Source organism: Triplophysa rosa, linkage group LG18 (genome assembly GCF_024868665.1).
Source record: "Triplophysa rosa linkage group LG18, Trosa_1v2, whole genome shotgun sequence".
NCBI classification, from domain to species: domain Eukaryota; kingdom Metazoa; phylum Chordata; class Actinopteri; order Cypriniformes; family Nemacheilidae; genus Triplophysa; species Triplophysa rosa.
The window spans coordinates 2,713,630-2,829,671 of record NC_079907.1 but is presented as its reverse complement, the minus strand read 5'-3'; the positions used below and the strand labels follow the sequence as shown (position 1 = coordinate 2,829,671).

Genomic DNA, 116,042 nt, shown 5'->3' with positions numbered 1-116,042 from the left:
TTTAAAAAAAAGTCAAAAGCATTTAATTTACCTCATCCTGGAATCTGAAAAAAACTGCAGAATGATTTCATAAAAAATGTTGATATGTTTTGGCAGGAATGAGACGCTGTAATTTCTAAATGCTTACATCCTCTAACCTAGCTGACAAACTCATGAATAATGTAGCTATGGTAACGCTTCTTAATCATAATAAGCCTCAATATTTGAGGTATGATTCATGTCCGTGGCATAAATGATCCGGGAAAAGTTGAATACGTCAGAGTTGAGTTCTTCAGATTTGCTCAAGGTGAATGTTTTGGAAGGTTCGGGGTCTTTTCTCTGAGAGGAGAGTAAATGCTGGAAAGGGTTATTGAGTGTTTGTGTGCGTCTGAGCACTCGGCTTGTGCTTTGATCTGAGGAAATAAACATGATGAGCGAACATGAGGGAGGGATCACAGATGCAAAGCGATGTGTATGAGGCAGAACACGACCCGGCACATCACTGTGTTTGAGTCCCCACCTTCCTTCTGAACCATCTCCAAGAATTCATTTGTCTTCACTAGAACAACATTCCTAAAAAATGCTGTTAAAGGCTTCTACATTCACATTTGTTCGCTTTTTGTGTGCTTGTCTAGTAGATAAATGGATGTATTTCAATTGGTCTTTTCTGGGAAAGCCAAACATATTGATGACTCATTCTGCTCTTATGAGAATCCAAACATTTTGTCTGATGAAGATTAGTCGTCTTGACTGTTTTCATTCAAATATGTGTTCACTCAGATGTATTTAAAAAATGGTGCTATTATATCTGCTTTATATTTTTACAATTGTTAAATAGAAAGCTTCGATATATCTATTTCGACTTTAGAAAATACTGTAGTATACTTTAGTATTTACTATACTGTACATACTGAGTATTCTGTAGTATTAACTAGTGAACTGGTCAAGTGTAGTAAGTAAATATAAAAGTATACTTTAACATTTACACTTGTCCACAGAAGTAAACTGTAGTATACTGTATATTAGTTCAGTAACTGCACTTTGTTCATGTAATTTACAGTATTCTGTAGCCGTAATTGTAGTGAATGAATAATACTTTCATAAGGTTCAACAAACACTACAGTATCTAGGAATTGTACTGCTATAGTATATACTGAAGTATACTATTTTTCCTGTGGGTTTGTTGGCTTTGGATTCTATTACTGTGAGAGTATAAAATCCTGCAGTATGTTATATTCTCACCTTGTGTCTCACCTTTGCCTTTGTAATTTTCTCCAAGAGAGAAAGCAAGGACGAGTCCTACCGACTTCCATTGAGTCGCAAAAGACGCTGCTGTTGCTATGACACCCAATTCCTTTTCAACATATTAATTAATGGATTTTTCATCATTTTCAAATGCACCCAAGCGTCCACATTAACAACAGAGACACTCCTAATGAAGTCTCCCTTTCAATCCGAGCAGATGAGAAAGTTGTTTGATTCTGCAGCGCTTCTGTCAATAGACTGCCAAAATTGAGTCATCACGACAACAAAGGCAGTGCAGAGATCACACGCGATAAAAGACCTCGAATCGTCTTCAAAAAACTGAGAAACGCTGTGAAATTAATTGTTGTTAGACTAAGACACACAATCCAATTTGTCTGCCATCTTGAGACGGTGTTGTGGTGCAGAATGATTGATCTGTAGCTGCACTATGAGCTACTCATCAATGTCCATTCAAAATGTCACTTTGATTTCTCTCTAATAGATCCTTACTGCTGCCGTCCAAACGCCATGGCAACCGCCTCTTCCTCCCTGGAGATTTGTAGTTTCTTGAGCGGGTTTGACATTTACAGCTGGGAAAATGTACTGTGGTTACTTCATTACAATGCAGTCACAAAATATATCATTTTAACGTCTCTAGAAAACAAAGATGTTTTATGTTTATTTGTCTGTGCTGTAATTTGGTTTTCAGTGAATTATGGAGTTAATAACGTCTCGAGTCACTGATTAAAAGTCCCCAGGAGTGGTTGTTCATTGTTTTATAGCCTGTTATTATCATTAGCACCATTGTTCATCATTATTGCTGTATATAGTGTAGAAGTAGCGTGGGAACACTTAAAAACAAAACATTTTAATAGTTCCTTATTGATCCTTAAATTCTAAAAAAGTTAGTCGTTTATGCTTTGGTTTAATAAAAATCCTGTAAAAAACGGATAAAGTACTGGCAGAGTACATTTTCCTTTATTTTACGGACATTTCCATAAATGCTAAAATGCAATTTAATGAAGTGCAAAATGTAAAATATAGGTAAAAAAACTGTAAAAATGAATACGGAAAATTCCTTCATATTAATACAGTATATTGTGCCCTAGTGTAATGGACTAGGCCCTATATTACATACCGTTCTCTTGATAAAGTAAATTCTTAAATTTCAAATCATTTACAGTTACTTTAAATATCCTTGCATTAAATACTGTATACATTCAATATTTTGAAAAAAAGGTTTTGTCCATATGGTCAATGTTGAATTTCTTTTTAGAAATTGGTGAAATTACTCAGTAAATTATATTTATATTACTTCACATAATCTAATCTAATATAATTGATTATAATAGCTCAACCAGCATTTAAACTTGCCATCATTTATTCATCTTCATGCCGTTCAAAACCTATATATGACTCTTTCTTCAGTGGAACACAAAAGAAGATATTTCGAGATGGGGTTCAGTGTTGTTTGGTTATCAACATTCTTCAGAATATTTTCAGTTGTGTTGTGCAGAAGAAAGAAAGTCATACAGGTTTAGGCTGACATGAGAATGAATAAATGAGAGTAAGATATGATTTCATTTTGGGGTGAACTATCCCTTTAAACACTGTTATTTACCCAGCCCTGTTTACGCTCACTGTATTAACTTGTTTGTCTCTGTTTTGAGCATTGATTTGTCACAACACTAAAGAATTGTAATTATTATTTTTCTTTTACAGTATGGCAACCACATTCTGGGAAAAATGAGAAAATGCAATTGTCTGAGCATCCGAGATGTTTGGCACAGGAATTGTTTTGGCGTCCATGCAGAGAGAGGATTTGTACGCACCTGTTCAAAGCGTGAAGAGTCAGAGAGGTCGAGGAGAGAGACGTAAAGATTGGACGAGAGCTAGATCACTGAGTGGCCTCAAGTCACAACTGAGTCTCTGTGTTTGGTGCACCTGGCTCACCCTCATCCACCCGGAGAGAGAGAGAGAGAGAGAGAGGACGAGGAGAACGGAACTGACAGTGGGTTGAGGAGAGAAATGAATAGAAACTAGTTGTTTGTTTACATGGTTGGTCTTTGTGGTTGTGGGGGTCTTCTGGGTGTTTAGTGCTCAAAATCAGATAAACCTCCATCCCCAAGACTCCATCTGGTCCTTACACATTGTATAAGGTGCTTTTTACACTTCTACTCATTAAATTACACAAGATTGTCTCTTAATATTCTTCAAATGCTGTGATGCTTTTTACATGGGGGTGGGTTGGCAAAATCATTCCTTTTCCAAGTCGATACGGTGATCAATGTGTAGCAGCTATACTAAAGGAAAGAACTGAGGATAATCACTGTAATTGGCTTCTGTGATAGATTGTGAGATTTATTCTGCCGGCTCGGATAGAAAAGAATCTCTGGGTTTTAATCAGGCTGAAAAGCACTGTACAGTTTGTTTAAAACACAACAAAGTCTTTCTGCCAGGTTATCTGTCTAGTAACCACCTAGCAACCAGCCACAACACCCTAGCAACTAGCTACCAGAACACCGTAGAAGACCCCTGCCAAGACCTAAACTACATTTCAAATCTCACCTCAAGCATGTAAAGTACACAAGGTAACCACAAAAGTAATCTTCAAATTGTTTTAACAAACCTTGTTTTTCTGAGTTCTCTCTTGTTCTTCAGTTAAGCTGTTTATCTTCTACAATTGCTTTCGAGCTGCAAACGTGTCAGCAGATCAATATTTCAATCCAGGGGGACAGCAGGGAACGAACGATACGAGAAGACGGACGGTGGAGAGAGAGTATGTAGTGCAGTGTGTTTGTTTGTAGATCAGTTTGGGTGTATACTGGAATGGATGTTTTTTTTAGCTCCTGCAGTCTTACTCATGCTGTCTAAATTTAGAGTTTTGTCACAAACCTTTTTGTTTTTCCGCTCAAGCGTTAAACCAGGGCTGTGTGTTTTGTGTGCCCCGCAACCACATCCAAAACAATTATACTCATCAGACTGAAACACATCGTATAGCTTTGTGTGTTTTTGTTTTGTTGTGAACATGTTTGTATATCCCGGTGGGGACCTAAACCTGAATGCACACCAACACATGGGGACTCGTGTCACTGTGGGGACCAAAATTGAGGTTCCCATGGGCAAAAAAGCTAATAAATTGTACAGAACAAAATTCAAAAAGTTTTCTATGATCTTTGGGTTTAGGGGTAGTGGATAAAATATACAGTTTGTACAGTATAAAAACATTATGCCTATGGACTGTCCCCACGGAGATAATAAACCAGACAGTGTGTGTGTGTGTGTGTGTGTGTGTGTATGTGTGTGCGTGCGCGTGTGTGTGTGTGTGTGTGTGTGTGTGTGTGTGCGTGCGTGCGTGCGTGCGTGCGTGCGTGCGTGTGTGTTGTTAGTTAATATTTAATGAAAAGCACCTGTGAGACCAATAAGATGGTATTACACAAGCCATCTCACCTCTTACTTTACACTATACACAGAATGCCAATATTGTGAATGCAGATTCCCCGTGTGGCTTATTATATTTTCTAAACTGTGCACACTGGGGGATTTCTTTCTGGCCACACTGGAAATTGACAGTCAAGCTCAATGCAATGTAGGATATAGAAATGCATTCCACACTGTTTTCCTTCTATTCACAAATATATTTTTAAAGATGTATTAAAAGTTGTGTATGTGTGTTGCATGGTTGTGTGTGGAGTGTAAACTCTTGCTCAAAAAATTCAACACAAGACCAAAATTAACAGACCCAGGAGAATGACTGTTGTAGTCAAAAACAAGACAGGATCAACAAAATATATATACTGTATACCAGTAGTTCTCAAACTGGGGGCCGTGGCCCCTGGGGGGGCCCCGAGATGGATCCAGGGGGGCCACAGATTTTGTGGCATTTTATGAAATATAGAAATTGATCATAGATTTTATGCAATCAAACATCAGAAAAATAAGACCACCAGACAAAAGAATTGATGTTTCAGCATTGTATAACCGAATATGTTTTTGTTTAAATAAAAATGTTACATTTAAGATTATAAGTCTTTATTTGGGGGGCCGCAAAGCGATGCACTCTACACAAAAGGGGCCTTAAAACGAAAAAGTTTGAGAACCACTGCTGTATACTGTATGTATAAACGATTTAGCTGTGTCAATGTATACTTTATTTCCAGTGTTTTGTTAGTCTTTGCATTTTTCTTTTTGTATATTAGAACAAAACACACAACGAATTGTGTCTAATGAATACCTTTGCCCAATTGTATTTTCTTCTTTTTGTATATGTTCCTCGTAAAACCTGTGGGACACTGAAACAAACAGCCTCTGGACATCACTTTTGGCCACTGCTATATTTGTATTTTGTGCAAGCACCACAAACACTTAAACAACAATGATGGGTTGTTTCAAACAACCCATTGGGTGAAATGTGTACAAATGAACACAATTGTTTAAATTGACTTCGTGTAGAAAACTCCCAAAAAGTGAGCACTCCAGTCGACCACGGTTATGAGATTTAAATGTAGGATGTCACACTGGGTGGCCAGTCATTGAGAGCGGAAACCAGATTACTGTGATTCATGTGAATAGCAAAGCAAGGACACTGTATTAAGATATATTTGTACTGTAAATCATAATAAATATTAATTAACCATGAGCTCTAACAGTGTAAGAAGCTGGAAAAATGTACTTTTGGCTAAGAGCAAGTTAGCAAATGATGTATTTGACACACTTTGACTGAAAGCCACCTTCAGGCGCTATATGTTTTAGGCTACATTAAACCTATGCTGCAATGCTCTTACAATTGAGCTATTATTCGAAATTGCACAAAATTGTAGCTATGATATTGTGAAATGTGGTGATCACGGTAAATTTTTGTAAGATGTGTGGGGTAAACATTTGTGCCTGTCTATGATGCTGTTGTGCAAACGGGGCAATGCTCTGGCGCCCCCTATAGTCGATGTTTAATATCAGTCTATGTTGTGGGCAGATTTATTTACTAATCTCCTGAGAAGTCCTCGGAAACAGAAAATAGGTGCACTGAGAATTTTTTTTAATAGCTTTATAAAGCTATTAATTTTAAAGAAATTATTTATAAGTAAATAAATTGTATCAGTTGGATTTATAGGACTCTATACAGTGAGGATACAAACATCAGGCAAATTATGTTTTTAAGGCAAAATCTGAAGCAAAACAAAAGATAATAGTTAAAAAAGTCAGGTTATGATATAAAAGTATTAAAGATAATAAAATGTAAGTAAATGGGGAATATTCTGCATGTTAAATCCTTAAAAAACATCAGATTTTAATTTACGAAACAATTAGTATCAAAAAGCAATTGTGCATCCATATCGAGCAAAAAATATATTGTTAACAAAGCAAGTCCACACACTATAAACATACAAAACACCAAAACTATTTAGTATATTTTAGAGTCAAAATGAGGATACAAATGCAAAGCATTTTAGTAGACATTTGAACCCGCATTCATTGGTGACCGTGTTTGATTTTCATTTAAAACATTTTCTCTTTTCGCATATTCACCTTTTTGTCTCATTACACGTTTGCTTCCTTTCATTCTGAACCCTTTCTTGGGTCCAAACATGGTTACATCTTCTGTCAGTCCATTCAAGTGCTCTAACACATGCAGTAAATGCTGTGAAATTGCAGAATCGAAATGAATTATCACTTAACAAGTGCGCTGTGCTGTTGCCAGGACAAATTTAAATGTTATGTAAGCTTTATAAGTTATTAAAGAATATCTTTCACAGCACAGATGGGAGTGTGAAAGTCAGTGTGAAAAACCAAACAGTCGTCATGGTGGGGTAAAAATCGTGTTAAGAGAAAACAATTCCTGGTCACTGTACAAATGTGACTTTGATGTGTGAATTGTGTCAGCATTTATGTTAATGACATGCTTTCCTAAAAATGTCTTCCTTTATAAGCAGAACTGGTCTGAACAGGGGGTATACTAAATTCATATTTATTACCTTGTTTTTATGTTATTTATATTTGTACTATCCATATTAATATTATTGTTTATCATTTATTATACTAGACATATGTTTCTGCTCCAATAAGCATTTAGGTTTTGTCTGATTATAACAATATTTCCATTCTATGACAAATACAACGTGTGGCTATACTTAAGAACCAATTGTTAAAAAATATCTTCACAAATGTGAGCCTGCTATCCCAAATGGCATTTTAATTCATAAATAAATATGATTAATCTTTCAGACAGCTTACTGGTATACTCAAGGCTGAAATAACTAATGCATCTTTTGAACTAAAATAAAAAAATCTCAGTTTGTGATTAATGACCTTAAGCGCCCCTTAGTGGCCAATGCGTGCATTACGAGTTTTATCTTCACATCCTTTTAATCCTTAAATTAAAACCATAATGGAATATAAATATACATCTATTTGAATCAGTTGGCTTCACTCTTCCCTGATAATCATAAAAAACGATTCAAATGCAAAATGCTGATTCAGATATCACACAACATTAAAGATATCTCACCCAACACAGGCCCTGAGCAGATAAAACACACCAAACATTCCCAGATGTGATGGCAGGCGTGCTGCATTGCAGACATATTTCGTATTAGTTTCACATTCTGCATCGGTACCGAGGACCGGAGGGGACCCGGCTAGTCTGAACCGGCCGTGCCATCACGTATAGCATGCTGGGATCAGGCAATTAACCTTCAGTAGGCTATATTGAAACCAACAGGAGAATGCTAACACAAAACCTGGCAAATGAATTTGCAGCAGTTGCTATAGTAACTTAAACTGAAGTCTAAAGGCATTTGTGCAAGCCCAATACAATACGTTTCACATGCCAAGTAACGTTTGTCATCACTTAAGTTTACAAGTGGACTGAAATTTCTGTACACACTTAACGACAATAAAAAAACTAGGCCTAGTTGGTTAGGCAGTAAATGTAAAGCTCTGAGGCGTTTTCTAGTCAAAATAAGACGATCGATGGATTTTATCTTTTCATCTAACAACCATACAAACTCTCATATCAGCATTATAACCTTCCAACTTTTTTACTTTTTTTATCTGAAGTCATTTTTACGGTTAAACCTTTAGAAAAAAATCAATTTATTATGACTACCGTGCTCTCTCAAAAGGGATGTTATAAATAAATAATAACACATATTTTGGACATTTTAACACATTTTTTAAATGAAATTTAATGTTAAGTAAATAAAAGGGACAACACAAGATAAAAGTAGCACATAATGTGTTGTCCTTAACAAGACACAGAGATGTTTTTAACACAACAGTTTTAAAGGTAGTGAGGAAGAATATATTCTGGAATAGATACCACATTTATTGAAATCATAAATAGATTGATTAAATCTGTGGTTATGATGCAGTGGGTGTTATGCGGGTGGAAGTGTCACAGTCTCAGTTAGGCAAATGCTTAAAAATAGATAAGAAGACATGTGACCAAAATCTCATTTTATTTTCTTGTTTTAATCTTATTTTGAGATTAGGAGCATTAAATTTGGGTTTCAACCATTCATTTCACTATGATTTCAATCTTTCACATGCCCTCACTCAGTCAATATTAAAGATATCACTGTCATATGTTCACAGAATGTTCTTTACATTATGTAGGATGATTTTATGTAGAAAACAGCAAATCATAGAAAAATGATCACAGACAGGGTCACAAATATGAAAAATGGTCAGAAATTGTTCATCTCACATTTTATCTTATTTTGATTCAGTATAACAATGTCCATCATGCGCCCATCTTACATTGTAGTTTAGTTTTATGCATGCAGACAGCTGACAGCAGAGGGAAAATCTGTAGGTCTATTATATGGCGTACATTACCATGATGGATAATCTGTATCTTTTTGCTGAACAACATTCTCTAATGACAATCAGTAGTGTTTTGTTTAATCTTGTCACTGCACCGGCACCCTGACTTCAGATGAGGGTGGTTGTGTAACTATGGTAACGAGATGTAGCCATCACATGTCAGAATGTAGCCTGTGAGAAAATGTTGATTATTTAGAACTTTCTCCAAATGCGTCACTCCAAAAAATATTTACAATTTCTCCTCGTTCAGATTCAGCCTTTAGCCTGCAGGCCTTTAAAGGTCCAGTGTATGAAATTTAGCTCACCCCTCTCTTTCAAAGCACTACGGTGGCTCTTACAGGACAAAGATGTCTTCACTTTTTTGCTTCTTTGCCAAAGGAGATTACGTATTTGCGAAACGTGCTCTGTAGAGCAGTTTGTCCATTTAGGGCTACTGTAGAAACAACATGGTGAGTTCCATGTAAGGGGACCCGCAGTGTATGTAGCTAGAAATAGCTCATTCATATGAAAACATGTTGAACACAAAGAAAGATATATGGAAGAATGTTAGCAATTTTCAGTTCTGTGACATCATTTACTACCATAGTAGAAAAATATTGTAGATTTTTTTGTTCTGTTGAACACAAAAGAAGATATTTTGAAGAATGTAAAGCAAACATTCTGGGGCACCTTTGACCACCATTTTAATTTTTCCTATAGTCAATGATGTCCCAGAACTGAAAATTGCCAACATTCTTCCAAATATCTTTCTTTGTGTTCAATAGAACAAATACATTTATACAAGTTTGTAACAAGGTTATTTTAGTTTGCTAAAATTTAAACTTTGAAAACGTCTCTGTTCATTGAAATCAAATCAAATATTGACCTAAAAATTATGGGAAAAACTTAACTAAAGAAAAAATTGAAAGGTTGCCTCAAAAAATAAAGCGCTAAATTATAATAATAAACAAAAACTAAAATAAAACTAAAATAGAAATGAATTAATATTCTATAGCAACATAAAAAATAAACAAATAAATTATAAAATGACAAAAGCATATGCCAAAATTGCTAAAACCTTAACTAAAATTAACATAAAAATTAAAGATCTAAAAAATAAAAGCTAATTTAAAATATTAATAAAACTAAAATCAAAACTATATTAACTCTGGTTTGGAACAACTTGAGGTTGAGTAAATGATGACAGAATTTTCATTTCTGAGTATCCCTTTGAGTGTAATTTTAAGTATATTTCTGAGATGTACATAAAAAGTAGACTGAAAATAAGTATGAAAAGCATTTTTTTCTGTACTTTTCTGTGCACAGCCATGGACATGCAAACCATCAAGCACCTGCCATAGCTTTCTATTATCACTAGTGGGCGCTGTTGTATTCTCGATTACAAACGTGTAAAATGTAGTAATGTAGTTCAGCGGGTAGAACATTGTGTTAGCAACACAAACGTCATGTATCGATCCAGGAAACACTGATAAAAATCTAAAGCTTGAATGCACTGTAAGTCACTTTGGATAAAAGTGTCTGCCAAAAGTTTCTGATCTTTCAAACTATGTGATTATTCACAGGGTAGCTATTTAGGATGACAAGAACAGCTGTTTTCTCAGTATTCACAGAGGCACACACACATCACTGTATTCTCTGTCCTTCCTCCAGATCATATTTGACTTCTGTATGAGTAAGGGCCAGCTGCAGAATGTTGAAATTATTCACGTATTTACTATATGCCCGCTTGTAAAATGATCTCACGCATGAAGACAACTGCAGGTTCATAACACTGCAACTGCAGATTTCAGATATCATTGTTGAAGCTGACATCAAACTTGGAATAGTTCACCCAAGAATAACAATTCTGTCACTATTTATTCACCCTCATTTCATTCAAAACCCTGTATATGACTCTTTCTTCTGTAGAACAAAAAAGAAGATATTTTGAGAAATGTCTCAGTGGTTTTGTGTCCATACAATGGAAGTCAATGGGAATTACTTTTGTCTGGTTACCGACATTCTTCAAAATATATTCTTTTGTGTTCGGCTGAAGAAAGAAAGTCATACAGGTTTAGGATGATGTGAAGATGAGCAAATGAGGAAAGAGTTGTATCTTGGGTGAACTATCCCTAAAAGATTGCCAAAAGGAAATGTAATGCAGACTTACTTTTTTTACGTTTTATTACTCATTTATAATAGGAAGCTCGAGCCTATTGTTTTCGTCAGTCAAATGACTGAGAATGATATATCCCTTAATGTTTGCAACACCCAGAAACACCCATTTATTTTGGATCCCAGCAGAACACTCACACTCGCACTGTCTCTCTCTCTCCTGCAACTGTATCTCATCCATCTAGCTGTTGAAAGAACCATTGAAACCTGTCTCACCAGCTTCCGGTCGCCTGCTGTGATATCCTGATGATGCTCGCCAAGGATGACAGCATGCACGAGTCTGGGTCATGTAGTGTGGTGACCGGAGATAACAGAAACACACACATTTATGTGTAGTCTATTGAAGAGATGTGACAGGAACTGAGCCCAGAGATCGTTGGATTTTACTGATCCCCATTAGAAATTCTGGTGTAAGGAAGTGAGAATAAAAGTTGAAAATGGTTCACATTTGGTGTTTATTAAAAACACGGTAAATGTACCTTGCCAACCATCAACTTAAGAAAACCAGAAAAATGTAGTTTTGTAAAAAAAATGACATGATGAGCTCATCTCACAGTTGATATACAGTAAATCTGGATGTGACGAACAACAGACACAGATTTTCCAGCCATGGACAACTGTTGCCTGTGAGATTATGGAAAGTTTGCAGACATGTGTCCTGACACACCCAAGAATGTCTGTGTGTCCAGCGCTTGTGTGTTGAGTCATTTTCAGTGCTTTGCATGACGTTATGTATACAGAAGTGGTTATACAACACTCAATTTTGAACAGATTTTACGAAATCAGACACGTTATGCTGTATATATCAGCATCACCTGGATGTGCTGTGATGGATATGAGCTCTTTAACAAGTTAAGATGTATTAGGCCTACTGTATTTTGACAAGTTTCACACATCTGCTTTAACAAAAAACTATTATTTATATCATTTATACATATGTTCTTCTATGCAATATAATTATAAGGTACATGTAAGGTGCACATTATATATATATTTCTATTTACAAAGCATTACTGCAAACAAAAATTGCTTATAAAAACATGATCTTTATTTGTTCAACATACACTTGTAAATCAACAAGCCTAAATTCACAAATACGCTTCGCTTCTCGGGTTGAATCAGAGCTGATGTAAGATGTTTAAATTTAACCGTCCAGCATCCATTTGCCAAGATTTCAGCATTCAGCTCTGCAGAAGCTTCTCTTGACGTCCCTTGACATCCCACATCCATCAGGACAAGACGAATCCCTGAATCATCCCGAATCAATGCTGTATCTGCAATATCTCTGCTGTAGAGTGGTGTGTGTGTGTGTGTGTGTGCGTGTGTGTGTGTGTGTGTGTGTGTGTTTGGGTTTGCAGGAAAATGTTAACTATATGCAACTTTTTTCAGTGTCAAAATTGACCTCTTAAAAAGATGCATAACATAACAGAGCCTCACACCGAGAGACACCTAAAGATGGGCTTTACTAAAAAAAGGTTTTACAAATGCTGCATTAAATGAATAAAAATGCATGTGTGAGTGTATATGTCTGTTGTCATGCGTGTGTGTGTGTGTGTGTGTGTGTGGTCAGTTGGTGTGTTGGGGGTTGTAACGTCATCAACAGGTCCAGCCCCACCCCATCAGGTCCAGCCCAGACACATCACACACACAGGGCTGAGGTCGGGAGGAGATCTCCTCATCATCTTCATCCACCTCCTCCTCTTCACAGTTGAAGATGGCGGACCCGGCCGAGTGCACCATCAAAGTCATGTGCCGTTTTCGGCCTTTAAACAGCTCGGAGGTGATAAGAGGGGATAAATACATCCCCAAATTTCAAGGAGAAGATAATGTGGTCGTCGGGGTGAGTTTATGTCGCTATTTCATCTTAAATGCCCGCTTTACGTACTGCGGAAAACCCGCCGTGTATTTGTATTAGCATCTGCTAACCACCTGCAGATATTTCCTGACAGAAAATATCTTATTTAATGGGTATGTTTGTTAAAATAATAGCGCATTTTATGTTTTATTATCGTTTTCTGTGTAAGTGTTATATGTGAGCTTGTAAATAGCTAATATTACAGTGCAGTGAACAGTTGTTGTTATCGTTGTTAGCTCGGTGGCTAACAATCCCCAGTCGTAATGCAGCACATTTGAGGGCGTTTAAGTTACCATTAAAATACGACATTTTCAAAATAAAATGAAATGAATCTTAGTATTGTAGTATAACTTTTTGACTTAAGGGCACATTTTGAAAAGAAACAGGGTGATAAATCTGAAGTGACAGCTAGCCGGTGTGCTAATATTAATATGGTATGTTGTTGTCATTTCTAAACCATCACAAACAGAAAGCGTATATAAATATATTGCTTTTAGGAAATGTGATTGTAAATATGGCATATGATGAAATATAGATATAATATAATAATTTTCATGTTTATGCAATGTAATGGGAATAATCCGTTATGATGTGGCCTACTTCAAAAACATGTCTAAACGAACAAATCCTTTAGTGTGTTTACTTGTATTTCTTATCTTTATTGTATTTGTTAGGATATAATAAACGGAAGCAATGAAAAGCCACCTACTTGCCAGAATGTTTATTGATTTGTTTACTTAGGGCCCTGTAGATATGTTTCTATATGTCATGTTTACTAAAGTCTGTTGTTGAATAAATAAATGAATGAATAAATTGCTTGAAATGACATAAGCACGAACAGCTGTTTTCCATAATAAATAGCTATGACCAGAATAATGTCCACCCATAGATTTTTTTCTTTTTAATGCAACATCAGCATTGTATTTGCTGTCTGAAAATGCATTTGCATGTTAGAAAAGTTGTTGTTGACTGACAGTGGGTAGACACTTAATGGGACAGTTCACCCAAACATAAAAAATCTGTCATCATTTACTCACCCTTTGTTTTGATGAACACAGAGAAATGTATTTGAAAGAATGCTTGTGACCAAACAGTTCTTGGCCACCGGTGACTACGATAGTAGGACAAATGACAATTTTAGTCAAAAGTGCCCCAGATCTGTTTGCTTTCCTACATTCTTCCAAATATCTTTTTCTGTGTTCAACAGAACAAAGACATTTATGAAGCAATTTTTCCTATATGGTAGTCAATGGTGGCCAAGAACTGTTTGGTTACAAACATTCTTCCAGATATCTTTCTCTGTGTTCATCAGAACAAAGAAATGTAAATGGATATGGAACAACTTGAGGGTGAGTAAATGAAGACATAATCTTCATTTTTGGTTTTCTGATGCAGCCTGTTTATTGTACCATTGCATGAATGAGCTGGATGTTATGGGTCATTTTTTTCGAGAAGTATTTGTATTAGTGTTTTTTTATCTTATGTACTGTTTAAAACTACAGATCTGTTTATATGCTAATGCTAATGCCGTTTGTATCTTTATCGTTCTTGGGCGGTGATTTCTGCTGTGACACTACTGTCTGATCAACACTCACCCTTTTGTTCGCCGGTGGGGTGACTTCTGTGTGAGTGTGTGTGCTTGCGTGTACTTGTGAGTCGACCAAACGGGTTTTGTCCTCCAGCTGTTTTGAACAGTCAGCATTGGGCACCAGAACAACTATCACAGTCCGCTTGACCAGTTCTGCTTAGTGTAATGGAGCGTGTGTGTTGTCGTAATGGCTTTCGGCAGGTAGATATCGTCATAAATGAGCAATAAATCACGCTGCACTGAAGAAACCCAGACCTGTATGTCCAGCTCTCTCAGTGGTGTTTATGTCGATATCTCTATAATTTCACAGTGAATTCTCAAGAGAACAAGCTGTAATTACAACAACACATGAATATTTTATTTCTCTCTTTATTGCGTGCAAACACAGTGCACGCGCTTATTCAGAGTTTGAAGCCAACATGTGATGCACAGTCCCATCTCCATAACCGTTGTGAACGCAAGTATGATCCCTCAATGGGAATACTGAGAGCCGTAAACAGTGCCGTTCCATTCTCGGTGGTGGAGGTGGCCTCAGGACGTGCAGAAACACAAAAACACTCTTCACGTAGTCTTGTGACTGTCTGAAGACTGTGAAATAAATGGTCGTTTTGGCATTCCTGTGTTGTGATGTTGTACCGTCCTATTGCTTAAAATGACCTTTGCTTACTGCCGCTTTTGGGTCGCTGAATGTTAGATCGAGTGATGAACTTGATACATTGTGATAGGGCTGCACAATTAATCGTATTTTAATCGTGATAACGATTTATGCTTCCCACGATAAATTGAGCATAATCGTTGTGATATTAATGTTTTAAAAGCAAGCACAAAACTCCCGATACATTTTTTCACTGCATTTCTACTATTTTAAGACTTTTTTGCAAAACCCACAGACAAACATGAAGGGTGACCAATAGTAATGATTTATAAAAAAAACAAGAAATCAAAAATGGATTAGCAAGGTTTCATTCCGAAGGGCACAAAATGTTAATTTTTGTGGGTGGAGTGTTTAGATGATTGATTGCGTGTTTTGACATACGGTGTTGAAGAAGTTCAATGGCAGCAGATTTTATCATATTCATTGGCTGTAAAGTATAGGCCTAATAAACATGCTGAAGTGAAATTAAAAATAAAGTTCTGATTTGATGAAAACAAAACAACCGTGATTATCATTTTACCCATGATCGTGCAGCCCTACATTGTGATTTAATATAATAAATTTGTTTTTAATGTTATTGCCATCCTTAGTACATCCTATACAAAGGTGGCCTAGAGGAGATCTCTGGTGTCTTGTGAGGGGTGGATTTGACAGGATTTTGATAACTGTTGTCTTCTGGGTGTGTGAAACACTTATAGGAAGATTAGAGACCATCTGATCTTGTATAAATGAATGTGAGTTTTCCTGAATAAAAAGGGATTATTCATTCCACTACCTCTCCTCTTATGATAGGCTTTCAATGCTGACACATCCTTACAACCTCTTACAGACACAATTAAACATTAACTGTTTTATGATGCTATTAAGAAAAATAGGCATCTCACACGCACGCAGAGAAGATTATCATTAGACCAATGCATTGTTAAATCTGTATGTAAATGATGCCTTTTATTGGGTGGATCTATAATTTCTCGCCCTTTTTTTAGAGACGGTCAGCTGAAGGATGTGGGCGTACATAAAGCATTACATTATACAATATAAAGCCCATTCTGAATGATATCTGTGTTCTGTAAGTGGTCTGTAGAGATCAACAGTAGGCCTGAACAAGTAAAAATATATATATATTTTTAATAAGTAATAAGATAGTATAACAATAATGATATAGATCTGTAAGCTACAGTTGCCTTGGTATATTAACCTGACATAAATTAAAGTGAATTTTGATTTAGAACGGTCTCAAGCTCACTTTATAAAAAATTGTCTGATTTACATTGGAATACCACCTGTGATCATTGGTAGAAGTTGAAAATGAAAATGTCATGTTGTGAGTCATGTATAAGATGTTTTGGTTAAGGGCTTAAAAAGCTTAAGTCTCTGTTCCTTTTTATTTAATTTGCTTTAAATAGAGAGTCTTTGAATCTTATGACTGTGGTTTCGGTTGTATTGCCCTGTTACTTCAGGCCATCAAAGGTGTATATATTAATAGACTTTAATGTATAATAACCTGTCATTCTCTCTCTCTCTCTCTAGGGAAAGCCGTATATGTTTGACCGTGTGTTTCAGTCGAACACTTCTCAGGAGCAGGTTTACAACGCTTGTGCTCAGAAGATTGTTAAAGGTGAGCAGCGAGGCCTTCAGGAGAGGGAACACAACCAGACAACATGATCCGTTTCACTCTCATATAATAGTCACAGAATACAGTGTTTGTGTTATGCTCTCTGCCACTACCTCATTATACTGTATTTTCATAATGGACCATATTTAAATCATTTGAATTGTTGTCTTTGTGCTTTGCAGATGTGCTTGAGGGCTATAACGGTACAATATTTGCTTACGGACAAACTTCCTCTGGAAAAACACACACCATGGAGGTAAAATAAATCATTTAGAAACATTTAATAAAGAATCATTTCTTGTAGCAGGTGGTGTGTTTTTTAATGATTAAATGAATACAAATTTGTACAGTGATATTCCTAGGATATAATAATCTGCTCATGGTTTATGTCAGGATATATCTTAATCTAATATTAATATTTTTCTGTTCCATAAATCACCTACAGCTTCAGTAAATTGAATGTGTTGATAGTGTTTGGCTATGTTCATGTAGGGTAACCTGCACGATCCAGACGGCATGGGCATTATTCCGCGCATCGTCCAGGATATATTCAACTACATTTACTCCATGGATGAAAACCTGGAATTCCACATCAAGGTATGATCTACTTAAAGAAAAAGGTTTAAGAACTACTCTTTATGAGTGTGATCTCTATGACGTGATTTGTAAAAAAAAGATTTAGGAAATAATTGTAATGTGTTGGTCAAAAGATCTGGGAATTTTTTGATTTTACAGAAACTTTAATCTAGCACTTTAGATCTAGATAAATCTTGATTTTTTTGTATTGGCAGGTCTCATATTTTGAGATTTACCTGGACAAGATCAGGGATTTGCTGGATGGTACGTATAACTTGAGCTGAATATGTTATGGACAGGTAATATTCATGTCTCTTTGAGAGATTATTGACCGCAGTTTACTGTCTCAGCTCCAACAGGATTTTCATAATATTTCTTAAGAAAAGATCTGTTTCACATTGTAAATGTCTCTCTCTCTCTCTCTCTCTCTCTCTCTCTCTCACACACACACACACACACACAGTGTCCAAGACCAATCTGTCTGTACATGAAGACAAGAACAGGGTCCCTTATGTGAAGGTTTGTCTTTATTGTGAAAAAAAAAACCCTAACCTGTATATGCAGGAATTCAAAATGGCTAACACTGCCTCTCTTTTTCTCTTTGTCTTACTTTCATTCTCTCTATTTCTTCAGGGTTGTACCGAACGGTTTGTGTGCAGCCCTGACGAGGTCATGGACACTATAGATGAAGGCAAATCCAACAGACATGTGGCTGTCACAAGTAAGTCCACGCAAATCAGTCAAATACGCTTCTTCTTTCATAACCCTCTGTCACCCTTTGCACTCTTAAAGGAAAAGGAATGAACATTTATTTCCATATGATTTTCTTCTGTGAAACACAAAGTTTGAAGCTTTTTATGAATAGCTAGGCCACTGCCTTTAAAAAGTAGGTCTTTTAAAACATTACCTGTTTTGTTCTTCATAGGAGGTTTATAATGACAACATCATTTTGTAACAAAAATATGCTTCCATAAAAACACTATACTTTATGTCTGCTTGTGGAGTTTTTATAGAAGAGTCTCATGTAGCCATAGTTAAGTTTCAATGACAGGTGTGTGTGTCTTTGTTTTCTGTTTGTGTCAGACATGAATGAGCACAGCTCCAGGAGTCACAGTATCTTCCTGATCAATGTCAAGCAGGAGAACACACAAACAGAGCAGAAACTCAGCGGGAAACTCTTCCTGGTGGATTTAGCAGGAAGTGAGAAGGTAATCTCACATCCTCTCTTGCTACACTTCTCTCATTTTACTTCCTCCTTTCTCTTTTACTTGCTTCCTCTGTTTCTCTTTAAAATCTTTTTTGTAATAATCATAATAATAATAATGACACCAGGTGTGAAGTGACTTGAGTATTTCCTTATTACAGCTGGACTCAAGTTAGCACTCACCACAAGAAATCTGTGTCTGTGACGATAGAATGCAATGCATTATGGGACATACATATCCTGGTAGATCTGTTTGCGTGACTGGCTATCAGAAGAAAAAGCTGTTTTGCATCATTTTCACTTGAGAGCACATGGGAATAAGCACGGAGTGATGTGATAAAACACATCCCAAACCAGTGCAGATGAGGAAAAGCTCGTTATTACGGGGTGTTAATGTGTTCAGGCACCAATCTGTCTTTGATGCGCGACGTGATTTGTGTGTGTAATCGCAGGTCAGTAAAACTGGAGCAGAGGGCGCTGTGTTGGATGAGGCCAAAAACATCAATAAATCTCTGTCTTCTCTGGGCAACGTCATCTCCGCTCTGGCCGAGGGTTCGGTAGGTGTTCTGCACCTGACGGTGTTTGTCTCTGTGTTAAATGGCATCATTACGTGAATGGAGGGATGATGGATCTCTCTCTCTGTCAGACGTATGTTCCCTACAGAGACAGTAAGATGACCAGGATCCTGCAGGATTCTCTGGGTGGAAATTGCAGGACCACCATTGTCATTTGCTGCTCCCCCTCGTCATATAATGAGGCCGAGACCAAAACCACACTCATGTTCGGACAGAGGTGAGAGGACACGTAATGACCAATGAGATTCATCGTATGTGGGTGGGGCTACACAGCACAGCACGATGGTACCTTTATGTCTGGTTAGAACGCACAAAATACTCTTTCTTAAAGGCCAACAGAGGCCACGGTTGAAAGCTTAGGAAGCAAATAAGGCTCGCTGTGGTATTCTGATGCATTATGTTTTAAGTGTGTGTGTGTTTTGATGTCCTCAGAGCAAAGACCATTAAGAACACAGTGTCTGTCAATGTGGAGCTGACAGCAGAACAGTGGAAGAAGAAATATGAGAAGGAGAAAGAGAAGAACAAGACCCTGAGGAACACCATCACCTGGCTGGAGAACGAGCTCAACCGCTGGAGGAACGGTAAAAACACACACATTAGTCTTACAGTAGGATAAACAGTATTTCAGTAATATGTTTGAGAATGGCACTTCTGAGCTTGTTATTTTTGTGTTTCAGGCGAGAACGTGCCTGTCGATGAACAGTACGATAAAGAGAAGGCAAACGCAGATGTTCTGGCCCTGGATAATGTGGTGAATAACGATAAATTCGCCTCGTCTCCCAGCATGCCCGGCCTCAAATTGACTGACGCTGAGCGTGAGAAATGTGAGGCTGAACTGGCCAAACTCTACAAACAGCTGGATGACAAGGTGAGACTAAACAGACCAAATAAAAAAATGAAGTTGCACATTAGAATACCTTGTGTCATGGCACGTGTACTACCTTATTGTTGTTTACTTCCTGACTTTTTTGTGTGTAGGATGATGAGATAAACCAGCAGTCTCAGCTGGCTGAGAAACTCAAGGAGCAGATGTTGGATCAGGAGGAGGTGAGATGTGAACATCAAATGTATTTCCTCTGAGATGTTAAACATCAGTGTCCTGCCCTCTGATTGGCTGCTGTATATTTATTGTGTCACTTGTCTCAATGCGTGCATCGTAGCTGCTAATCTCAACCCGACGGGACCACGATAACCTGCAGGCGGAGCTCACGCGTCTGCAGATGGAGAACGAGGCGTCTAAAGAGGAGGTCAAGGAGGTCCTGCAGGCCCTGGAGGAGCTCGCCGTCAACTATGATCAGAAGAGTCAGGAGGTGGAGGACAAGACCAAGGAGTTCGAGACCTTGAGCGAGGAGCTGAATCAGAAATCTGTGAGGATGAACTCTCGTTTCTTATTTGCACCTTGTTGAACGTACAGTATCTGTCACTAATAAAAGTGTTATGTTGGTTGTCTTTATTATTTTAGAGCGTTCTTGCATCTATCGACTCGGAGCTGCAGAAGCTGAAGGAAATGACCAACCATCAGAAGAAGAGAGTGACTGAGATGATGTCATCTTTACTCAAAGATCTGGCTGAGATCGGCATCGCCGTGGGCAGCAATGACATCAAGGTATAAAACGTAGAATCACGATTGTACTCGTACCAGGAGCAAAAGTGCCATCAAACCCCAATGGATGTTTGTCTTATTTTAAAGCGTATATACATTTCTCTTTGTTTTTAAACTTTCTCTAACCTTAATTTTCTCTCTCAGCAGCACGAGGGTGGAGGTCTTATCGATGAAGAGTTCACAGTGGCTCGTCTTTACATCAGTAAGATGAAGTCCGAGGTGAAGACTCTGGTGAAGCGCAGCAAACAACTGGAGAGCACTCAGGCCGAGAGCAACAAAAAGATGGACGAGAACGAGAAAGAGCTCGCTGCCTGCCAGCTCCGGATCTCTCAGGTACTGCCTCAGCTTATCTTACACCATAAGACAAAAAGTAGATGACATATTCCATCTTGATGATTTACTTCATCTAGAAATCCATACAATCTATATTCTAATACTTCTGAAGACATGATGGATTTGTCGTGGATGGATAGTCATTACCTGCCTTTTTGAAACAGCCAGTTCATTAATGCATAACTTTAGACAAAAGCAGAGAAAAGGCTATAGTTTGGTGTTTACACGATGGATTCTGTGATTTGTTTTTCTGTCTGTAGTATGAAGCAAAGATCAAGTCTCTGACGGAGTATCTACAGAACGTAGAGCAGAAGAAGAGGCTGCTGGAGGAGAATGTGGACTCTCTAAATGAAGAACTGGTCAAACTCAGTGCTCAGGGTACACGCACATTTCTTTTCTCTCTTAACTTGATTTAATTGTGCTATAAATCCGTCATTTAAATCTGAGAAACAGGCCTCTTCTTTTGGACACCACTGCCCTCTTGTGGTTTTATGATTCGGTTTATTTTCTCTCATGCAGAGAAAGTTCACGCCATGGAGAAGGAGAACGAGATACAGACTGCCAATGAAGTCCAGGTGAATGTTTTGCAATTTCATTATCACTATGAGCTTTTTTCAAAAGACATGCACACTTCACAAATGTATAAAGTTCTGATATAGTACAGATTCTCAATGTTTAAAGAGGGATTGCTACTTCACGTTTCTCTGTGTCCAGACCGCGGTCGAGCAGCAGATCCACAATCACAGAGAAGCTCATCAGAAACAACTGAGCAGCCTGAGAGACGAGCTGGAGGTTAAGGAGAAACTCATCACTGAACTACAGGAGTAAGTCTTTCACACAAACACTTTAATGACCGTATTAAATAAAGTACACCTGCTCACATATCTCTGTGTCTGCAGTCTAAATCAGAAGATCATGCTGGAGCAGGAGCGTTTGAAGGTGGAGCACGAGAAGCTCAAATCCACGGACCAGGAGAAGAGCCGCAAACTGCACGATCTCACGTACGTCACGCACAGCACAGAGACATTGAGAGTCGATGTGAAAAGATTTCTCTCATGTTTATGATGAAATGTGTTCACAGGGTGATGCAGGACAGAAGAGAGCAGGCCAGACAGGATCTCAAAGGCCTGGAGGAGACGGTGGTACGTCATTTTATTTTGTGTTTGAGAGATGTGGGTTATCTGGATCTGTGTGTGCATTCTCTGATCTTTGACTCTGTCTCCTCAGGCCAAAGAACTGCAGACTCTTCATAACCTGAGGAAACTATTTGTTCAAGATCTGGCCACACGGGTCAAGAAGGTACGACATTTAAGAGTGCATATTTTAAAAAGGATAGACTTAATGGACTTGGACTGTTATCCCAAGAAGAAAGACCATAACTTAATCGGCTAAACTTTTTAGTAGCATGCTAGCATATAGATGATGTCATGGCTAACTCCGGTTTTGATTTGATAGTTTTAGATTCATTTTGCATTCTATAAAGATGCTTTTTTAGAATGCACATAGTAGTGAAAAGTAGTAAAAACAAAACAAAATTTCACAGAGCGCTGAGATGGATTCTGACGACACAGGTGGCAGCGCGGCTCAAAAGCAGAAGATCTCTTTCCTTGAGAACAACCTGGAACAGCTCACTAAAGTCCACAAGCAGGTAAACGCACCTCCATGACGTACTACAGACATGCCTCACTAACGTCTTGCAACTCGCACTAACCCGGCGTCTTGATTCATCCTTCCGCAGCTGGTGCGCGACAACGCAGACCTGCGCTGTGAGCTGCCGAAGCTGGAGAAGCGTCTGCGGGCGACGGCGGAACGCGTGAAGGCTCTGGAGTCTGCACTCAAAGAGGCCAAAGAAAACACGGCTCGCGACCGCAAGCGCTATCAGCAGGAGGTGGACCGCATCAAAGAGGCCGTAAGAGCCAAGAACATGGCCCGCAGAGGACACTCGGCTCAGATCGGTCAGTACGCTCACGTTTTATGCTCTAGCAAATTCTACTTTGTCACATGACCTTATTACTGTTAGTCAGAATTCATTTCTATATTTTTTACCGTTTCGCAGCCAAGCCAATCAGACCAGGCCAACCCCCGGTCGCTTCCCCCACCCACCCTAATGTTAACCGCTCAGGGGCGGGGCTCTTCCAGAACAACCAATCAGTGGGCATCCGTGGAGGCGGAGTCAAACAGTAAAAAAGTGAGTAGATTTATCTTTTTAAATGTTCTTTTTTTTCTTCTTCTGGGCAGTTTTTACCTTTTTGTTTCTGTCTGTCTGTCTCTCTAGCTGTTGAATGCTGCATATAACCCCAGTAGCCCCAGCTGAAGCCGATATCACCCCAAAAAGCTGAGCAGGCATTCCACCGCACGAGAGGGTTTAATACATATAAAAATGAATATATATATATATATATATATATATATGTGTGTGTGTATGAAACAAGAAATACTATCCCCGTCTGGGCTGTACAGTTCTTCCTCCATTCTTATCTCCTATATCATCCCTTTGAAAAAATCGAAAAACTACACAACAGGCTGTTTGCACCAGTGGAGACGTGTGTAACCAGCGTGTAACTCTTCACTCCTGCACAGTAGGTTTCTGTTCACATACTGCACTCCACGTTCCTCACTGTGCCAAGTTGAATGTATTACAAATTTACAAAAGAAAAAAGGCAGAAATGAATGATCACGGTTAAAGGAATAAAAAAAACTAGCTTTTAGCCTTATTTATGTACGATTGAATTTTAATTTTGTTTAGAGAGTTAGCTCGTTCTCTCTCGCTTTGAATCGTTTCTATCGAACATTTCACCTACATATGTTAAACACTACAATTGATCTGTATATATGAAAAACGGAATCGTTTTTGTAAGACACGCACAGGAGAAGTAAAGTTAGCGAGACAAACGGATGAATAAAACGGCTGCTTCATGTAGATACTCCTGAGCTACAGGTATAATAATCATCATCATCATTGGTGTTTATATCACAGCCTGATGTGTTAGATGAGTCTACGCTAGGTGTAAAGAACAAGAATTTAATGTACCCTTTTCATTTCAACGTTTAGCTTTAGTTCTCACATAAGCTAGAGTCGTGTCGCTACAGCTGAAATCCCTACAGATCATTTTTATTTATCACGTGTGGACTTCTCCTCGTAGATCTACCCAAACTATGCTCAGAGGGGATTGTATATACATTATTTAGAAGTTCGTTTTTATTCATGCTTAGGCAGGGGACCTCGCTGTTTGCTTATAGGAATAGTTCACCCAAAAAGACAATTCTGTCATTTACACACCTTCATGTCGTTGTGGATCCATATGACTGACTCTGATTTTCGGCTTTAAAGAAGTGTTCAGTTCAATCAAGCACATTCCCCTTGTAAAAGATTCCTCTGGACATTCTGCAAATGACAGTCACATGGGTTTAGAACAACATGAAGGTACATGAACGATCACGTGTCAGCGTAGTAAAGATCGTTTGTTTGTCTTGTTAGGAGAGAGGCTTGTGCGGTGGTCAGCCAGCCATTGAAGTCACGATATACCTCCTCTCTTGAATATACACTGTATTTGACTTTAGTTGGTGCAGTTTAGGGTCCATATTGGAAGATCAGATTTTTGCCGGTCGATTCAGCAAGGTGCACAACCCGGGGAAACCACGGCATTTTTGTTCTGGATCACACAACCAAATATTGTCTGTAGATGGTCCGCTGTGTCTTTTGGTTGCCTCGTGTTTGTTTGTTTGTTTGTTTGTTTAGACCTGCTGATGGGCTCTCCGTTCAGTGCTTTCTATTCAGCACTACATTACTGCCTTTCATTGAGTTTTGGTGTTAATGGGTGGGACTTGTTTAATGGTGGGCGGGGCTTATTTAATACATTTTAGGCGATGTTTTCATTTTACTGTACTTGGAACTAGGTAATGTTTTATTTATTTTGTGTTATTTTAGGCTAGAGAATTTTGCTGTTCATTTGTTTTTCTCTTCTTTTTTTTTATAAGTCTGCAAATGTCTGCATAATTTTATTATGAAAAGTATGTGTAGATTCCAATGTACTCGGTTTCCATTTTCCTTTATATTTTTCTGTGTTAATTGAATCCAGATCCTATTAGGTGTCCTGTGTAAATGACTAGTAGCAGCAGAAGGAATATTGAAGATGGACTTTTAGGATTTTGTGTGCAATATTAATCTGGTTTTGTGCAAGGTTTGCAGTACGAAAGATTAAGTAATCGAAACCACACTCAGCAGTCCTGCAATTTTATATTTGTTTCATGTGTTTAGCAGTCGTGTCGTCAGAGAACTTATAAAAGCACTTTAAAACATACCATCTCTATTGAAAGCGCACTTGAAAATTTGCATCTCAAACATTTAATTTCTCACTGAATTTTATCATTATTATCATTGAAGAGCTTAGAAGGTCATGTGTTTTAAGGAATGTCATTGTTGTTGTTTTTTGCCTTGAATCTGCATTTTTAACAGTCGCTGAGGAAAACACTCTAATGTAAAGACTTGATGGTAACGGAATGATGTGTGTACAGTTGCTTCTTCAAAGTGTCTAGACTGAATTGCTGTGTTTATTTCCTTCAGTTGCTTACTGTAGGCAGGTGTTCACCCCTTGACATGAATTGCAAATAAAGTATAGGATAAACACAACTAAGTTTGTCTGTCCTGATTTCTGATACACATTGAGAAGTTTAACTGGTGTTTTAAACGGGTATGAATATTCCATTATTATTCAAATAATGAATATGGTCTATTATTTAAAATACCACATCAGTATGTTTAAGTGCATGTGGTGTGCATGCTTATTCAACAACTGGTGTCGAGGTTTTATCCTGGATTCAAAACATTAAGGAAAGAGATTTTGATAGATTTTCTAGTTCATTATCCTAGTAAATGGGAAGGTCCAGTGTAGCGCAAATCATGATGGGAGGCTGTTTTCTGTAATCCATGCATGCATACAGTACAACAAAATCTGTGTATGACGTATTGTGGGGTGCAGAAATATACAACTATATAGTCAATCTGTTCATAAATAATTGGAGCACTCAATGTTAATTGTTATTATGTAACTCTGTAAGAAACAGTTGGCGGTTTTTACTTATTGAACATTGTTTTTTGTTGAGTTAATTTAGGGCTGGGGCGAAAGCCAGACGGTGCTCTCGCGCAGAGACTCCGAATATGGGACACAGAAGAAAAACGATTTACACACGTAGTTCCAGGAAATGACAATGGTCATATTCCTATCGCTGTTTTTCAAACCTTTTCAGGTATTTTTATGATAATAATATGGTATATTTATAATGATGATGTTTGACAAATGTTGCTTTTTTAAATGCACGTTATAAACTACTCAATCTCAGTGATTTTACATCGAGCAGTACTTCCTACTGATCAAAGAGCCGTAGTTCACGGAAGAGCAGTGCATAAAACACCAAGGTGACCAGATTTTTCTTATGAAAACCGGGGACATTTTCTAGTGAAATGGTCAAAATATTATTGAAATCTCATTTGTTATAATCAATCGATTAAAATACTGGGACAAAACGTTTTTGTCTTTTTCTTGTTGCACATTATTAATGGGGTTTTGTTGTATTGCAATTAATTACAATGGTATAAAATTGTTTGCAGATCAAACTGACCATAACTGGTTTAAATAAAGTTTACCACAACTCTATGGAAAAATAGTCCATTGTGAAATTAGTAAATACCAACCATAGCAAATGATCAAAACCGTTGCATGCATTAACAGCAAATTTAATAACACTACAAAAATATAACAAATATGAAAACATTTGACAAATACAATTTTTAACATTCTTTAATTGTATTTAATATTTTCATTTTTACAAACTGTATACAGTCATTACAACCAGTAATTAAAACTTTTAAAAGAACTTTCTATGTTTGTGCTTTTGTAAATGGACCTTTACATTAAGCTTTTTATTAGCATTTTAGGCTCATTTTGAGCGCAGATGTCCTTTCTGCGAATGTAATAGTTGTCAGTGTAATTGCTATTGCGAAGATGAATATTTTTATTTGTTTATATCGCTGCGTATAAACTTTCACCAAGGTATGTGTGGGAATCACTAGATCAGAGGAGGGATTCTGTGTTGTGCTGATGGAACTTACTGGTAAAGTTTAAAATATATTTGTGCAAAACAACCATGGCCTGACCCTGTAAAGTAACACGTACAAACAGTTTACTTTAATTTAACATGAGTAGTAAGTACCTTGAACCCGATACCTTTGACTTCAGTTTTTATTTGATAATAACTTCTTATGTCTCGTCGTATATTCTTAAAGGGGTGCTGCAACAGTGTGTCAAGCATTCTGACTTCTTTACAATGTTAAACGTGCTGTCTTCTCATGCTTAACATGGTCAACTTGTCAAAAAACGAGTTGGGCGTATGACGTAGTATTTCTGTGCTCGATACACTCCCCCAGCGATAGTACAGGTTTCGGAAAGTTTTTTTTCAAACATATAAAACTGTTTCGTAACAATTTTTCTTAGTCCCTTATTGGACAATTCTCCCGGAAAAGCACGCCCACGCAGCAGCAAGGAGAGCAGGAGAAGGAGCATGCGCAGACGTCACTTTCACTTGTGTGCAGGAGAGAGAGAGAGAGAGAGAGAGAGAGAGAGAGAGAGAGGGCATACGTTGGTGAAGTTCAGGTGTTTGTTTGTTCACTGCATTTGGGTGATGAATGTTATATAAACGGTGGATATGACGCTGGATTTGGAGATGGTTTGAAACTGATATATGGAGCCGTCCCAGCGCTAAAAGATGCCGGACATGAACCGCATGCGGTGAGTGAAACTGATGTCTGTTTTGTTGGCAATGGTGCGGCGCGCGACCAAGTAATTAGTGTAGTTTACAGCCCCCTCTGCTGGTGTAGAAAATCACTACATGGTTGCTCTAGTACTCCGCAGAATATGTTGATCGGGCTTTTTCACAGTAGTTTCTGGTTGTTTTGGACATGCAGTATATTTTTAATGTTATTAAATATTATTTTTTAACCTTAATTCTAAATTTGAATTGTATAAATGAAATGAAAACATTTTAATTGTTTGTTTATTAATAATAATATCCAAATATTATTAAGAATGTGGCCCACCCACAATTTTACAGGCCCACGTATCATCTACTTTCTGTATCCGTCTCTCTCTCTCTCAATTTATAAGCTTTTTTGCCCATGGGGACCTCAATTTTGGTCCCGACGGTGACACGAGTCCCCATGTGTTGGTGTGCGTTCAGGTTTAGGTCCCCACCGGGATATACAAACATGAACACACACACACACTCAGTGACTCAGCAAGGCTGTTAGTCTGTATCAACAAATAGGAAACTTATATTGCTCCACACAGTTGTCAAAATCTATGCAATGTATGTGTTCAATGATAGGTAATATATAGGTTTAGATAAAAATCACACTTGCTGCAGGCTCTTATTCGAAGTAGGTCTATACATCTCGAAAACACTTTAAGAAAAATACAGCTCAAACAACATTTAAAGTCCTAAATCGTCTTTTACCACTATTCTCGTGTTCTAATTTACATTTTTAAGCCAAGGTGTTCAAAAGTTTAGGATAATTTATTCATTCTTTATTGATATTTTTCTACATTTTAGAATAATAGTAAACTTTCAAACTATGGAATAACACAAATGTGACTGCGGAATTATGTTTGGAGTAAAAACAAAACCTTGTAATAATAATGTAGATAAACTTGTAATATTTTTGCATCTTCGGTGTAGTCACCCTTTGACTAAAATTTGCAGAAACGTCCTATTTTTATTTTATTAAGCAGTTTTTGGGGGTCTCATCCTGAGATGCTTTTTAAATCACACTAAAGGAAGGCCTGTTTATTCTAAACTGTCATTGGCTGCCTTTTCTTCATTCCTCTGTCCATTTCAAAAACTTTTTTATTGGATCTAATTTTTGAATACACATTTATAAAATATTATAATAATAGAAACTAATATATTTGCACAATTATATTTTTGTCTACAAAACTTATTTTAGACATTTAGACACATGCTGTCTGGGCGAAAGGTTTGTAATAGTCAAGAAAAACATTTCACTCAAGTGACTCTGAACTTTTTAACAGCGCTGTAAATGGACACTCTCTCTTATAAATAGACAGATGGGGATTTCCCTCAATAACCATGAGCATGATTGTGTAACAACCAAAGATCTTTAGACCAGACAGAGTGGGGGAAGGACATTCAAAAACACATCCAGACCATCATAATGTCAGAAGATCAGTCTTCTGTATGTCCCGGGTGTCAGTGTGAAGGGTCTGTTCTGTTACCCTGTGGGCACAGTCTGTGTCCGGAGTGTCTAAGGCTGTGTCAACATGAGCTCGGGCCGGACCGGCAGGGGTGTACGGAGTGCTACGGGCGTGAGCTGCTGGACAGTGTTTTAAAGGGTCTGCTCGACTTACTCTTTCAAGGGCAGTCGCATCGGGTGGGAGACGGAGTAGAGGGACGAGAAAGCCAGGAGGATGGGGAACTGTGCAGACAGCATGGAGAGAAGCTGACGAAGTACTGTGTAGAGGATGAGGAACTGATCTGTGATCAATGTCAAGGGGACGAACATGAAGATCATGAGTGTAACTCCATAGAAGAGGCAACACAAGAGTTTAAGGTGGGGGGAAGTATAAAGTATTTATAAATGTGTGGGGGGATGAATTTTCTTTAAAAATATAAATAATACTGAATTCATAGACCATAAAAATATAAACTGTATGCATAGCCTTTAAATATAAACAATACTGTATGCATGTAAACTTAAACTATAAACACTGTAGTGTAATCTTTAAAATATAAATAACACTGTATGCATATGAACTTAAAAATATGTACATTATTGTATGCATAAAACCTTAAACATATAAGTAATACTGTGCCCATATGCACTTAAAATATAAACATCCATACCATTTAAAATAGCATATAAACAATAGTGTGTGCATGTGGACTTTAAAATATAAATAAATCTGTAGGCATTGTGAACTTGAAAATATGAGAAAATAATGTGAATAATAATGTCCATGTGAACTTTAAACTATAAATAATACTGTATGCATGTGGAATAAAAAATATAAAGAATACTGCAAACATATAATATTTAAAAATATAATACTGTATGTGAACTTAAAAATATTTAAAACATCTCTATGCATGTGTGAACTTTAAAATATAAATAATACTGAATGCATGTGAACTTTAAAGTATTAGAAATGCTGTATGCATGTAAACTTAAAAATATGAACAGTGTTGCATTCATATAGCCCTAAACATATAAATAATACTCTATGAACTTTCAAATATAAATAATTTAATAATTCCATATCCATTAAAATAACATTGTATGCTTATATCCTTAAATAATCTTAATATCAGCACTGGCCAATAAAATGCGTTATAAACTTGTAAAATTAAATTTTTGAATAACAGCTAGTTCTGTTTATTTATTAATGTTTATGCAAAACACAAAAGCTGATTCATAAAAACGTATTTTGACCTGATTTCTTTCTCACAGAAGGAGCTTCGAGCAGCTTTGAGACCCCTGCAGGAGAAACTGGAGAAGTTAACCACAGCCAAGCAAACCTGCCAGGAAACTTCAGCACATATCAGGGTAACATCTCCTCTCATAACCCTCAGAGTAAAATAATCAATGTAAGCCATAATTAACAAGATAGGCAGGCTGTTTTGTGGGGCTTTTGCAAGTTATAACACATGCATGAGTTTGTTCCCAGTGTGGCCAAGAGAATTTTAATTTAAAAATAGCATTTTTTGCTCATTTGGGGCGGCAGAAATATTCTGTAAAATAACAGTTTTTTACACTTTCCCCAATTTTCTTGTAAATGTGCGGTCTTTTTCTGTAATTTGACGTTTTTTGACCATATTTCAAAAGTAGACTGAAAAATATTCATTTTCAACATTTTCCATCAGCTGGGGCGCCAGAAATACCCAAACCTGTAAAATTACAGGTTTTTCCTGTTTTTTTCATAAATTTGTTGTCTTTTTCTGTAATACGTGAAAAAACAAAAACCGTGAAAAAAATACCAGTAAAATTCTGTAAAATGACAGTTTGTTTACAATTTGTATAAAACTGAAAGTCTCTCCTCTCTGTGATCAGAGACAGGCACAGAACACTGTCCGTCTGATAAAAGAGAACTTTGAGAAACTCCATCAGTTTCTGCACGATGAGGAGATCTCAATGCTGAGAGCTCTTAGTGAAGAAGAGGAGCAGAAGAGTCAGACGATGGCTGAGAAGATGGATAGATTAACAGATGAGATCATGACATTACAAGAGGCCATTCGTTCAAAAGAAGAGGCCATGAATGAAGATGAACTCCAGTTTCTGAGGGTGAGGAAACAAATCAACCATTAAAGAAACATCAGTTCAATAGATTCTGACCTAATCAGATCTCAGTTAAGAAACCATCAGGTATGCTTAGAAGTTCTCTATGATCTTCCTTTTTGTTACAGAACTACAAGAAGACATCAGAACGGTAAAAACACTGATGATTTGAACCGATTTTGATTGGATGAAGCTGCAGAGTTAGGATGCAATTTCTGTCTCATTCTCCATCCCAGGGTGGAGTGTACGGTGAAGGATCCAGTGGAAATGTCGGAGGCGTTAATTGATGTTGCCAAACACATCGGTTGCCTTAAGTTCAGAGTGTGGGAGAACATGCAGACCATTGTCACATACAGTAAGAGGATACAGCAAATTTACATTCGTTCAATTAGCAGACGCTTATATCCAAAATGGCTTGAAATGTTGAATTTATCAATCAAATTAAAATTAAGATAAGACTGACGCATTGCACATTCGTTTGTTAAATTGCTATTTTGTCCCATCCCTTCAGATCCCGTAATCCTGGACCCCAACACAGCAGACGTCTGCGTAACTCTATCTGATGACCTCACCACCATTCGTTATTCTGAAGAAGACCAACAGGTCCCCGACAACCCTGAGCGCTTCACCTTCTACGAATGCGTCCTGGGCTCTGAGAGTTTCAGCTCTGGTCGTCACAGCTGGGATGTTGAGGTCGGAGACTGCAGTGAATGGGCGTTGGGCGTGGTAACAGAGAGCGTGCAGCGTAAAGAATGGTTTCCTCCGAGCCCTGAACGCGGCATGTGGACCGTCTGCTTGTATGGCGGCGAGTATCGCGCGCGGACGGCAAACAGCGCTCCTCTGACGTTTAAGAAGAAACCGCAGAAGATACGAGTTCAGCTCGACTGGGAAGGTGGAAGAGTCATGTTCTCGGATGCCAGCGACAACACTCTGCTGTACAAATACAAGCACAAGTTCACGGAGAAGCTGTCTCCTTATTTCTCCAACACGTGTAAGAGGCATCCGATGCGTATCTTGGGAGAGAAAGTGTCTGTTTACACGGAATAAGTCAGGGAATTTATTGAGATTTAAGACCTCGTCCTAAAGATTTAGCCACAGTAAGATATAGCCTATGTAAAGCTTAATCATCAAAGTATGATAGCAGCTGTATAGGTTAAACGCTCTTTAAAGGTCTTTAAATAGTTGTGCGTAAAATGGTGCGTAAAAGCAGCTTAGGACGATTTTAGGCAGGTAACAGAACTCACAATGCGTGAAGTTTTTACTTGTGTCTTTTAAAACATTCAAATGACCTTAGATTTTTTTGATTCAGTGTTGACAGGTAACATTTTTTGCTTATCCAACCCAAATTTTAATCATCAACATCAACAATCACTTTACAATACTGTTTAAAGTGAATCTTGAACATGAATTGGTTGTTGCTTATGTGGTTCTTGTGCTTAAGAGTGTGAACAGATCTCTTTATAACACACTGATGTAATCTCCAGCTGTTCAAATTCATCAGTCCCGGTGGATGATGTTTCTGGAGAAAGTAATACCGCGTTCCCTCGTCTGAACTATGGCATGTACAAAAAAAAACTTTTCCTGTAACCACAGCTTTACTACAGATATGAAATATACAGAATTAACTTCGAATAGAAAATGGGCCGGCCCAAGCCTTTACGGAGGCCTAAGCAGAATTTATTCAATCGACTATTGTCAATGGCGATTGTATTAGATAACAGATCATTATAAATTACATGAATCAGCATTTTGTCGTATTGCAATGTTGCGTTTAGTCAGTAATTTCACAATTTTGACATACACCACAGAAAAATAGTGGGTACTGCCCTATGTGAGAAAATGGATGCGTGTTGTGACTTTATCACAAGAAAAGCTGTAATTTCATGTGCTCTTGGGGGCCCCCTAGAGGCGGCGGGGCCCTAAGCAGCCGCTTAGTTCGCTTATAAGGAAGGCCGGCTCTGCTATTTACTACACTAAAATGGTAAAACTACAATACATTTTCATCTGTTAACATTAGTTAACTCCATTTGTTTAACTAGTTGACTAAGATTTATATAGTATTGAATGCAAAACTCAACAATAAAAACGTATTAATAAGTTATATCAGTTACTGTAACATTATTTGATGCAGAATGAACTTGAACATACATGGATGAACAGTGCCATTAATATTAGCTAGAATTCGTGCTGTAAACAAATGTCATTGTTGGGTGTTTCAATATTAGTATATGAAACATTGCGATGCCAAAGCATATCAAATGTTTAAGCAAGACTTGCTTAATCATGAGATTTAAGTTTAAACAGTTGTTGTTGACTTACTATCCCATATGATCACATGATTTATTTATTGTAGAATTATTTAAAAAAAACATTTAACCAGCTCACAATTGCTTTCTGTGAGTGCAGTATATTTAATTATTTAAAAAAATGTCATCTCACAAATGCCTGGAAAAGAGGTTAGGGTTTCAGAAAATACACACCCTTAAAAGTAAAGAATAATTTTAGTCTTCTTCATTTAAACCAAAAATAAGAAAGTACACTTTTAGTCTACTTTTTGTGAACTTCTAGAAATATAGTACAAAAGTACTTCTTTAAATTAACTCGTACAAGCGGGCCAATTTAGTCCCAAGTAGTAGCACGCTTAAGCACTTACTACATAAAGTATAATAAAAAAACCTGCTTAAGTGCTATAGGTTAGGATCAGTGTTGGGTAAGTTACTCTGAAAAAGTAATTAATTACTAGTTACTAATGACATATTCAATAGTGTAATTATATTACTGTATGAAATTACTCTCTCCAAAAAGTATTTAGTTACTTATTACTAATTACTTTCTATATCCTATATCAACCTTGATTAGTTAAGTGATTCAAGGATAGGCATGAAACGGCTCTTTTAATTAATTTAAATAAATAATATGAAACTACATAAAGTACTCTTATTAACTTACCAAAGTATTACAAATGTGAGAATTATACATTAAAGCACAGATTTTAAAGTTAGACTTTGAATTTTGATGTCAATTCCACTATTGCACACATATATATTACACATAGTATTTAGTTTAATTACATCAGAAGTAACTGTAATTAAATTACAGAAAAATAAGAGTAATCCCTTACTTTACTTTTTCAAGGGAAAAGTAATTAAATTACAGTAACTAATTACTTAGTAACTAGTTACACCCAACACTGGTTAGGATAGAGTTGATTGTGAAGCACGAACAAAATTATCATTGCTTGTCGTATCCACCTTATGTTTAAAACACGAGAACTTAATCATTCAAAACAATGACATTGACAAGAAACTCCCCAAATGAAAGCAACATTTTGTTTTTTATTGAGGACATGCACATCATGCACAAAATATGAAAAACAAACCAAAAAATATTTACACAAAATAAACCAGTACAAAAGACAAACCACAGATCATTTTTCTCTCATCTGACCGCCAACGAAAGGCCTCGAGATATCTCACGAAAATGACATCTACTACGTATTTTTCCAGCAAACTGGTAAGGACTACAAAAGGCTCTCTGTAATGTATTGCATTACAGAAATATAAACAAGGTTTCACCTCAAAACAATTCAAAAGTTTTGTCTGGGTTCAAAAAGTGACGTCTGCACTTGAACACACCGGCATGTGTTCAAAGATCGAGAGCACCAATTGTTTTGTTGTAGAAACTTACAAAAATGTATTGCTGTTCGCCGTATCTGTGTGATGAGCGTTTGCACAAAGACACTTTTCTCTGCAAAAATCTGTAAATCATAGATGTGGTTATAAGCATTAGTCTACAATACATATTTTGCTCTATTCTCAGGGATACATCATGGACAAGGTTATTGGTAACTTTCTTTTTAACACTCTAGCACTAAGACTATCAGTGATGTTCCTTTAAAGCACACTAAAAGATTACGGCACCTAAGGGCCACACAGGTCATTCCTGCATCACCAATGGCAACAAACAACCGAGAGTTTAAATGAAGTACAGTACATCTCTCAATGTTGCTTCCATACTGGCCCGATCTCATCTGGTGCTGCTAGTGGCGCAGAAATCACAAATTTCACTTAAATCTATTCTGATGCTGCTGGAGGAGAAAAGCGCAGGTTTAAAGGCAGTGAATGAGATGCAGTCAGTTCACAAACACAACAATCACTAGCCGTCTTTATGCCATCGATGCTACGCTAAAGCAGAACTAAGTCTGATCTGATCAAAGGAGCATGCTACATTATGAGTGAGTCTGATCAGATAACAACAGAGGCGGATACACAGAAAGATTATGAATTCATGACAAGCTGCATAGCCTACTGGAGGTCATGGAGCGTTTATGGATTTATTGGAATAAATATTTGCATGGTATAGATGTTATAAAATCGGGAGGTGAGGGAAGTGGAACTTCTGCTACGTGGCTCGGATCCCTGGGTGCACACACGGCTCAAGAGAGGGATGTGATGTTAGAACGGCCTCCAGGGGGCGCTACGATCCTCTGCGAGGTGCGCCTGGGAATGTGGTCGTCCATTTGAGTGCCTGACACAAACGAAAAACAGAAGTTAAGAAGGCTTTGTAGACTTCTGAGTACACTTGCACTGGATCCAAAATAGAGTTTGACCAATTACCTCTTCAAGATGTATTTTAGATCATTTACATTTAGGCTTTTAGCAGACTCTTCTCCAAAGCGACTTACAACGAGGACATAATATGTGTAATGTGCTACAAGTTACACTGAATTTTCTGTGTTAATTTGAGTTTTTTAAGTTAATTAAAGTTTTTGCACGCAGTTTTTTAAAGAAAATTTTACTTTAAAAAAACAGTGTGCAATAACTTGCTCAAATAACACAAAAAATAAATTCTACTAGTCGTTTTTATCAGTGTATAACGTTTTAATGTGTTGGGGTTTTTTAATTTTCTGCTTTTTGGAGTTTACATTAGTCAGATTTAGAGGTGTAACTTGTTTTTTCACATTTTTTTCTTCCAAAAAGTAATAATAAAATAAAATGAAATAAAAAATATATAATAAAATACTAAATTAAATAAAAAAAGAAGTAAAATAAATCAAATGAAAAGTCTTGTTGTGCTAAAAAACATTATGAGGGAAGCACGCATGCAACGAGAAAATCCAGTAGCGCCATAAAACTATTAATTTTTGAATTTTGTTACTGATGATAAGTAAAAAAAACTATATATTGTAATATTGCAAATGTTAAAATATTTGGAAACAACAAATATATAAGTAGTTTGAGAATGTACTGATTCTAAAATTATGGTACTGATGTGATTTCTGCTTTTTTGTTTATTTACACTTTAAATACATTTAAAATGGCACTTTCTTATGGCCTTTTAACTTGTTGTAAGTCTGTTTCGAAAGGTTCATACCATCATTAAAAACAAAAAGTGTCAAATAAAATGAGTATTTTTACTCTGAATGCTCAAGTATCTTCATCGGAGTGTTTTTACTTTGGAAAAATTGTACTTCTCTACACAATAAAGCATAGCCTATATCATACTTTTAACTGCATTTTATAAATTCGTGTCATTTTTTACATTTAAAAAAGTACATTAAAAATCACAGGACTTTCTTTTACTCAAAAATGGCTTTACTTGAGTAAAAGGAAGATCACAGAGTAGCACAGGGAGAGAAACAGAATCAACGTAATGTCTACCAGACAGGGTGAATCCAGACTGGTGTAAGTTTCTGGCTGGCCCGAGTGGAGTTTTGCCTGGACACGAGGGTCCTCTAGTGGTCGGTGTGGCTGGCACAGATTGAGTCATGCTGATGACATCATGAACCGGGCCATCATAGTTTCCTCTGGGAACGCCGCGAGCATCGGCCATCTGCAAAACAAAATATTGGAGAAAGTGACCCCTGAGAGGATTCATGTTTAGTCTTTTGCAACATTGAAAGCGAAGAAAAGAATTTTACATGTATACCTCCAAATGTATTCATAACATAAGTTTAAACACAAGAGCGCTGCTTTTCCCAAAATGGGTCCCTTGGGTCACAGTTTATCTCACCCTTCCTCGGGCTTTGATTCTCTTGAAGACGAAGTCTGGAAAGGCTTTCCTGGGGATGAAACGCCCTGAACCCTCTGTTACATTGAGTTTTTCATCGTCTAGAACGATCCTGCCCTGACTGATGACTATAACAGGGAAGCCACGGCACTCCATTTCCTCAAAGATATTCACCTCCACATTCTGCAGAAAATAGAATATTAAACAACAGCCTTAAATCAAAAAAAAAAATTGGTATTATTAAATATCTAAAATATTAGACACATGCATTGAGGGTGGAATTCTCATACCAGGTTGTGAGATTTGGCAGAGATGGTTTTAGTCTCCTTGGTGTTCCAGATAACAAGATCAGCATCCGATCCCGTAGCGATTCGGCCCTTGCGAGGGTACACGTTGAAGATTTTCGCAGCGTTGGTGCTGGTTACCGCGACAAAGTCATTCTCGTCCATTTTACCTGTCGCCTGTGCAACAAAAAACACACTGGTCAGTCTTTAAGTGAAAGATGATGTCCTCACAAACTGATGCGAGGACACATACCACAGCTTTTTCCCAGATGATGCTCATGCGCTCCTCAACGCCATTGGTTCCCTCTGGGATGAGGGTGAAGTTGTCTTTCCCGATGGCTTTCTGAGCGGTAGTGAAGGTGCAGTGTGCGCTGGCCGTAACCTGAAGATCGCCACTGACAAAACAACACGTTTGTGTTAGTACATCATTACTATGAAAAATGGGATATTTGGAAAATCAGCAAAAAGTGTCAAAACTTTTAAACACATATTTTATGTCTTAAATTGTGTTGTCTTTGCTGTTTACCAGGATAAAAGTGAATTGAGGTAATCTGGAGTGCTTGGATCAGGATTGAGGGGCGGGGACATCACAAACGCCGCAGCTTTGGCCCAGTTTTTACTCCAATAGTGTGATCCGTCCGTGCCGAGGCTGGCCGTGATTGGTTCCCCATAGATGACCATACCTAATCATGTTAATGAATTAAAACAGATCTACTTCCTCTTCTCGTCTCTTTCATTTCAGTTTCTGTTATAGCTCTACTCGCTATAGATTTCCGTACCCTTTTTCCTGGCTTTGGCGATGACATCAGCAGCTGTTTTGCTCATCACCTTGGTGATGTAGAGCGGACAGTTGGCCTGTTTAGCAATGGTGATCGCTCGATACACAGCCTCAGTTTCCACCTGGAGAAAAAGAGAATATATTTGAACCAGATTCATACTTTGAGTGAATTGAAACATCTAACAAAGTTGCTACAAACAGATGATGCGGTTTCTTTTCTCAAAACTAAACTCATGCGTTTGAGGCATTGTTTGGAAATGTATCCGACTGGTATCGGGGTGATGTTTCGTTTTGGATTCTTTTTCTCTCAAGTTTCCCACAGATGTACACGCATTCATAGATTCTTAAAGCTATGGTGTTCAAATAATTTCCAGAAATTTCACAGAACGTTAGGACCAACCTCCTCTGGATGGCTCAGCACGTGTCCCTCTGGCCCAGTGATCCCCAGGTCCAAAACCTTCTTTTGTTCCTATAGATTGAGTAAAAAGTATTAAACAGAAGGAAGAGGATGGAATTGAAACGTTAAAAAATGAAGGCCTAATATAAATGCAATAACTCAGACTACATTCAGATTTGGGGCACATTATAAATGGTTACCTCCTTAACGATGTCACCGTTTTCAGCATGAACCTGTGCGATGGCCCCCAGCTCTCTCATAGCACTAAACATCTCATAGATCTACACAGACAAAGAGTTGTGTCAGTTCTTAAGAAAACGCCTGTAGACAGGAATGTGATGTCTCTTCCCTGCCAATCTATAACAGGATCTTTACTCAAGAAAATCAACCATGCTTTTATTTTTAAAGGGGTCATATGGCGCGAATACGTGTTTTTCTGTGGTTTGTTATAAGTTGCCCATGTATGTATTAGACACGTAAAATTTCAAAAATGAAAGTGTGGGAACAAAAGATGCTTTCTATATAAAAGCGAATGCTCACCCAGACCTGCCTGAAACGCCTCGTGTAACCACACCCCCACAAATCTACGTCAGTTGGTGGTTTGATTTGACTATGTAAACGCAAGTAAGGTGGGCGTACCTGTCAGTACAATTGCTTTGGAACCTGATGTTTCAAATATGGTAAGAGGCGTTACATTAAAAATAAGGTCATTACTTAAACCATTCATTTCTGTAAGGGTTCTGAAAGCAGCTTTAATCATATTGTAAGGTCATGCGAGTTATAAATGTAAGCAGTGAACAAAAAATCTTTGGGGGACATGTCATGTGAAAGATACTTTGACTAAAAAACAAAAATAAAGAAATGACACATGGCAAATGTACCTGAGAATCAGAGCTCTGATACTGGTCCTTGTAAGCCATGAAGATAAGGAAAGAGTTTACACCTAAACCAAGACAGAATAAAGTTCATGTTATGTATCTCTGAAATGGCGAGTAAACGTTAATATGCTGGGTATCAAAATTGGTTTTCAATGCACTGTTAATACAAGCGTTGCAATGAGATCTTAAACTACACAATTTGTATTTGATTTAAATTAGGGACGTCCAATTGTTTAGCTTTAAATTTAGAAAAAAAATCTTAGAATGCATTTAGCAAAAAAATGAAAGTCACACCTGAAATGTCACATCACCTTTATCTTTGACCAGAGTCTCCAGCTCCTCAAACAGACCATCATGCCAGCGTGTGATGTCAATGTGCAGAGAATAATCACAGCACGACCGCATGTCTGCTATATCCCTCCACTGTTCATACGCTGACAGTAAAGTAGTTCCCGGTTCAGGCACAACATGGTCAACTGAAATAAGGCAACAAACAAACACACACACAGATGAAATATACTTGTTGCGTTCATAAATACATTTCAAGCAGTGATCGCAGTGTGCAACTAAACTACAATATTTCATCCTTGTACAATTATAATATGACCTCATATGAATCGAGTGACGAGCATTTTTATCAAATTAAAATGTAAGTGTTGTAGGTACAAACACAGAAAGAAAGGAAGACATTTGTTTCCCCTGAATGGCCACAGGAAGAAGCGCAGTGAGGAACAGTCTGAGACAGCGCTGCGTCCCCAATTCAACTGATTTTATGAGACTGGACAAGCTCGTAAGCGTAATACTGTACAGCACACACACGCTTTCTGAGGTTTTCCCTTCATGAGTTAATGACCTCATAAAATTGAGATTCTTCTCATTTGTAGGGTGTAAGACGTTTGTGACATACTGATCATGGTGGTTCCTCCAGCCAGAGCAGCACGAGTGCCCTGATAGAAATCATCTGCCGGGCTCATGCCCATGTGAGAGGCCTGGAGACATGTGTTCACATCGATACCACCCGGAATCACAATGTGCCCGTATGCATCCACTGTCTTCACACCACCAGGTACAATGAGATTCTCTCCAATCTGCCTGCCATCCAGAAGAAAAGAAGGAACATTGTAGAAGAAAACCAGAACATCTCTTTATATTTTATTTCAAATGATAAATTTGTTAAATGCGTCCAAGCGGTATAAAAAATTACACGAAAGATATAATATATATATATATATATATATATAATATAAGCAATAAAAACTTAAACTAAAATAAAATAATGTATATAATATAATAAAATAATGTATGCAAATAATGTAAAAATAACTTTTAAAAAGAATGTAAACTTTTTAAATCATAGACTCTTACTTAATAATCGCATCTTCAATATAAATATCGGCATATATAATGTATATAATATAATAAAATAATGTATGCAAAAATGTAAAAATAACTTTTAAAAAGAATGTAAACTTTTTAAATCATAGACTCTTACTTAATAATCCCATCTTCAATGTAAATATCGGCATAAAACGACTGGTCGTCATTTACTATTTTTCCTCCTTTAATGATGAGTTTATCACCCTGAGCAAAAAAGAAAAGACAGAATAAAATAATTATTGACTGATGTACTGCATATGTAGTGCAGCATGGTTTCAAAGAGCATAATATCATTTCAATGGGTTAGTCAAAAATAAAATCAGAAGATAGCGATAAAGGTTTGGATCTACGTTATAATGAAAAGATGATGACTATTCATTTAGAAATAAAAACTTTATCGTAAAGCATTAGGACAGGTCATTAGGTATTAGGTCAAATCTTCAGTCACGAGATAATCAGATTAAACTCAAATTGCCTTGAAGTTGAATAAAATCAAAGTATATCTCTAATTTAAGCTCACTCAGAACTGGGTCATCACAGTTTCACAGAGAGCACGAACAGCTTTCTAATGCATGCAAATCCTACTATCTAGAATATGCAGTCTTCTTTAATGAGCAAATGAGAGATTATATCATTCAAACACCAGAAACAAAAACTCCAGACAGAGGTGAAGAATACAAAAGAGAGATAATCGAAAACTCTATTCATCTGTAAAAGAGTTTTTTCTATTTACTGTATTATTCATGCATGGCTGGTTTTTGGTTTGCATAAATGAATATATTAACAGGGAAAAATATGGTAATGACACTTGCCACTGTCCATTTTTGCACTATTATGCCTGATGAATGCAATTTATGAGTCATCTTACAGGAGACCTTGTTTAGTTGTAGTAATGCCCCTTCACTCACCCCTGCCATGAAACTATGCCAGGGATTGTTAAGGCACTCGGGCATGAAACAAATCCCAGACTCAGATGACACGTTGAAAAACCCAAACAGCCATGCTTAAATAAATAAATAAAATCATGACACTTTCCTAAACTCCAGTGGCAGTAGATTTGCTAAGGGGTGTTTTATCTCTATCAGACAGCTCTGGGTCACAGCCTTGATGGTGTGCAACCTACAAAGCTTCACATTAATGCAATGTGACACTTCCACGGGCGGCCCATCACTGGCACAGCCAAAATTCCACACGCGTCTCTGATTCCGGTCCACAACGTTGCTTGAGGAGAGACCAGGCAGACAGGGAAGTCTGGGATGCAGTGTGCACCACCAGAGCTGCACTTCATAATACCATTTCATTGATTCCTTTTGTAATGCTTTATAAGATGTTATTGTGCATTGCATTAATGCCAATGTATTCTTTTGGTTATTTAAACCACATGATGATTTATGAAAGAATTCTCTTGTTTTCTATGTAAATAAATGGTGATTGTAAGCTACTTTGCCTTGTGCTGGAAATGTGGGTCAGGAAACTCAAATTCCGGAAGGGAATTGGATTCAATTTGGCTGTGTTAACAGCGCTCTCGCTCCTGCCGTGCACACGGATGAATTCTCGTTTCTTAAAAGCCGGCCAAGGCCCTCCGCTCATGGGCAGCGCCTCCCGCTCACGGGCAGCGCCCCCCGCTCATGGGCAGCGCCCCCAGACAGACGTATATGCCAGAAAAGCGCTTTGAACGCAAATCTCACGTTTTCCAATGCGCGCAACCGGACCCGCACCGCATTTACCGAACGTATACATCGGTGTCATTTAGCGGTTTGGAAAGAAATGAGAGCAACGCACCGCGGGTGACCCAGTAGTACCGTAACGCATGACTGAAAGACACAATGGACGTGCGAACCCGGTGTATAATGCAAACGCCGCCGCCATGGCACATATAAAGACTGTGACCTAACACATCCCAGGGTGCTTTTATCTACATGAATGCATGTTTAAACGCATTATTTAAGTGCATTAAGTACAGCTCGTCTCGTGTAGCAGTAGCAGGTTGTTGCCGGCGGCGGCTCGCATCCATGACTGCACAATAAAAACCACCATCTCTCCGTTACGCGTTCAGAAAACACCCGTGGCCTCGGGGTTTACAGTCCAATCACTGCTGTTAACATTGCTTACCGTTAGTCGAGTGATGTTCTTCTTGCCTTGGAAAGACATGCCGGCGGATTGAGAAGAGCTTTGATTTCCGAGAAGGGAAAACGCGAGATGCGCGGCCTCTCAGTGCTCGTCACTATGAAGGAGCGTCGGGATAAAGGCGCTGAGCACGGGCTGGTGTGGACGGGTGTCAATATTCTGGGCTGTAATTTAGTTTGCTAGTATCGGGGTTCGATAGGCAAAGTAGACAAAAGCCCTCTGGAACCCCCACCCTCTTTGTCCGCTTACCATCTGCTGGTTTGAAGCCTATTCACGGAGGTTGCTACACTGATGGGGCGAGGCTGAATCGACAGACGCTCTTTAAAATAAAGAGGTTTAATGGATCCTAGGAAGTAACACATTTCTTATCGATTTTTCACTGTATTGTCTAGGTCTATGTTGCTAGTTCTTTGTAAGATAAAAAAGTTCTTGTTGTTAATTTGAAGTTACTTGAAAACAAGTTTCTAAAACAATAATATAATATAATATTTACATATTTTTATAATATAATATTTACATATAACAGTATAGCTATTAACTTGACTGCTACTACTACTACTAATAATAATATTTAAACCATAATAATATATAAAACCCATGGTTTTAGAACCTTTCTTTGGCAGTAGACTATACATTCGTATTTACAATAGTAAGGTTTAAAACGCTATAGAATTTTATTGCAGTTTACTATATTAAATATGATTGTATATTATAATTATTGGCATTTCTATGTAGATGAACAACTTTTAGACTTTCATAAATAATATCAACAACATTTTCTACATGGGTGCTTTTTAAAATAAAAGTAATGACATTAGATCAGCTGTGGTGTGTGACAAAGCCAATACAAATCTAAACGTAAATGTAAATTAGATGTACGAATAGACAAAAATGTTGCTAGTAGTTTTCAGATGTCACAGACTGTCACGCGCATGTCACAATGAAAACGCGGATGTCATCGCTTAACGTGCCAGCTGTCTGTCAAAGGTTGGTTGAAGACAGTCATAACGTGGAAACAGCAATTACCTCTCGTCTTTCGTTTTGAAGACGGTTGTGTCCTATGGGGTATACGATCGTCTGACCCGGTGAGGCACTTAACGGGGTGGGCGGCTGTGTTCGGCTCGGAGGCGTTTGACTCACACAGAAGTTGCCGACACTCGAAGTATCGCTGAAATTGTCTTTCTGATCACCGACTCGTCCTTTGGGGTTCCTCCTGGCAGAGCTGGGGCTGTACGACTCAAAATTCAGAGTCTTATTCTCATAAGCCCCTTCGATGTTACAGAACATGCCTCCGAACTTCACCCTGGGTTTGGGGCTGTCCGTCCCAAGTTTGAAAAGCAGGGAACCTTGGTCGTCATCCTGGGGGAGAAGTCTTCTCTCAGCCATGGAGTTGATCTCGCGTTAGACTTTACAAAATGAAATTAGTTAGCAAGGAAATCCGAGTATGTCTAGTATTCCAGGGACACCGTCATTCCTCGTGGGTATCAAGTCTCGAGTCGTCAGTTCAGCGCGCGCTGTTATAGGAGCTGTCCAGAGAGGCGTGGTGCTGAAATCCTCCAGTCACCTGATTAGGAAAGACACAAGCCCTCCCTTGAGAAAAAACACACATCGATTGTTTTGCAAAGAATCCAATCGGAGTGAATCAATACAATGTGACAACAGAAGTCCTACGTAAAATACACAACCACGTTCTTCTACTGTAAATGAGTAGCAGACAAATTATATGAACGTTATGAAATTCAACAATACGTCCTCTAAGATTTCATCTTTTCAAAGAAACTTGGATTTTTTTTATTCACATAACATTAGAAATGCTTTGAGCTGCTATTTATACTCAATGTATTTTTCAAACTATTCAATCCTTGAAATATTAAACACTCTAATTTAGGAGAAAGTCGTTTCAGCTGTTTCACATGACTTCAACACATCAAAATAAGCAAAGTTAAATCGACTCAATTTCAAGTCAACAACTTACCACTGGCCTAAACTTAAAATAGTACGTTGAAATGGCTTGTAAAGCCAAGTTGACGTTACTTAAAAATTTATGTCAGCAAAGAATTTTACCCAATGCAGGGTGTCTCATGAGAGGTTTCATGATGCCCCATTCAGAAGTTTCCATCTTGGCATCTGCTGTCAAATGTTGAACTCTATACATCATCTTCAGTTAGACAGAAGCATTTGGCTCATTCAGGTTTTAAACTAAATTGGAAATTGGAATTAAAATGCGTTACTTTGATGTTAAACAGACAGATGCCAAATGCTCCGAGTGTCATTTACAATGTGTCTGGCCTCATCTGTGCACGTGGAGATCTGGGAAAGTCCATCTGGAGATCTAAAGATCTGCCCAAAGGAAAAGGAATTCTGCTCCATGAATGCCCCTGGGGATGAATGTGCTAAAAACTCTTTAAAACCAGAATGGGTCCTACAGGCAGTGGTGTTAGAATAGCCTGAAGACATGGGGATAACAGTTCATCTAACATCCAACTATTTAAAATACATGACTCATTTCTATTCAGACATGACCAGAGGGATAATTGCACTCCATTGCATCTGACACGTGTGGAATCTAAACAAAATATACAGTACAATAAAGCATTTCAGCAAACCACTAACAGTAACAAGTCATATCAATGATAACATTTGAAATGAATAGTTTGAGTAGGGAATGATAGGAAAATGAAATAAGGTTCTTATTTCCATATTAAATGCTGCTTCCAAATATCCACAAATAAGTTTAGCAGCATATTTTGCAGGAGAGGTGTCAAGCAGAAACTTAAAAGGTTGTAATCATAAAAGACATCTACTTTTCATTTCCCTATTTCTGAAAACACAAAGGATCTCTGGGTATCTGTGCAGTGCAGCACATATCCTACAGCAGTTAACTCACCGGATCCCTCTTTGATGTAAAGCTGTGACATTTCGTATGTGATAGAATGAGAAAAACAGATCAGCTAGAGGAAGGAAACTATCTTCCGTACTTCATTCCAGTTCTCATTCTCTCTATACCTGACCTGAATTTAAAGGGGTGCTGCAACGGTGTGTCCTGCATTCTGACTTCTTTACAATGTTAAACGTGCTGTCGTCTCATGCTTAACGTGGTCAACTTGTCAAAAAACGAGTTGGGCGTATTACGTAGTATTTCTGTGCTCGATACACTACCCCAGCAATCGTACAGGTTTTGTAACAATTTTTCTTAGTCCCTTATTGGACAATTCTCCCGGAAAAGCACGCGGCACGCCCACGTGGCAGCAAGGAGAACAGGAGAAGGAGCATGCGCAGACGTCACTTTCACTTGTGTGCAGGAGAGAGAGAGAGAGAGAGAGAGAGAGAGAGGGCATACGTTGGTGAAGTTCAGGTGTTTGTTTGTTCACTGCATTTCGGTGATGAATGTTATATAAACGGTGGATATGACGCTGGATTTGGAGATCGTTTGAAACTGATATATGGAACCGTCCCAGCGCTAAAAGATGCCGGACATGAACCGCATGCGGTGAGTGAAACTGATGTCTGTGTTTTGTTGGCAATGGGTGCGCACGTGCTTTAGTTCAGCCTGCCCCTCCCCCCTGCACGCGCCGTATGCTTTCGGAAATAATCGTACAGCTGTATCTATCTTTTATAAATGTGATCAAACTAAATACTCTTCGAAGATACAAAGTATGCAATACTACTCTATAAGTACTCAAGATTAATATGAGATTGGCAGAAACCGTGTGTGTTAGGGCCGCTTTAACCAGTGGGTGAATTTTTAACAAAATAAACTACTGTTGAGCTACTAATACAACTAATTTAAGTCGTACTGCATTTTTTTTTCTTCATGTTTCGGAGAAAATCTTGACAATTATTGTTTTCGAGTCCTCATTTTACACAATTGCAAACTCTGCAGCGCCCTCTTCAGACCGTAGTGTTGCTTGCAAAGCAAAGCCCTACAATGCATGACCACCAAAGGTCCAAAAAACCCATTTAACACCTGAGACACCGGCAATATCAAAGCCCTTTTGATATTTTATGATATAAGATTGATAAACCCCTTCACCCAGAACACCCAAAGGAAAGATACCAAGAAACGTCCTTTTTCATATTCTTTTCCATAATCCTCTGAGAAATTTATTTTGAAATACCGTTCCTTTACAATACAAAATAAAACATTTGAATTCCAAGATTTACTTTTCGGTCACATTTCTCACAACGCACAGGGAGGTTAGCGCCACCACGCCGATGCCAGACGTACCACCAGGAACCAAAGCACAGTGCGTGTAAACAGTTGAGGGGGAAGGGTTTCCACGTAACACCTCTCGTTCCATTAGGCTTCCAAAGGGAAGCAGCCTCCAGCACCGCCTGCTTAGCAGGGAAAGGAGAGCGTTTCAATTTAAGAGTCCTTAAATTCCTCACGCAAGAGGTCACACAGAGCAAATTCGAAAAGGTCAGAAGGATAAAAACAGTTTTAGTCCACAAGATAGAGAGCACCATATTCCATTAGCAGTAGATCAACAGGTGGCCAGTGTAGATTTGACAGGAACAGTTTAAAGTCTTACAAAAGCACAAGCTTGATCGCTGGACCCGTGATGGAACAAATGCGACCGCTTCTCTGCTACAGAAGACGGAACACTTGCGGTCCATGATCTGCGCAAAAACAACGTCAAAAATCAGCTATAAACATGAACTTGCGCAATTCTTGTTTTAAACGAAAAATAAGAGAGTGTACTTCTATGTGTACTTTTTGGAAATATACTTTATGAACGTCTTAGTTGCATCGTAGTTGTGTTTACTACTTGAAATATTTAAAAGTGCACTTATGAACTAAAAACCAATTAAGCCCAAAAAATATCGAAATAGTACACTTACAAATATACGAGTACTAATACTTACTACATAAAGTATACTTAACTTGAACTTTGCTTAAGCCTACTTAATAAAATGAACTTGAAGTTGGCATGCATTACCGCGATCCACAGCGCCACGTGACATCACTTCCTGCTTGTTGGAAGAGCTACGACCAAAGAATGAAAGCTAAAGAAAAGAACAAAAATAAAAATAAAAACTGAACATGGGAACAAAAAAACAAGACAATGGAACAAAGAGAAGAGAACAAATATTCGTTTAGATATAAGGGGTGAAGAGAAATTAAAGCGGAATTAAAATAACAGATAAATGTTCTGTGCTTTTACCTTCTCTTCCAATTCTTTAATCTGTCGTTTCTGTGTTTCTATCCACTCCTCCAGCTCTTTAATCCTCTGTGAACGAGACAAACAGATCAGCAGCAGGTTACGTGTTACTGTAGAGGGAATAGTGACGTAAATGCATGCCAGAGATGGTAAAACATTTTCACAGGAAAACAAAGAAAATCATTTGTTTACTTGGTGCACTCATAAACAATACAAACAGTACAAACGTATTACAGAAATGAGATCTTTTGAACTATAATACAGTGTGTATATACAGTCAGGTACCACTTGAGCATGTTGCAGGAGCTCCATCCTTTCTCTGAGTATCTGCGCGTCTCTCTCTCGTAATTCGCTGAGGACCTGCCTCTTCCATTGAGTGACAGCTTCCCTCAGCGAATCACGGCGCTGCTCGCTGAGCAGCTCGGACATCTTCCCGCCCGCCTCCTCTCGCTGCAAAGTGTCGAACAGCATCGCCTCCAACTCAAGAATACACTGAGAGAGAAAAAGAGATAGGGGTGTGGGCCAGTCATGACAAACATTGACCACCAGGGGGCACAAGACAACAGAAATGCACTTCTTGAGAGATCATTGGACGTCTGCAGTTCTTGAGAATAAAATTCATTCTCAAATTAATCCCAGTGTCATTTTATTATTATTTTGTTTTTATAAGTGTTGCGTTAACCTTTTCTAATAATATTTTTCAAAGTTAGCCCCAAAGCACACACTGTAGTGTAAACCAATGTAAGCATGCATTTTAATTGAGTAAAATCAACATTTTGGGTGACAATAATTGTATTATTTCATATAAAGCTATTTAAATGCGATACAGATGCAGATCTGTGTCATTTGATGCGATTTTTTATTATATTATTTATCTGAAAAGGTGAAACTTTCAAATTCCATTCCATTATTCAATGATATCAGTCCCAAAAAAACTAAAACAAAAGGCATATTTTAATTTTTAATAAAATCAATAACATTTTGGTTGAATTCCTTTTTTACAAGAAAGCCATTAAAATGTGATATTGATGCAGATCTGTTACTTAAGAAGTTAACATTTTTTTAATTTGATAAGGTTAATCCTAAACTTAATATTTAAGGGAATAGTTCACCTTCCAAATGAAAATTCTGTCATCATTTACTTAACCTGTTGTCATTTTAAAACTGTGTGATTTCCTTTCTTCTGTAAAGCACAAAAGAAGATATTTTGAAAAATGTTGGTCACCAAAAACTGTTGGTCGCCACTGACTTCTATTGAATGGACACAAAACCAATGCGATGGGGACCAACGGTTTTCTGTTACCAACATTTTCCAAAATATCTTCTTTTGTGTTCTGCAGAAGTAAGAAAGTCATGCAGGTTTGAATTGACAAGAGGGCGTGCAAATAATGACAGCATTTTCATTTTGGGGTGAACTATTCCTTTAATAATATTTTACCACATCAGTCCCAAAGAACAAATACAAAAAAATACAATAAAAGCATGCTATTTTATATTCAATAAAATCGAATTGTCGATGATTTTATTTTTATCGTTTTATAGAGGCATTAAAATGTGATGCTTATGCAAACCTTCCGATATTTAAATGAAGAACAAACATAAAAATAAACCTAAAGGACATTTTTACCTTATGCGCCTGATCCAGAGACTGTTTTCTGTAGTCTAATTCCTCATCTAAATATCCCCTCTGTTTGCAAAAGAGCTCCTACGGTAAAAATCCACAGAATATTATCACTCTCATCCAACCGTACACCACACTAGCAAAAGCCGTGCACACTGATGTAAATTTACCTTTTCGCTTTCAATGTCCAACATTTTCTGCTGTAATCCTGATTTGGTGACCTCAATTTGCTCTAGCCACTGAACACAACACTTCATCAAACACCACAAAATTCACTTGAAAAGAATAAAAAAACATCCCATACCTTTTCTGCTAAGGTTAGTACCGTTCTGGCATGAATAACCACCACCTGCTCCTCATTGGTCAGATTCTGTGTGTCATCCAATGAAAACAGACACATTAGTGTTGGAGACACGCACGAACAGCAAACACACTCATGCATGATTAAACACGCACATTTACATATGAAATCAACATACACTTACGGCGTTATCCCCCAGAATATCAAGCTTCTTCATCAGCTCCGAGATCACGATGTCCTGTAACGTGAGAGAGACTTTTACTGTCCGACTCCAGACAGAAGTGGATTAAATCGGTGCTGAATCAGCCTTAGTCCGCCAGGTCCACTAAAAACCTGACTGTAATCAATCATTTCCTGTCTGATATGGACTTCAAGACCATGAAAAAGAACAGCTGAAGTAAAATCCCATCGTATTTTAAAACGCTGTATTCTAATTGGGGCATGTCGTCACAACTCACAGAGACTCCCTCCGTCTCACAGTAGATCTGTAAGGGACTCATGCCGTCGGTAAAATGAATATTCTGGAAGTTTATGGCTGGAGATCTCCTCTCTCTTTCCTGTAAAAAAACAAGATGATTCTTACACACGATAATGAAACTGTAAACAAGCATTATATTTATATAAAGCCGTACAGTAGTAATTCATAACATGAGGGCAAGTCTCTCAGAATGGAGATTAACTCTAGTCCTGGACCGAAATTGCTTTGTCAAAAGTGATTTATCATTGACATTTCTTTGCCGCAAACATCTAAATCCATGTTCGTGAACTCACTTCAAGTTCAAGAATTCGGAACTCCAGGAGTTCGTTTTGGTCTTTTGCGTCCTGAATTTCATTTTTCAACCGCGTCTCCTCTGTCTCCATACGTTTAAGCTGTAAACAAAAACATGCATTAAAATGTTGCTTTTTATAACCGAATTAAAACATCATGTCCAAACAATCATTGGTGTGTCATTCCTGTAATTCAGGCTTCTGTGCCTTGACTCAAATGTCTTTGTTTTAGAATTAAAGGCACATTGAATCATGTACAGCATGGCTCGACATTAACGCTTGTCCGGGACAACCCTTACGAAAATTTACCATGGTTTTACTACAGTTAAAACCAAAAAACCATGGTTACTGTAGTAAAACAATGGTTATCACAAAATAACCATGTTTTTGCAAAAACCATAGTAAACAATGGTAACTGTAGTAAAATCATGGTTTTGCCCAAAGTAATCAATGCAGCAAAAAAACATGGTTACTACACTTGTACCACAAAAAAAACATGGTTAATTTTCGTAAGGGAAGTGAATGTTTTGTATGCGCAAGTGAGAGAGAATTTTACTTGCCCGACCGGACAAGTAACTTGAAAAAAAAAGAATAACTGTGCTACGAAAAAATCGGTCTTTGCTAATAATAATAAGAATAGGTGCATTAGCCAGAGCTGCGTGTTTTTATGAATTGCGTTTGTGTGACAATAATCAATGGCGCACCTGCATCGAGTCCATATAACGGCTCTCACTAAATCCTTGGTGTTTCGAGTCTGACGTCATCACGCAACAGTGTTTTTTTTTGGCGATTTTAACAATCATAGGTAGTTTAGATGGTTAGAGTAAGGTTAGGGTAAAGGTTTCGTAAGACTTGAAACACCAAGGATTTAGTCAAAACCAACAAGCCATGCCCACGGTGCATAAATAACTAGATGCGGATGCGGAATCCTGTGATGTCATCCGGCTGTTCTGCGTGTCTGAGTGAATAAGGTGCACAGTTTAACATACTACACGAGTGATGGTCGAGGATTTATCTGCGTCTGCTCTGTATGAGGACATGAACACATGAACTTCATCTCCAGAGTTTCTCTGAGAGTTTATTTTACCAGCGTTTTACTGTTTGAGTGAAGCTATCATCAAACACACACTAACTCAAGCGTCTTCCCGACGACCCTTCAAAATAAAAGTCCCGTTACCTTGAACACCTAGACAAAAAAATACTGCAGTGTACTATAGTATTTGCTAAAGGAAATTGTAGTAGCCTTGTAGCAAATTTAGTAAACACCGTATTAAACTACAGTAAGGTTAAAAAACCCTAGAGTATCTAGGGATTTTACTGCAGTTTACTATAGTGAATAACTTTTATGTGGACAAATATACCTCTTTTGTATAGTAAAACAAAACACACAGAACTTAAACCAAAAATGATATGACCCTAATTTATCCAAATGTATGTAACATTGATGTCATTTGTAAGTTATCTGCCTATTCATGTGATGAACTGTCCTTGCATATTTTTTTAATGACGACAACAGACGTTTTATACTGCTTGGCCTCTGTAGCACCAGTGCTGTGAAAAAAAAGTGAACACAAACACTAATAATAATTACCGCTTACATTTGTTCTGTAGCAATCATGGAGAGTATTTACAAATGTAGGTGGACGCAGCAGACAAAATGCTTATAAGTAAACTTGACCAATCAGGATCCGAAACAATTATATTGACACTTCAAATGAAATATAATCTTTTCATCTTTGGACAAGTAATATTTGTACTCGGACAAGTGAATGACAAATGACAATGCTTAATGTCAAGCCCTGTACAGTATGATGTCTAACCACTTAAGGTAACAGTGTTATTGGTCTTCTCAGGGTCAAAGGTCAGCATTAAGTGTGTGACATTACCTTTTCTACAAGCTCTTGGTTCCGTTTGTACAAAGCTTGTTTGTCCTCGATCCACTTCGTATCCTGAAAAGTGTCAATATGAATTCAGTCGATTGATGTTAACAGATGCTACAAAGGTTCTTCACAGCAGTGCCATAGTAGTCGCTCTGTCTCCAGTGGCATTCTGATCTCAGAACTTTACCAGCAAAATGGAGGAAAATAGTCATGAACACACACATCTGTCTTTGCTTTGTTGTTCTGAGTTCTTTGATGTATCTGTTGTGTTTCCACAAGAGGCCAAACAGGTGCTCTCAAAGCATCAGGTACAAAAAAGCGCTCAGCTGAGATCTCACAAACTAAAACACTGCACAATAAGATACATCACACACATTCAGTTGTAGTATTTTACCTGTCCCTGCTGACTCAGGACACACTCCAAATCTGATATTCTGGTCTGATAGCGGATCAGTTCGGCCTGCAGCTGCTCTCGAGTCTAAAACACACAAACAAACAGCCAGGATGTTGATTTGAATATAAGAATGACCCACAGTGACTCACCATGGGAATTGTTTTTTTGACCTGGATTTACCTTGACCTCCTTCTCTGCATCAAACGTCCCACCGACCTGCTCCTGAAGGAGAGCGTACGCCCGCTGAAGAGCCTGATACTCCATCGTCAGCTGACGGAAACGATGCTCTGTGTCTTCTTTCAGCACTCCCTGAATACAGAGAGAGACGACAGCTGTAAACCTTACAAACACACCATTTGGAGCATCACAAAGATATTAGCCGGGTTTCCACTTTGAAGTTTTGCGTCAGAAGCGAGATGGACTTTGGATGGAAACCGGGCTATTGAAAACTCACTTTGTTTTTGTAAGTGGAATTTTCCTAAATGTTTGTGCCCATAAAGTAGGTCAGACACACACGCCCACGCCCACTAACCTCTTCGAGGTCATCGTCTGGTGTGCACGGCGTTCGGTCTGTGTGATAAGAAATGGAGGAGCCGTCCGAGTCTATAGAGCCTTCTTCATCATAGCCAAAAAATGTCTCTATCACCGGCTACAGAGAGAAAGAAAGAAGGAGCGAGAGAAAGAGACAGAGAGAGAAAGAAAAAGCACAAAAGTGAATGAGAGAAAGCAAGTGGAAATTTGCAAATCACTACATTTCATAAGTTGTACATATCGTATATTTTCATATATATTATTTAAAAAATGAAGATCAAAGAGTACATGGCTTCATCAATAAAGTTGTGAAAAACAACAAACTATAACTATAAATATTAAATATTACTCCTTCCCTGCACACGTTGTCTTTAAGTTGCCAGTCAGCGCCAACATTTTTTATAATTTTCATAAAACTTTGATGGCTATGCAATTATGAACAAGGAAAAGGGCTTTTGAAAAGGAAAAGGGCTTTTGCATTACAAAAACATTTTTAGTCTATCTTAATTTGTTCTTTGTTTTTAGCACCTCTCGAATGTGGGTAAATTTCTTAAAAAATAAAAAGCAAAGAAAATGGTTAAACTGACAAAATTGCCAAAGATTGTCCAGGGGTGCGTTTCCCAAAAGCATATTTAGCCAACTATGGTCGCAAGTTCTGTCGTTTTAGCATAGTTCCCAAACCCATGTCCCAACGATCAATCGCAAGCAGCATCGCAAAGTTGCGTGGTTGGAACTACAGGTCTAGAGCTGTATATAAGCAAGCAATATGTAAGGCATTCAATATCCATCATTCTAAATATCCATATTCAATTTGACATCTTTTAGTTTGTCAAGAAAAAAGAAGCGTCATTTTTTTAAAAGTGCACATGTGGTCCTACAGTACCTGCTCTAGGACCCTGGGGAATCCCTGGGTGGAGTTACATAGGAGGAAACTTATGAATGAGTTAAATATCGTGAAATAAAACAATAGAGAGCAAAAATACGATCACAAAAATAGTTTTCAGATGCAGTGTACATCATTTAAAGCAATCATATAACATTAAATCGATCTAAACTGATTAATTAGAAGACGGTATTACTCCACCACCTATGTGACGTCATCAACTATGTTGTTGAACCGACGTTGTTCAAACGACAGATGTGCGACAAAGTTACTATGTTTTCGGGAAACAGTCGTGAGTAGCTAGTTCGAAGCATCGTACTATGGTGGTCAACCAGCGAGTTAGTGGTTGTTCGGGAAACGCACCCCAGATTGTCCTGATTTAAAACAATGATCAGAACACACAGAGATGCTCTACTATTTCAAAAGCATAAAAGCATCTCTTAATGTATAATAATGGTGGGGAAAGTCACATTTGCAAAATAAAAAAGTATTTGACAATGTATGTGCTGATGTTGACAGACCCGGGAGGTTCTGAGTGGTTTCTTCCTGCGCAGACTGTCCTGTCTTCTGTATCTCAACAGCATGTCTCTCTCCTGAAACACAACACACTATAGATCAAAACACACGAAATAAAACCAAATTCTCCACTGTATGAGAAGACCTGAACAGACTTCTGTGCCTTTAAGAAATACTTTAACAACTCAATTATAGCAATTGCTAATGTCATTAAGAGACACATTTAGATACATTTTAATCTGGACTGTGTTCATCTCTTCCTCTCACATTTTACGGTGTGAATATTTCTGGAAGGTAAAATAACTCACAATCACACTCTTCACATATCCAGCTGTTTCCAGCGCCTGGAAAAATACAAAAAAACACTGATCTCAGAACAGCAGGACACCGTTTGCACATCTACTGTTGTCAGACCCATCTGTAGATGTCCAGAAGACACGTGATGGCGTCTGTCGAGCGATTACCTTGGAGAGATCGTCGATGATGTTCTGCTGTTCCAGGACTTGCAGTCTGAGGAACTCGATCTCTCTCTCCTCTTGACTCTGATCCAGATCGTTCAGAGAACTGGGCCTGCGGATCGTTCCAACCTTCTCTCTCTGCGAAAGAAAGACGCAAAAATCGACTAACATCTCACGTCAAGTGTCTGACAGCAGACTGTCGAAGGATGACTCCTGTCTGCCGATCAGAATCACATTATGTGGACGTGAGATGAAGACCCTGTCACGCCGATATCAAAACACTCATACCGCCTTGTCAAAAAACTGATACGGGCAATTCCGTGAAAATGTCAACCTTACCATAAAAAAATGATGTTTTACCAAAGGTTTTAACTATGCTTCAAACACCCACGTGAGGTCTCTCCTAAAGTTTTTAAAGCCTTTATTTTATTTTTAGTGCATGATTCTTTATAGTCAGATAAGTGCCTTTTTCAGGATTGTCACATTCATAACGATATACATAAAATAAAGTCATAAATATCAAAAGCCATCCCTTCTCCATTTGTTGGGTATAATTGCTTCAGGTTTGTGCATTTAATTCACAGAAATCCTACAAAGTGTGTCCTCTCCCAAAAACCTTGTCCTTTATTATCACATCCATAACGCTTGTTTATTTCGCTTTTTTAAACAGAACATTTGTGCACAGACTGATATTTTTCTGATGTTTAGACTCGGACAGATGGTTCAATAATTCATAACAAATACATTCTCCGAGCATTTTTATATCACGTCCATAGCGCAAAATGTCACGTCCATAACGCTAGAATTGCCCACAGCTTGTACGGTAGAATAAAGCAGACAGATGCTTCATTTGTATAAGGAATAAATCAAAAGCAAAATTATCTGGAAATTGGAAATTACTATATGTGGAACAATGGAACAATATTTTTACCAGCCGGGAAAATATATTTACTGCAATGAACTGTTCATTTATTTACTGCGATGAATTTTGCATTTTACTTTGTTCAAAAGCAGGTCTCGTGTGCATTTACTGTATTTGATACAAGCAATGCATCTCACAGCACAACATGGGCAATTTACACAAAATGTTTCCATAAACTTATTTGCAGAATTAGAATTAAGTTCACAGTGTTGAATAATGTTGAATAATGTTCAAATAATCCTTGATTTACTTCAAGATACTAAGAATGTGAATAGTGTGTTTTAATATGTTTAGTTTACAAATTAGGTAAAAGCATGGTTGAAAATAACAGATGAATTATTTGATGTCAACTTTCCAAATATAGATACTATAAGTTTAGTGAGTTTATTACCATTTCAATGTTCTCCTGAGTGATGAACTGCAGTTTGTTGTCCGCGCGTCTCAGAGCGTGAGCCAGTTCCTCATTCTTTCGGCTCAGTCGTCTGTTCTTGTCCAGTAAGGGTTTATACTGACTCTCAGCTTCTCGCAGGCGCTTTAACTGGATAAAGACACACAGAAACGGATTGTTGAGGGTGGGTACTGGGGTGGCAAAGGTTGTAATTTTGAGGTTTAAACACATTTTTAAATACATAATTCATATACTGGTTGACCCCCAAAAGTGTAAACAATGTGGCACGTTCGGTCTGGCTAGTGGCAAATAATATAACTGTTTATTTTTTATTTAATTTATATTCATATTAATTTATGTTAACATTTCATGGTATAATAATTGTATTAATTAAACAATTTGTTGAATTTGATTGTATATCATTTTTTAAAATGAACAATATTTGTTAACTTTATTTAAGTTTAGCAAAGTAGCGGTTCTTCTACTGGTAACCCAAAATAATACTGAATAGACATACTTTTATCTTGCTATAGCCCAATAATTCACTTGTTTTTTATTTTGCTTGTTATCAGAAATAATCTACTCTATTCTTTGCAGGTGTGTACCGGAAGTTAAGTTAAGGCCACAAAAAGGTGCATGCGCAGTAACGTTTATTTATGTTGTTGCTTTGATACCGTCTATACAGACGTACAGAGTTAACACATTTCACATTATAACACGTTCACATTATAACGATAACTATAACAATAACTACATTCACAGTACGTCCACACCAGCAGACGATAACAATAACGTTATGTTTATTTTAAGCCTGCGCAATGTGTCCGGGATGTAAAGCATTTATTTTGCCAGCTTGCCGTAAACACACCGCATTCCGACCACTACAGGCCTTAATTTAGACATAAAACCCGCGTTGCGATCACCAAAGTCAAACGTTATCCGGCAGAAACTGGAAAAAAATAGTTGTGAAAGTTATCCCAACGATATCGTTCTCTGTATCTTTATCGTTATAGTTCTGGTGTGAACCCTGCTATTCTCCTAAATTAAGAACAATTTTCAAAACGTTATTTTTTATAGTTATCGTTATCATGTGAACAGCCCTTAAGTTTAAGGTTGGTCTTTTGTATCTGTTTGTGCAACAAATTAAAGAAAGTGTTTGAAAACAATCATTTTTGCAATTCTGATAAAAGATAAATTCAACTAAAAGCGACAGAGAGTCAAATTTGGCACAGAATCCTTAACACATTGCAAATACAATCTATACAAGTGTATACTCAACTTGACTGTGGAAATATAATATAAACCAACAGAGAATCGCTGTATCAGTGTTTTTATCCCTCTTTTTACATTTACATTTAACTTTTTATGCATTTGGCTGATGCTTTTATCCTAAGCGACTTACATTGCATGATGCTATACTGTACATTTGTATTCGAGTATGTGCAATCCCTGGATGCGAGCGCCATGCTCTAACCACTGAGCTACAGGAAAGCTTTTTAAGACAAAATACAAATATTACAAGATGTTGGAGGACAGCGATAAATTGATAGTGAAGCAGTATAGAGGTCAGTTTCCTGAAGGATTCGGCTGGGATGTTTAAATCTGTCTCTGTGTCGATCTTAAAGCCCGTCTGAGCCGAGAGAAGAAAACAGTGCAGTCATTCATCACTGATTACAGTCTGGAGAACTGCCATTACTAAGAACATTTCCACTATCAAATAACACCCAGAAAGCACTTCTCGTACGTCATGATATTACAGTATACATAATGCAAACAAGATTCACAATGCAAACAGCAATTCTTATGGAGACTAAACATGGTACTCTAGGTAGTAAAAATTGAGCTTCAAATTTAAGAAACGCCTTAAAAACCTATAAACACAAATTTGTAATCAGTAAATAAGAGTTGAATGGTAACAGCAGCACATACTCACCAGTTCATTGCGTTCTTCTGACAGCAGAGTGTTTCGGTCCTCTAGTTTGCGGATGATGGCGCTCAGTTCTGCGATTTTTAGCTGGAACCTTCGAGCGTCTTTCTCATCCAACTGCTGCACCTGGAACAAACCAACTGCAGGTAACTGGAATAAAAAAACACTACAGACTGACGTGTAATTCTGTTCATCTGTAAAGCACATATTCCCCTTTCAATTAATCACACAACCAAAGCATTAAAAACTGAAATCCATAACTTTTGTCTCCATCCATCTCTGTCTGAAACATAAAATCGCTGGTTACTTTACGTAGGCCCTAATTTTCTTCAAGATGCCAAACATTTCCCAAAAACCTTTTACAAATCAAAAGAGTAAGGAGACACCTGCTCAATAACTTGCTCATTTTTTTTTACCAAAAAAGTTATGGATTGCAACTTTAATATGTGACACTGGATGACAAAACCAGTCTTAAGTAGCATGGGAACATTTTTAGTAATAGCCAAAATAACAATGTTTGGTTCAAAATGATCAATTTCTCAATTAAAAAAAAAGACCATAAGTCTGGTTTTGTTGTCCAGGGTCACATATACAGTATGTAAGCAAAACACAAAAAGAAACAAATACTGTTATTTTGTCTTTAACGTTATTACTCCGCCAAACTTTTCTAGCTATTCTAGTTCAGATGAAACCACAAAAATCTTCTACAGAAAGTAAAGAATAAATCACTTGCCAAAGCTGATGACCTCAAATCTTTTATCAAATACTTAGTTTTGTTTCAGACAGAATGATATATTCTGCTTTATGTATGTGAAATACAGAATTTCTGATCACAAAGTCATTTCGCACTGTTTTTCATTTCATTTAACACTAATGCTTATTTAAAGTCATTTGATGTTGTGAGATCAAGTCTAAAGTGAACACAGATACACAAGCTGTATTTAAGTTACAGTAGGTAACCGTAGAAACTGAGGGAGAGAGGCGGGGTGCTCTGGTGTGACCACATCTGACAAAGAGCTTAAAGGTCACTGATCAAACATCAAACTGGACTTCTCTCCCGCTGAGAAAATAAAAGCAGAACCCCGACACAGCTGTGGCTGCTACCACACAACACAGAGAAGCCAACGACATTCTGCAGGTGTGGAGAAGCCGTCTCAGATATGATCATGTGATATCTAAAGATGTGAGGCTACACCAAAGGTGTGAATACAAAGCATTTGTGTGTGTGTTTGACGTGAGCATCCATCGGATTCCTTACTGCCGCGAGAAGGTGATTTTTAAGAAACATCACTTTCAATCTCACCTCTAGCATACAAGACTTCAGGTGAAGATGCAGATGGGACAAGAGCTAATTAATACTTTTTTAAAGGTGCAGTGGGTAATTTCTGTGCTAGAGGTCCAAACAAAACTGAAGTATGTTTGAGACGCCAATGGGGCTGTTTCCAACTTTAAAATGTTATTATATTACATTATGTTAATTTTGCAATTCTGTTTGCTATTGCTAGTGGCACAGAAATGATTGTACAAGCTTTAAAACTAATTTTGCTACTACTGTATCTGTCTAATGTCATCAATAATACGCCACACCTGTCATTCAAGTCCATTATACAGCAAATGGATGAGCAAGATGTATTCTCACAGAAAAAAATGGAACTAAAATATTTCTTTGCTTAAATTCCAGATAAACTTTCATATGAATATATCAGACTTTTTGTTAAACAGGCCCTTATTCACATCGCAGCAGTTTTTGATGAAGATGCTAGTATCATTAAAATTCAATGACAGGATATTTTAGCGCATGTGTGACGGCAGTTTAGACGGCAGAAAAGCTGAGGTGAAAAGAAAGTGCAAAGCCAAACGCCAACAAAACACAAACACGCAACCAAATTTGTGCATGCACTGATCTATTAGCCGTTTTTTGCTAAAATATGTTAAATTACTGTATACATTACTTATTATGACGTTTATAAATGTGTGTGTGATGTAGAAACAGATGATAGTGTCATGCTCTCCAGTGTGAAAATGCAAGCAAAGCTCAATGTGTCTAAAGCTGCCATCACAAACTGGACATTTAATGTCTTCCTCCAACCCAAATGTATCAAAATCCATCTGCTTAAGAATTCCCTAAATACATTCAGTCCAGACATGGAAAACTACATTACGTTTTACCTCCAGAACCCAACAGTCGTGTTTTATAATATAAATGACACACATGGGTTGAGGAAAACTGATTCCAGAGCAGTTAAAGGAGCCGTATGTAACTTTGACACCTAGCGGTTGAGCTTGGTATCGTAGTCTAAATTCGAAATATTGGCCATCTGCCAGACACTTACAGGAGCGCAATGGAAAGCATCAACTCTTACACTGTTTATCTGATAATTTATACGTTTGCAGTGGTTTTGTTGTTTGCAAATATAACTCAATCAGCAGCTCGTTTCAGAGGTTCCGTCCTCCGGAGGTCGCATACGGGCCATATTGCTGTCTCGTTTTAATAACCGTAATAAAATTGTATATTACTCCTCGTAAGTTGTACAATAATATAGTCATTCTTTCTAAGTTTGCAACGTAATAGTACCGGAAAGGGTGGAATCTGCTCTGACCCAGATCGTTTGTTGGCACAATATGCTGTGATTGTCGCCAACTGATAACCGAGCTGTCAAAATACACTAGTGGGTAAATCGTCAGTGGGAGGGGTCACACGGACCAAAACAAAAACAGACATTTCGGTGTTGTGCCGAAAAAGGACTCCTGCCAAATTATGACTCCCCCATTCCCCACTAACATTAGGTGTTAGGATTAGACGTGGGGGAGGGGTTAGGATTAGCTAATCCCCCATCAAAATCAATGAGGGGAGTCGTAATCTGACGGGGAGTCAAAATTCGGCACAACACTGGCACAGAACGCACATTTCAGAGTGGATTAACTGGCTATAGGATTGTTTTTTGGACAAACCAACATAAGAATTTAGGACGTTTCCTAAATGTCTACGAACATATTAAGGGGCTGTGTACACTGAGGCGCTCTTACGCGCCTGAAAGCGCCAGGAGCTCGGCTGAAAACGCCCCCTGCAGGTGCAGTGTTCTGCCCCAAATTTAGCATTTTTCAACTCTCGGCGAACGCGTGCGCTGAGTGCACAAAAAAACGCCAGCTGCTTACGTTTTCAAAAAACGCAGCGTTTCCATTGGAAACAATTGAAAAAACACACCGTACGCCGGCAGAAACGCCTCAGATGGACACAGCCCCTTAGGTATTGTTTTGATTTAATAAAGTAAACTTATTACATACGGCTCCTTTAAGCAAACGTGATGTGTGGAAAGCTGAGGGGTTTCTGAATGAAGGAGAGGTTCTTACAGGGTTAGCTATGGCGTCTGCTGCATCTCCTGTAGCGGGTGAATAAGGGCCCTCTCGTCTGGGGCTGGAGTCTCGCAGGAGGGCCAGCTGTGTGTCTACAGCCTGTTTCTGCTGCTGTAGTCTCCACGTGTAGCCCGCCTGAGCGCTCAGCTCTCTCTCCAGCCCACAGACGGCACGCTCCTTTACTTTAATCTCATCCATCTACAGGACAGAACACAACAGTCATACATACATGTATACACATGATCATACATACAGCTACAACATGACATCAGCGAGATCAGATCAAACACTGGGCATGTCGGGATCCAGAAAATTAAGCATCCCAATCATTTTAACAATAGAAAATGAATGCGTAGCAATAATGTAGACATCTTTGGAGACGGACCTATCACCAGCTCTGGTGTTGTTGAACTATGAGAAGTTACAACTTTGTGCATTACTGAATGTCCACGTGGCAGGTTATAAACACACGCCACACAAATACATCACTGGACTGCTTTCTCCATCCAAGTAAATGGTACATGAAAACACGCATGCACCAACATTATCTTGTAGCACGGATGCAGCAGTCACCATGACAACTTGGGTGGTGGACAGTGATGAGCCACACCCCTTTCTCAAAATGATATCCACAGCAATATGTCCTACACACCATCCAAAATACACAAGATTAAACCATGATTGGCATTTATCATGTTTTGATGAAAGGAAAAATCACCTCGTTTATAAAATATTAACATCTGCACTACTCAGACTTATACTAGGAAGAAACGAACGATAGAGTAAATGTAAAACATTCAAGTTCACCCAAAAATGAGAATTCTGTGATTATTTACACACCCTCTTGTCATTTCAAACCTGTATAACTTTCTTTCTTTTGCAGAACACAAAAGAAGATATTTTGAAGAATGATGTTAACTGGCACCCGTTCACTTGCATTGGTTTTGTGTCCACACAACAGAAGTCAATGGGTGTGTTATAAGTTGCCCATGCATGTATTAGACACGTAAAATTGCACAAATTAAAGTATCGGAACAATAGATGCGTTCTATCTAAAAGCGAATGCTCACCCAGACCTGCCTGAAACGCCTCGTGTAACCACACCCCCACAAATCTACATCAGTTCGTGGTGATTTGACTAAGACCGCCCAAATGTATATGCAAGTAAGGTGGGCGTACCTGTCAGTACAATTGAAGAGGAACCTGATGTTACAAATATGGTAAGAGGCGTTACATTTCCATCACACGCTTGCAGTATTCGACCAATCACTACGCACTGGTTAACTGGCCAATCATAGCACACCTCGATTTACAGAGTTTTGAGCTTTGTTAAAAATCTGCGCGTTTCAGAGAGGCGGAGCAAAGAGGAGATACAAACATGCACGGTCTGTGTAAAATACAGCGTTTTTGAACCTTAAATCGTGTATACACATTACATTACATTACACTTTTCCCTGTTGTAAAAAGAAAAGTGACATCTAGTGGATAGTAGTAGCAATAACATAAGTGCTTGCTGAAATATGAAAGAAAAAAATCGATTCACAGCTTTTGAGATTCGATATTGAATCGACCGCATTTTTAAAAACCAATTAATCGATCTTTCTGGTTTTTTTGCCCAGCGCTGTGTGTGTGTCAGAAAGAGCACACAGAAAAGCCTACGAGCCTAATTTTATTCTCAAAACCTTCACATTGCTACAACTGCAGACCAAACCGGAGGCAACTGAAAACTACGATGCCAGAAACATAAAAATTGTCCTTCATGCATCACACTTTATGTGCAGTAAGGAGCACAGAGACCCAAAGAATCATCTAACTCTAAATATACACTCATCCAAACACTGAATCAGATTAACACCTTTCATGACATCTGCTGTTCATGCAAATGTGAATGTATGAAAATGCTAATTCCAACACTTTACATGTTTGACTGTAATTGCCACACTTTCTCAGGATAGGGTTGTTTTTTTAAAGTCGACTTTTACTAAATTTCCATTGTTCTTGCACAAGCAAAATGTAATTTACCCACATAGGACAACATGCCCCAATAGCAGTAAATGTTGTCACACTGCATGGGGCAAGTTGTCACAATGGGATTATGCCATGCAATAACCTATAATGGAGGTTATAACACAACCAAATGTAATCCGTAACAACAAACAGACCATGGCCTCTTTCGGTCAACTAAAATTACAATAAACATATGTGGTGATATACTGGCACCACTTTTGTCCAATTCTCTGCATTAGAGATTGCTAGAATGCGAGTTATTTTTAACCTACCGAAGAAAAACGGGTTTAAGTGAATGAAAGAACATCTCTCGTTTGATCTCTCTCTTTTCCACCTGGTGACTCATTCGCTCACAGTCACACGCCCAATGTAGTCGTTACCACGGTGATCAGCATCTCCATGCAAACCTCGGCCAGTCTATTTGTATCTGTGTTCTATAAAAGGATACATTTTGGAGGAAAACCCAATATTCTGTTTTATTATAATACTTTATCCACGCGTATGCAGTGCAGCCAAAGAAAGTCACTTATTCAGCACAGAAACCCATTATACAGCATGTTTGCATTTTAAATGTCGTTTCGTGACCTTCCTGAACACACTGATTATGATGTATGCTGTTACACACGCCTCTGTTGCCTCGGTGATTCATGCGTGTATGATAAATTAATTTAATCTGAAGCTAAACAGAAATATCAGTGGTGGGCATCTAAGACTCTGGCTACAGGCCTGACCGCAGGGCTTCAGGACTGGACATGAGAAATGGACCCAACACAGCAAACTCCTGCTGCTGCAGCGTTTAACAATGAGGGTGAACTCGGCAAGACCTGACGGCGTCCTCTCCAACCGTGCCTTGAATTTCAAGCTAACTAAAATCTTTGCTCAGCATGGGTGTGCATAACATTAAAGCAGTTTGAGCCTCCCTATAGTGTCCACTGTCTTATGTTAAGTGACAATACACTTAGAAACTGTAAAATATATTTGTGGCAAGGGGTGTGTGATTTAGCAAGGTCTGCAGCGGGAGAGAAGGCTGAGAGAAGAGTGGTGAGTAAATGGGGTGCGAAGTGCAAATGATGATCAGCTGTCCTCTATTCCAGTGATTGGTGTGGGGATGCATATAAACAGCTCGGAGACAGGAGCCGGGTGTATGAGAGCCAGCAGAGTCTACTAGAGAGAGAGAGAGAGAGACAAAGCCAGTAAGAGGACTGCTTCACGAGAGGATCGTCAGCTCCAGTGGAATACGGAGGCTGGAAACAGAGACGCGCAGCGTCAGCATTAGACTGAGATATAATTTTGTGAATAAACATTTCTTCTCTCCAGTAGACAACCTGACCCCGATCTCTTCCTTCTCACCTACACGAACATTACTACAGTGGTGCCGAAACCCGGGAGAAGGAAGTAGGAAGCCGTGGCCAGATGCAAGCTCTGCCGGCAACCCCGTTTGCGGACGTCATCTCGTCCCTCGCGGTCCTCCACCGCGAGCAACACCAGGCGCTTCTGCAGCTGAGGGCAGACCAGGAGGCCCGCTTCCAGGCTATCCTCCAGGCCCAGAAAGAGGACCGCGAGGCGTTCCGGAGCTGGGTGGACCGGGAGGTTCAGGCTGGGGGCCGTACGGAAGTGGCATCGGGTTCCCACCTGTGGCTGACTAAGATGGGACCCCAGGATGAGCCGGAGGCGTTCCTCGGCCTTTTTGAGAAAGCTGCTGAGTCCAGCGGTTGGCCGAGGGACAGGTGGGCAATCCTGCTCCTCCCCCTCTTGTCCGGAGAGTCACAGGTGGCGGCGCAACAGCTGGCCCCAGAGAGCCTCCTGGTTTACGATGAGCTGAGGAGGGCCATTCTACAGCGGGTCGGCCGGAGCCCAGAGGAGCATCGCCAGCGTTTCCGGACGCTGGGCTTGGCAGAAACCGGTCGACCCTTCGCCCTCGCTCAGCAGCTCCGGGACTCGTGCCGCAGATGGCTGAGGGTCGAGGAAGGCGACGTGGAGAAGATCGTCGACCGGGTGGTGTTGGAGCAGTTTGCCACCCGTCTTCCCCGGCAGACAGCTGCGTGGGTCCAGTGCCACCGGCCGTCGTCGCTGGACTCGGCCATCCAGCTGGCGGAGGACCATTTGGTCACGTGCCCCGGGGTCGGGGAGGCAATTCCATCGGCCTCGCTCTCACACACCCCCACACCTCCTCCAAGTTGACCAGTGCCGGCTCCTCGAGCCCGGCCACCGGGTCCACCGCGGTTCCCGCCTCGGGGGCGAGGCGGGACTGTTCCTCGGCCCGATGATGGGTCCAGCGGGATGCAGGGACGCACCGGTGGATCGGCGCTGGAGGAACACCACCCCATGTCTCCGTCCTCCCCACACCAAGCACCGCCCCCATTTTCTGCCGCCCGGGCGGCGGGTAGGTCTGGGCCGGCCTGTTGGCGCTGCGGGGATCCGGACCATTTTCTCGACCGATGTCCCATGATGGATGTGGGGTTAATGGTTCGGGTCCCGGACGCGCCTCAGGCTGCCCCCGGTCAGGCTGGCGAGTACCAGATACCAGTGAGTATTGGGGGGGGTACCTATCGGGCTCTGGTGGATTCCGGTTGCAACCAGACCTCGATCCACCAAAGCCTGATTCGATCCGTGGCATGGGATAAAGGCCGCGCGGTTAAGGTACGGTGTGTGCACGGGGATGTGGTTCAATATCCCCTCATGTCGATGCTGATAAAATTTAAAGGGAAAAAGCATAGAGTTGAGGTGGCCGTTAATCCGCACCTCCGACATCCGTTAATTCTAGGGACGAATTGGCCTGCTTTTCCAGAATTATTAAGGGTTTTATGCACGGATGTTGCTTGGGGAAAGGGAAACCGGGGAAGGCGAGGGCTCGTGCAGGCGGGCAGTACAGAACCCGGCTCGCAGGGGTCTGGCTCCGGGGGAGGAGAAAGCGGGATCGAGAGGCTGATCCTCTCGGACCGCGATGACTTTCCCCTGGAGCAGGCCCAGGACGAGACCTTAAAACGGGCTTTTGAGCATGTCTCGTCCATTGACGGGCAGCCGGTGCAGCCTGCCCGACCTCTCGCCTACCCCTATTTTGCACTTCGGAACAATCGGTTATATCGAGTGGCCCAAGACGCTCAGACCAAAGAGGATATAACCCAATTATTAGTTCCAAAGAGCCGCCGGGAAATGCTTTTTCAGGCGGCTCATTGTAATCCAATGGCAGGACATCTGGGGCAAACTAACACATTAAATCGTCTCATGGCCCGGTTTTTTTGGCCGGGCATTCACGACAATGTGCGCAGGTGGTGCGCGTCTTGCCGTGAATGTCAGTTGGTGAATCCACCGGCCACACCAAAAGCGCCATTGCGCCCTCTTCCGTTGATGCAGGTCCCCTTCGAACGAATTGGGATGGACCTCATCGGGCCATTAGAACGATCAGCACGGGGACATCGGTTTGCTTTAGTCATAGTGGACTATGCAACCCGATATCCCGAGGCAGTAGCCTTGCGCAACATTTCGGCAAAGTGTGTTGCGGAGGCTCTGTTTCGTATCATCTCCCGGGTGGGGATCCCCCGTGAGGTCCTCACGGATCAAGGCACGGCGTTCATGTCACGCACACTGCGCGAGCTATACGAATTATTGGGCATTAAATCGATCCGGACCAGCGTCTTTCACCCACAAACAGACGGCCTGGTGGAGCGGTTTAATCGCACATTAAAGACCATGATTCGTAAGTTCGTACACGAGGACGCCAAAAATTGGGATAAGTGGTTGGAACCCCTATTGTTCGCGGTACGGGAGGTCCCGCAAGCCTCCACAGGGTTTTCCCCGTTTGAGCTTCTTTACGGGCGGCAACCTCGAGGGGTGCTGGACGTATTGAAGGAAACCTGGGAGGACGGGCCGTCCACGAGCAAAAATGAAATTCAGTATGTCATGGACCTGAGAACAAAACTCCATACACTGGGGCGGCTATCTATGGAGAATTTGTTACAGGCCCAGGACAAGCAAAGCCGCGGGTATAATAGGGGAACCAACTTGCGAAAATTCACTCCGGGAGAGAAGGTACTTGTATTACTCCCTACTTCCAGTTCAAAATTACTTGCAAAGTGGCAAGGACCCTTTGAGGTTACACGGCAGGTAGGGGATCTCGATTATGAGGTCGTACGAACAGACAGGCGGGGAGCACGGCAAATTTACCACCTCAACCTCCTTAAAAAATGGAGTGAGGAGGAGTCCGTGATGTTGGCGACGGTGGTAACGGGAGAGGATGATCTCGGGCCGGAGGCGAATGTTAAACATCAATCCCTCGCCCTGGCCCCGGGGGGAGATCACCTCTCACCCTCGCAGCTCACGGATGTGGCCCGCCTGCAGGCGGAATTTGCGGATGTGTTCTCCCCCCTGCCTGGTCGCACGAACCTTATTCAGCACCACATTGAGACCGAGCCGGGGATAGTGGTACGAAGTAGACCCTACCGGTTACCTGAACACAAGAAAAAGGTGGTTCAGGGGGAATTAGACGCGATGTTGAAGTTGGGGGTAATAGAAGAGTCTAACAGTGACTGGGCGAGCCCGATAGTTTTAGTCCCTAAAACGGACGGCTCGATACGGTTCTGTGTAGACTATCGCAAGGTGAATGCCGTGTCGAAATTTGACGCGTATCCCATGCCGAGGATTGACGAGTTGTTAGATCGGCTAGGCACCGCTCGTTTTTTTTCGACGCTGGATTTGACGAAGGGATATTGGCAGATCCCTCTTTCCCCAGTGTCTAAAGAGAAGACAGCCTTTACCACGCCGTTCGGATTGCACCAATTTGTCACCCTTCCGTTCGGCTTGTTCGGAGCTCCGGCCACCTTCCAGCGCCTCATGGACCGCATCCTCCGGCCACATGCAACATATGCGGCTGCCTATCTCGATGATATTATCATCTACAGCAACGATTGGCAGCGGCATATGGAGCACCTGAGGGCGGTCCTGGGGACGCTGAGGGAGACCGGGCTCACGGCCAACCCGAAGAAGTGTGCGGTTGGGCGGGTGGAGGTCAGGTATCTGGGCTTCCACTTGGGTCATGGGCAGGTGCGTCCCCAAATTAACAAGACGGCAGCGGTTGCGACCTGCCCGAGGCCTAAGACCAAAAAGGAGGTGAGACAGTTTCTGGGGCTGGCGGGATATTACAGGAGGTTTGTGCCCAATTATTCGGAGCTTGCCAGCCCGCTGACTGATCTCACTAAAAAGGAGGCACCAGATCCGGTCCAGTGGACGGAGCGGTGCCAGCAGGCTTTTACCCAAGTTAAGGTGATCCACAGGCCGGGGGCACAGATGGCTGTGGCCGACTTCCTCTCCAGGCGAAGGGGGAGGGGGGAGGCTGCAGGCCGGAGGGCTCCCCGGCCTGAGTCGGGCGGTGGGGGTATGTGGCAAGGGGTGTGTGATTTAGCAAGGTCTGCAGCGGGAGAGAAGGCTGAGAGAAGAGTGGTGAGTAAATGGGGTGCGAAGTGCAAATGATGATCAGCTGTCCTCTATTCCAGTGATTGGTGTGGGGATGCATATAAACAGCTCGGAGACAGGAGCCGGGTGTGTGAGAGCCAGCAGAGTCTACTAGAGAGAGAGAGAGAGAGACAAAGCCAGTAAGAGGACTGCTTCACGAGAGGATCGTCAGCTCCAGTGGAATACGGAGGCTGGAAACAGAGACGCGCAGCGTCAGCATTAGACTGAGATATAATTTTGTGAATAAACATTTCTTCTCTCCAGTAGACAACCTGACCCCGATCTCTTCCTTCTCACCTACACGAACATTACTACAATATTATATTTATAGATTCATATAATTATGCATTGTAAATGGGGTAAATTATGCTCTTTTAGTTTTGAAACAAAGTGAAGTCCTTTTTAAGAACAATACACCGGTCTGATGCAAACCATAACACACGACTAAAGCCGATTTCTGTAGAAAGGCGATGTGAAGAAGTAATCCGCCGTCCCCTGAGTGCATCTCAACTCGTCTTGTATTGCCATGTCAACCCCTCAAACGACCGAGTCTCTCTTTTATGTGTCAGACTGTGTCTCTGTCTCTAATACTAATCCTGTTACACCCCGTATCCACAGACTCAACACAGTCTTTAATATGCAGACACAACTATAAGCCATTCATAAACTGATGAAAAGTGTAATCGCTTTAAAAACTTTTCTCTGTCTGAACTTACCAACCCGCACGCACGCCATATCAACACTGACTAAATTATGTAATACAATCTGTTCAGGAAACCTGACTGAAAACAATCATTGTTTTTTGTAACATCCAGGTATCCAGTACGGCACATATGAACAGTAACTAGTGGGCCCCGGACCCCTGGGTGAGAAACACTAACACTAAAAAGTTCAATACATCAAAACAGATTTTACGTCATGACAAAAATACAAAATTCTACCAGATACCTATCTAATTTTATACAAATAATGATGTACAATCCATCAAATAATTTACATAATGTTGAAAAGTGTATCCACCATGGTCTGTGCAATGAAAGTCAACTACTGTATATTCTTTTTTTAATACAATTTACTTAAATTGAACTAGACTTAAAGGATTAGTTTGTCTTTCAAAACCTGTACTTTTTTGTGGAACCGACAAGACGTGAGACTGAATGGCTGGTCACCGGTCCGGCCGATCATACGAAAAATCGGTGCACCTCTACTTTAAATATTTGTCTTTTTTATTTAGTGCTATATTGAAATAATGTCAGAGATGTAAAGATGCCAGATATGAATAAGATATCAAATGACATCGCGATTTATAACTCCTGTCGTAAAATATTGTTAATAACAAATCTAATGTTTATTCTAATATTTGAGATTGGTCACTTGATCTGGTGTTGACCATTAGATTGTTTGTTTCGCTCTGGGCGGGATTGTCGTCTATCTGCTCTAGTTTAGTGTGTTTAGATATAGTGTTGATTCTAGAATAGTGCCCTGGTGTGGGCGGGCAGGTGGTCTTCAGTTCACCCCAGGGTCTCACTAAGAGTTAGAAGTAGGGTCTGTACTGTAAGGTGGGTGGGTTGGGAAACAGTGCAGGCCCTAGATTTTTTTATATAGGCCTATAATGATGAACAGTTGTGCTTAAATTACAAATCAATAAATACATTTTTTTTTAATTATTTCATGTGTCATGGTGTTTGTTAGATTCACAGACATACATAGATGCTGCATTGACCACTGAACTGTACATCAATCAATAACAACATAAAAAATTTAGATTTTTGGGTAACCTATCCCCTACAAGTAAACTATGGACTTTAGTTTAACTTAAGTAAATTATTTTGAATATAAAAATCATTCTCAAGGTCATCTTCATAGCATACTATCCCGAGACAGCTGGTTATAAATCTAAAATGATGAACAGGCCTCCAGCAGCGTCTTGCTTTGGTTGAGTGCTCTGTCCCGTCCACAAAGGGCAGAGATGGAGTCAGATCAGCGCACACACTCTCACAAACTGTGTTTACCTTGCATGCCCTTCCACACGGCTCTCTAAATGTGATTATGAGATTATCATTCCCAAGTCTACCTTCCTGATATAATAAATACTCAAAAAGATCAATACATATTCAGCACACAACAACAACAACACCACCACAGGCCTTAACACACAGACATCTGCCATCTCAATCCACATAAAACACAACCAGTAACTTTTACTCAGTGGTTTTTTAAACAAAGTTTAAGCATAACATACGATTAGCAAGAAGACAGGAAGAGAATCAGACTGCTTTCCTCTCTCATTCCAAAACGTCTCCATAATTAGAAATGTACATGTCATTCAAAGCTCCACACTGACCCCCTTTTCCACAGTTTGTAACTCATACTGAAGATGTCAAGTGATATAGTTTGTGTAGATTCTCTGCCACAGGAGGAAGGGATCGAAGTGGGCACTACTTGCTCTGATATTTTCATACTCCAGTAAATGGCACAAAGCCCAGAGCAGAGAAGCTTTATAAGAGAAGATAAAACCTTACAGAAAACACCCAAAGCAGCACACACAGAAACACACACTGCTGTTTTGTGATCTTCACACTTTCAGCTAGATATACAACCTGAATTCACTGATAAGGAAGCTTTTCTGGAAGATCTAAAAGGAAAGTTTGCATCAAATGTAATGCACAATATTGAAGAAAAATGTGAAATATAATAACTTGCTAAATAATGCAAAATACGATATAAATATACTGTCAAATTAATTAAAACTATATTAAAATGCATTTAAAAACGGAAAATCATATAAACAACATACATGTTTCACATTCTTTATGATCGCTGATGTTTCACACGATCCGCACAGGCACTAACATTCACGTGGAACTCTCTCTGCTATCTACATCGACCTAAAACTTTGACTGTACACAACTTTTAAAATCATCATTTTTTTTAGCAAACCATAGCGATGCGCAAATTTGCTATATTGTCAAAGATGATGATATTAACAAGATGCGCCACCGCCATTACAATGAATGGAGAGGAAAGCAACGCTCAATATGGCCGCTCAAAAAAGGTGATTCTTGCACAATCGCAATTTAAGCTGAGCAAACCAAAGTTATGGTACAGTTCAAATCAGGGTTAATTATTAATCAGAAACATGCTATTTATTTCAGATTTTTGCCAGCGATTTTAGAAATATTTGCCTGTTGTCTTGCTATGACGTATATAGCTGTCCGGAGGCGTTGCCAATATGGCCGCCATGGCATGACTTCCAAAAACGGACTTGTGCAGCCATATGTAAATGTGCACACAGTTTGATGTCAATTGAACATCAACTGAAAGGAAATCGAAAACTGCAAAAGGTGCAATGTGAACTGCGTGTAATTCTTCACCAAAGTTTAAAAACTTTAAGCTACTTTGCTACAAATAAAACTAGGGAATAAAAGGACTGATTCCAGTCTCTGACAGAACTGTAATCGTAGCGACACATGTGCCGTTTTCCATTGTGCGAAGCCTCGCCAGTTAACAAAAGATTTTCATTCAGCATGTTCATTTCACGGACGGTCCCTACAGAGTCACCTGGGGTTAAGTGATTTGAGTTCAGCCTGCATGCTTCGTGTTAGCAGCTCAGAGCTTTAATTACTGGCTGCCACCCCATTTACTGCGTCTACGGTTAAAGTGTGGAACGTAAACAAGACTGGATATTTACTCAGGGTCCGGTGTGTATTCAGACAGATCATGTCATATAGATTCATACATTACATGCATCAAAACAGCACAACGCACCAGTCTGCGAATCTCCCTCTCGCATTCCTTCTTGATGCGGTTGATCTCCTCTTGGTGGAGGTGGTAGACGCTGCGGATCTCGGCGGCTTTGATCTTATCCGCTTGCACGGCCACGGTTAAGGCTTCCTCCATTTGCCTCTTCACCCCCTTCAGCTCGGTGATTTCCTGCTGCAGTCGCAGGCGTTCCCCCTCGAAACTCCGCCTGGCCTCCTCTCGTGCATCCGCCACTAGCGCAGACTTCACCTGCAAATTGAGAAAACCATCCAGGCGTCCGTACAGTGATGCACAACCTTTTGAGGTCCATGTAAATGTATCTCCCGGTATGTAATTTGAACTTTTTGTTACCTTGTCAGTGGATCCATCTCTGAGGGCAGACACGAGTGCCTGGAGTCTCTGGATCTCTCCATCTTTGATCTTAATGACTCGCACCAGTTCGGATTCATGTTGGCGTAGGAGCGTTTCCCGGACGCTGTGCAGCTCTCGAAGTTTCTCCTCGTGCAGTTTGGCCTTTAACTCCGTCACCACCACTGTGGACTTGTGTTGCTCGTGACGGACCTCCTGAGACTTTTCCCTCTCCAGCTTACTGACCTGACAGGAGATATAACCATTACTAAATGTACAACACCAGTCGCAATTGAGTCATGACAGTAGAAAACTTGATCTAAGGATGTATGCTTAAAGGAACAGTTCGCCCAAAAATGAAAATTCTGTCTTCATTTATTCACCCTCAAGTTGTTTCAAATCTGTATAAAAGAAATTTGCAAGAATGCTTGTAACCAAAAGTTCTTGGCCACCATTGACTACCATAGTAGGAAGAATCGCTTTGTAAATCTCTTTGTTCTGTTGAACACGAAAGAAGATATTTTGAAGAACGTAGGAAAGCAAACAGTTCAGGGGCACTTTTGACTATCATTGTAAAAACTATGGTAGTCAAAGGTGGCCAAGAACTGTTTGGTTACAAGCATTCTTCAAAATATCTTTCTCTGTGTTCATCAGAACAAAGAAACGTATACAGATTTGGAACAACTTGGGGGTGAGTAAATAAAGACAGAATTTAGATTTTTTTGGGTGAACTGTCTCTTTAAACGTATGAAATCTAATAGTTTTCCAACATGTTCATTTCTTCCATCAGAAAACTTTGCATATTTTTTAAATGCATGAGTTGGGATGAATAATTAAGAAAAGCAACCAATAAAAGCCCAGAATAGATCAAAACTCTTTCAATACTGTTTATAAAGCATCTGGAAGCTGGTCGGTAAAATGCGTTTCTAAGTAGTGTCTAAACTAAACAAATGTGTCTTTTCATATTTCATAAAAGCAGTAAGTTACCTGAGGCTGTGCATTACATAGAATTTACAATTGCATTATACTATACAGGGTACATTTCGATTCTGTGCAATCCCTGGGATCGAACCCATGACCTTGCTCTAACCACTGAGCTACAAGAAAGCCAGCACAGTTAAAGATGTGTTAGGACTGTACATTTACTCTCGTTCATGCATAAGAACACCTGTTATTTACTGTGAAATCGCTGTGACCTAGATTGGCTTATTGCTTTATTATACAATGCATAATGCACAGTGAATTAAAGAGATGTTCATGCAAACTGACACTGCACTACAGCGGTGGACAATGGTCTATAATTCAGTCGAGAGTATTCAGAGCGGCCTAAAAATAGAGCATCAGTGTGCCAGGACATGACCCTAGAACAAAACACTGAGGGTCACATTAGGACACATCAATCCATCCTCAAACACAGCCTAACAGATGCTGCCACAGGCTAGTGATGAGGAACAACACAACTACTACACTGTAAATGCAACCGAGAGATTCCATATTGAAATGTAACCAAAAAACACCACTGGACGGATGACTATATTTCTCCCAAATTTCAAATAAAAATATTGTTTCTATTTGTATTTATTTGCAGAAAATGAAAACTGGAGAAACAGGTCAAAATGACAGAAAAGATGCTCTTACTTTTTTCAGACCTCAAATAGTGCAAAGAAAACAACTTCATGTTCACTTTTAAACAATACAACAGTCATATTTCTACATGTGTTTAGGAAAAGTTGAAAAATATTTTTTAATGTAATAACCTGGATTTTTATCGCAGTTTTCATGTGTCTTGTCATGCTGTCAGTCTTTTTCACGTTGCTGTTGGATGACTTTATGTCACTCCTGAGGTTTGATTTTGTTGAAACTCAACAGACACTGGACTGAAATGACCACAATAACATCTAGAAATGCTGATTACATGAAAATTTGGAATGGTCTCTTAATTTTATCCGCGGCTGTATATAGAATATTTACGGTTACGAATGTTCAAATCTCCAAAAGCAACAGTAACAGAGATGCAGGTAAAAAACACCGTACACGCATATGAAAATACAATACAAATCCTACTATAACCTGTAGGTCTGCTGAACTCTATACATCTAACTGATTGTTGGCAGAAAGATGAATACAGTAAAACTGAAATGAAAAAGAGGGCTGACACAACATCAAAACTGGGTCAGATGCTCAGCGCCGTCTGTTTTCAGAGTGGAGCAAAATAACAGAAGACATGAGTGAATCCACAGGGAGTTTATCATTTAAATACATCTGAAGAATATGTGGAGATGAGGTTTAGAATCCAGAGAGTCAGCAGTGCTGAAGGCCAAGAAATCCCATTAGTCACTGATGACGAATAAAAACCCAAACATGCGGTACTTTAAAAAATAGCATCATTGGTAACGGAAAATTATTTGATAAGTAAATCAATAAGTCATACTTTGATGTTTGGTAAATGCAAAGAATGTCAAATAAATTCTTCTATATCAGTCTCTTCTATACGTCTCTATCACTCCTCAGTTTCTCTGTCAGACATCTTGACATTTAGATTTGAGGGCGGATGATCTGGAAATATGATAGAAATTCCCTTTATAAAATGGAAGAAAACCTGTTTAAATAGATGAAAAACATTTTATGGAGAAGAACATAAGTAAGGACATATTTATATTACTAATAGCTATGTAGGCGCTGCTATTTCATGAGATTAGGTTTTATGGCTTCGACATTGACTAGCTAAGTTGATCAATCATGTGTATTGTTTTTACATGGTTTTATGGGTCTATTAGCATTGATAAACACTGTTAAATCAGCTATACACATTCTGTCCAAGGAGGTTCAGTGTCAGGTGCTGACTGACAGCCGGTCAAGGGTCAATGGTTTAGCTAAGCCCATTACATCTATGTCTTGATGATCTCAAGGGGAAGGGGGTTCTTAGAGGTTTGATGCTGTTAAAACTGTGTATTTCATGTCATGATGATTGACAGAAGGGGTGTGAAACTCACTGGGAGCATGAACACTTCATCTGATTTGATAGCGGCTATAGTCCAACACATCACGGCAATGATTCAATACAGCTGATATGACACTCAATATCACTGACATCACAGATATTATAAGATTGTTGAAGATTAAAAACATTGACTACCATTAAACAGTGGGGAGACATTTTTAAAGCACATACAAAAATGTTCTCATTTCATTTAATTTACAAAATAAAATGTTAGGTTATAGACAGGGTTGCCAGATCTGTATAACCAAATCATCCCAATGGTCATACAAAACTAGCCAGAAACTAGAGTTTTGATTTCCCAACCCAAACAAATCTTTATTCTAAAGAATTATTCTAAAGACAACTTTATCTTTCATGAATCAAAAAACAAATTAATTTTGTGTAAATCAACTGTAAACGCTTTATAATACTTTACAATGCTGTTTTATAAATGAGAGCCGCCGACTCTTAATATACAGTATTATAGCTAATATTAATGTGATACTTATGCAATAGTGTATTGCGTTTGTGTGTGTGTGATATGTAAAGGTCAAAATGTGATGTAGATTGATTTAAATGACACTGATCATCAACTAAACTAATCTGATTTTATACGACTCTCACACGAGGCTGTCCGGCGTGTGTGTTTTAGTGTCCGCCCGTCGTGTGTTTGTGTGCACACTGCAGTGTCTCCCTAGGATCAATACACACCTCACAGTGTCAGAATAAATGACAGCGAGGTTCTGCAAGAAAGAACACAGGAACACATTGATCGCCATCAGTAAACCGCTCAAACAAACATGAAGGCTCGGTGCTAAGGCCTTTCTATACTGTATACTTAAATATCACTGAAGACATTAATGCATGTCAGTGTCATGATCTGAATATTTTAAAGCAATCAAGAGTGACATTTTTATTACCCCAATTAATCACAACAGCGTCAGTTTCAATGTTAATGTTAATGGCACCGTTAATAAAGACCAAAGAAACGATGAACAATCATTGTGTTACTGAATGATGAATAACAGATAAAACAATGAGGCACAGATGACATAATATCTATAGTAGCTAATATTATAATATCAACTATAGTTAAACCATGGATATTTAGTGTAAAGATGATCTAAATATGATAAATTAAAAGCTGAATTGTTTCTAAAACATAAATTGTGTCACACCTACGGCTGTCCTATTGTCCAGACGGTAGTCCAGACATATATTTGTGATTTTCTAAGACATTCAATGTTTAATTCAAAGGTGAAGAGTAAATTACCTGGAATCATGTTTTCTGCCCGTGCACATCCTGCGTTAATGGGAGTGTTTTATTTTAATATTCTCATCCTTGACAAAACACTCCAAGAGGCCAATTACTGTATGTCCAAAAGCAAAATGTGTTGCTATTACTTTTTTGCTAAATTGCTTTTCTGATTACGCAAACATGTCATTCAATGAGACAGAGCGAGAGAAAGAGAGAGAGAAAATCAATTCATGATTATTTTAGAAAAACAAAGCGCATAAAGACTTAATGTCAAGAACTGCAAAATTTGGAGACATTTGTCCGATAGCCAGCGGCACATCTTGAGCCCTACACTGCCTGTGAGTGACTGACGTCTCCAAATATCGTGACACACTAACAAAACAACACAGAAACCCAGAAAAGACAAACACAACTTGTAAAGAACTGTGCGTAAAATGAATTTAAGACTGTAAGCCACTGAAACAAGACATCTTATACAAGCATGTGAAATAGGATTAGGAACATGCGAATGAACTATAATAACCAGTGTTTTATTTTATTTGTAGTTCAACCATAGTCTCACTATATTAACCATAACTTAACCAGTTTTAGTAGTAAAGCTATTGTAATACAAATGGAAATCAACACGCCAAAAAAACATGGTTACTATACTTTTACTGTAATAAAACCATATTTTATTTATTTTGAGCACATGTAAAAATAAAGATCTCTTTTTCTATTATATTGACAGCTAATGTCTTACAGAAGTGTCGTCATACGGCTGCTGGCATCCAGCATCAATGCATCTATTGTGTTGGGTTTCCTTAGACTGACAGTAAGTGGGGACATAGGAGCTGTCTCTCCTGTTGTCAGGCCTGAATGAACAATAGTCTTCATGTATGACACAAATGGATGCGCCCGGTGTCTTACACAGCATGTCTCTAGCTGTAAATTGTATCCAGGGTTGTGCTACCGCTTCCTGTAGAAATACAGAGCGTCTCTTTTGTTTTGAGAAGCAGGTCTGATTGAGGTTAAGGTTTAAAATCAACACCCGGGTGCGCAATAAACCGGGTTGGGTAATGCTTTTAAATCACTAACTGATGATTATTTTTCAAAGATATTAATTGTTTGTCATCACTATACTTGGACGTACAAGTCCATGAGACCACAGCATAATAAGCAGCGTTAGACACAAACCTTGCTCTTCTCCTGCTGAAGTTCAATCTGGATTTCCGTGAGTTTGGCTCTCAGCTCCTCATTGGCTGCCTGCAAGGCTGCCATGGCAGCAGGCTGCTCCCCTTTGCCCCGCCCACCGGATGCTTTCTTGGACATGTTGGGCAGTGCGCCACAGGCCACGCTCCTTTCAGGGATGACCCGAGTTTGCGAATGGTCAAGATTTTGTAACGTTCGTTCTTCAGCTACATCTTTGCGCCCACCTGCAATAGACACACAAGACTTCATTACTTACATTTTGATTGACTTTCACAAAATGCAAAAATACATAAGTTATGAAATGATCTGACTAATGCAGTTTCTTCTCTGTGCATCCAGATTTTTGTTGGGGCAGGACACATCAAGAGCTTTTCTTTCTTTTTTTGTAAAGAGTCAATAGCATCGCAGCTCTGCAAAATTAAAATTTAGATTTAAATCTTTAAATGAATAAAGAATTTAGTCATTAAAATTCTCTCTCTTGCTCAATTTGCATCTTCGGCTTTGTTTAAAGTCAACCGAAAATCATTCTAATTCTTTTGTAATGCACATTCCTGGTCTTATTATGCACATTGCAGCGGTATACTACCGTTTATTGATGAAGTCAGAGACTCATGAGTTGAATATTAAATAAGTGACTATTTCATCCGTTTCATTCGACTCAAACAGGTGCAGAGACGCTGTGGGAGAAAGACAACAGACTGAGCGACCAGGAATATTTTGTAGGCGGATCATTTACTTCGAGCCATCCTGTAATTGCCAATATGATGAATTACATGAGTTCTGTTGCATCAAAACATCTTAATCAAGTTCATCAAGCTGTATAACTCCATATTTAGGATTTGCAGGAAATATGTCCTAAATCCAAAACTCAGAACAAAATGTGATAAACATGTTGTGTGCATTCATTTTAAAGTGGTAACATGATGAGGAATAAAGTTTGTTTGGCCAAATTCTTTTTTGGCCTTAGATGTCATCATCAAAGTCACAAAAGAGAGCCCCATTTAGTTGAAGGGTTCAGACGAAAATCCCTGGTAAATTATCATGAATACCATAATACACAAAATGTACAGGAAAAAGACAGCAGGAGCTGAAGTGATTCACGGTAGTTGGTATATATTCTTAAAATCTTTCTCTCTTCTGCCCTACAAATTGAACTGTAATTTCGTGCTTTAAGCAGGTGGCACTTTTCCATTTTGGGTAGTGCCCTTTCAGTACAAAAAAACGTTTTATACATGTAAGGTCAGGTGCATCTTAACCAGAAAAACAAATGCTGCCAAGCACCAGTAACCACGGCAATGTGACACCACGTTAAGATGCAAAACCCTGTTGGGCAACAACGTTAACTAATTTCTGCGTTTAAGTACAATTATTGACTCATGAGATTCATTATTATCATATTTTTCTTTGTTATATCAACATCAGACATATGTGAATTTAGATTTCTTTCTAGATACTCCAAGGAAAAGACATGGTGTGCAAATCTCAGTGCTATGAGATCTCAACAATGTCTCAGATTTTTCAGGACTCCAATAAACATTCAGAATGAACTGCAAACAAAACTAGATAAACTATGCTATCGCTATCGCTATCTATGCAATGCTCTGCTATCCATTGATACTTTAATTGTATGTTAACAATTGTATTATTTCTGCCACTATTTATTTCTCCTAGAAGCAACATTTGAGTCAAAGCGGAAAGTGAAACGATTTAAACATAACTTCGAATTCTCTGGAGCAACAATTATGGGCAATAAAATAAGATTTCTTGGAGCATTCTAAAACACCTACACCTCGCAAAGACATAAATGTCACATGCTAAATCTCAGTATCACCACAGAATTGTATATTTCACAAAGTAAAACAGCAGTAATGGAACTTCAAAACCTGTAATATCACATTCTGAGCTTGAAATTAAAAATATATAGCATTTCGGCCAAAAAAACAACCCCTTTTAGACAAGTTTATCTCCACTCTCCAGTGATAAACCATTTAATACTATGACAAATCATAAATCCGGATCTAATATCAGCAGAAACCTTCCCCCATGGCTGACCGATCGCTTCAGCAGACAGTCAACTGTGAAAGATAACAGAAATCTTGAATGGCTTGCACGGGATTTCTGTCCAATGTCTTCTGTTGTTATTGTGTCTCGGAGTGCAAAAACAATGCACAAAACCTTCAGCGATAAGGAGGGACAAGCCTCATATTTATCAACTTTCACACAAAAAAATTACAGCGAGCGCTTAATGAATTAATAAAAGGTGCCAGATTGGCTCTGAAAACACCCAGTACATCGCATATTTATTGAACGTGTAATAAGAGACGCACTTAAAAGTACACTGCACGAGTTCATGTCAAGTGTTGCAGACTTGTAGACTGCAATTCTGCTCAATTTCTAAGGAGCATGTGGCATATAAATAGCACATATTTACGTCGACTGTGAAAGTATGATAGATGTTGACAGCAATTACAGTATGTACTGATGGAAGCAGGTGACTCTTACCTGACTTTCGACGTTCTAAAAGTTACCCTTCAGCTTTGTCAATCACACTGAATACATTATGTGGATCATCGGGAAGGATAGCGGCACTTTTCATATGAACAGCAGCTATACTGACTGTAAATCTCGATTCGTCTCTGCTTCAGACAGATCCGTGACTGAGCTTTTACCGTAGTATTAAAATAGTAGTTGTATATTTATATGACTGTATGTATGTGACAAATAATAAATCAGGAATCTTGAATTACACATTAGCAGCAATTCATCACTGGCATCTTAAAAACTATACTGAAGTTTGAAATCATTATGGAAACTACATCTGTGAGGAAACTGCTAAGAATTTTAACGGAATCAAGCTATGAAGAAAGAGTGCTATAACTTTCTTTAATAGCCACTTCACAAAGAACCTTTCAGGCATAAAAGCCTTAACTTCCAGGGATTTAGTATTTCCGTGGTACAACACTTTTACTGTTGGACTAATCCCAGTGTGAAACTATAAAACTGGAACTATGTTAATGCAATTTAAGGAACGCTTTGTCATTGCATTAAACACCTATTCTGTTGTTATTTCTATTGTACGCAAACAAATTTAAAATATCTGAAGAAAACACAGCTCTTTAAAGAATACAATTATTGGTAAGACTTTACAAAAAGGTTGTGTTTGTTAACATGTAAATGCATTAGCTAACATGAACTAACAACAAGCTATGTATTTTTTCAGCATTTATGAATCTTTGTTAATGTTAGTTAAATTATATACAGCATGTTATCTCATTGTGCATTAACTAATTTAAAAAAGCTTTCGTAAATGCTGAGATTAACATGAACCAGGATTAATAAATGCTGTAGAATTATTGTTTTAGTTATCGATGTGCTTATGATAATCTGCCATTATATGAAAAATGAGATGATAAATAACATGAGTAAATAATGTGCGAGTAAATAATAACAGCGTTCACAATTTCAGTGAACTACGCCTTTAAAATTGTGGATGTAAAAATACATAAAGCCTCTAATCTGACTGAATTACAGTGACTAATACGTTCTAAAGTGACCGAGAAAAATATAAGGATCCTTTTAAAATCTGAAATTGTAAGAAACTATGGCCATAGCATAAATGTACTGTACAGATTAATCACTCGAAGGTCATTCATCTATTTCAATCAATTTAAATTAAAAAACAACCCTATTACTTTTATTATTTGCATTGTCTCCAATCACATGCAAATTAACATAACATACAAATAAATTACTTTAAAGGGACAGTTCACCCAGTCATGAATTACTCTCTAGTTGTTCCAAACCTGTATACATTTCTTTGTTGACTACCATAGTAGGAAAAATGACAATGATAGTCAAAAGTGCCCCAGAACCTTTTGCTGTCCTACAAAAATATAAAAATATATTCTTCTGTGTTCAACAGAACAATAAAATTATAAAGTATTTTATCCTACTATGGTAATCAATGAGGTCCAAGAACTGTTATAAGCATTCTTCCAAATATCTTTCTCTGTGTTCATCCAAACAAAGAAATTGATACAGATTTGAAACAACTCGAAGGTGAGTAAATGAAGACAGAACTTTAACTTTTGGGTGAACTATCCCTTTAAGTTTGAAGTGTAACAGAATGTTCTAAATGTACATCAGCATCCCCCAAAACCTGCCGGCATTTGGAGACAAACTTATTTTGAAGCATGACAATTTTGTCAATATTTTGTGTACATTTTCCATTATGCGTCTATAGCAGCTCAACTAAAGCATTTGATGTCAAAGCTTTGAATATAAGTCAATAAGGTGCCAGCGGCGCCAAAGACATCATTTTGTAGGTCACGTAGAACTCCTTAACACCCTCGCCGTAACTCCCTGTCTGGTTCAACGAGTTCACAGCTTCTGGACAGAGACTCAAAAGAAAATGTTGTCATTGGGTCCTTACACCATGAATACAACCAATGAAACCTGTGCCGAGGTTTAACAAGGAAATAAACATCAAGCAGAACGAGGCTCTGCATCGCAGATGGTCCTCCGGGAACATTTCAACAAATATCCCAGTGGGCAGACGACAGCCCGTGGACATTATTCCATCTTGCACATGCGAGGCTGCAACTGCCACAAGCATCATGTGATCAACATTCCCCCTCTGCACTGGGCATTTCACAGCTCGTATTGACTGTTCTGACGAACATCCCAGCAGGCTGTGATCAGGATCATTAACTGGTAATCACACAAACCCATCCCACCGTTTCAGCCAAAAGTGAAGGAAGCTGGGATTTAACTCAACGCAGACTAACCTTAAGTGCATGATTTGGGTTGTGATGTTGTTTTAGTCTGCAGGGTTTAGACGCTGACAGTCCTGCATCATTCCGTGCGAGTCGTGGCACATGCTCTGAAACGACAAGGGATGGACGTTGTCATGGCCTGAATTCCATGCATAACATGTTTGTGTCCATGGGAGAACAGGGTTGCGTGGATCCCGCGCTGACGAATGAATCCTCAGTAAAGCCGGTAGTGATGCACAGCACCAGCAAAGAAAATCAAATGCAAAATGGAGAAATGGAGGGAGAATTTGTAGGAAGAGAGAGAGAGAGAGAGAGAGAGAGAGATGATTTCCTGCACTTACCATAAACATTCTCTCACCATCCCTGATGGAGAGCGAGAGATGATGCCGGTAGGAAAGAGGAGGAGGAGAGGAGAGGAGAGGAGGGGAGGGGAGGTGGCAGAGAAGTGGCGACAGTCACAGCAACACACATGCACAGAGCACACACACACATACACACGGTAAGATCTGGCAGTTCAGCTGGATGCGCTGTATACTTGGCTTCTCTCCTGGGTTTGTGACAGCCTGTGTTTGCGAGAAGGAAAGAGAGAGAGGAGTATAAAGATGCTGGAAAACAGAGAATGCTTGCAGCTAATGTAGCCGCCCGCTGGTCAATGCACTGTAACTGCATCTTCTCACAACATCACGTCACCATTCACCCCATGCATTTACAGAAATAGAAACCAAATACATATGCATATATAAATGACAGCATATATGGGCTATCCTACAGATTGCATAGATCGTATGTGATTTCTGTGCATTTACAGATAAAAACAGAAAGAACCAAATACACCTACCTAACAGCCTGTACTATACACACATGTTGCCGTGCACATTGTATAGCTCTCATATATCTGGAAGCATTATAGGATTCACACAGCATGCTGTTTAATCCAGACTGATGCTGCTAGAAACTGCATCACACATACTGTTTTCATCCTTGTGTAGATGAGATGCGATTTATCCTCCAGCTAAACAGATGGCAACAGAGAGCCAAGATGTTTACATCTCGATACATAAAATGACTGGTGTTAAAGGGGCAGGGTGTCACTTTTGTGCCACTAAAGGCATCAGAGAGTATTGCAAAAAATATTAATTTTCAAAATCTATATTCCCATTCATCCAGAGGTTTTTAGTGGCTTATTTACCTGAGCTGTAAAAGTCACATGGTTCCTCTGGACCACAAGAAAAAGACATCTTGAAGGCTGATTGGCTGATGATGATGACCGTGCAGTTCCAGCCCTTAACTAGTGTTGCCCGTGCTCTGGGCATTAAAAACAGGAGACAAATCCATCTATAACATGATATTTAAAGCCATCAAAAATACTGTCAAAACATCTGTTGCATGATCAAATATCCGTCATATACATGTATAATGTAAACATAACATTAGTCAGAATATGACGAATTCTTTTTAAATGGCAGTCAATAGACACTTTCCCTAAACTATTAAACTAGCCACTGTAATACAGAAATATAGTTTCAAATACTTACCACAATACCAAGCTTATAATAATGATTTATAAGTTGAGCTGTCGGGTAAGATATTGTGGGTAACATATTTAAATAAAATAAGTACTCAGCAATTATACGTTTGGAAATAGAAAGGCTAAAGTTATGTGTTGCATCTTTAAGGAATATATTTTTAAAGATATCTGGAAATAATAATATCTGAAAACATGTATTTACTGGAAAAATAAATCCACCCCTGACTACAAATTCTGAGGTGGAAAATTGTTGACTTCTGTCACCAACCAAATGAGGGTTCTGCACAATCTGGCAACCACGATGAGAATTCGCCCAATCTGGCATCCTGTGTGCCAGTGTCTCAGTATTGTTGTCGTTCGTCTCTTGCGTCATCACCAGCTGTGTACATTCATAGAATAAAAATCCCAATCCGTCCGTCATATAAATCCGCATGCTGGTTATACCTGACGTGCAATATCTATAGACTAAAGTGGTTCGATCCGGGTGTGATATAACCCATAACGTTACCTCTAGACGACACTGGCTGTGTTTATATAACGTTAGCCTAATATCGACTCATTTCTAAGGATCCATAAGGACTCGAATCATCGTCTGTTGTTTGTTATTGTTAAGGGACACCGAAATGTCGACAGAGAAACAAAGCGTACCTGAGGAAAACCTTCAGGGTATGTAACGTTAAATCAAATAAAAACACTTGTGGTGTAACGCATGTGTTTTCTCCTAAAGCAAGCTCGCCGTTGAATGTAAGATAGTACAGTGAAAATTAATTCGTTTATGCTTAGTAATTGAGCTTGTGTTTAATCGGGTATATATCGTGTGACAATCTGTAATGTATCACAATCCAACTTTACATTAATTGAAATGAAACTGCTGTCCAGATCTTAATAACATTACGCAGGCATATGTGTCGTGCCCTTAACTCTGACAATAATAAGAAAAGGGAGTGAACAGAAGTATATATTAATTCACTATTGCATGAATAAAGTTACGTTTTATCGAGTTGAAACAATGAACAAGCGTACGAGATTTTTCGCGCGGTTGCGCAGTCCGATCGAATTTGTAAAACCGATTTTCCTTTAAAGTGAGAAAAACAAACCCACGTCTGCACTCCCTTATAAAAGAAGGCGGGAATTACACAAGGCTTAATTCAATTGGATGATGAAGTAGGGACGATCTGATCGGACCAGCCCTTCAGTGCGCAATGGGCGGAGTTGAGCTATTTATAGCGTTCTGTTTGTTTTCTTCTGGGTCGAGTCTCATGTGCTTACAGTACATGCCCTCGTTTATCCGGATACTGATTCATGCCCAACCCGTTTTCAATGTCAAAATGATGCCGATAAAATATAAACAAGTTATGACTTGTTGTGCATGTAATACTGCATAAAATAATGAGAAATAACAGCCTTTTACATTAAAACGGAGGAGAAAATATGTTTAGGTTTTCAATGTAGACCAGTGATGTAGGTGAATTTTAAAAAGGTTTCCAGTCCTTAAAGGCGGGGTGTCCGATTTCTCTTAGCCATTGTTGATGTTCAAATCACCAAAACAAACACACCCCTACCCCATCTGTCGCTTTCGTCAGCGCTCGGCTTGGCTAATGTCCGTCCTGTGCACTGTGCACCTTACTGCTGATTGGCTACAAGGTTGTTTGGGTACTAATTTGTAAGGTTGTAATTGTAAATTATAAGGTTGTAATTCGGAAATCGGTTACCCCGCCTTTAATGATTTTTTGAATATTGTAATATTTTTTGAATATTAAAATTTGCAATAATATCATGTATTCTAATACCATGTATTCTGTGTTTTTTATATTTTTCATGATCACATATCTTTACTTTTGTTACTACCGTCTGTATGTATGCAAAGCTGAATTACATTTGCAATAGAATTTTGCAGTGCAAAACTGTGAAAAGTAAATTGAAATGTGTTTATGCTCAATTTACATTTTTATGTTAAACTTTAGAATATTTTATCAGCTAGAATAGATTTTTTGAGAGCAATATCTGATTTTGAAAATCGTAATCCAGTATTTATGAAGGAGTGTGAAAATCACTGAATTAGAAACACGAAAATGTACTGGTCGAAAGACATAGGACCCTGCATTCTTGTTAAAAAGAATGACATAAATAAAAACGATCATGCATTTTTATAATCAGATAAAATGATAATATCCTAGCTTTCTTTGAAAAACTGTAAGAACAAGAACCAGAAGCATATAGATATTGTTCTGCCTTTCCTGCAGGTTCCTGGGTGGAGCTGCATTTTAATGGAGGGGGCAGCACTCCTAAAGGAGGCGCAGAGGAGCAAAGCGCTAGCACCGCCCCAAGCGGAGACCTTGAGAAAATGCTCCTAGATGCTCAGCACGAGTCGGGCAGAAGCAGCTCCAGGGGGAGCTTACCATGTGACAGGTCTGTGAAATCAGTTTTTAATCAGATTCAGTTATAAATCGTTGTATGTTCATGTAAAATGCAGTTTAAATAGACACTCTTTTTGGGTATTAATCCTGGCAGTAAAATGTACAGTATAATATAAGATTACTGTATAAGAGGTTAAACATGCGTGTAATAAATCTTGTCAATTTTCTCACCAGTCCTCCGAGGTCCCAGACTCCTTTGCAACTGCGCAGGGGCTCAGAGGTCCACAGCTCTGGAGAAAAAAACAGCTCTCAGGTAGATATTACTGCCTTGAATAACATGCTCTATTTTAGTATGTACAGTGATTCAAATTGAAGACATACCTGTACACAAGTACACGCTAAAAACTTTAACTGTGATTTTAAACGAGTAAATTTTAAAGCTGTGAAATCAATGAAATATACTGTTTAAATTGAGTAAATGTAAGTAAAAAATTAAGAAAATCTAAGTAACTCAAAAATGTATATACTGTATGTGTATTAATTATTATGTAAAATGTACATATATTATTTATCAAAAAATTTTAATATGTCCCACTAAAAAGATCAGTTAAGTAAGGGATAATCTACGGCTAGCCATGCATTAAAGGATTTTAATTAATTAAGAACCACCCAACGCGAACCCTGCATGAAATTAGGTCAAACTGTAAGGTACTGTCAACAAACCCTATGTCTTGAAATAAAGAAAGTCATCTTTTCTGATCTTTGCTTTGTCTGGGTTAAGTCGGAGGAAGATTATATAGAGAGGCGAAGAGAGGTGGAGACGCTGATGAAGAAAAATGCAGACTGGATCTGGGACTGGTCCAGTCGACCAGAAAACCTACCGCCCAAGTAGATACCTACCTAAAAAAAGTTGACATCTGATTTCAAATGCTGTTTGGTGATAAAATGAAGAACATAATGAAGTAAATTAACCCTTTGTAGGGAGTTTATACTGAAGCACCCGAAGCGTTCCAGCACACTGAGCATGAGGAACACCAGTATGATGAAGAAAGGAGGAATCTTCTCTACAGAGTTCCTCAAAGTTTTTCTGCCCTCTCTCGTCCTCTCGCACATCCTTGCTGTCGGTCTCGGGTGAGTATGACCTCTGAACCAGGACCAGTTCTTATGAAACGTAACCAGAGTTACATTAGGCGAAGTATTGTTATATCAGAATCATACTGCCTTATTTTGTGCTTTACAAACCCAATAACTATTTTTAGCTGATTCAAACCAAACTAAAAAGGTTGAATTTGTTTTTAAAGTACACATAATACAACAACGTCAACTTTGCAATAGAAGAATAACAGCAATAAAAGATGAAATGCCATGCAGAATGATGTCATGTTCATGGCTGAGGTTTGAACCTACTATCAGCTCTACTAAAAAATGCAAAATCTTTTTGCTATTATATACTCAGGACTCACCCTCATGTTGAAACCTGCTAGGGAGATCTCAGGCCAACTTCTATAAAGTAAAAGAAGATTCAGGGTGTAATTCAAGTTTAAAAATACCATTAAAGTGGTCCACATCTTTATGCACTGCATTTACAGAAATAGCTCACCCAAAGTAGTCTTTTGTTCACTTATGGGAGTCAATTGTGACCCAAAACGGCTTAGTTACAAAATTTCATTAAAATATCTTCATTTGTGTTTAGCACAACAAAGAAATGAATGCAGGTTTGTAATAACTGGAAAGTGAGCAAATTTTGACAAAATTTCCATTTTTGGGTGAACTATTCCTTTAACACCGTGTCTGCGATGCAATGCAACAAAAGACAATAAAACGCATTAGAACCCATTATAATTAAAAATTTTGTACACACTGGATGCGGCGCGGTGCAACAATCCTATTAGAACAAGCGGTGTAGACACGGTGTAAGTCTTCTACAGCTATATGACCAATGATACAGTATATGGCAAAATGTTATTACACAAAACAAATTAAGGATACACAAGTTAAAGTATTGTGAAAATGTGATTTTTGTATTATTAAAATCATTGACTAAGCACATGACCTCACCCATACAATGACCGCAATGAACATAGCATTGCAATGTTAACAAACTCCAGTTAGTTTAATGTATTTATATTTGTGATGGTAGACACAATATTTAACAGTAGCAGTATTTTTGAGTCCCGCTCTTGAGACGGGTCAGCGGTGGATGCAGTATGCATGCTGGAATGCATGCTAGTGCGCTCGGCGGGGGTTAGCATGACTTGGCACTTCTCTGCTGATAGCTCACAGCAACAGCGAGAAGAATAAAACATCAAATTGAGTATCGCTTTGAAAGATGAGCTGCGAAAAGAATCGGCCCATTTGAGCACATACTGAAATATCCCAATCCCTCACTGAATGTATTACTTATTGAATATCCACATTATCAATCTGTCCTAACAATCCACCCTCTTTTCCTCTTTAGAGTGTACATTGGAAGACGTATAACCACCTCTGGCACCTTCTGAGAACCCATGAAAGGAGAACACAAGAAAAATCTCATATCCACACATCAACCATCTCTGCTGCTTTATCTTCAATCTGTGCTTGTGTAGATGCAGATAAGACGAGGTCACATATGATCTATTTCCACACTGCCTTGATTCCCCGTGTGTATTTAACTGGCCTTTCCCATAGTTCCTCTCTTGACTCGACAGATAATACACCATTCCATGGTTATCACTGCACGGGAAGGCCATGAGATAGAATTAGTTGTTATGCCTCCTCATAATTTTGTATTGTCCTGTAACAAGACTACTGTGAATATTACGCCAGGATTATCAAATAGGGGAATAAGGGATGAGAGCGAGAACGAGAGAGAAAGAATTGGTAGAATGGAAAGACAAGTGGATCACAAGATGCTGGATTCTGAGTGCTCTAGAGATGTCGTACTTGAAAACAAGACTGTGAATTGTGAAGAGATTTCCAACTTTCTACCCCATATCAAAACTGGGATTGTATTTATGAGATGCTTTGATAAATCATATATTGTAATGGCACCATGCAGTTGTATGTGCCATGAGGTTGATGGTTTTTATTTCAAACACCAAAATACACATTTGCTTTTGGAATTGAGCAGTACACAGTATTATATGGTATACAACTGCTGTAACAGCAACCGTCCTCAAGATTCATATTGTTAAAAGACTAGCCACACATTTGGCTACTATATCAACAGCTGAATCTCAATTGAATTTACATGAAAGGTACAAATTATTTGAGAATAACCTGAGATATGTATTTAGCAATGTTGTTTAAGTTTGCCTTAGTGTTGACCTGAGCTCCAAGAGTGTTCCTGGCCATCTGAAACGGTTCCAGTCCAAAGTTTGCCTTATTGAATCAGGCAGGGAGTATAAGGGAAATTCTGTGCAAATCTGTGCATGTTTTGTAGTCCTTCAAAATCACATTCAGTGTATGTGTCAATTTCATAGTGGTTTTGTATCAATGGAGGGACTTAAACTGAAATAAATGTCTGCCAATTGTAACAGGTGTCCTTGAATCTGCAAATTTCTTGTAAAGGGATAAAACATGCTAAATCAATACATTTACACCTACATGTTGAAGTCCTAATTGCTTTGAATATGATTTCAAAGGTGGATATTACAAAGATTATTGCTTTGTAAAAGTCTGTTAGAGCAGTGGTTCTCAAACTTGTTCGTTGTAAGACCCCCTCTGTGTAGAGTGCACCCCAAATAAAGCCTTATAATCTGTAAATAAGAATTTTAATTAAACAAAAAACATATTCAGTTATACAATGCTGGAACGTCACTTCCTTGGTCTTATTTTTCTGATGTTTGATTGAATAAAACCTATAATACATTTCTATATTTCATAAAATGCCACAAAATCTGTGTCCCATCGTGGGACCCCCAGTTTGAGAACAGAACACTTATACTATTTCTGTAGAATGCATTCTGTGCACAGTATGCTAATTTTATTCATATTCGGATACTGTAGTGTACTTGCCAAAATGTGCAGTAAACCAGCAGAAAGCACAGCATGTGACACTGCATCTCACGATGAAATGTACTGGATTTAATCTTTTACTGACGAATAAAATAAAAGCGAAATGAACCCGTCAGTAATTATCTCCCTGCTGAAAGTTATCACATGGGCTTACTAGCATACTACTGTTATTATGTAGCTTTGCGTTAACCCGTTCTCTGTCAGCCTGTCACGTGTTTACGCGACACATACTACTGACCCCGCCCAAACACCTGCATACCGTGTCATATGATCAAACAATTTTTTTAACAAACTTTTTTTCATTACAAATCAATAACAATTGAGCTTTCATAAAAATGTATCTTAGAAAATTAAAAACAAAGACCATACCTGTGTTTTGGAACGAGTCGGGTCCTGTAAACAGCAAACGTTAATCAAAGGCCTTCACAAAACAGCGGGCTGTTAATCCACAAGTGAGCACATCTAGTTTATGGATTTAATCTTTTAAAAAGTGTATATGCATAGATTGTTTAATGCAGTGAAGATGTTGTAAAACAACTGCCGTTGGGCTAGGCTGTTTGAATACAAGCTGAAGCTGGGTTCTAACGTGACTTCTGGGTTCTACTTCAGGCGGCGCTGCGCAACAGGATCAGCGTATGACATCAATACGTACCTCGAGAGAGTAGGGCACGTTTTTATCACGCTTTAGCCCGTGTCTTCAAACTTCAACTTTACATATCCACTTTTGTTTAACATCCAGTTGATATTTGTAAAAAAACACAAAAAGTGCGACCTTAAAGTCCCAGTGAAATTAAAAATGACAATTCTTACTTTTTCATGAAAGATTGCAGCGTTTATAGAAAATAGCTTATAAACGTGGGTCATTTTCTTTTAAAAAATCATGTACCCCTTTGACTTCATTATTAAATTCATTATATATTCAGGGAGTCCTGTTGTGTTGTTTGAGTATCTTAAAATTATCCTTTAAGTTTCTTTAGGAACAAGTTCACCTATAAATATAAACGCTGTCCTTTTGCCCCCTCATGTCGTTCAAAAGAGATATTTTGAAAAATGTCTTGTGGTTTAGTGTCCATACAATGGAAGTCAATTGTTGTTTCTTTAAAATATCTTTCTGCAGAAAAAGCAAGCCATACAGGTTTGAAACGGAATGCCTTTTTGCTATTTAAAGGAACGAACTAGGACTTTAACAGGCTTCACAAAAGTAATAAAAAATATCATGATTTTTGGACCTCATAAGAAAACCTTACGATTCATTCTGTAAATAAGTTTTTTAAACACAAATTGACAAACATGCAAACAAAAAACGTATATTTATGAGGTATCATGAAGTCACATGACAAAGAAGCATTCTACATGTTGCTTCACACACATATATGTGACCCTGGATCACAAAACCAGTCTTAAGTAGCACGGGAACATTTTTAGTAAAAGACAAAAATACATTGTGTGGGTCAAAATTATCGATTTTTCTTTTATGCCAAAAATCATTAGGATATTAAGTAAAGATCATGTTCCATGAAGATATTTTGTAAATTTCCTACCTTAAATATATAAAAACTTTATTTTTGTGAGTGGATGGTCTGCCACAGTGCCCCTGATTAACAACTTCAAGGGCAATTTTCTCAATATTTTGATTTTTTTGCGCTCTCAGATGCCTGAGTTTTAAACGGTTGTATCTCAGCCAGATTTTGTCCTATTCAAACAACTCATATATCTATAGAAAGTTTATTTATTCAGATTTCAGATTATGTAAAAATCTCAATTTCAAAAAATTGACCCATAAGACTGGTTTTGTTGTCCAGGGTCACATATGTGCAGTAAGCATTACACTTGTATTATAAATTTGCTAGTGTTGCTTGAAGAAGTGTTGGCCAGTGTGCTGTTTTCAGATAAACACAATTAAAAGTTTATTTAACTTTGGTCAAAAATAATCAAACAAGTGTACACTTTCACAATGTTAGCATCATCATCATTTAACAAGGATCACGGTCTGAGAGTTCTCATCCGACCCGCGAGTTCCCAGATTTCAAGAGCATCACAATCAGCTTTACAATAACTTTGTACTTTATAACCGTCAAGTTAACGTTTGTCATTTTGACATTTAGCTGCTGCATGTCAAAATTCAGCAGCCTTCAGTTTGTCATCACTGCTTTCCTTAAACCAAGTACTGATGCGGGAGAAACCAGATCACATTTCTGCACAAATCCTTTACATTTGCACAGGAATTGAACTAGGAGCATCTCAAAATCAGCACGTGATCGGTGTTCATCTTCGCTTGACTGGAGGGAAGTCAGTACTGTCTTAAAGAGGCACTCAACACATCGTGTTTGATCTGAGTGTTCTACGCCGGTCAACGTTGACCGTGTGATGTCTCTATTAGTGTCCAAATACTAAGCCGCAGAACCGTAGCAGCACATAAACGGACAATGAAGTGCTAAAAAAAGAAAAGCACGTAGGGAGATGAGTATTGTGGGTAAGCGCTGGGAATATTGAGATCTAGTCTTCGAGGTAATTCATAAGGCGGTAGAATCCCTTTACAAAATAAAGAAAGACATAACTGTAACAAAAACAAAATAAAAAACATGATCTAAAATGCAAACCAGACAACAATACTGACACTTATCATGGCCAATGTCCTCATTCTAACAGTGCAACCGCAAGTTCAAGTACTACAATATGCAGATTTGCTTCCCGACCGGCACGTTACAGAGGAATTCCCTTTCCTATTCTGCTTTTTGCCTTTCGCATTGCCTAATTTTTAATAACCAAGTTTTTAATTCATCTTTATACACTACACATTTTGTTTTTCTGGAATTCCTCTATAACATTTCCAGTCTGGCTTCAGCAGTCCGGGTTCACATTTTCACTCTCCAGATCTACAAATGCAGATTACATGCGAACGAAGAACATAAAACCCATACATACCTGCTCGTAATGTAAAAACACTTTCTCTCTGTAGTTATGTTACTTTTATTGAGTGGCAATATATAGATACAGTCAGTGAGTAGATATTATGCATGAGAAAACAATAGAAAATAAAAACAGAACAAAAGTAAAAACAACTGTCCACTGACCAAAATGGAGACCTGTTTTAAGTGCTTAAAAAGGTAGACAGGGCCTGAGACGTAGGCCAGGGGAAGGAATGTTACCGGGCATTAACAAAACATGATGTTTCACACAAGGTCTGAATTTCAAGTCGAACATTGACTACATACGATTTTGACAGCGAGACTTGTTACTCGTCCTGTGGAGCGTTTCCATACTTTTGGTCGTCAAATCATAAAAACATAAGACTCAGCCGAAGACGAATACATGTAGGACTTGTGATTTCTGGCCTCCTAATGCTCATTGGTGTAGGTCGCTTGACATCGACCCCCCGGGGTTGTTTGGTGTGGAGGGGTCGTTGTGAATTATTAACGGGCTTTTCCAAATATGCGGTCCGTCTCATCTCCCTTTACACAAGTGCTTCAACTCATTCTTCGAGAGGACAATAGGGCCATATTTCTCATACAGATTTACGACTAGGCTTAACGTTGCAAAGTGTTTTCGAGCGTCCTCGGACCTGCGCCGAGAGAAACGGGGACAGGGATAATTCTTGATTTTATTTTTTTTGTTGTCGTTTTTTATTTTGAATCACTTTTTTTAATTCATTTTGTCCTGGAATATATACAGGTTGTTGGTGGCGGCCACAGCGATGACGTTCTCCTTAGGGTGCCAGGCGGTGTGAAGGATCTTCTTGTTGAAGTCCAGACTGTCCACGCTGATTTCGTCTTTCTTTCGTTTGCCGCCGGTGCACACCTTCCGCGGTTTGAGCATGGCACGGGGTTTACTGTTTTCCCTCGAAGCCTCCAGCGTGATGTCCCTGCGCGTGTTCCTGTCAAACATTCTGAAGAAGTTGTTGTAGGAACCCGTCATGATGGCACTGAACGAAAATCAGACGGGGGATTGGCCAATGACAGACAGACACGACCACATTTGATTCATTTGCAAGCAATAACAGGATTAAAAAAAGATTAACACTTTGCCGTTAAGTATCTGCCCTTATAAAATAAGGCCTCACCTGTCTGAACCATTCCAACAGCACTCAAATTTGTCGAAAATGCAGTCATTCTCGTAGAGCGAGCACAACTTGCTACGTAGGTACTCGTGTACCTGCAATTGAAGAAGCACATGATCAATAAAAACGAAAGATACAAGTCATGCAAGAAAATAAGACATGTTTTAGCGCATCTTGAAACTTTGAGCAGTAGTATTTGAAGAATGTAACAATCCAAAATGTGAAACGGCACGTTCAAGAAACATGCGCGAGCACGTTTTGGAATGTCAGCAGTCAAAATGAATAACCTGGTAGGTTTCCACGGGCCGGTTCTCCATGTTCAGGTCCCAAACTTTAACGGAGAGGTAATCACGAGTCATCATGTATCGCCCGCTGTGGCTGAACTTGACGTCAGATATGGAGGAGATGATTTCAGAGAAGAACGACCGGCTACTGGGGTCTTCAGGCTCCTCGAAAACTTCAGAAAAATAATTATTTTAAGATGACAATTTTCTTTGTTGTGCATATCACAAGAAACATCATTTTTTGAAACTCCCAGCTCACATTTTACATGAACTCAAAGGCAGCATTTGGCACATCATACTAGTTTTTCCACTTCAACAGAAAGCAAAAGAAAAAAGAAAGCGATACAGTATTGCATTACTCCTAAAAGTCACAGTTACACCGCAAGCTTCAGCTTAATTTTTTACTTTAAAATCACCTTTACTTGCTTTAATCACGCATAGACTCATGAAATAAATGTCCGTGTCGGACACCCCTGAGGCCTCCAGGGAAGAGCAACACCCAAACTCTGTTATTTCGTCCGCTATAAATAACAAGCACAACTGCATTCCATTAAAGCATAAAACATCTTAAAACAAATCTCAGGGTGGAGTAAAAGATCATCTTCATCACGCTCAACGCATCACCTTTAAGCAGTACTCTAGAATTAAATGCTTATGCACCTTAAAAATAAACCAACATGGGAAGAGACAGGATTTCAATTGCATTAGTAAATATGCAATGTGCATCACTTGTACTGTAAACAGGTAACTAGATTGTTTTTAATGTAAAGGTAACCACTACATTTGCAAAGCTCAATATATGGAATCTATCCCACAATGCGATGTGCTCAACTTGACATCACAGGGCTCTAGACTCATTTTTCCCCATTGGTCGTACTGGTGCGATTCACTTTCTCAGTCGGTCGCACCAACTTACAATTTGGTCGCACACTTTTTTTATAGTAACCATAATGCTGCGCAGAACGATCGGAATATGACATCAATGTTCCGTGAGAGCGTTTTAAAAGTAAATGGAATGAAGTCAAACACACACTTTAGTTTGTCTCTGCTCGCTCTTTCCTGCATTTATTACAAGCGCGTCATTCAGCACTCATAAATCACATAAAATGTTCAAATAAATCTTTGGTGGGGCAAAAATGCACCTATGACACTGCCTCCACGTAAGAATATCAATGACTACTTCTCTAGCCCCGCCCACTGGTTCGCGCATGACAGAACTGAAGTAACAAGTGGCGCGGAACCAGATAGAGCGAGCAAGCAATAAACATGCAGTTAAAGACCACAAAATATTATGCAGTCAGTGCCCGGTTGTGGAAGAACACAGTCGCTGCATAACCTTCCTTCGGATTCCGACATTAGTGGTTGAAGTTTATTTTTAAAGACTTTCCAGCTGATGTGGGTAAAACATTACCGCGGATTCCTTTGTGAACAAGGCACAGGTCGACGCTGGATTGGCGGAGAGACTAAAATTAAAAAGCAGTGCTGTGCCGTCAATATTGGATCCGATAGGAATGGCGCAGCAATCTTATGTTAGTAAAACATATTTGTACTATGCGTCACTATTGATTTGTTAGAGATCGCTTGATATACCCTGCGCCCTATTCACACGGGATTAGTATTACCTGTGGACCTCTAATCATTTGTAATAATTGCAGAGGTTGTCTGTGATCTTAATCCTGTGCGAATTGGCCATGTCTGTAATTTGTAAAGTAAAACCCCCCCCACAAATTACCTACCACATTTTGACGAACACCAAGGTCCTGTGATAATATTAGTCCCGAGCGAATCTCTGTGATTTTGCGGGCTCATATATCATTTTTCAAGGCTTTATCCACCGTTTGCGAATAATGGAGGCTGTTTTGAAGTGTTTTTGCATTATTTTGGGTGCTGGGTCATATCCATAAATTACCGGGAGTCTCCCGTTTGTTTATTTATCATGGAAACTCTCTTAACATTTGAGACCCGCGATCGCGGTGATCTTCTGTCCAGTTCGCGATCACGGGTCTCAAATACGGTCATATATCATTAAACGCCATACAACTATAGGCTACACAACCTAAGTGCAAAGCTTTGCCATCACATCCGGGAAATAAGTCAGTAAATTTGAGTAAAATCACAGACTTCAATTATCCCGTGCGAATGCGCCACATGAAACACAGATGTGGTGGGGAGGTCATTTATAAATCACACGAGGTCCGCAGATAATACCAATCCCGTTCGAATAGGGCGAATGTGTAACCTAACGTTACGTCTCTAACCAAATTCACAGAAGGCTCCAACTAAGTTTACTACGCAAACTGCCATCCAATCATAGCAGCGGGCGTTTACTTCCAAGTCTTCAATGCGGCACGCCCATTAAAACCGAGCGTTTGTCGAGTCGGCCTCAAAACCCAGGTAGAAAATAACCTATTACTTATGACGTTCGCGTTGTTTTTACATTCAAAAACATCAAAATCAATAAGTAGACCTCATACAACAGTATAAAACAATTAGACATGTGCCCGGTTAACCACGGTTACCACCAAATCCTGCTGAAACCGAGCTGGCTGCGATAATGCAAGGTATCGTTTATTTTATTGATGCGTAGCTTGTCCGTGAAGCACGGCTCTGGGATCAGTAGAAATGCTGCTCGCTTATAACGTGCATTTAAAAAAGCAACACTCGTCAAACATGATCATTATAAATATACTTTATTATCATGAAAATACCTGAGGAGGCTTGAGGAACAGTGATAAAAAGATGTCCATAGGCATTTCCTACTACTATGTGTGTTGTGGTCTTCTTCTGCAGTGCGTATTTGGAGTTTCTGCACGAGAGCGCCCTCTGGCTTTCGGATGCAGCAGCATTTTACCGTACTTCACTCACAAGTTGTGCATAAATCACGTGATGTATATTTTCGGTTAACCGGGCATATGTCTAAAAACAATAAACAAGCCCAGTTCATGATACCTTTAAGAATATTTTTATCAAAACTGTGCACTAAAAACCATCATTTTTCATGGTTTAGTTTTTTCCAAAAGCATCAAGAATAAAACAACTTCCTCCCAGGTCCAGGAAAATACAGTATTTCACAAAACTTATTTAAAAATGCAAAACAACACCGCAACGTCAGTTGGAGTCAACATGCCGGCCAAGTTCAGCATACAACAGTTTGAAAGATTTAAACAATTATGCCTACAGCTTCATTTACCACTTTATAGCATGATACCAAAAATTGAGACTAGTTTTACAGATACAGTACACAAAATAAATGGTGCAAACCAAGTTACTGAAATGAAAAAGGGGTTAAAGGTGTGTATCAGGGGTGTTGTTGCTCTATCACATCCAAACCATTTCAATGTCATGCACTTGAGCGACTAATGTCCTGCACAGGAAGTAAACAGCTGGTTGTTCTAAATGGCTGAGAATAGAGCGTTCGATCAATTACATAAACCCGAGATTACGTAACGTGAAGCCCTGCTGACAAAAAAACAACTTTCCATAGCCTGTTAATGAGAGAACACGATCGGGTTCCAGGAAAAGAGGACACCGTGTCAGGGACGGACACGTTTAACTCTTAGAAATAGACAAAAGGGAAACAGAGGGTTTAAAAACAAAGCATTCAGACAGCGGTACTCACATTTGCTATGTCTATCGCAGAGCGCGGCCGCCCTCATGTCACACAGACGGATGGTTCCCTTACTGCTGCTGTACACAAAGACGTTACACTGATGCGGGTGGCACTCGGCCGCTGTTATCACCTCCGTCAGCTCCTCCATATTGGCCGGCTTTATATCTACAATGTCTGAGGGTGAACGGGTCAAGGACACCAACAGAAATAGCACAATAACTTCAATCACAGTGTAAGAGGTTCAGATGTTTTATGGCTGGAGACACGATGGTCTGAAGCAGGCGATTGGTGGATGTTTAAAGGGCTTGTCCTTGACCTTCCGACCTTAGAGTTCACTATACCACAGCAAAATACTGTGGCTCTACTGTGAAACACAAGATATTTTGAAAAATGTCTCCATCCAATGTTGTTTGGTTATTAGCGTTCTTTAAAATATCTCTTTTTTGTGTTCTGCAGAAGAAAGTCATACAGGTTTAAAATGAAATACAGGTGACTAAACGAAATAATTTTCATTTTTATCAACCTATCCCTTTAAGGGTTTCTGGTAACCTTATAGACACAACCAAATTATATTTTGGTCAAAAGGAAACATTCCAATAAACACAAAGATGTATAACACTGATGACAAAAAGGATACTAAAACTTCTATCTGTGATTTCTAAATGCCAGAGATTTATTCTGAGGTCGTCTGCAGAAAGGTATGTTTGATAATCACTATTTACTGAAATGGAGTTGATGTGATATGTGTGTGCGTTTGCGAATATTCTGCGCGGGCTCGCCTCCACCATCAGGTCCATCGGCATCAGGACAGGGACCTGAAGAGCAGCCAGAGAGAGACACGAATCATGAAATATTAACATGGTTGAGTAAAAAATATAAGTCCGTATTGAGTCTCTTTCATCCTGGATTCACATGATAAAACATACTGATTTCTGATGAGTTATGTTGTGTTTATATATGCGTTTGTGTACCCGAGCGAAACGGCTTCTGAAATTAGAAAAAAAACAGGACAATCGCGCTCGGGCACAGTTGAGAGCAACCGGGATACATGCGAGTACGCCCTTAGAATTTTCCGGTTTGATTGCATGGTGACTTTAAAGCCCTATTCACTCGGGATTAGTATTACCTGGGGACCTCTAGTCATTTGTAATAATTGCAGAGGTTGTCTGTGATCTTAATCCTGTGCGAATCGGCCATGTCTGTAATCTGTAAAGTAAAAATTCCCCTGCAAATGACCTACCAGATTTTGACGAACATCGATGTCCTGTGATAATATTAGTCATATTAGTTCATATATCATTAAACACCACACAACTATAGGCTATACAAACTATACGCAAAGCCTTGCCATCATATCCGGGAAATAAATCTGTAAATTTGAGTACAATCACAGGATTCACTTATCCCGTGCGCATGCGCCACATGAAACACAGATGTGGGGAGGTCATTTCTAAATCACACGAGGTCCCCAGACAATACTAATCCCATGCAAATAGGGCTTAAGTTAAATATGACATGTCACATGTATGAATACACCTTAGACGAATTTCAAACAGCGTTTTTGTTCCTTTGAAGGGCACTTCACGAATGGAAAAGTCGTTGCAGATAAAGAGACATTGTTTTTCATTGCTCAATTGGGCAAGTGTGTTATATTATTTACATTCCAATTTCAATGACCAAATAATCTATTAAAAGGTCTTTGTTCTTTAAAAGGGCGTACTTGCAATATTATATTATCATTACTTAAAGGGGTCATATGACACGGCTAAAACGAATATTATGGTTTGTTTTAGATGTAATGCAATGTGTATGAACGATTTAAGGTTTAAAAACGCTGCATTTCCACATACCGTGCATGTTTGTATCTCCTCTTTGCCCCGCCTCTCTGAAACGCGCAGATTTTTAACAAAGCTCATCGCTCTGAAAAGCGAGGTGTGCTATGATTGGCCTGTTAACCAGTGCGTAGTGATTGGTGGAATACTGCATGCCGGTGAGGGAAATGTAACGCCTCTTACCATATTTAGAACATCACGTTCCAAAGCAATTGTGCTGACAGGTACACCCACCTTACTTGAGTATACATTTGGGAGGTCTTAATCAAATCAGCTTTGTGGGGGTGTGGTTACACGAGGCGTTTCAGGCAGGTCTGGGTGAGCATTCGCTTTTAGATAGAATGCATCTTTTGTTCAGACACTCGAATTTTTGCAATTTTACGTGTCTAACACATGCATGGGCAACTTATAACACACCAAAGACACAGAAAAACACGGATTCGCGCCATATGACCCCTTTAATCAGTGGCATGAAATATTTATAAAATGACAATAATAACGACTATCGCAATTATTTCTAATGCAATTAATGGTCAAACAAAAAGTTGCCATCACGACAGGCCTACTGCGAGGTAACATAATACCAAAAGATAATAAAATAAAGTAAAACATGAAAGTACAACATAAAAAGTATGCAAACGTAAAAACAACACATTAATAAAATAACATTAAACAGTTCTATGAGCTCTTTCAATCGAATATTTAATAAAAAACGAACATTTTATTAGGAGAAATCTTGTCCATTAAATATTCGTTAAAGCAGTGTGAACAGGACTGAGACTCACCCGTAGCGATGTGATTCTAAATGGATCTCTCAGTCTTCCATCTTCATCTTTAAGATTATATCCTTCCGCCCGTTTGTCTCGCTCGCTGATCTTCCATAGTTTGATGGTTTTGTCTGTTTGAGAACACAAAACGTAATGTAGAAGAAATTCTACATCAATTCTATGAAAGGAACAGCCAACCTTTGAGCTCACTTCATTTAAAGAAATAGCTAGGCATCACAAAAATAATAATTCAGTAAGTTAAGTTTCTGTTCTTACCGTTTGTGGACAGAAGAAAGTGTGCAGCGTTCTGTTGTGGGAGCCATCTGATTTTATTGATCTTCTCCTCGATTTCTAAACTTTTCAAGTAATCAAACTCCGGTTCATGACTCTGAAAAGTGCTGTACACGTTATATTCTCCTCTGGAGAGAGACCGGTTTTTACTCTGCGAGAGGGAACAGGTTAGTGAACACACATTAACACCAACTCCGTTTTACTGTTAACAGAAAGATGAACAGAATAATAGAAATCTTTGGCTGGCGTCACCTCCTGTTCTCGCTGAAATATGACGACTCTTCCCCCTTTGTCTCCTGTGGCTAGTAACTCTCCCGAATAGTTAAATTCAACAGTTGATATAATGTCCGCTAGAGACCGAAAAGGAAGATAGATAAGAAAGATCATTTATTTCATACATTCAATGTGCAAACTGAGAAAATAAATCTCACACAAAAACACACTTCAGCCAACATAAGATCATAATAGACCTCCATTTATTTACATAATGGACATTTTTAGCCTCATGTTGCACAATCAATCCATAAAAAAAGTCTTCTAAATGCTTAGATTTCAACCATTGTGCGTTGAAATCAAGTGTTCAAGTCTACTACACATCACATGCGTTCTTAAATCTATCATTGTAAAAATAAAACGTGTTGGGAAATGCATTCTAAACATTGTCCATTCAAGTCTCCAACATCACCTGGCAACGACCAGCAAAAGCATGTAAACTAAAGCATATATATTTTCCCATCACAACTTCCTGTTTCAAAAGGAAATGCATCAACACAGGAAAAAAACTGTGCTTGGTCTCATATATGATGAACATTAAAGGGATAGTTCACCCAAAAACGAAAATTCTGTCATTTACTCGCCCTCAGGTTGTTCCAAACCTGTATATATTTCTTTGCTCCGATGAACACCGAGAAAGATATTTGGAAGAATGTTAGCAATTTTCAGTTCTGGGACATCATCAAAATATTGTATTTTTTTGTTCTGTTGAACACAAAATGAGATATGAAGAACAGTTCTGGGGCACCTTTGACTACCATTTAATTGTTCCTACTACGGTAGTCAATGGTGTCCCGGAACTGAAAATGACTAACATTCTTCCAAATATCTTTCTCTGTGTTCATCAGAACAAAGACATTTATACAGGTATGAAATCACACGAGGGTGAGTAAATGACAGAATTTTCGTTTTTGGGTGAACTATCCCTTTATACATGAACCTGTGACGCTACACAATCCTAACACGTTTCATGTGGATCTCTCTCTCGTCTGATCTCTCGCTCAGAGGGAAGGACGACGGGGAACAGAAGCATGATTCAGTGTTCCTGAAACTCAACCATCAGCTCATTACAGGCCACAGATTCACACCTCTATAATCTGTCGTCAGTGACGTAATCCATCTTTTATTTTACTGCAAACATTGTTACTGAACCAACAAAGAAGTTGTGGTGCATGTAGAATCCGGTGCCCTAAGAACAAAGATTACAAAAGATCAAACAAGGTAAGAAACAACCAATGAGTGACAAACTAAAATAAACCAGAAGTGCTACTATGCAGGAACAGTGACAGTGCTACAGGTTTTGTTTCAGTATAAAGCATGACAACACTTTATGGTGTCAGATTTTAAAAAAGATTTGAAGGTTATGATATGAGAAAATACAAAACATAAACAGCATGGTTCATCGCACCCAAGACACCAAATCAACACGTTCCTCCAAACCTATCTGACCTACCCTGTATATCCACAAATAAACATGGCACATCGCAGTGTTCGGAGAACATATTTTAACATGCAGAGTCATTTGATTCGGCACCTTGATGATCTATGAAACAACACTAGATTGGACAACAGATAAGAAAGTCACAACAAAACGGGCCCAGATGCTGTGATGCTCCGAAAACATCACAAATATAGCTTATGCTGTGTGATCCCAGTCTCTCAAAGCATATCTTATAAATATAGGGGACTTTTATTTTGCTTTTTGGCCCTTTAGGTTCTTAACAGCATTTTCTGAGCATCTTATATTATGATATATAAATAGAGACGACCCAAGAGTTTAGCAACAAACCTCATGAGAGAGAGGAAGAGAATTTTCCACAATATATCAAAAAGATATGAAGGCAAAAAAAGCCATTAGTTCATAGAAATCCAGTGTGTGTGTGTGTGTGTGTGCGATGAATCAATCTCCAGTCACACCTACATGACAGAAAGTAATGGGATGACTGGAGCATTAGTCTGTAAATCTCATAAAACCTGATAGAATGTGCAGGATTATATTTCAATCAAATCTTTAAGAAAGAAACTATATTCTGCTAATTAGGATCATAAAGATTTTGTGTGACGTTCTCATCGTCGCTGTCGGGCGGAAACCTCCTATGTCCAAATTTGGTCAATTTCATATTTTTTCACAAATCGAAGCTATTGTTCAGTCCCCATGTGGGTCTGTTATTTTTACAAATTATTAACCAATCTAAAGTGTTGAAAATAGCTTGAGAGCAAATCTCTTAACTCCATTGGACACTTCAACTGTCTGAGAAGTATCGTAACTCCACCTCTTCTTCACTCCGCGGGAGCCTCTTGGCATTACGTCTCCTGATTGAAAGTTTTTTAGACAATAACGAGTGAAAATAGTTAGGTTAGATACATTTGAGTAGGTCTGTTTTGTTAAAAATCGATAGCTGTAATGCTTCGGTGCAGAAGGAAGCCCNAGAGAGAGAGAGAGAGAGAGAGAGAGAGAGAGAGAGAGCGCGCGAGTTGGAGCTGAAACTGGAGAGCAAGCGAGAGCGCGTTTTATTCTTTTACTCAATGATGAATACACTTTCTGTTAATCCGCGGGTCACACGCGTTCCGCACCGGAGAGCACGATCCGTACGGATCACGGATCATCCCGTGATCCGTTTCACCACGATACCGCAGCGGAGAGGAAGAGAAAATGCGCGTTGTAGAGTTGTTTGTCCGTTTAGGGCTGCTGTACAAAACATGGCGGCGAATTCAATGCGTGTAGGCCAGCGCTGTATGTAGATATAAACAGCTTATTCTAAGGTATTAGAAACATAATGGTTCATTACGTAAGGTCTTTATACACCTCTGAAGAAATAGTTTTGTATATTATATTGTATTTCTGTCAATAGATCCTCCTAAAAATTCCGTATTGTTCCTTTAAGTCAAAATTTACTAGTAGTGTTGAATCAGGGGACAATCAAATAGTCAGCCCAGTTAACATTTTTTTATCGTAAACAACTGATTATTGAAAAGAGGCTGCTTGACAAAACGATTCTCCCATAAACATCATGACCTTTAGCACAGGACTAGTAATGTGTAATGAAATGGTAAAACCGTCAACCCTGTTACTTTTAAAAGCACAGTTTTAAAGGCATATTCTAACATAGCAATGTGTTCATTCTGTTGGTACAATGTTATATATTAACACTATAAAATAATCTCAAATAATAATACTAACATAAATACAATCAAAATGTTTCAGACTATCACACCATAGTACACATCATACCGTATATTTGTCAACCCTTATACGTCATTGTATTCTATGGAATTCCAAAACATTGAGACGAATAACAGCAATAAAAATTGGAGGAAATATTTGCCATAATTGTCATGAATATAATGCAAGCGTCTTAAAAAATGTCTTATTGAGTTATTAACATGATCAGTTATTAACTATTCTGATCTTTAATCTAACGCTGCGTCTGCACATCCTCCTCCTGGAGAGCTGTGCTACAGTACTGTATACAAACAACAACAACAACAACAACAACAGAAGCTGCGGAGGAGACACAGTCAGGTATATCACAAATGATGCCCACCCATCCCAAAAAAAAAAACGCCACCTAAGCAAATATTAGCGATTCGTCCCGAAGCAGCTAACGTCCACATCGGACATCCCCCCACAACCTACAGCACCGATTACATCAGCGCCTCTCGGATGGAGATAAAATCACAGCATCACACAGCAAACCCAAACAACACAACATCAGATGACACGAGACCACCGGGGAGCCTCTTCGGACTAGGAAACGCAGACCAAGCCTGACCTGGAACGGCTGAAAAACAAGCAGAGCCCTCGCTGTGAAAGTCGGACGGAGATAAACGCGCACATACCCATCCTGAAAGGCAGAGAGAGGCCATTATAGCACAGAGAGAGGGTGTCGGCAGCGCAAACACAAGACAGCCGCCGAAGATTTAAGAGCCGGGGAGAAGATGCGGTGCGGACGGCGTGGGCTCGCCCGAGGGGAGGGTAAGAGCGGGGCGTCCTGCGACCGCGCTGGGCAGGTAAGATGAGGAAACCCTGATGTGCATGACACGGACCCTTCAACCAAAACTCATACAAATTTGATTTAACTTATATTGCTTTTTTCTGTTCGAATAAAAGTCACTCATGCAATACAGCAGCACATATATAACTAGGTTTAAGCAATAGAGAGTTTCATCATTTAACAATTTTATAAGATCACTAAATAATAGATGAAATATTCGTACTCATCATTGTAAAGGAAAAAACACTATTTGCAAAACCCAGAGACCAGTGGTGTAGTCCTAACAAAAAAAGTGGTGTACTATCTTCTACAACCATTACCCATGACCCCAAATGGTCAAAAAAGATAGAAGTCAGTGTGATCGTTTTTTCTAGTAGCCTAACACGCCAATTATTACTGTTAAATATGCCTTTTATTAATATGTATGCATAATTCTGCACTTATGCTTTGATTTTGATATTTTTTGGGCTGCGAAAAATGTTGTGTATTTTTTTAAGAAATGCACTAACTGAATGAAAGAATCGCGTGTTTAAAAACAAAATAAGAAAAAGGCGATTAAGTTAAGGGAAAGCAACCACAAATGCAGCTTGGAGACGTTTTAAGCAGCAAAACAAGTGGGTGTAGGAGGGTATATGCTAACATAGATCTTCAGAAGTCGTTATACGCAAAAAGTAAGCATACGGCGAAATACGTGCGTATGGCCCAGACTACACCAATGCCAGAGACAAACATAAAGGGTGACTAATAATAATGATTTATGGCAAAAATAAAAATCATAAAATATGGAGATACGAGGTTTAAGAAGGACAGCAGCGTTATCTTGTTTTCTTAGATCTAAGAGGCAACAATTGTTGTTATCAGAATTTAGCCAAAAGTTTTAGCTACACTAACAACATTACAAAAACTTATTTCTTTATAAAGATGTTTTACACAATTATTTCAATAAACTCCTTAGAATGAGTCTTTAGCTTCCACGTTACTCCAGGATTCATTGTAAATTATGTTGCGTATTAATAACAAGATGACGACACCATTATCTAGATTCACAACTAATCCTCTAGTTTCTTTTTTGAGTTAGGGAAGTAAAACAAAAAAAATAACATTTTGACACTAACTTGGTTATAAATTAATAATCAAAAATGAGGCAGTCACAATCGATTCTATGTTTGCATCCCATAACTAAAAAAGACAATATTATCACAACGCTGGACCAGATATACAAACACATGCCTTGATGGCTCAAGATAAAACGAGACAAACTTATATATTTGCATGAGTATGTATAATTATCACATCGGCATTTTAAACAAAATTCCCACCGCCACAGAATTACATGGAAGATTATCATTTCAAGCAATCACACAGTGATCTTTAAATAACCTTCTCTTGCACATAAGGGCCACTCCGCTGGGATGATATTACACAAGTCCATATGTGTCCGTTTCCTAGAAATCTGTTTTTATTTTCACAGAGTGCGAAGCGGAGGTCTGGAGGTCACATAAACATCAACAATAAAACAATTAGAGTAACAAAATGAAGTGAATTGAAACACATTACACAAAATATCAAACTTCAATCTTGAAGGCTTCCCTGAACAGATCTAACTGACAAATGGTCACGATACAACAATCACAATGTGGGAAAGTTCAATGTATCCATGTTCATGAACATAGTCTTGTATGCCACAAATAAAAAAATTACTACAAAACCTGTTTTCTCTGTAACTTTCATGTCTGGATCCCCATCACGGAGGCAGACTCATCTTTGGATGAGGCACACGGATAAAAACAAGCTGGTCGGACCAGTCGGACGTGCTTTCCGCTCTCTCAAAGACAGGATGTGCTTCCCTACAAAAGCCCCGGAATTCAGCACACATTCCCACTAACCCCCTGCCACCAGCCTCTTCTATCAATAAGACGTCACGTGTGGCACGTCATATCGAAAACGTTTTTCTATTAATTATAATGCACAATGTGCCATGCTGGTTCCTCAGACCGCCAACAATTTACTACATAGGATTAAACAACCAAATATCTTGGAAGATTTCTTTCCTGTTTTGACGCGCTTCCTTCAGGACAGACAGTTGAGGTGGGACGTCAATTTAATAACTAGTCATAGGCGAGGATCATTTTCTTTAAAGACTGCATTTCTATAGAAAAATGTGAGCACGCCTGTGAATGCAAGACGAGTCATCAATATTTTCAGCATGTTTTGACAGAGCAGGCTTTACATTTGAAACGCCCAAATGTTTGAATCAGTTGTCAACGTTTCATTTTCCATACCATATAGATGCTAGGGCTGTGCAAAAATATAGATACATGTAACTATCGCAATGTTTTTTTTCCCGATAGCGATACCTCTACTATCGATAATTTTTTTTACATCATGTCAAATACAGTACATACGGCCAAAAGTAAGTGGAAGCGAGCATGGCGAAAAATATAAGAACGCTTGGAGCTCTCAGAGCTGATGTGTGGGTGTGCTTTGGTTTTCAAAAGAAGTCATGGAGTAATGAGTTATATAAAATAATGCTGTTTGTAGGCGTCGCAAGAAATGACACAAGTCACTTGGCTACTGCAGTGCATTAGACAAAAAGTTTATTAAGAAAAGTAACAATGACATTTATTGTGCTTTCACGGATGTGACACCAGCACATTTACAGCACAGATGAACCAGGGTTTTATACTGCCCATGTTCATTGTTTTAACTGTAATGCACCACAACAGCCAAGTGACTTGCGTGAGCCACCTTATTCCCCTGAGCTACCCACTTGAGGGGCACAATCCACAGTTTGAGAACCCAAAGCTCTGATCTAAAGGTCCATGCATCGCAAGCACATCATGGGATGTTTTTACACTCATCCTTACAGAAAACCCCCGGTGGTGCACAGCATGTTGTATTTCTAGCTCTACTTTTTACATTTTCTATTTTAAGTATTGCAATATATCACAAATGTGTGTCGTATCGAAATACACAGCAATATATTGTATCGTGATATGTATCATATCGAGAGGAACTTGCCTATACACAGCCCTAATAGATGCTTAGAACAAACATGGAATAATATTCACAGTATTTCTAGTGAAATTGTCCCTATCACAATATTATTCTATCTTACCTATATGACACCTTTTAAGTGCACATAGTTGAGTTCAAATCGAATAGACATGGAAAAATACTGTCATTTCAATAGCGCCTATTAACTTATTATACTATCTATCTGAAAATGTTAACCGTCAACTTTGCAGCAGCCCTAACATAAAGATGACATGAAATCTAACAATCACGAACTAAAATCCACAATATATCTATCAATACTACAGTCTAACGACCAACATTTAAACACGGCCCCTTTAAATATAACGATACTCTCTTGAATATAAACAATTACATTTATAAAAGTGGACATTTATAACGATCCCATCTCCTGCCATCATTCTTCATAAAGTTGTCTTTCCATACAACGAACATTCACTCAAGTGTATTGAAAAAAAGACAAATGTACCTTCTGCAACATCTTCGTCTATGGCTCCTTTCACCTGGGAGAAGCACCACTGGAAATCATTGCCTCCACCAACCCCTGCAACAAACACAAGTGCATTTAAATGCATGCTCGAATCGACCTCACACAATCATATGATCAACCTAAACCCCAAATGCAAACATTTGCATGCATAAACACCCCACACGAGCATGCATGCTACCGTAAACCAGCACACACACGGCTTGCTTTAGTGTCATTTAAGGGGTCTGGTTTAATGTTTAGGCCGCACCGCTGCTGCGCGCCCCCGCCTACCAACACAAAAAACCCCCGCGCCGCGCGTTTACCTGCCATCATCGCCTCCGTTTCGGGTTCGAGCCTTCGGTACGGCGTGTCCTCGAGCTCAGCCGGGTGATCGCGGGCGCACAGTGCGAACGAGCGCGGAGTGAGAGCGAGCTGAGACGCACGAGATCAGCGCGATCGGGACCTACCCGTGATTTCGTTTCGGTTCAAGATGGCGCACAATGCCCGTCGACATGACGCGGTGACGTCATTTAATCGAACGCAGCAGCGCACCCGGCGCGTCGTCGCTGCGCGGGGCTTTGCGCAGGGAATGACGTTTTTCAACACAGCAAACGGCGCGCTTGGTTTACTGTTTCTGCGCTGGGATTTGCGCAGAGAGTGTTTGAAAAGCAGTTGGCTAAACAAAAGCACTTGTTATTAAGTTATTTGTATGATCGTATACCAGTTTTCTACATTGAATTATTGTTATTTACTCCTATTTTTTATAATATTTTAAATATATATTTTTTGATATTTGATAATATTTGATATAATGATAATTGTTTTGTTTATTGGGCCTAGTTAAAATGTGACTGTCGATAAAAAGCCAGTGTGGATTGGATGGGTGACAGGTGAAATCAAGTGTGGTATCGTTGAGAGGACAAATAAGATGACATTTAAGAAAACATAATTGATTTATACATTAAATTGACCTTAGGAAAGCTGTTTTATTGTGAAAACTTACTCAATATAGCTATTGAGGATTGTCAAAAAAAAACAATGTTTGCAGAAATTTTTGCAGAAAGGCTATGAGAAATATTTACAGGCTAAATATGTTATAAAGTCTTTTTGAGGCCTGTTCTGTGAACACATGCAAGTGTTTAAACAGTTTTTAATAGACCTCAACATGGTTGAAAATTAACTGAAGATTGGGGCGAAAATCCCCCCAAATTCAAGATGAAGTGTAAATATGGCTTTTGTTGACATTTATGATATTTCATAGTAGGCCTATGAACTGTTGAATAATGTTGAATTACATTTAACAAAAGACAACACATATACATTTAATAAAGTAAAAAAAACCTTTAAAAAGCCCTTAATGAAAAAGTTAATTTCTGACCATGGCTCTAAATAAACACACACCTGAAACGATCTCTGTTAGAAAGTGATGTTTTTCTTAACTGTTAGAAGGTGCTGTAGTTCAAACGACTCGCCACATGGAGGAGCCACTTGTATTTGATATAAATCAAGTAATTGTAGCTATAAGTGAGTTTTTGTTTATTTATTCCACTTCATATTATGGTCCTGTGAATTTATATGATCAAATATTGATGTAACAGTATGAAGTCTGTAAATTGTTCATCATTTAACAAGACTCTTACATCGACCTATATGATTTAAACTTCATAACAACCGATAAGACAACTTCAATCACAAATGACGTAAGAAGGAAAACCAATGTCCTGTTCAGTCCATTGAAAGAGAATATAAATATAGCATACCGAGTAGGCTAATATCAAAATGAATAATTTATCTGTTGGCAAGACTCGTGTGGATAGGACAGATGTCTGTAAATCAATGTTCTACAGAGAGCAGCACAGGTCAAAACTAGTGAATATCAACAGAGACATCTTTCAATAGACAGTCATTACCACAACAACATGAACCCATCATCCTTCACTGGTAATGAGAAATAAAACAAATGGGCAGTGACTTAAACGACAGACACACTCTTTTAACACTTAATAAAAGCTTTTCATGAAATGAATTAATCATTTACGTATAAAAAATACGAGACAGATGCTCTAGTATTCCTGCATGCTGTTTAGACGATTAGATCATTTTTACACATTATGTCTTCTTCATAATTCAAAATATAGTGTTAGGAGATTATCACAAATATTCATTTGTAAGTCTAGCTTTGTTTTGTAATTATTGTGCTCAAAAACACTATGAATTTCAATCAGAACAGTTATATTTATTTAATAATACAACATATTATTTTGGTCACATTAAATTAAATCTTTCTGACAGCACATTTTAGAAAGCTTTGTAACGCTCTTGTTCTAACGAGGTCTTAGGTTGATTTCCACCCAAATGGGTCACGAAATACACCACATACATTGATTGTGCATTAGCACCCTACTGAGGGATTGATCATACCATCATTTTCCACATTAACAGCTCATGACAATTACTGTGGCGTAATGGCCATAAAGACCAGCAGATGGCAGACTTTAAATATAAATGGACTCCAACTCAAGCCAACATGTGCACTTTTGATCCCAATCTAACCACTGGTATGTGTATAATTCATGTACGCATTGGTGGCTGTATAGTCATGAGCGGTAAGTGAAGGGTTGATTTTTTTAGCAACCTGATTTATGGTATCTTACACATGCAAAGCTGTTTCTCTGCTGATAAGGCAGGCGATGTTGTTTGGGTTATTTAACATAGGCAGAAATATTATCAAAGTTTACTGATTGATAAATATTGACACCAGACTAATGAACTGGGAATTGTCCATGAAGACTATAACCTTTAAAATGAAAAACAGGCCAATGCAAAATCAGTGGAGGCACGGATATACGGGCCTATAGATGCCTGTTTTTATGGTTACAAAACCACAGATAAGTGATGTCAGGAGAGGAGAAAGAGGGAAATGCAATTATCTTATATAAGGGAGTGTTTCAGTGTCTCTTAATGAACCAGACAGGCTGGAAATGAAAGCCACACTTCGTGTCAGTAGTCGGTGTGGGGACTAACACAAGCTTTTAAGTGCAATAAACCGAATTAAATTAGCTTGGAAAACGCACCGAAAACCCTGGGCACTTTACAAGAGGAAGAAAAGCAGACTTTCATCTCGCTCACCTCAATTATTACGCCTTTATTTCTCCCCAGTCCACAGCGAATGTAAACACAACTTCTTACTGCAGATGTGACATTTGTCATAATACAGCAGACATTAGCTGGGATGCGCTTGCTTATCTGCTGTGAGCTCCTCAAGACATTTCTTTAAGAGGCTTACGCCAATACCGTTGTCATTGGATGCTTCTCCTCAGAACAGCGTTATTGCTTTTTTATTTGTTATAGTTATTCATGCTGTTCATAAGCTTTGACTCTCAAGCAAGATTTAAATATTGAAGGTCCACAAAGTATGGAGGTGTAAAAATTAATGTTAAACAATCTGGATTTGAGTCAAGTTGATGAGAAACTTGATTTGATTTGAATTGATTTGAATTCATATCGAGATAATATTTGATTGCATTTCTGCGTCTTTTTCTGAGGAGAAATACCCACAGGAGACTTCAAAAAGTTATTCGCATCTAAGGGAAATAATTGAGACATCGAGGAGATCTCATCTGTGATTTATCTTTCTTATGGGCTCTCTCTCTCTCTCTCTCTCCGGCCATTCTTTTATCTCCTTCCAATTTACTCTCATTTCATTTGTATCATTGATATTCAGCTCTACTTGTCCATGTTCATAAAATATTAAGAACCTCTTTTCCCACTGAACTATTTATACTCGGATCAAACTAAGTCATGGGAGTACAGGCCTTTCAAGCGTCTGTGCAGGGTAAACAATGGGAACGCAGATTATTGGGCTAAAAGCACTTAGGCCCGGTTTCACAGACACGGTTTAGCTTAAGCCAGGACTATGCCTTAGTTGAATTAAGATATTTATGTTGCTTTTATAAAAATGCCTTAGTTACTGGTGTGCATCTTGAGACAAAACAATGGCACTGATATATTTGAAGATATTTCTGGGCAAGTTATACTGAGTAAAGACAAGTCACACATTCATTTTAGTCTGGGACTAGCCTTAAACCTTGTCTGTGAAACCCAGCCTTAGGACATATCTGCAGGACACTATGTAGTGTTTGCATGCGTTTCTAGTTCTGTTTCAAAATATAGTGAGCTACCTCGCTGTCCACATAGGGCTATACTGTATATACATTAGGAAAGTGTTTTCTTGCACTTTTCCTAGTAGAATACATCATCATTTTTTGGGGGGAAAGGCATCTACAGTAAAATGCTGCCTAGGTAGTCAGCTCAATAGGTTTCGTAATGTTTAGACATCTCGCGTGTGTCGAGGGCGAGCGGGGAGAGAGATTGATGTTTGTGATTTCGTTGTTTTGACTCGGTGGCTCTTTACATGACAGGGAGAGAGGGAGCAAAGTGGCGATTCGTCACGGCAAAAGCAACAACAGACACATGACATCACCGTCAGATGAAAGTGTGTGGTGTGGCAGCACATTATTGAGCTGGGATAATCAGCCACTTACATGTCATAACACAACCGTTTACGGCGGATGAGACCTGCTGGATTCAAGAGGCGGAGTCGAGTGCTTGTCTTCTGCGCGATGAAGAAAATCGGTCCTGGCGTTCTTGGAGGCCAGTAAGGGCATGTATATCAATAAATCACACCTGAAAGTGCGCCGTTATCCATAAGGTGCAGTGCTCAATGCATGCTTTAGCCTGCAGAATTTCACATCATGACTTGTTTGGATAACGGATGCCTATTGTTTATATCATTATAGATGAATGTTTGCATATTTTTAATAATGTGTGCAGACAAAACATCAAATGTTACGTAAAATAACAGGATATAATACAACAGATATATTTACGTTTACATTTAGTCATTTAGCAGACGCTTTTATCCAAAGCGACTTACAGAGAGTTCCGGGAGCAATAAAGCGATATGTCATACAGGAGCAATAATGCAATAACTCTATATAACTCTATAACAATATATAACTCTTTGGTCTCTTGATTTGTTACCCATAAGAAAGAAAAATCACAGATGAAATCTCTTAAATATCTCAATGATTTCTCATAGACATCAATGAGATTAAATGGAGCGAATGGAAAGGTTTGCTTTAGTGTAATTCTCGAAAGAATCAGAAATCTCTCCAAATGTCTCCATCAGAAGAGATCTCAACAACGTCTCAAACTGAGCTCAGATTTGTCAAGTCTGCAATCAAAAGTCAACATTATTGAAGATCTC

At 38.8% G+C, this 116,042-nt stretch overlaps 6 protein-coding genes across 29 annotated transcripts; 3 read left to right on the top strand and 3 right to left on the bottom strand.

Annotated features, from left to right (window-relative positions):
- The first annotated feature begins 12,836 nt into the window (after window positions 1–12,836).
- On the top strand, window positions 12,837–25,836 carry kif5bb (kinesin family member 5B, b). Of its 2 annotated transcripts, none has more exons than XM_057358755.1 (26): window positions 12,837–13,042; window positions 16,831–16,918; window positions 17,098–17,171; window positions 17,408–17,512; window positions 17,707–17,755; window positions 17,955–18,010; window positions 18,125–18,212; window positions 18,575–18,699; window positions 19,148–19,252; window positions 19,342–19,487; window positions 19,703–19,851; window positions 19,948–20,138; window positions 20,249–20,317; window positions 20,431–20,637; window positions 20,733–20,876; window positions 21,018–21,206; window positions 21,467–21,584; window positions 21,726–21,781; window positions 21,921–22,030; window positions 22,106–22,207; window positions 22,288–22,348; window positions 22,434–22,505; window positions 22,750–22,854; window positions 22,945–23,161; window positions 23,263–23,394; window positions 23,482–25,836. In XM_057358755.1, exons 1-25 carry the CDS (start codon window positions 12,917–12,919, stop codon window positions 23,388–23,390), a joined length of 2,880 nt encoding a protein of 959 aa, XP_057214738.1. In that variant the 5' UTR covers window positions 12,837–12,916; the 3' UTR covers window positions 23,391–23,394; window positions 23,482–25,836. The 2 variants fall into 2 exon arrangements, with proteins under 2 accessions (XP_057214738.1, XP_057214739.1); XM_057358756.1 differs by having other exon boundaries at window positions 12,838–13,042; window positions 21,021–21,206.
- Window positions 25,837–29,384: 3,548 nt separating this feature from the next.
- Window positions 29,385–33,638, top strand: LOC130569335 (E3 ubiquitin-protein ligase TRIM39). Its single transcript, XM_057358923.1, has 6 exons — window positions 29,385–29,829; window positions 30,727–30,822; window positions 31,327–31,557; window positions 31,680–31,702; window positions 31,788–31,906; window positions 32,063–33,638. Exons 1-6 carry the CDS (start codon window positions 29,434–29,436, stop codon window positions 32,596–32,598), a joined length of 1,401 nt encoding a protein of 466 aa, XP_057214906.1. The 5' UTR covers window positions 29,385–29,433; the 3' UTR covers window positions 32,599–33,638.
- A 1,228-nt stretch (window positions 33,639–34,866) lies between these two features.
- Window positions 34,867–44,878, bottom strand: dpysl4 (dihydropyrimidinase like 4). Of its 2 annotated transcripts, none has more exons than XM_057358921.1 (14): window positions 44,428–44,878; window positions 41,390–41,478; window positions 40,805–40,989; window positions 40,209–40,373; window positions 39,901–39,962; window positions 39,220–39,300; window positions 39,023–39,091; window positions 38,624–38,744; window positions 38,371–38,527; window positions 38,098–38,239; window positions 37,851–38,021; window positions 37,564–37,743; window positions 37,212–37,383; window positions 34,867–36,078 (listed from the first exon to the last, which is right to left on the bottom strand). In XM_057358921.1, exons 1-14 carry the CDS (start codon window positions 44,785–44,787, stop codon window positions 35,987–35,989), a joined length of 2,046 nt encoding a protein of 681 aa, XP_057214904.1. In that variant the 5' UTR covers window positions 44,788–44,878; the 3' UTR covers window positions 34,867–35,986. The 2 variants fall into 2 exon arrangements, with proteins under 2 accessions (XP_057214904.1, XP_057214905.1); XM_057358922.1 differs by lacking the exon at window positions 44,428–44,878 and adding an exon at window positions 43,387–43,701 and having other exon boundaries at window positions 34,873–36,078.
- Window positions 44,879–47,473: 2,595 nt separating this feature from the next.
- jakmip3 (Janus kinase and microtubule interacting protein 3) lies at window positions 47,474–85,736 on the bottom strand. Of its 22 annotated transcripts, none has more exons than XR_008964753.1 (27): window positions 85,465–85,736; window positions 85,114–85,287; window positions 84,288–84,838; window positions 79,486–79,724; window positions 74,075–74,317; window positions 73,730–73,972; window positions 62,504–62,704; window positions 59,159–59,278; window positions 57,229–57,375; window positions 55,922–56,053; window positions 55,766–55,801; window positions 55,463–55,534; window positions 54,060–54,176; window positions 53,708–53,836; window positions 53,528–53,611; window positions 53,140–53,202; window positions 51,257–51,355; window positions 50,944–51,042; window positions 50,664–50,723; window positions 50,489–50,554; window positions 50,355–50,423; window positions 50,191–50,268; window positions 48,849–49,055; window positions 48,567–48,632; window positions 48,342–48,408; window positions 47,934–48,021; window positions 47,474–47,736 (listed from the first exon to the last, which is right to left on the bottom strand). XR_008964753.1 is itself a non-coding variant. In XM_057357764.1 (27 exons), exons 5-26 carry the CDS (start codon window positions 79,618–79,620, stop codon window positions 48,304–48,306), a joined length of 2,571 nt encoding a protein of 856 aa, XP_057213747.1. In that variant the 5' UTR covers window positions 79,621–79,724; window positions 84,288–84,382; window positions 84,617–84,838; window positions 85,114–85,287; window positions 85,465–85,736; the 3' UTR covers window positions 47,474–48,021; window positions 48,287–48,303. The 22 variants fall into 22 exon arrangements, 20 of the variants coding, with proteins under 20 accessions (XP_057213747.1, XP_057213748.1, XP_057213749.1 ...); XM_057357764.1 differs by having other exon boundaries at window positions 47,474–48,021; window positions 48,287–48,408; window positions 84,288–84,382; window positions 84,617–84,838; XM_057357765.1 differs by having other exon boundaries at window positions 47,474–48,021; window positions 48,287–48,408; window positions 84,288–84,382; window positions 84,770–84,838.
- A 439-nt stretch (window positions 85,737–86,175) lies between these two features.
- bnip3 (BCL2 interacting protein 3) lies at window positions 86,176–91,911 on the top strand. The gene is made up of 6 exons (XM_057357786.1): window positions 86,176–86,469; window positions 88,047–88,212; window positions 88,395–88,473; window positions 88,942–89,048; window positions 89,142–89,291; window positions 90,619–91,911. The coding sequence occupies exons 1-6, from the start codon at window positions 86,427–86,429 to the stop codon at window positions 90,659–90,661; spliced, it is 588 nt and encodes a 195-aa protein (XP_057213769.1). The 5' UTR covers window positions 86,176–86,426; the 3' UTR covers window positions 90,662–91,911.
- A 2,127-nt stretch (window positions 91,912–94,038) lies between these two features.
- Window positions 94,039–111,282, bottom strand: ppp2r2d (protein phosphatase 2, regulatory subunit B, delta). The gene is made up of 10 exons (XM_057358433.1): window positions 111,097–111,282; window positions 110,774–110,848; window positions 103,253–103,350; window positions 102,986–103,151; window positions 102,728–102,840; window positions 100,748–100,925; window positions 100,120–100,284; window positions 96,504–96,673; window positions 96,220–96,311; window positions 94,039–96,081 (listed from the first exon to the last, which is right to left on the bottom strand). Exons 1-10 carry the CDS (start codon window positions 111,104–111,106, stop codon window positions 95,802–95,804), a joined length of 1,347 nt encoding a protein of 448 aa, XP_057214416.1. The 5' UTR covers window positions 111,107–111,282; the 3' UTR covers window positions 94,039–95,801.
- Between the last annotated feature and the right edge of the window lie 4,760 nt (window positions 111,283–116,042).

Coding starts and splice junctions, on each gene's coding strand:
- kif5bb (XM_057358755.1), top strand. CDS start 12,917: ATGGCGGACCCGGCCGAGTGCACCATCAAAGTCATGTGCCGTTTTCGG. Junction 21,782..21,920: donor AGACTGCCAATGAAGTCCAG/GTGAATGTTTTG, acceptor CTCTGTGTCCAG/ACCGCGGTCGAGCAGCAGAT. Junction 23,162..23,262: donor AGGACACTCGGCTCAGATCG/GTCAGTACGCTC, acceptor ACCGTTTCGCAG/CCAAGCCAATCAGACCAGGC.
- LOC130569335 (XM_057358923.1), top strand. CDS start 29,434: ATGTCAGAAGATCAGTCTTCTGTATGTCCCGGGTGTCAGTGTGAAGGG. Junction 30,823..31,326: donor AAACTTCAGCACATATCAGG/GTAACATCTCCT, acceptor CTCTGTGATCAG/AGACAGGCACAGAACACTGT. Junction 31,703..31,787: donor TACAAGAAGACATCAGAACG/GTAAAAACACTG, acceptor TCTCCATCCCAG/GGTGGAGTGTACGGTGAAGG.
- dpysl4 (XM_057358921.1), bottom strand. CDS start 44,787: ATGGCTGAGAGAAGACTTCTCCCCCAGGATGACGACCAAGGTTCCCTG. Junction 38,528..38,623: donor CGCCAAAGCCAGGAAAAAGG/GTACGGAAATCT, acceptor TAACATGATTAG/GTATGGTCATCTATGGGGAA. Junction 38,240..38,370: donor CTCAATTCACTTTTATCCTG/GTAAACAGCAAA, acceptor TTGTTTTGTCAG/TGGCGATCTTCAGGTTACGG.
- jakmip3 (XM_057357764.1), bottom strand. CDS start 79,620: ATGTCCAAGAAAGCATCCGGTGGGCGGGGCAAAGGGGAGCAGCCTGCT. Junction 51,356..53,139: donor ACCAAGAGCTTGTAGAAAAG/GTAATGTCACAC, acceptor TTTTGTTTACAG/CTTAAACGTATGGAGACAGA. Junction 48,409..48,566: donor TTAAAGAATTGGAAGAGAAG/GTAAAAGCACAG, acceptor TCTTTTCTTTAG/CTTTCATTCTTTGGTCGTAG.
- bnip3 (XM_057357786.1), top strand. CDS start 86,427: ATGTCGACAGAGAAACAAAGCGTACCTGAGGAAAACCTTCAGG. Junction 89,049..89,141: donor CCAGAAAACCTACCGCCCAA/GTAGATACCTAC, acceptor AACCCTTTGTAG/GGAGTTTATACTGAAGCACC. Junction 89,292..90,618: donor ATCCTTGCTGTCGGTCTCGG/GTGAGTATGACC, acceptor TTTCCTCTTTAG/AGTGTACATTGGAAGACGTA.
- ppp2r2d (XM_057358433.1), bottom strand. Junction 100,926..102,727: donor TTAGAATCACATCGCTACGG/GTGAGTCTCAGT, acceptor GCTGCTCTTCAG/GTCCCTGTCCTGATGCCGAT. Junction 96,312..96,503: donor GGCCCGTGGAAACCTACCAG/GTTATTCATTTT, acceptor CTTCAATTGCAG/GTACACGAGTACCTACGTAG.